Here is a 144,179-nt window from a genome sequence, read left to right on the forward strand (position 1 = left end):
TTCAAGAAAAGACTTACTAACAAACTTAAAATTACAAGCATAAGAGTGAGTAATGACCTTTTTAAAATTTGGGGAAGTAGGGCAATCCAGTCAAGATGGCAGCACAGGCAGACATAGTTCATCTCTTTGCACAACCACATCAAAGTTAAAACCAAAATATAGAACAACCTTCACTTAGAACCATCAGAAATTGAGTTGAATGGAAGTCTGACAACTACAGAATTAAAGAAACCACATCCATCGAGGTGGGTAGGAGGGGTACAGATGCAGATTCGGGAGCAATATCTCAGGAGCAAGGAGTCCTGAGCCTGTAGCCTAAGGTTCCAGTTCCAGGAAGATAAGAAAGACTGAAAAAGATCATCTTTCTGTGTGTCTAGGATAAGGAAATTGAACTGGTGCACATCTTGTCAGTGCATACCTCAGATTAAGTTATTCTGTAGTTTATGCCAATGTGGAATAATACTCTGGTAATTAAAACTAGGCTTTGAATCAAAAAGAGCCAAGCAATCTGAAAAGAAAAAGAACTATATAAAGCCTGTATGAGTAGCCTATCTAGACACATATTAGTCTTTGGTACACATAAATGCATATTTTTCTTTAGTTATAAATGTCTAAATAACTTTACCAAGTAGGTCAGAACCTGTCATTCACAGATAAAACTTTGTATCTAATATCTGTGTTGCTTCAGTGTACAACCTTGGCATATTTTACTAAATATAGCTCTGATTAGAATTAGGGATAAGAAGAAGTGTATACATTTTTCACCTCTCCCTAAATGCATACTCAATCCCTAGGTGTATACTAACACTCATCAAACATAAAGGTGGCCTGGTTATCTTTTTGCCTACAGAAAAATTTACCAAATGAAAGTAGATTATTTCCTATCTCTAAATACTTTCTTAATTCAAAATCTTGGCAAATGTCAAATGCAATATAGAACTGTTAAATATATTTTGTACTTAATTTGTATACACTAACCAACTGCTTTAACATATGATATGTTTTACAGTTGTAAAATATCAAAACCTTGGAAAACAATACAATACTACAAATCTACTAGAATGTGTACCTACCTTATAATGCATCTTTTTTGTCTGGAAAATGATTCCTATTAATAGAACTAAACCCCTAAGGCTCACATTCCATTATATGCCCTTATCCTGTAATGATAGTCGACTGGGTAACGGTAGGGAGCTCATTTGAATAAAGCCAGTTATGATTTACTTCCTGGAAATGTGAGGAGATCCTTGGAATTAAATTCAGTGTTTTTTGTTTGTTTGTTTGTTTTTTGTGGTGTGCTTGGAATTTTATAACTTTTACATAAAAACTATAAAACTTAAGTTGTCCATATTCTGCCCTATGAGTTTTTACTCAGAATATATGTTAACAGAAAGGGAAAAAAATGAAGCTAACATACAAAGAAAAGCACAAAATACATAAAAATTTCTGTGTGATCTGTCCAATGACAAAGTCTAGTCCAAAAATAGGATCTGTAATATTCCCCCATGAATTATTTACCTAATATTTATTTTAAAAGATGGTTGAGCAGGTTTCCTTACTTAAAATCAAAAGAACTTCTACTTCAAACATCTCTCTGATTTGGGGAAGCTGTGTACATAAATAATATGCCTGTTTCAAGATAATGTGCATTTTATATTTTGCTTTGACCAGCAAGTATAAGAAAAACAATTAGACCTTATAAGTAGAACAGCATAAACAGGGGCAATCTTAGTCTTTAATTTTCTATGTCTATGCCAATTAAAACTCTAAACAGTGAATACATTTTGAATTTTCAAGCAATGGAAGTTCAAACATCAGTAGCATTGAGATAAGCTGTTTAAAAAATCACAATCTATTTTGTGAATGATTTTCACATATTTACTTATAACCCAACCCACAATTGTTTCAACATTATTTCTGTAAATGATGACCTTTTAACTAATATGTGACTGCAGATAAACAGCCTGTTTGCTTCAGAATTCTAGGAACTAACTTCAAAAGAAACAGAACTTGACCTTCAGACATTCCTGGTCTGAGATATTTGCTGACTTTATGTCAATTCCTGAACAGACTATGTTGGCTTGCATGTAGTCTCCTCAATGGAGAACTATCAACCTCCTCTTTTTTTTATTCCTTTGTTCTATTTTTTTTCTCTTTTTCTCACAACAATCCTTGCTCATGATGAATTGTTAAAATAATTTTTGTGATGAGACGCTGTCATCTTCTCAAGCTTCCAGCTTTTAAAAATAGCACTTTTTCTTCCACCAGCCCTTGCCTCTTGATTACTGGCTTTTGAGTGGCAGACAGCCAAAGCTGGGTTCCATATGAGAATTGGTGAGCCAGCCAGGAGGGCTTGGACTGGACAGGCCTAACCCTCCTCTGTCTCAAATTATTGGGGTGGGATAATGCTTGGTCATGAGTCTCAGCAGCTTGCAGCAAACTGATCCTGTGGCAGAAACTACAGACACTTCCCATCAGCTGCCAATATTTTCCTATATCTAGAACTCTCCCTGGTCTCCCTCCTGGTATAATGCTTAGTTTGTGGGAGAAAACAGTCGTCGGGTTAGTCAAAGAGCTCTAAGACTTTGTAAGAGTTATTTTCAGAATTTGTTGGTGTAAGATGAGATTCTAAGACTAGTGTCTCAGTTCCTCCTTCCAGAGGATTTGGTTTGAGAGTACTCACTTGCTTGAACTTTGTCTTTGTTGTGGACTTTGTTTCTGTTTTAAAGTAGTCTTGGTTCCATGAGAGTATCCATTAGGCTGTATTCTAGCTGCATGGTGAACTTACAGCTATAAGCCAATGACTAATTGGAACTGTTTTGTCAAAGGTCTGGTAAATAGGACAAGGTCTTTTATATACAAGCGTTCATGTTGTTATGTAATAGGATTCTACTCAGAAAGAATCTAAATTGTGGTTCAAAGAAGGGGTTAAATTTCACTACCCTTCCAGACAGGAAAACTCAGAAAGAGAAGGAAAGTTTAAAATGAGTCTTTTGAATACCCTAAATTCTCCCTCTAGAGACCCAGGAGTTGCTGAGGTTCTGGGAACAGTAGGGGAATTAATGCCCCCTCCAAACCCTGTGAGTCTGTGGGAGCAGCTTGGGCAACCGCCCCACCACAATATGAAGGAAAAAAAGTGTCGCTTTAAAAAACGTAAGTGGCTGAAGTCACCCACGCCTAATATTCTCCCAATCTCTTCTCAAGCCACCTTAAAAAGATATCAAGGATAAATAAAAAATCTTGTCTTCTCTACAATTATTAGTAATACTGTTTATGTGTATGATAGAAAAATAAAAACTACCCCAAATTTTTTCTTTTCCAAGATTATGTGGTCTGGGGAAATATTTGATATTAAAACTGATTTATGTTTGATTGACGTCTTTTAGAGTTATTGACATAAAATCTATTTTTGTATTGACTGGTTTTATATATATATATATATATATATATATATATATATATATATATAATAGCTATTATGTCTCTTGAAAATGTAAATGTGTTTTCTAATAGAAAAAAACTGTTTCTAGGTGTTATAAAGTGTATTCAAGAATTGTCCAGCCTTTTGGTCTGTGGGCTTCACTTTAAAACGGGTTTCTCTTTTCTATTCTAATGGCTTGGACAGAAAAGGCCCAGAGGTCTGAGAGGGGAAAAACCTAAACTATTTACCTCAGCCCAAACTAAGTATAATGGGCACAAGGGTTTTGGACAGGCGAGATGTGCCTAGCGCACCTTCTTACAAAGAAACTTTTTTTTTTTTCCCTAATATGGAACATTGAAAAATTAATCCCTGCCTTTTGTCATTTAGTAGTTATGGATTGAATGATGTCTTTTAACCCTTTTTGCCAAATCTGTTGCCCCCAGAACACAACAAGGACACCAGCCTGTTAAACCAAGCACGCCGTTGACCAGAGACAGCCAACTGACCTGGAGTCTGCACGATCCTTCCCCGTGTGGGAAGGCCACCCTCCCCTCCACACCCCCACTCTTATTAGGGTTTTCTGGACCCAAGGGTAGGTAGGACGACGACCATGTCCAGCTTGAAGCAGCTAGAGGAGCTTGAGACCTTCGCCCATTGTCCTTTACAAGATTACAAAGGGTCCTAATATTTGAGGGGGGGGGATAGTTAATTTTTACGAACCAGGGGTATGGACTTGGGGGGGATTGCTGGGGGAGGGGGGTGCTGGGTGGAGGGGAACAAGGGGGAGAAAATTGGAACTGTTGTAACAATATAATCAATAAAAAACATTTAAAAAAAAAGAATTGTCCAGCCTGAAGAATGCTAATTACTTACTTTTAGTTGTCTCCAGAAATTAATCTTCCAAAGAATTAAAAATTCTAATTAAGTTGGGAAAAAAACTATATGGTTTTGATAATAAAATGTATAATGTATGGCAATTCATTTTTAAGGAATTAGGGGGAAAAATGCCATTCTATAGTTGGTTATTTCTAAATGAAATAAAAAGAGGACAACTAAAAGAAATTAGGAAAGTTGTAAAAGTTTATGAAAAGAAAATCAGGGGAAAGGAGAAAAAGGAAAGGAGGTAAAATGGAGGGAAAAACAAAAAGGAAAAAGTTGAGAAAGTCAAAAAGCTAAAAAGTCATAAAAAGAAGAAAAGGAATGAAAAAAAATCAGAGAAAAGAATTTCAAAAGTGATTAGGCGTACTTTATTGTGAACGCAAACAAATTTTGGATTTAATTACATTGGCTTGTTTTGGTATTGAATTATGCCTAATGTCATATATAGTATATAATATATACTATTGTATATGTTATATAATAATTCAAAGTATCCCTTCATATGTTTTTGTTTTCTTCTTAGAATATTGACATATGAGATATGTTCTTTTATTGAATATGGTAGATATATACCAACTGATAATCTTGTGTATCATCAGAAGTAATAAAATTTATACCAAAACAAAAGTGATGCAAAGTGTTATGAAGGTAAAGGGCCTCTAGATAAAAATTAATGTGCATATTGCAGGAAGGGCACTGAAAGAAGAAGTGTGCTAAATGCAATAAGTAAAATGGAGATGAGGGAAAAATGAGATTGAAGAGGCATGTAAGAAGATGGTGGTGTGGAGTAGCTACTCTAATGACGAATGAAGAGGCACAGAGCTTCTCTTGATTTTTAAAAACAAATTGTTATTTCCCCACAGAAGCCACAGGTACAGCTGACAATGGGGAACAAATTGATTCACATCTTAGTCAATACCAGAGCTACTTTTGTTAGGTCTAAAAACAAAAATGGGCCAAAAAGTCAAGCAACCATCTTAGTAGCAGGAGTTACCAGGAAGATGCAATGAAAGGCCTTTTTCTATCCTTCCTAATGTTTAAATGTTAAGAGACTTACTCTTAACCTGAAAATGGTTTAGAGTTATTCCAGTGAGACCTTAGAATACTTCAAGGATTTGTTCCCACTCTTTATAAGACAGAATTTTTAAACTAATTAGACCTATTTGATATACTTGAAATATGTGGTAAGTTTTGTCAAGTTAATAAATAATAACTATGTCCCATGTGTATACATATATTTTTATTAAAGTGGATGTTCTAGAAATCATATGAACTCTCCAAGGGTCTACAAAGTTCTGATATACTTCTTTTTGCGAATTCCTTAAATTCTGATATACTTTTATAAACAAATTTCTTAAAATGTTATTACATAAAAGGAAAGTCCTTTGTCAATTAATTTATAATCAGATCTATAAACATGTTGTTTTTTAATTTTTGTGCCTTTAGAGATGCCATTATTTTACTCTGATGCATTAGCAAATATGCTACACCTTCAGAAAGATCAATGGAAAGGACTCTGACTTATTCTAAAATGTGATTTTCTGAAAATGTTTTCAGAACTGGGTAAATATGAACTGGATAAAGATTTATACAACTCCAAGGAATAAATAAATTCATGATAATATTGACAAATAATCAGGATAAACAAAAATTGATTATGGGACTGAGTGAAATGAGAGTATCTATTATTTTTTATGACTTTATTCAAAATATTGCTGATTTTTAACTATTTTTCCAGACATAAGGAAACTTTTTTCTTAGAGCAATTAGGTAAATTACATGTTTACAAACAATGTTGAAACATTTATATTTTTCTCCTTACCTGATTTCTCCATAATTTGGAAATCTTTAATGAGTAAAAATTATTTTCATGCCAATATGTTTTCATGAATTCAATATAAATCTGTTTTTCCTATAACAGGACATAACTGGAAACTGGTTTTATTAACCAAGACTTTATCTGTACTGTCATGTTTGAGAGAGACATGCCTAGACCCTAGATGTCAGCAGAAAGCTTTAAGAAATTGAGACTGACTTTGGAAGCACATAAAAATCCCTTGGAAAGCAGCCTGGTGTCTTGCTTATTTACACGGTTTGTGGCACTCCTTCAAGGTAAAGAGGGAAGGTTGCATTCTTGGGAGATGGCAAAGAAAAAACTTCAAGACATCTCTGGGGATCTTGAGACCTTGAGAAATTTATCTTCACTTATAAATATTGCAGGCAAAGTCTGGTGGAACTATGTGGCTTGGTTTTTTTTGCCCTCAGATTCCAGCAAAGCAGATTTAAGGGAATCTATATAGTCAATTATTATTCTAGTCATTCCTATGCAAATAATCAGGCCTAATAAAAACTGGACTTTAATTCAGTAAATGGTCTTAATTTGATATCCTTATTATAAACAAAAGTGAGTTTTAGAGAAAAAGTTGAGTTTCAGAAGAAAATCTATAACACAGTTGTGGATTTTAGACTCCATTGTCTCTAAAGTTTTATTTTTCACCTATAAATTCAACTGGATCCTAAATTTTTTCAACTTTCTCAAATATTTTGGCTACAACCCTGTCAACTACTTTTGCACTTTTCTCCCATCCTTTGACTTGAAATTATTGAAAACTTTTTTTTTCTGAGATTTGCAGTTAAAGAACATGAGTGGAAAGCAACAGGGGAAAAATTGGGACAATTGTAATAGAACAACAACAAAAAATCAATTTTAAAAAATGACATAAACTTGAAAAATTATCACAACAGCTTGAACAATCTCAGTAACTGATGCTGTGTAAACCATGCTGAAGCTGAATTTATCTGAGCACCTAATGACATCACCAGATACATTCAAACTGCATTCCAGAAAAAGAAACTGAGGCTTACATCTAGAAATCATCTTGACTGAGGGCCTTACAGACTCAGAAACTGGTTTATAATCTGTTCTGATCATTACCTTTGTTAGTCTGTTTTCATAGACATGCCCCTTATTAAATACCTGATTGTTTTGTTAACAATATAGACCTCACTTTGAGAGCCCATTTGCATTATCACCTCCTAAAATGAGACTCAACAATTCAACTGAACTGACATCTCAGGAATAAATGATGAATCAATGAAATGAAATAATCTGCCAATTTAGTTTCTAAGATATAAAATTTTATTACATTATTTTAATGTCCAAGGTGGGCCTAAAAGGACCAGCATTCTTCCACCTTGAGGCTTCTCCTTCTTCTAAAACTAAAAGTTATATCTCATAACAAGTCAGGGAGTTTCATGATAAATTAATGCCCCAAGGCTTTGCTACAGATTAATCAGGGAGACTTCCATGGAAATGGAATTAAAAATTGACAGTGGGGACATGTAACCAACCCTATCATTATGTTAACATTATTTCTATAAATGATAACCTGTTAGTTAATCTGTGATTACAGATAAATAGCCTGTTTGCTTAAGAATTTTAGAACTAACTTCAAAAGAAGCAGACTTTGACCTTCAGACATTCTGGCTCTGGAATATTTGCTGACTTTTAACCAGCTATCTGAACAGACTGTGTTGGCTTGAGTGTAGTCTTCTCAATTGAAAACTCAACCCCTTTCTTTTGATTCATTTGTTCTGCTTTCTTTTTCTTCTCTGCCATACAAAAATCCCTGCCCATGTCCAATTAGTAAGATGGTCTTTGTGACAAGAGTCCGCCATCTTATCAAGCTTCTTTTTTTTTTTTTTTTTAATAAACCACTTTTTCCTTCCACCAGTTCCTGCCTTTTGAACAGCAGGCAGATGAACCTGGGTTCAGTATCCCACTGGCCTGGGTTCCTACTGAGAACTGAGCTTTTATATAAGAAGAAATGTAGTGCCTAGAAAGCTTTAATCTGTGGAAGAATTGGCCTATAGAATTCATTAGAGAAAACCTATTTTAGCTCATCCTGAATGAACCATAGCACTGATAAAGAAGTCTGGTCTCAAGGTGCAAGAGTGTAATTTCTTCTATGTTATGAGCTATAATTGGTTAATGTATTGATATTGGTGACAAGAAGAGTACTATCACTTGTTATTAGCTTCACAAATATATGTAACAGTAACTAACTTTTCACTCATTGGCAGGTTATATTTGAGTGCCATGGATTGTAGAAAAAATATATAATATTGTTCCAAGTTTGAAATGCAAATGTTCCCTTAGCTAATAAGATTATAGCTAGAAGTATTTTCCAAGAATAAAATTACAGGAGCCTATTCATTTATTGGTGAGATGATATTCTGTAAAGTGGACCTCTAAAGTACAGTATAGGTAGCATACACAATGCCATTAAGTGCTAGATTAAAAATAAACACACTTCATTCAGAAGATTATAAATGCCAGTGATGAGAAGCTTGTATCATTTATGAATGATATAGTGGATTTTTACAAATACAAAATTATTGTACAAAAATGAGTAAATGTAAAGATAAGAAAATAATTATTTTTGCCAAAATGATAATGCTTTATACATACATAAGCTTTCTTCCTTCTCATTTTAAGTAAAGCTATATTTCTGTTTAATTACTTTTATTTAAACATTTTGGTGTCTGTCACTTTTTTATTGCTCCTAATGACAATTTAAAAAGATCTGTAGGTTTAATAATTGTATAGATGGTTTAGATGATTTATGATAGATTATTTCAATAAAACTGTATTCTTAGCCTTGTCCTTCTCCTTCATCCTCCCCCCAGGTCTTTTCTATGTTAATAATTGATCATTAGTCCCATGTCAAAGCCACGAGTTTGGTATTTTTAAAAGCTGTCAAGGGAATTATGGGAAACTACTGTTTCCAAGCGTACTCCCCCTAAATTGGAGTCTTATTGCTGATATAAGCCAAATTTGAACATGACTTTGGCTTAGCCTAGAAACGTGCCTTGATAATATTAAATTATAATTTTACTTGTTCTACTCATTACATTGGGAGTTATGATAGTCAAGGTAAGTATGTGTAAATGAAACTACACTTAATTCTAGTGTTTATCTTTAGTAAATCCACACATACCCACAGGTATCTGTTTTGGAAATCCTTGATAGAGAAAGCCCAGCAGATACAGTATCATAAAAATACACATTTGAAACTTATATGATCCTGTTAACCATTGCTGCCCCAATAAATTTAATTAAAAAAATATTTTAAAAAGTAAAAGTGTGTGTGTGTGTGTGTGTGTGTGTGTGTGCGAGAGAGAGAGAGAGAGAGAGAGAGAGAGAGAGAGAGAGAGAGAGAGAGAGAGAACCCAGCAAAGGTAACACTATAAGAATAATCTTATAAGAATAAGATTAAGAGCAGTATCCCCAGAAGGATTTACTTATCTAGGAAAGCAGAAATTTTATGTTACCACCTTGGAAGCATCAAGCCCCAGATAAAAGATGAGAATAAAACTCTAAAGAAAGAAAGTAATAGAAGTTCTGTATGCATGCACATATGTGCATCTTTCCACAACTGGCTCCTTCCTTGGCATATGTAACTTAAAATTAGAAAGCTTATAGAATTCTCAGCCAACTTGAGACATAGAATGTTCTTTTTCATCATGTCTACAAGTGCACTTCTCTGGAAGAGATGAATTCATCCTTGTAGATGTTATCCTGTCATTGTTGTGGTATATGCAAAAGGTATTTGGAATGTGTCATGTAGTAAAATTGGGTGAATCATATTCAATGCTGATAATGAAATTAAAAGTTTCATTAATTACATACATATCTGGAAACATATTGGTGAGTGGTTTTCTTAAGAGAGAGGATGATTTCCTTTGGGAAAGAACACCTGTCTGGTAGTCCAAGGGCTTCTATCATTATCTTGACTTAGTATTATAATGTGTCCCAAATATGAGTGAACTATTTTAGGCATCGCCTGCCACCTCTGAGAAATGAAGAAATTTATCTGATAAGTTCCATGGTTTCTAATATATTTAAGATTGTTATTTTAAAATCTATCAAAATTATGTTCATAGAGTAAGAGTAAAAAAAATCTACAAATCTTGTTACCAGAATATAGAAGTTCCCTTAACATTTCTACTTTTAAGTTATTTCTGCATTTGCTTTTGTATCTCTAAGTAACGTATTTGTAGTGCTTCTTTTGATTTTTCAATAGGCATAAACAATGCTCTTATCAATAAATAGTTCACTCTATGAAAAGAAAAAGAGATTTGCTATCTTCATATCATCTCACAATCCATTTACATGTGGACATCTATAAGTATATTATGGATAATGTCTGAAGAAACATTATTTTCTGAAGGAAATAATCATATTTTTGTCCCATTTGTTAATTTTTTAAAATTTATTTATCCCTAACTTATCATTAAAAGCTCACAAATATGTATGTATGTTTAAGTGCCTGTATTTTGTGCATCTGTGTACATGCATGTGTGTTTCTGTCTCACCATTTTGAACAAGTCTCTCCCAAGAACCTTTTCTAGCCTTATCAGACAGACTTGATTTGTCACTATGCTTGCTACACATCTCTGTTGCAGAGACCCACCACTGCCATCATTTCAGTCATTCCATTGATGTAGAACTTTTATCTACATTATTTTATCCTGTATCCATGTCTCCTGCCTTTTGTTTGATTACCTAATTTGGTTGCACACCAATTCTAGTAATTTTATGGTAAGGGGTACATGGAGTTAAACTTTTGGAGAGATAGAGTATCTGAAATGATCTTCATTTTACTCTTATGATTAAGTGCTAATTTGATGTTAACATTCACAGTAGTTATGGTCTTTTTCTTTTTGAGACATTGTTATCCAGTCCAGTAGATTCCACAACCACTTGTTCTCTTGATTTTTTACATGAAAAATCCCTCTCATTACACCCTTATTCCTAAAAGTATTTAGAATTATTTTTTTAATTCCCACTTTTTTTTTTTTTTTGTTCTGAAATTTTCATCTATTATACTTTTCCCATAGTGGATCCTTCCTATACAAAAACTGATGTCCTATAAATTTTTTGCATTATTTAATAATTGAATTCTTCCATTTTATTTTTATAATTTATTTATATAATTATAGTTATATAATTCAGGGAACTCCCAGATTGATCCACCAATTTCTACTAATTTTCTCACATTTTTTCATATTTTCCATCTATTTGTATTTTGCTTGCCTTTTGGGGAGATGTCCTCACTTTGGTATTCAAACTTCCTAGAGTTCTTCATTACTAAATGCATGTCTGTATTGTAAGTGATCTTATTTTGTAGAGGATCCTGATTTTTGTTGGTGGATTGTAGTAGCTTTTCTCGCATTTCTAAGTTTATTAGTAATATGTGTTTTGGAGACATTTCTTGTATGGCCTCTGTTTTAAAGCTGATTTTTCCTTGCTATTAACTTATGCTTTTTTTCTCCCTTTAATGTTAAAATTTTTTTAAAATTATTTTGAGCTCCTTCTCTATTTATACATACTAATGATAGTGAACTGAAAAGCTGATTAGAAGTTTCAAATATGCAGGAGTAGACTTTGGGTTTTACTCAAGTGTAGTCTGGCTCGTTGGTTCTAGAAATTCCCAGGTTAATATCAGTAGAGAGATGAATAAGAACTCACAAGTGTACATTTTGATGAATTTTTACAAAGATACATAGCCATGCAACCAACATACAGAACAAGAAGTAGAATATTATCAGCATTGAAGTTACCCTATACCATGTCCATAACCAGTAATCATTTCTTTCCCTCCCACAACAATTTCTGTCACTAAAATGGTTCTGTTTTAAATATCTTTTGTAGCATAATTTCAATCATTATATGCACAGAAAAATTAAATTAGTAATGACATTATGTCACATTATATACTGGGCATATGTCAGGGCATTTTAAATAATATATTGAGTAAGAGAGATGATACTGGCAATTCCCCATACTAGTCTGTCTAGAAATATATTTATGGAAGTTTGGAACAATTCCCTTGACTTACAGAACATATTTTTTACTTTATATTTATTTATCTCAACTTTAAATGTCAAACATACTTTTAGTGCATTAAAATATTTGTTTCAGGAACAAACACTTATCACCTATTTTCTCATTAATATGTAATTTAAAAATTATTTTTAACATGAATCTCAAAATTTTTTAAAATTTTGCTTTTTGGTACATAGGAAAACAAATATTTTTAGAATATGTTGTATATATATGTGTGTGTGTGTGTATAATTGTAATTTGCAAGAGATTCATATAACTTGAAAAACAATGCTTTTTTTCATATATATAAAGTTTGGGAATTACAGTAATGTATATATAAATATATTCAATAAACTTTTTTAACTATACGTACTATGTTGTAACACATGCATTTTAGTTACAGTTACATAAATAAAAATTTTGGAATGGGTTTAGTTTCTTAAAAACATTTTATCTTCTTGCAAAGCACTATGACAAAAAAAAAACCTAAGCTTATGCTATTATTTTAAGTTATTCTTTTTCACTACTACAAGAACGATATTTATGGGTTGAAGTCATTTAGCACACACTTATTTAGAGCTTCATCACTGAGACACAGCTCCTTTGATTGAGGAACTTACATGATCACAGTCCTTCGAAGTTAAAACAATTATAATATTTATGTGGATTTTATAATAAAAACAAACAGGTTATGGTTATTTTATTGTGATTAATTACTTATTCATGTCGATTGCTCTTCTTGAAATTTACTTTATGGAATGCATTCCGCCACTCAGTTTCTTATTTAGTAGCAACCAGCAGATGGTGTCGTGTTCTCTTTTATTGATAGAATACTGAAATACTGAGCTAATACAAATATAAATAACATAAATATAAATAACTTAGACCTAAACATGAGGTATATTTAAAGTGAGTTCAAATTGTCTGATAGATTATGATAATTCCTTCAAATAGGTTTAAAACTACGAATTTTCTTCTCTACAGGAAAAAAGAAAAATAATGGTGGTAAGTATAGTAGTAGCTGCGACATTTGTACTTCAAAGAAAAACTAATCACTTATTTCTCTTATTTAGCAATCTACTCTGTATATGCTCTCACTTTATACATCCTGTCACCACTATTTAAAATGGCAAATAAATATTCTACATTCCTCTTCACCTTTATTGTTTATTACCACTGCAGTTTAACATCCTGATACCTTTGACACAGGTGACAATATAGCATAAAATTCTATCAAAAAATATCATTAGTAGTTAACTTTAAAACAATTTGTTTAGTATAGAACATTATAAAATCAACATTAATTGGCCACTCAATGTTCTGTATGTATAAGGAGCCCTCCGAAAAATTTCAGGAAAACCCCAATCAATTACCAACAAATAATAACAAACTCCATGCTGCCCTAAAGGCTTGTGCATTTATTGGACAAGGTTAAAGAGTTCCCGAAAAATACATTAGGGGTTAAATAGACTCTGCAGACAATGAAATAGCCTAGAGGAAACTAGTGTGAGGAGGTCAGTTCATTTAACCTGGTGTGTAGATGCTAGAGTTCTGGGAGAAAAAAAAATCCCTCCAGTGAAAACCTGTATACACATTTATAAATTTGAACCTGCAATTTACATGCTGTAATTTTATCTCATCACTTTCATTTCATTGCAATTTCCAAGACATTAATATCATTCCAAGTATATTTTTTCTTTATATATTTTTGCACCACTTGCTTCTATAGAATTTTTTCAATATTAAAAGAAAATTACATTTGTGAAAAATTTTAAATTATTACAATCTGAAAAATGAAGATAAATGTTAAGATGTTTCAAACAGAAATGGACAAGAAAAAAATCCAAAAACCCTGTAATAATTATAATCATTCCTAAGCAATGAATTAGTTGTTTTCAAGTAGATAATAATATAGTTGCTGTTTTCAACATCCAGGACATTTCCCAAGGAAACAATGTTAAGAATGGCTATTTTAAGATATTGGAATGTGAGTGAGTCCAAGTCCAATATAATAACATGCATTAATTTGAACCTTAATGCAGCCAAAATTTATTAATAACTGATGAAAATATTAGAATACATGTGAAAATTTCAGACAAAAACAGCAATAGAGTATTCTTTTTATTGATGAAAGTGTTTTAAAAGCAGGGAGATGGAGGTTGTTTAGGAAATTGTGAAGACTGTCATCCTTTCAGATACTTATTAGTAGGCTTGATTTGCTTGAAACTCACTTTCGTTTCCTTCTCTTTGATAAGAGTATGTTTTTTTTTTAAGTTAATTTATTTTTTAACAAGGTTACTTTATTTTATTTTTTTATTTATCTATTTTTAGATAGAGGGGAAAGGAGAAAGAGATGGAGAGAAACATCAATGTGGGGTTGCCTCCCACATGCCTCCAACTGGGGACCTGGCGTGCAACCTAGTCATGTGCCCTCACTGGGAATCGAACCAGCGACACTTGGTTCGCAGGCCAAAGGGGTATAGTTTTTAACCATTTTAAAAACTGGCTCAGAAACAATGATGAAAGTGAAGATTGCCCCAGATTTAGGGAAGTTAAAATTACTCAGTAGGTTTGGGTGTTGTCAGTCTAGTCTACCACTGTCATGCCTGAAAATTATATGTATTTTGACTCTCATTTTCTCTGCACTTATTAACTGGATTTTTTAAAAAATAAAGAACAACTTTCCCATAACATTTATGTTTGGTAATTTTAAAATATAGTTAATATAGGAAAAGCAAAAATAAAACAAAAAAAAGCACAGGAATTTTTCTTGTAAAATCTAGGCAAGACTTAAAAGACAAAAAAAAAAAAAACATAAAATGAAATTTAGAAATATTTAAGATAAATTGTTTAAAAAGACATTACTAAGTTATATACAAATCAGTGATCCTGTATTATACAGTAGCTTTTTTTCCCTAAATAATTATATTCAGTCTTCCATGTGATAATCCAAAGCCTACTTAAGTTTCAATTTGCATTTTCATAATATGCTTCATATTTGTAATGGGAAACAGATATGAGCATAATAATCTATATTAGCCTCAATATATTTATGTTAGTGCATTTCAACTTTTTTTACCCTAAAACAGCTTTTTGTTAATTTGCTTAAAAAATACGTTATTATCCTCCTGGATTTCACTGTTTCTGTTGTCATTATTATTAAATAAAAAGAGGAATTACCTGAAGACACATAATTCCTAAGAACACATTTTTCTGTAATACCTGTTATGGTTACTTTGGTTACAATAGTAACAAAGTGATATGTTGCCTTTTCAACTACTGTTAGAAATCCTTTACAAATCCTCAAAAATCAAAAATTAGTTCTAAAAAATAGCATATGCCCAAAATGATTTTCACTATTTAGAAACTATGGAATTTGCTAAAATTAGTTGATATGGATTAAGTAGATACTTAATATTGTAATCTGCCTTATATCTTGTATTATTTTCATATCTGTTTATGCAGTTCTTAACACACACATTATTCTTTAATTGGAATGTTCTTTATACTTGGCAGAATAATGGTCCCCCAGAGATATTCACATCCTAATATCTGAAACCAGTGAACACATTACTTTACATGGAAAAGGGGTGTTAAAATGGCAGATGGAATTATTGTTGCAATGAACTGACTTAAAAATAAAGGTATTATCCTGTATTATATGGATGGATGAATTTAAATATGGAAGAAGGAAGCAATCAAGGAAGTTAGAGTGATATAATGTTAAAAATAACACTTGACCTGTATAGTTGGTTTGAAGATGGGTGAACAGGTTAATAAACCAAGGAATATGTGTGGTGTCTAAAAACTGAAAAGGGCAAGTAGATGGATTCACCCATATAACCTCCAGAAAGGAATAAAGCCTTGCTGACATTTTGATTTTGTCCAGTGAGACCTGTTTTGGACTGCTGACCTTCAGAAATGTAAGACAATAATTTGTGTTTTTCTAATCTACTAAATTTGTGGTAAATTATTACAGAAGTGATATAAAGCTGATATACTGTTCCTCATTAATAGAGGAAGGACTCTGCTGAACATAACAAGATGTTAGAAAGGTTACAAAGTGTATAAATTAAGAAAATGCTGAAATAATTATACTGAAGTGTTATAGATTTCATGTTTTTCATCTTCCCCTTTATACCATGAATACCAAATGGTGCTAGTTACAATTCTTAGTTGCAAACAGAAATGGACTTGGAGATATTTAGCAGAAGTTTTTGAAAGATAACAGGTGACTCATAAATACATAAGATGTATTGTCAGTCACAGAAAATATACAGGAATTAATTATGGAAAATCATACATACAATATCCAGGTTTAGATGCTACCTACTGCCACAGCTGGACTATCAAAGCCAATCTTCCACTCCTCATCCTGGATATGTGTCACTGTTTTCGCCACCGTGAGAAGTATCTTGCTTTCTCCTTTGTCTTTGAAATATTATTCAATACTCAAGTTCCCAGGTACAACTTGTTGAAGGCCAAACCTAATGCATGTACACACAGTCTAGATTATAAGAAGAAGTAACGGATTGCTATGATTTTGGGAGAAGAACAATCCCTATCTCCCCTCCACAACTCACAGGAAAGTTTCTCAAGTTGAAGTGGAGATTGCCAAATATCTCATAAATGCTCTGTTAAATACTAAAATAGCTTCGTTATTGTTACTGTTACTATTATCCCATTGAGACTGTGAAGAGATTGAAGTTTAGATTAATATTATTTAGTCCAAAGCCATTTAAGTAGTCAGAAACAAAGAAGTAATCTTCATTTTCTGCAAACACGATGCCTACAATTCAGCATATATTTCATGTACTGGAATAAGAAAATAGCTATTTTAAAATTGTAATAATAATTAGGTGTGAATATTGGCTTCAGAATAACACATAAGGATTGCTTTAACACATTTTTATATTTAAAAAATATTTTTCATCTTACATATCAGCTATACTACTTCTTTTAGTGAATACATTATCACCCACAATATTATTAAAAGAAATCACTAAAACGCCTTGATTTCAATAACTAATTGAAACTTCAGAAACCCCAATTCCTGATGATAGTAAGAAAAAGTTTAAGCTTGCCAGTGGGAGGTAATGTTTTCTGTATATTTAAAGTTCAGTTCTCTATCAAGCCTGTATTTTCTCTCTCTACATTAGTTTCCAAGATCTGCATACAAAGACAGAAGGTCATTGACCACATGGAGTCTGAAGTCAACGGAGTGTGTGGTACCATGCAAGCTTATGTGTATCTTGAACTAATTTTATTCCGGTTTCTTATCCCTCCAAGGCTTCACTTACATAGACAATCCAGGGGTGAAAATGGTTACTCTTAACATATCTCCCCAAATGGATCATTTATGGTATCCTGACAGTATTTTCTCTGGCTTTCATGACATAAACTATTAATCTTTAACTTAGTTTCATTTCTACCATATCAAGCAGAAAGAAATTCCTCAATGGGCATTTCAATTGTAGTAGGTATTCTTTTCTATTTTTGGCTTTTAGTGACCAAGGTCTCATTTTAATATATCTCTAGGAAGGTTATCTGTATGTTAGTCCTTGATGCATTATCTTTGCTGAAAGTCCCTTTAAGTCTTTGTAAGAATTTTTTTATTACTACCTTTGTTAGAAAGATATATTGCTTTACTATGCAATCTTGGCTTGAAATAGAAAATCTAAAAATCATGATTTTTAAAAATTCATTCAATATTAATAACATATTTTTCCTAAGAATTTAGATTTAACAGTTTAATTTAAATAAAATATTAGTTAAATCATGTAATTTTATGCATTTATATATAGAGAGAGAGAAATATCATTTTTCACACTTTATACTCTGGAATGATTTTCAAAATTTACATTTGCTAAGGAATAATAAACTGTAATTTCTATTATCCCACATTTGGATTTTTATTGCAGAGAAATATGCATTCTACAATATTATTTTTTATGCCTCTATCAAATTTTTTTTCCTTAAACACATACAATACTTAGATTGTAGTTCATATAAAAATTACTGAAGCTAAAATACATTAAAAACATAGAGCACTTTTAGTTCATCAGTCCTTTGAAGCTCTTAAAACAAATGCTTCTATAAAGCTGCATCACATATACATGCTGGTTCCACCTGTATGCTTCATAAATTTTGTTTCCTATGAAGGTTGATTGGTTTCTGCTGCAGTACAAAATGAAAATTAAATTTGTAATTTAGATAAATGTGGCTTTTCTTACATTGCTTCCACTTGAAGTAAGAACCTCCACCCTCATCCATAAAATCTTCCCCTAAGGTGAGATTGTACTTCTCAACTGACTAAGGGACAACAGGTCATAAAAATAAGGACTGTGGAAATTAAAATAGAATAGCACAACACTTTATTTTAAGAAGATTAATCTATATTTAAATTATGCCCAGTTTTACTACTCATGGAAATTCCAAATACGGTAGAATATACATTTATTATGTGGTCATATAAAGAGATATTATGATTTCTACCAATAAAGAGTAATAATTTTGTCTATACATATATATATGGATTTAATATCATATCAATAGATAGGAATGTACTTATTTATTTGATAAAAACTGAATATTATCTTTATTTCAACTTAAAGTAAGTTTCTCTTTACTTAAGTAATAGCAAAATATTTTTTAGTTAGGTAAGACAAGATTTTTTTAGTACTAGGATTACTACAGACTCTATCATCAGTCTATATTTAACACACACATATTTAGCTTTTGCTTATTATTTGACAAGCAATTGTATAAGATCTTTATATACATCATTTTATTTAATTGACAATAATGCAACAAAGAAGCTAATTTATTCTTTTTATAAAGGGAATCCATGACTTGTTAGTTTTGCAATTTGTAGAATTTGACCCAACTATAAATTATAGACATCAAGTTCTGAATCCATGTTTTATTATAAACATTCAGATACTTTTATTTCCTATAATTCTCCATTTTTCCATTTACATAGCCTGTTTATTCTTCTTTATTCCATATACTTTAGCCAGAACTAAAATTTTGAGAGAAAGTTTAGCACAATAATAACAACAAAATATACATAGTAATGCTTTCACGAATTAGGAAAGATATTATTGTGATGGCACTTTGAACATACAGGAATATCAAGATATAATACTACTGACATGAGGGTCATGAGTGTGTTTTGTGTAGAATGAAAAAGTTTAGAAAGAGTGAAAAATGCATGAGAAGAGTATTTTTTAATAAAGAACATACTGAGGGAAAATGATACAAGAAATGATCAAAAACAATGGTAGAAGGGTTAGCCTAGGAAAGTATAGGAAGTAAGGAGACAAGGCAGTAAGGAGAGTTAAAGTATCAGAAAATTATAAGGTGCATCTAAGTAAACTGGAAAATAATGAGGCAAAGAAAAGGAAAGTTGAGTCAACACAAATCAGGTTGCTCTGAGCCCATAAGGAAACAGGAACTAAATTATTGAACTAAAGTGAAAAGCTTTGAGTGGGTGAAAGGATAGTGATGAGAGGTTTAAAGAGGCACCAGTGTGGCAACTATGCTGTCAAGTAAGAATAATTAGAATGACTAACAAACATCACTGGGTCATTTAAGCTTATATTAACTTTTTCACTTTCTGAGATATTAATTAAAACAACATGCCCTATCTTAATGAATGACATGCATACAGAACTATCAAAATGCTGAGACTTTAATTTTTTAATTTGATTGTAATGATTACATGAAACAAACCTGAGTTTTTGTTTGCAATGCAGTGCATCATTAAATATTGCACAAAGTTTTGTCATTTACAGAGACTTGCCAGCTGTGTGCTTGCATAGATAAGAATGATTTTTTAAGTTGTAGAAAATTTTAAATTAACAGAGTTCTAAGTACTCTTCAAACAAAACCATATATATAGGGACATTACTAATTCACTCAAACAATATTTTTAATTAAAATAGAATATCTCTTTGCAGCATAAGATTTTAAAGGGGAAAATAGAAAGCACCCTTTTAAACATGTTAAAATTTTCTCCAGTTCCGTTGGCAAAGAACTGACTTGCCATCTCTATGTACTAACATAGATGAAACGGATCTTTATTAATTATAAAAAATAAAATTAATGAAGCACTGGAGTGTCTTCAAACTCTTTATTTTAAATAATATTTTAATAAAAAATATCTGTAAAATATAACTTTTTAAAAAGTATATTTTTCTGAAATTTGACCACAATGTTCCACAAAATTGTGTTCAAATAAATTAACTATCAAAGTGGGTTTTTAATTATAGTAATATGTAGGTGGATAATGAACTAAGATGATAATATTGAGAAAATTTCTATTTCTGGAGTAGAGAAAGTTTGTTGGTTAAAAATAAGAAACAGAAATCTCAGATGGGAGGGGACCAGGGGATGGGTGAAAAAGGGAAAGGATGAAGATGTGCAAATTAACACTTATAAAAACAGTGACAGCATGTAAGGTATAGCACAGAGAATATAGTCAATAATAGTGTAATAACCTTGTGTGAAGTCACATGGGTACTAGACTTGTTGAGGTGATCACTTCATAAGTTATATAAATGTCTAAGGACTGTTTTGTTCCCCTAAATTAATATAATGCATGCCAACTAAAATTAAAAAATAATGTATTATTTTTAAAAAGAAAACTCAGGGATTTAAGAAGACAAATTGTCATATGATGAAAAGCTGCAATTTTCAAAACATTTCTGTAATTTTACCAAAGTGTTATCTCCTGTTTAATTCTATGAATATACAAATACTTTAAATATTTATAAACAAAGTGGAACTAAATTTCAAATATGTCACTTTTTATATAGAAGGATTTCTACAAGTGAGGTATATTTTGACCCAATTTGAAATTCAACCTTTTGTAGATTTTTATTGAATTTTAATGATATTTTTCATGCATACTGAGGAATATATGAAATATAAAGAATAATACAATAAACATCTGTGTACTCACCCTGGCTGGTTTGGCTCAGTGGATTGAGCGTCGGCCTGCGAGCTAAGTGTCGCTGGTTCGATCTTCCAGTCAGGGCACATCAGAGAAGGAAAACTCTGACTCCAAAAAACCTCCGCTGCCTTGCGGCATACCTCTTCAGGGGAAAGGCTAAGGGAGTAAACCCCGACAGAAAATCCGGAGCCGGAGTCCCTAAGGCGGTTTGACGTTGTAGTCAACACCGGCAACTCCTGTGGCGCACCTGAACCCAAGCTGTATTGACTCCGTCTTTCCCTTGGATCCTTCAGCTGCGAAGAGAGGTGGGGATCTGCTGCATGGGCAACAGCAGACCCTCCATATCACCCTGCCCAGGCTCTGTAGCTTCAGCTCCACTGGAGAGGACACTCCAGCGTCATCGCAAGATGTCGATTCAACACGGGAGGAGACAGATACCGTGTCACTCCCGAGTCAGACTGCACAACCATTCTCGGCGGTGCAGATAGACTCTTAAGAAGCTACACCATCGTCTCTCGAGACGGACGGCTGCCGACGACGACTCACTCAAACTAAACTTGAAAATATTACTAATGTTGACAACCTTGACACAGATCTGAATATTTTGTTTTTTATTGATTAATTTCACATATATTATATATACATAATTTTGAATTTTATGTAAACTGGAGTTTACTTCAAATTTACCAATTTTTCCAACTCACATATATTCTGAAATTTGTGCAGCTATAAATCCTTGAGTCATAATCATTCATGATTATAATTTCATTGGGTAGACATGTCAAAGTTTATATTATTTTGCTGAAAATAATTAGAAAATTATAGTATGCATAGAATTTGGCTGTTAACATCTAAATTTGACTATTGTCTAAACTTTTTTCTAAGTGGCATTAGTTTGAATTTAAAAATAAGATTACACCTGTGATATTTTTAGAAATAAGTTTTTAAACTTACTTTATTAAAGAAGTGTAAAGATATGTTGATGTATTTTGAACATATTCTACAGCTTGAATTTTCAGTTGTAAACAAAAAGAAGAAAATTAAAACTTAAGAATATATCTGAATTCATATGTTATGGGAATGGCTACCTATATCAGGATAAAAGAAGTAAAATACTTCTAAATAGCAATGAAATTAAACTGTAAACTAAGTTATCTGTGCCTTAAATTGTACTACCTTGATGTTTTTTGTTGGATCAGCTCAAGAGTAGAAAATTAAAAAGAAAAAAGGCTTTTTACCCATTAAATGTTAAGAGAGACTAGTTTCTTATTATTTTGATGAAATAGAAATTTTCTTCCTCAATGTATTTTCAGATTACTACAAAAAATAAGAGTAGAAAATAGGGGAGAGAAAAACAAAACCATGTAGAATTATACCTGAACACATTCACTTAATTTGTTATTAACCTTAATTATTCATCTCATTAATGAAATAGTACATGTAAAAATAAGTATTAAAATATTAATCATAATAAGGTTAAAATGAAATTTAAAATAAATTTAAAGTTAAATTCACATATTGAACTATCAGAAAAATTTTGTTAGAGAATAAAATGTATAACAATGTTTTTCAGGTTGTAACCTCCCATGTATAGACAGAGAAGATAAGAAAATAATCAGCACGTATTTAATAAGTGATGTACAATGTGTCATTTGCTGGACAGTGTTCAATATGTGACCCAATGTCTCAGCCAAAGAAGAATAAACATTTTTAACAATGTCATAGAACTAAATGTAGGATTGCTAATTCCAAATTCATTGTTATTTCTTCTAACAACACACTGAGATATTATTATTGTTATGCTTTCAGATTATTAGGGATGTACATCTGACACATGGTTTTATTAGTCATAAATTGATATGATATATCTGAATTTTTCATATGGACTCTTGTAAATCTGTGTTCTTATCCATAGACCTTGGATACTAGAAGTTAGGGTTTGTGAGGACTCTGGAATCAGAGTTTACATGCAAATGTGTGGATGATTCCAGGGGCAAGCCCTTTCCATTTCTTTCACACTTCCAAAGTATTAGTGACTTCTCAAGACATTTGTAATCTTTACTGTTGGAAATATGAGTTATTCTTTTCCACTTAAGAGATTAGAAGGTTTTGAGTACTTTAAACCTTTTCCACTTAAGAGAATTGAAGGTTTTGAGTACTTTATTAGCATTTTTTATGTATTTAAAGGGACTCAGAAGAAATAGTTCTTCCATTATGTTATTTGGATTACAAAAGGGTATGGCAATAAATTAGATTTCAATCTAATTTTATGACAATTCAACTGAATTCAACTAACACTTACTTAGTGCTTACTCTGCACCAGACATTCTAACAAGAACCAGGAATTTAAAATTGTATTAAACATTGTTATGACCTCTAGTTTTTGACTACTATGAAGTTAAGAAAAGGAGAAAAACATATGTGTATAATAACACATACATACATATAAAGAACAAACATATATTTCATATTTCTATAATGAATAAATAAATGATCATTTGTTAGATTCTCTTAATTTTCACACTCACCCTATTTTTAATTTCTTTCTTGTGAAAAACACTGCATTTTGCCGTAGAGTGAATATAACAAACATGCAAACTTTGTTTGCACATTTTCCAAGAGGATTCATAATACAGTAGGAAGACATCAAATATGAATCAATAAGAAAGTTAGATGAATGAGAAATTCAAAGAAAAATAATTTTGTTCCTTGGAGTTGTTCAGAATGATAAGGGTGATTTCCAGTTACAGCCATTCCAAAGAAAACCATTACTGGATTTATGACTAAAAAGAAATCAGTTTTAAGGGTTTTCTCATGAGGGATAAAAAGTAACTAACCAGTCAGGGTGAACACTGCATGTCTCTACTAAACACATACAGATTGTAAGAGAGTGACTTGAAACTTTACTAAAAATTTCAGATCTCAGCTGATTTTGTGGGTAAAAAGGCACAAATAAAAGTGGCCTGAACTGATTTTTCAGCATCATGGAGAACAAACTAAATGTGTGGTACTTGTTCATAAACACAAAATAACTAAAATATCTAAGGAATTAAAAACTCATCCTATAAATAATCATAATTCAAAATCATGTACAAGAGTGGTGACTTACCTTTACATACATAAACACAAAATGATATCCAGAATAGATGGAAGGTGAGTGTATATTTGAGTAGTCAAAATAGTATCATAGATACTTCTTTTAAAATAATTTTGTGAAAAGTTTATTGAATGGTATACAAAACTTCATCCTTATAAATAAAAACCTCTACTGAATGATGCCAGGGCAATATCTGCCGGCAATTTTTGGCCATATTGGCAACCAGTCATTTTATTGTGTTTGGTTTCTAGAGTATGGAGCACTACAGAACTGTCAGTAAAACAATTTAAATGTGGTAATTTTGCAAGAGTGGTAAAAAAATGTTAAAGTGATCATTACCAAAAATTCTTTCCAGAAGACTGAACCAGCAGCAATTTTACATTTTCTTTCTTTATTTTTTAAGTATTTTTGAAACTGATGAGTTGATTTATTTTTGAATGCTTGACAGAATCCAATAAAAGGAACTATGAGTTTGATTAAGAATTTTCTGCATCCTTATTTTTATCCAGTGTATTTCCACTCAAAACATATTTGCTTACTTCCATACGCAGCCCTAGATTTTTACCAGTGATTTAAGACTGACACAATTATGCTAAATATTACTCCCTGAAATTGTGAATAAAAAGATTTCTCTTGGAAATATAAAGCAGTTTCACTGTCATTGCTTTGACAACATGGAGCATAAAGCTAAGACCTACGTTTCACTCAACGGTGCTGCATTAAAAAAAAAAAAAAACACTAATAATTGTATGTCCAACTACAGAGTAAACATAAAACACTCCTCCAAATTTTGCTTGTGAACTAAGTGATGTTTCACTATCGTTCAGAAAAAGTCCATAAATTTGTTTGCTTATAAAATACATTTTGTAGATTTCTCTAATTTTTTAAACTAAAAACAAAACAAAAAACAAAACAATAAACAATCTCTTAGACTTAGAGATTGCTAAAAAATAAATTGTTTCCACTCTTCTTTACTACGTTATTTTTAAAGTAGCAAAGGTAATGTTTTCAGGGAGGTAAAGTGGTAGCTTGGATTAAGGTAAAAACTATGCATTGAGATTTGCCCCACCATATATTCTTGCATGACCTATGTACAGAAGCTCACTCAAACAGATAGGATAGATCAAGTCATATGTCAACATAGTACATAGTGCTGTACCTTCCACAAGGTAATGATCATTTACAATAAAATAAATGTGTAAAATAAGCCCATCTAACAGATCAAATTGTATCTGTTCACTTGGCCTTAACATCAATCGATAAAGAAATCAAAAGAATTTTCTAGATATAAGTTAGTACTAAATAAGGTTTGAGAAGTTTTACTTTAAGATCTATAATCCACTGACTTAAGGACCATTCAAGATCATCAAGTCAAACCTATGAATCCTCAAAGTGGACTGAGCACCAAAACCCATGGAAGTCCAGGTCCCTAAGGATGAACCAATATTCAGATATTTGGTGAGATCTGAGGCTGGATACTGTTGAAGAAGGTCATTTCCATCACACCAAAAACTAGTGCCAATTCTTAGGTCTCATCCTACTGAACCTATAAGCAGTACATGACACTCTTGATCTACTTCTTACTTCTTGAATCTTCACTTGATTCATCAGACAAAACTGCATTTTGTTTTACTTAAAGTTTATCTGCTAAGGCATTTTTTTTAAATTTACTTTTTAGAGAGAGGGGAAGGGAGGGAGAAAGAAAGGGAGAGAAACAAGAGAGAAACATCAAGGTGCAAAAGATACATCAATTAGTTGCCTCTCACACAACCCCAATTGGGGAGCCTGGGCTGCAAACCAGGCATGTGCCCTCACTTGGAATCGAACCTGCAACTTTTTGGTTTTCAGCCCAGTGTTCAACCCACTGAGCTACATCAACCAGGGCTCTCTCTCTCATTTTTAACATCTGTTTACAAAGGTTGCACAATCATGCAAATTCTAGAACTATATTTTTGGTCTTCACTAGTCTGCAATTACCACAATCTTTTTTAAAAGTTATTTTTAAATAACTGCAATAAATATTACTGCAATTTGGCTATAGAGAAGTGGGCTAAATATATATTATGGACTGAATGTTTAGGTCCCCTTAAAAGTCCAGTGTTAAAACTCAAATCATCAATGTGGCGGTATTTAAATTTCGAGCCTTTGAGAGTTTTTGAGGTCATGAAGATGCATGGTAATGGGGTTAGCACCCGTTTGAGAAGAGACACCACAGAGCTTACTTACTCTCGCCACAAACACACACCAAGGAAAAACCACGTGAGACTACAAGTCAGGAAGAGAGCCTTTACCAGGAAATAAATCTGCTGACACCTTAATCTCGGATCTCCCAGGCTCCAGAGCTGTAAGAAAATAAATTTATGTTGTTTAAGCAATTCAGTGTATGGAATTTTTGTTATGGCAGCCTGAAAAGATGAAGGCCATTAATATGAAAAATTTTGTAAATAAGTTATCACAATAACAATTCTCAATAAGTTGTTATTCAGTATGTTGGGTACTCATAATTGGCCTTGTCTTTTGAAATCTGTGGTGTAAATACCTCTGAGCTGGCGAATTGTCTTGATTCTTTATTTCCTACTTTCTCTTTCAGGGTTTACATAACATATTAGTCATAAATAACGATGTGTTGACTGAAACCAGCTTTATATTGTCTTGGTATAACTTGGGAAGATTTGTCTATTTTGTTATATTAGAGTTCATGACATTTGCCATCATTTTATACATATTTAACATGTTTCCCTGTGGTGAAGTGGAAATAGAATTTCAAAATTGCATTGTTAAAACAGAGATCACTTATGGTTTTAACTCTCTTACCTTTGAGATATGTTTTAGCTGTCCAGTGTATTTACATGTCACTCAACTGTCAAAACTAAAATGATAATTTTAAATTTTTATGAGTTTAAGTTCTAAGATATATGTAAAGTTTAAATTTAGTAGCTAGCAATTTCATTACCCTGGTAAGTCCCACAGCCTTCCAAATAACTAATAACATTAACCATGTCAGTGATCATATGTTGAATCTTAATTTTATATATGTATGTATTTATAGATCTATCTTGCTTCTGTCTTGACAAAATTAATAAAGTTCTCATTATTTTCAAAGGTCATAATATTTTTAAAATGTGTCAAGAAATTCAAGTTAAATTTCATACTTTCTTCTTAATTAAAGAGAAATTCAAAGTTCTTTTTGACTATTTTCTTTGCAAAATATTCAAAGACATATTTGAATATTTAGAGGGTAAAATTAATTCATTTCTCTCTTCTTGTATCTGTTTTATTATCAAACAGATGGTATATTTTAATATCTCCAAAATTATATGTTAAAAAATACTGAATATGGTTTAATCTTAAGCATCAAAGTTTCATTAGAAGTACTGATCACATGAAGAACAGCTTCCAAAAGTGGCTAAAAATCACAATTGTTCAACACTCAACAAATAAGTACCTATTCTTTTTATCACTGTGATACAAGCATGACTCTGACATAATATCTATTTTCACCTTCTAGTGGATAAAAAGGATGGGTAAACAAATAATTTCAAAGCAACATAGCAAATGCTTTATGTACATGATGTTCTAAGAGTGCAATAGAGAGAATAATTAACTCTGTTAGGGAAGGTTAAAGAGGAATTCACAGAAGTGATATTCGAGACTTGTTCTGAAGCATGAATTTCTGTTCAATAGGAAGTGGAGAGACTGTAACACAGGGCTTTCTAAACAGAAGAAAGAGAGCTAATAGAGATAGGGAAGTGAATGAGATTATTAAAAATTATGATTAATTTAGAGTGCTTAGATTAGAGAACATATTGACAGAAGTTAGGGTGCAGGTTGAAAATTAGAATTCAATTAAGGCTAATTTAAGGTTAGAAATATTGTCTGCGACTGGATCACAAAGGACCTTCTTTGCCATTCCAAGCAGTTAAATCTGATCCTTGAGATAAAGAGGGACATAGAAGGAGTAAATTGTAGGTGTAAGTGTTTGCATCTTAAAATGGCAAGAAAATAAATGCCTGTAGCAGGATTTGCTTTAATCTCTTGTGTTTGTGTAAAGAAAACATTGCAAATAGTGTTCCTTTATTACTCTCACAAACCATACATATACCAATTTCTTTCTCTCATCTCCTTCTCACTTTCCCCCAATTCTCTGTCTTCTGTATCTGTCAGTTTCATTAACTCTCTTTGTGTCTCTCTCTGTCTCTTTCTCTCTCTCTCTCTCTCTCTCTCTCTCTCTCTCACTCTCTCTCTCTCTCTCTCTCACTCACTCACACCCTATTTCATTCCCCTCTCTCCCCTTCCTAAATGCAGATATTGAGATATTCATTACTCAGTATTCCCCAAGTAACATTAAATTGCAGCCTTTAAAGAAAACTACCTCCCTCAATGTTTTGTCTATAAGTGAGTGTGAGCTTGCAGCAAAATTTGATACATTTTGATAATTAGAGCTGACAGGCTTGTAGAATATTCCATGGGGGATGGACGGGCTACAATGGTGAGATATTTGTAGAAACTTTTAGAACAACTTTTGAGTAATGTTCAACTAAAAGTTATTTCAGGGATATACAAGTGTTTACCCTTCACCCTTCTGATGGAAGGCTGTTGTAGCCATTCTGCATATTCCCATTTGCAGCAATGCTTCAAAGATAGCGTGCAAGCTGTGAAACAGCACATATGTTTCTGGTTACCTCAGAGGACTGTGAATGCACGTATGTGTATGAGGGGCATTTCTAATGGTTACAGTCAGTGATTTGATAATAAACATATTTTTCTCTTGCACCTGGAGCTGAGGATTCTTCTGGGATTCTGTACTCAAGTATGACACAAAGGACTGCTCCACCAGGGACAAAGAAATGGCTCCAAAATAAAACTGTAACAGTCAGTTTGAGGGCTTTTGCCAGTCTTGAAATTTTTGTTTATAAATCCCAGGATAAATTGGGGGGAAAATGAGTTCAGTATATTGGTGTGAGTAATAGATTCTGGTCGTCATTTAGAAATAGATCTCTGTTCATGTATTGGGTACCAGATATACTATGGATAAAACTGAGGATTCCTTGTTTTCCTCTTCATAGTCCCATTTTTTAGTTTTAAAAATGACAATGGGTAATATCCTGTGGCTCTCGTAAGGTGGGAGAATCAAAAACACAACTTTATAAAGTAAGTTTTTATCTGGTGTAAAGAATCCCATCTATCTGAGAAATTGTTCAAAGGCAATGAAGGGTAGTAAAGGAGGGAGTTAATATGTGCACATTAAGGAAAAATGTAAAGTCAAGTATATTTCCAGCTTTGTAACTTTTTTTTCCATTTTCTCCAAAAATTATTTATATAGTATATTTGTCTTGGACAACTTTATCATTGATGTCAAAACTTTCATGTTAGCATAATGTGTTTATGAGTTAAATGAAAAAAAAAGAATCTTTAAATAAACATGAAAATATGCTCAATATCATATGTCATTAGGCATTAGAGAATTGATGATTAAAACAATGATGAAAATCTAATAAAATGGGTAAAATAAAAAACACTAAAAATAGTAAATGCTAATGAGGATGTAGAACAATGGAAACTCTCTTATTCATTGCTAATGGGAGTGCAAAATTGTACTGCCACCTTGGAAGACAGTTTGGAAGTTTCTTACAAAACTAAACATGATCTGATTGTATAATCCTACAATAAAATTTCTTAATATTTACCCAAATTAGTTGATAAGTTACACCCATACACAAACCTTTACATAAATATAACAGCCATATTCATAATTGCTCAAAGTTGAAAGCAACTAGAATGTTTTTCAGTAAGTGAATGGATAAACTGTGGTACACCCAGTCAATGAAATATTATTTAGCAATAAAAGGAAATGAGCTATCAATTCTTGAAGAAGTGAAATATGTCAATCTTAAAATAATTTCAATTCTGGAAAAAGCAAAACTACAGAGAAAATAAATATATCAGTGGTTTTCACAGATTTAGGGGTGAATAAGTGCTGTACAGGGTATTTTCAACATAGTGAAATTTTCCATATGATATTCTAGTTATGTATAGATTCATTATGTTTTGTCAAATCAACAGAATGTACAATAAAAATAATCAACCCAACTGTAAACTATGCACACAGTAACTGACAATATTTGGGGTTTTCTCACATTAGTTAAGAGAATGAATATCCCTTAAGAACAGGTGCATGATGAATCTACTTATCAATATAAAAATGGACACTAGAGAGTTTTTAGATTTTGAAAAGCCAAAGTGATGGAGAAATACTCGTATAGTCACCTTGTGCCATTCTTTCTCTTCAACTTCAAATAATCCATTCTTAATAAGTTAACTCCTTAATCAGAAGTTTGCAGTAATGAAGCTCAGCCAATCAGATTCTCAGACATAGAGTTCTGACTCTATAGATTTTAATGCAAAAGAAAAGAAAGTTTAAAATTCATTATGCTAGCAGTGGAACAATGTTCAGCAGCAACAGAGAGTTTAGCAAACTTCTGCCCAGATGTTTCCGGGGCCAAGTTTTCTGAGTCTCAGTTTTGCGCCTTTCCCTAACCTAGCTTCTCTAACCTGCCTGCATTCAGTACAGTGATTCCTCTCATACACATCCATTACATTAAACGTTTTCTTAAAATAGTCAGAATCCATTCCTGTTTCTTATAACCAAGAAACACTAATGCCATACTTATTATTGTCTTATCATTATTTTTATTAATAAGTATTATTCAGTTTATTTTTAAGGAGATTCAATAAGTCCAACATAGTAAGGAAAGAAACAATTGTGTGCTACTTGTATATCTAACAAGCTAGTTAGTCACTCACAACTAAGTTTTTTCAATGGTAGTCCATATTCCCACAACTTAGAAATCATTTCAATTATCAAAAACACATAAATGTGTACTTTTTTTGTGGAGTGAATAAGTATCATCAGTCAACATACTCTTCAGAAAAGAAAATCAAAAGTTTCCCATCAATAACATTTTAGTTAGCTAAACAGTGCTCTGTGGGCAGCACTACTCATTAACCTCTTCATAATATATACACCCTTGAAAGCCCTACCATTTTACTATCTTATATTAACATATCTTCATTATGGAGCTGTCACTGTCTCTGCACACAGAACTCCTTTGGATCTTTGGTGACAATTAAAGTACTGTGATCACAAGGGCAAAGGGTGAGAATAGACATTTTTATCAAGCTAAAATGTGAATCCTTACATATTAATACACTATTAATTTGAACTAATATGACATAAAAATAACCAGTTTATGCCATATTGACATTAACAATTCACTGAATGCCAAAAACTGTGAAGTTTCATTCTATTTTCCTAAATAACAGCAAGTATACACCATGTATGTGTCTATTGGAAAAAGTACATTATAATGACAAGCATTTAAAAAGTCTCAAAATATGATTTCTACTTTTGTTAAACAAATGTTTTATATTATTATATAGAAATTTCTACTTAAAAAGGAAATGAAACAATTTCATAGTACAATGGCAGAGATTAGAATGAGAAATATATTATGATAAAAAAGGAAAAAGTTTGGTTATGCTATAAAATCCTAACACAAATTACTGATATTTGCAATTACACAGGGAATGGTTCTAAATTTTTGTGTATATAAATAAACTCTAATATTTGTCCTTCATTTTGTGTTTTTCAGATAATTATATAGTTATAACTATAAAGTTTTAAATTGAGTTTATCGGGGTGTTATTGGTTAATAAAATTAATACAACTCTATAATGCATCATTTGTATGTTGTATTGTGTGTTCATTAACCCAAATCAAGTCTCTTCCCATTACTATTTATCCTATTTTTACCCTCTTCCACCTTCACCCACCCACTCTCCCTCTAATAATCAGCATACTATTTGCTGTGTCTCTGAGGATTTTTTTTTGGTTTTGGTTTTGGTTTTTTCTTAATTCCTTCACCTTTTTCACCAGCCCACAAACTCATATCTCTCTGAGAGCTGACGATCTGTTCTCTGTATCAATGAGCTGTTTCTATTTTATTTGTTAATTCATTCTGTTCATTAGATTCCACATATAAATGAAATAGTATGGTACTTGTCTTTCTCTGGCTGGCTTACTTCACTTAGCATATTTTCCAGTCTCATCGGTGCTATTGGTGAGGATGTAGAGAAAAGGGAACCCTTCCCTGTGCACTGTTGGTGGGAATACAGATTGGTGCAGCCACTGTGGGAAGCAGTATGGAGCTATCTCAAAAATTAAAAATGGAACTGCCTTATTATCCAGCAATTTCACTTCTTGGAATATATTCAAAGAAATCGGAAACACTAATTCAATAGAAAATATGCATCCCTATAGTCATTGCAGCATTATTTACAATCGCCAAAATTTGGAAGCAGCCGAAGTGCCAACAACTAGATGACTGGATAAAAAAACGGTGGTACATTTACATATTAGTTATTTATAGCCATAAAAAAGAAGAAACTATGATGTTTTTATAAAATAATTAAGATGTTATTGTCATTTAAAATATTCAGTGATTCTCTGTATTGTAATGTTCGCAAATGCTATTTTCTCCTAAAAAGTGGAGAGGATCACAGAGGACAAGTCATCTCGCTAGCAGGAAGATGAGGATTGTGAATGAAAAGAAAGTACTGCATAAAAAAAAAAAATTACAAATAATATATTTTAGAAAGGCATATGAATAGTGGACATTTTAAAAATTGCCAATACCAAAGAAGCATAATCTCATTACATTTGGAATTACAACATAATCATATGTATGTAATGACTTTTGTTAGATGTAAACACATTTGGCTAGGACTCTTTTAAACAATAGGAATCCTAAAAAGCAATTTATATTATTTGCTTAAAAATCCTATTGGATTTTCTGTACTTACGTTAAAGATTCCTCTAGAATTTTTTCTTATCATTCTTTCCAAAGTCTTCATGACCAATAAAAGTTAAGACTATCTCCATGGAACTTTATCGTGTGGACATTCCATAATTTATTTAATGAATGTGTTAAAATGCTTAAGCCTCTTCCAATATTTTCAAAATTTGTGAAATATAATTTTATAGTTAACTTTATAATTTCAACATTTAAATTTGATTTTTGCAACCTATTTTTGTTACTCTGTTCATCTTTGCCTGTCTTACTTTTCAATAGTTCATGTTTTTAACTTCATTAAGATTAACAATTTTAATTCTTTTAATTTATTTATCTAGCTTTATTGCCATTTTTAGGTCATTCAGTAAACTGTTGAATATAAAGTATGATTTTGAATATCCTTGCCTTTCAGATCTCACAAGGAACCCTTTTATATGTCACTGTTAAGCAAAATATTGGCTATAGGCTCTTCATAGAAGCACTGTTTCACAGATATTTCCCATCTCATGGGTTGCCTGAGAGTTTATAATTTTGTAATTTATTCAATAGCTGTCATCCAGTAAATAAATTTCTTAATTTTAATGAGATGTTTTTATAAATTTGAAAATTTATTTACTTTTTATGGCAAAAGATTCTTCTTAACTAGTAAAAATGTTAAGTTAAAATTCTTATGTATGTCTGGGATAGGGTTGCACAAGTACTGTAATGATGATCACATTGAGTAAAGATTTATGATGATCTGTTTAAGCTGATAATATTTTTGGAACTAGTACCTTTACCAGGCATTATCTATAATGAGGTTTGGGGGTTTTATTTATTTATTTATTTATTTATTTATTTATTTATTTAGTGACTTAATAGCATTATTTTCTTTTATATGACAATCAAAATAATAAATCTACTACTGCGATTTTCTTTCACTTCCATTTTGTTCTTCCTTACTTTTACCCCCATTCACTTTGAGTTTAACAAGCAATCTTTATTATGTTTTAACAGTTTTGAAGTGGTTTATAAGAATTTATTATATGTGCAAATTCAGTTAAGAATAATGAAAGTTAATGAATATATATCTGTGAATGTAAAATTGTGATGACTGTGTCACCCTTACTATTTTGGTCTACTTTGTGTTTCAAAAAATTGTCACTGGCACATTTCACTAATCAAAATTATTTTAACAGAATAATATGGGAGAAAGTTTCATTAAATTTTCCATTTTGGGGAATTCTACAATTAAAAGGTAAAGCTTCATCTCTTTTATATGAATACTATTCCCTAATGCAGTTTCTAAAACCCCTTCCAGAACATTTTCTTCTAGAAACTTAAATGATCAAATCCATATACCCGGAGGTTTTACCTCTCACTTCTTTCCCCATAAGTTAATAAGGGCACCATGGACAACAGAGAATCAATGTGCTACTCCAAGTAAATGTTCATATATTAAATGAGCTAACAGAAATGTTACATTGAGATATAACATTACACTTTTTAACGATGAACCAAAAAGCACACCAATTAAGTTGCATGCAATCTACGTAAAACTGAGATGTTGGATGTTTACTGTAACTTCATAAATTTTGGTTTAGTTTTTGAACATAAGGGCATGAATTATTTTTCTCTTTACAGATTTATTCTGTTTTTTTAAATACATTATGTCCTTGTTTAGGTTATCTAAATTCCAGTGATCATCAGAATAGCATGGAGATCTTGGGCTTACCTGCAGGAGTTCTGAGCCAGTGTTTTGGGGCAAGTCTCATGAATTTGCAATTTGTAACAACTTCCCAAGTGACATTAAATGAATGCTAGTCCTCAGAGCTTTAATAGCCGTAGGCTAATAATGTCAGGTATGTGTTATATCATCAGTAAACATGACAATTGTTCATATTCTATTAAAGGATTGTAAAGTAAGTTGTATTACTATAACTAAAGAAAAATATACTAGTATATGTTTTATATAATAAATTAGGTCTCAAGCAAATTTTTAACAGTAATACGCACATAGATACAAGTTGGTAACTATTTTGGGAGCAAACGATATGCCTCTCTAGTTACCTTAATTCATGCTACCATTAATTCTTATCCAGTTCACTGTAAATAATTTCCTAAATGGCCTTCTTGCCGGTAATATGATTATCCTCTAATAAAAACCTGCATGTTGTTGCCTGATTTTTTAAAAACATAAACCTGACCAAAGTTATATATTAAAAAATACTTTTTCTCAGAATAAAGTTCAAACATCTAAATTTGCATTAATAACCTTACTGCTTTAACATTCATCAAGCACTGAGCCTCTTCTCTGCTAGCAACTTGAGGGAACTAGTTGCAGTTCCATCTTTATTTACTGGCCAGGACTTGGCACAGAACATTCTTGAACCTGGAATTCATTCCCATCTCCCAATATTTGTTCCTAGTAAGTTTGAGAGCTCTCACTCAGCTTACAGATATTATTTTCTCCAAGAAGCCTTCCCTAGTTCTTCAGAACTAGCTAAAATAATTCTTCTAAAATAGAATTGCTGGCAGCAGAGCTTTTGGAAGTTCCAGAACTCTGTAGTTTATTTTCCATTGCACTACATTGTAAGGGAGTATGTTTTCATTTTCTTCTTGCTTTTTGAAGAATGAACATTTGTTATTTTGACTTATACCTGTATAATAAAGGCATAACCATACTATTGGATGCATCTTCCCTAGATATATCTACATAAAATAAGAGTAGATCCATATGAATAAAAATAGAGAATTGGTCCATATAAATATGATAAAGGACATTTATTTGATGCTAGTATTTGTTTTTTATAATCCACTACATAAAAAGATCCTAAAATAATTTTATATTTACTGTTCTTTTTACATTATTTTCCTATACAAATAGAGGGATACAACTAAAACTATGTCTATGCCTATACATTTATATTTTTTTAGACAAATGAGGCCTTATTTTAAGTAATGTCATATTTACTTATTAGTAAACTCTTACTATCTTTTCATATGCTTGTGGATCAATTTTGATACTAAAACAATTAAAACTCTAGGAAAACATTACACCAGCAATGCCAAATGCACAGCTTGCCTGTACATTGGCCAATGTCATATACTGTTAGCATTTATAATCAACACTTGGCATTGCAAAATAAAAATAAATTAAAGCATTTAAAGTGATTTTAGGACAGTGTTCATTAATGAAAGTGAGTAGAGAACAGAATGATTGAGATCAGGGGAACTATGTAAAATAGACACTTCATTTGTTTTTTATGAAACAAATAGTAAGTTTTGTTTTTATATATTTTACATTTATGAAATAAAACTACTATGTAAAATTTGATCAATAATTGCATTAATGGACAACGAGGAGGGATATGATTGTGGGAGAGGGGATGGGCTGGGTGGGGGGAGCTATGGGGGAAAAATGGGACAACTTTAATTAAAAAATAAAAGATAAAAAAATAATAATAATTTCATTAATTCCACTTAATTGTTAAACATGATCAAGCTACGCTTTTAAAAATATTACCTTTTAGTATAATTTATTTCTCATTTAATACATTAATACAAATACAGATTAACCTGTTTCAAAGATTTTGTCCTGAAATTTAAGCTTCTATAATTCATCAGTGTGAATATATATGAATATATATTATTCCTTCATCAAGTTATACAACAAATTTTAATTGAGGTCCCCTGTGTACAAGGTCCTGATCTAAGGCTTGAGTATATGAGAGCCAAAACAGAAAAGAGTGTATGAAGAAATGTAAAATGTTAAAAAATTGTTTTTCTAGAACGTCAAGCAAATTATCCAGAAATGATACTGAGAGATATTTCTATGTTGAGTATATGATATAAAAATGCCCTGGGTCAAACTATTTTAATGTAATCTGTAAATAATTACTTGATATCAAATAGATGGAAACAACTTATATATATTTTTTATATTATATAACAACATCCTAAAATTTCAGCTTAAAAAAATTGTATTCAATAACTTTATTCAAAGTAATATTATTCTTTGCTGTAAGTGGAAACATAATGGACTACACAAAAGTATATTGGCCTATATGGAAAACTTTCATAATTGTGTTTTTAAGCAAGGCTTTCAACTTGTATGTGAACTAGAGACTTGGAGAGTGTTAGTGTGCATTACAAATTTGCTGTTTTATTTTATTCAGCCCTAATGATTTTCATTATCTCCTTAGCTGATAGAATCCATTTCCAAAACCAATAATCTCATGAAATCCACTGAGCCACAAATTACTCATTAGAGAAAATTTTCAAAGATCATTACCTTTACCATAGATTTTCACTTTTCATCTCCTGCCTACTCGCTTGTAATGCTCCTCATAAGGGGAGGGGAGATAATGTAGTTATAGAGAATGGTTTCAATATAATACAGACCAATGACTTATTTACCATTAGAATCACTGCATTTTATTAAAAGCTACTATTGCATCATGTTTCATCTGATTTTATATTTGCAGATCTAATATATTATCCTTAAGATAAAAAATGGGCTCTTAATTACACTCTATTGATATGTATTGTATAATTTCATTATAATTATAAGAGAGGGGCAAATGTGTATGAATATTCGATGAACTTTCTTTTAGAGGAGAACAGTAACAGTAAGATAATTATTTAACATAACTTAGGGCATTTCTAATATAAGGACATGGTTTTACAAGTACAAAGTTTTTGTATTTGTAGTAAAATAAATGTCTCATTTCTTAAGAAATCATATCTATTGATGTGACTCATTAAAAGAAAGACAAAAATTCTCTTTTAACATGAACTTAATCACTTTGAATTAAATGGATGCTGCTCTCAAAATCTCTGTGCACGTGCTCGTGTGTGTGTGTGAATATGTGTTCAAATGATCAAAATGAATGTAGAAATGATTGCAAGTTCAATAAAAATCTGAGTAATTTTGACAAGTCATAAATATTGCTATTTAGAAAAATATAATGCCACTTAATGATGTCTTTATTATTTAAGAACTTAGATAAAGAAAGATTTTACAACCCATAATTTAAGAAATCTTGGTTTGAATATTGATGGTATTGTTTATTAGCCTTGTGACCTTGGACAAGTTATTTAGTTTCTCTCTCCATTTTCTTACTTACAGGACAACTTGGTCTCTCGCACAAAGATCTAAGAACAGTACCTGACACAGACATTTTAGTGGATGTTTGATTTTTTACTTTTTGACCAACTAGCCCTATATTTTATGTTTTGGGCATTTTATATATCAAGATTTTTAATTGACAGCAAACACTTCTTCTACCAGAAGGATTGACAGTGTTATCTGCTTACTTCTCAAGTCTCTATGTCAAACAGGACACAGCCTATGACCCAGGGACCGGTGATCAGCAGGCTCAGGAGCTGCTCACAGATAAGGGTCTGACACAAGAAGTGATGTTTTCCAAGTGTTGGTAGAAAGAGCAGGAGCAAAAGAGCAAATCCATTACCAAAAACAGTTTGGGGTATTATGGTGGGAAAATCTGGTGTTAGGAATGTATGTTTATACTGGTCATTAAAATAAGGTTTGGGGTCCTTTTCTTACTGTTTAGCATCTGGCCTAGTTCCCAGCTTTTCTAACGATTCTGTGAAATGCCCAATATCCTCTTAATAAACTCTATTTCTGCTTAACCCAGCAAGACCTACTTGAAATGCTTACAAATAACAACACCCTCTGATGCAGAAAATGGTCACTGAATGTTAATTGCTGTTTTCTTAAAAAGTGGAGCAGATAGTTCATAAGATTTAGTCAATGGACATACAAAATCTTTCATTTATAAAAGAGCAGGCTAACTACATGGCCCTAACTTTACAGCTAGCCAAATTCTTGTGATTCTGTGTTATGACATATTCCTGATGGATTTTGAAAGTTGATGTTAGCATAGAAGAATACACACACACACACACATATATATATAACCCTGGCTGGTTTGGCTCAGTGGATTGAGCGTCGGCCTGCGAGCTAAGTGTCGCTGGTTCGATCTTCCAGTCAGGGCACATCAGAGAAGGAAAACTCTGATTCCAAAAAACCTCCGCTGCCTTGCGGCATACCTCTTCAGGGGAAAGGCTAAGGGAGTAAACCCCGACAGAAAATCCGGAGCCGGAGTCCCTAAGGCGGTTTGACGTTGTAGTCAACACCGGCAACTCCTGCGACGCACCTGAAGCCAAGCTGTATTGACTCCGTCTTTCCCTTGGATCCTTCAGCTGCGAAGAGAGGGGGGGTCTGCTGCATGGGCAACAGCAGACCCTCCATATCACCCTGCCCAGGCTCTGTAGCTTCAGCTTCACTGGAGAGGACACTCCAGCGTCATCGCAAGATGTCGATTCAACACGGGAGGAGACAGATACCGTGTCACTCCCGAGTCGGACTGCACAGCCATTCTCGGCGGTGCAGATAGACTCTTAATAAGAAGCTACACCACCGTCTCTCGAGACGGACGGCTGCCGACGATATATATATATATCTTAGATTCTAATCACATCTAGAAGTGGAAGGTTTATTATATTTAATCTATATGAAAGATAAAGAAAGAAAGCAATACATCTTCATACAAGCACAGAAAGAAACAGAAGGACAAAAGAAAATGTACTAATGAGCTTTGAGAAATAAATATGACATATAAAGGTTCAGTAATGTGTGTTAATAATATCTTGTACTGTGTAGCTATATTTTCCCTCAAAATAGATAGAGTTACATTTTAAAACATTGAAGAAATTACTATTTTAATTATTTCAGGTCATGCTTACTTACATTAGGTATAACAGACTGTTTTCATGCTATTTTCCTACTTAGTCCTTGTGCTAATTAATCCAGCCATACAGAGCCATAAAATGAACTTTAAAAAGACATAAAAAATAATTGACCTCCCAAAGGCAACTTTCTTGGCTTTTCCTGGTAGGATATTGATCCATTAAAGTAGTTGCCATTACTCGTATTCATTAATGTAAGAAAAAAATCTATTTTGTCATCAACAAACCAAACAAACTTTTTATCCCCCTCCTACTTCCATGATGACTTTTTTTTTTTTTTAATTAGGCTGACCCTGACTATCCTTCAGGCTTTTCAAAGAAGTAGGAGATCCATGTGCAGTGAAATTAAGTGGTCCTGGAACAATCTCCTGAAGTGACCTTCAGAACTATGGGTTTAGAGTGTACAAAATATTCAGAGTTGAAGTGACTGTGAATTATAAGTGACTGCTAGAGGTCATAACTAATTACAGTAGTTCTAAAACATGTTAAGAGATGTTTTATACATTTTTGACTAATAACAAGAAACTTTTATTTCAGTGACAATATTTGTCAAGTGTCATGTATAGAATATTTGTAATAATATATAGGTAATAAAATGAATGACATAGGCTTAATATAATATTGTCCTTATTATAGAAAGAGTAATGACTAAAAAAGGAAGAGCACTAATCTAGAAATTGCAAATATTCAAAGAACTTAAATGAAAAAATACAAATTGTTAATATACAAAAAATATGTTTAACTGTATAAGCAATAAGGTATATATACATACTTAAATTGTAACATATTATTTTTTCCATATATGTAAAATTGGCAAACATTAGGAAAAAAACAAGTAGCTATTTAGTGCTGGAAAGCTGCAGTGGAAGAAGGAGTCTCATACACTGCTAGGAAAGACATAGAACTTTTGGCTGGAAAGCCAGCACCAGAAGCCCTTAGAAATATATTCCCTTTGACAAAATGATTCTATTTTGAGAATATATCCTAGATGAATAATAAAAAATAGTGGTCCCATATTTGGGATGTTGTCTTCTTTAAGCAAAGAATTATTAGAGTTATAAAATTATAGATGCTTAGTTTTGAATGAATAAGGCAGACTATAAAATTCTCTTATGGTACAGTCAAAAATTTCATATATATATATATATACATACACACATGGAACAGGTCCTTGTATAACATCACATCAATATGATTGATGAAATGTTGTAAGGACTTACCTCTTGTTTATACCAATTAGCTTACATTAAAATTGGTTTCATTACATATCATTTTGCTTAAAGTCACAGTTTTTAAGACCCGATCCATGACATTGTGAGAACGTACTGTTTACAGAGTGGGGAACAAGAAAACTGGAATTATCTTCTTGAGGGTAGGGACCTTGTAGTACAGGCTTCTCCTGCCAGGTGAGTGTTTTAGGAAACTATCTGTATCATTGTACCAGCTGGCATTGTTGTAAGAGGCTGCATTCCACTTCAGTGAATTTTTCTTGGAGACTCCTTCAATGTGTTTGCCCACTTCATGATTGGTGATTTATGAGTGCACTTGCCCACACTGCATTGAGGATTCAGCAGTTTTTGACCAAAATTGTCATGACCTCTGTGCTCCATCCTCTTTATTTACCCCTTCTCACCCTGAGCAACATTTTGTTTCCCCTGGATGAAAAAAGGCCAAACCTACTGAGACTTACTAATTTCTGTCCACTTTGTAAGCCTGGAATTCTTTGAAGTATCCACTGGTTATGTTAGGGTAAATATCATTACAAAAATTCCCCTTGTCACTTAAAACCATTTCTTTGCTTGCTGAATCACTAAAAAGGCATCAAAATCGATGAGTTTAAAAACCGTTTTGAGCAGTGGAAAAAATATCTTGATAAGCATATTGCATCAAATGGAGAGTACTTTGAGGGTGACCGAAGTTTAAATATATAAGAATAAATACACAACTTTTTATAAATAAATTCCTAGTATATTTGGGAATCCCATACACACCTACCTGTATATGTGGTTGTGCATATGTCACACCTTTATATCTGAACTAGATACATATTTAAGTGTAGTCTTTACAGTAGTCCTCGCGAGGAGATAAAATTTCAGTTAATTTACATATTTTTCTTTAAGATTGTCTTGCTTTCCAGAATTTCCAAATTGAGCAGATCCTTGAATTATATTATAAAACATTTTTAATATAACAATAAGTGAGAACTTTAATTCTAACACCTTTGAAAGAACAGAGGTAAAAGAAAAAGTGTTGTACATCTTGCAAAACTGATACCATGAAATCCAAATGCTGTTTTTTTTTCCCCATGTGTCAGCTAAGACACACTCCTTTCAATAATACCTGCACACTGATTGGACAAAGGAACCTGTGGTCATAAACATTTTTTAAAGTTCTTCTCTCTTCTTATGCCTCAGGGTCTATTCTAACTCTTCCTAGTTCCAGTCTGTCTAATTTAACTTTAAATTTAATTTAAATACAATTTTATATCTGGTTCTCAAGTTCACAATAATAAGAAAAATTGGAAATTGTGGGTGTGTCTATATGTGTATTGTATAGGGTGGACAACAGTGTAGATACATTTCTGAGTAACAAAGGAGGTCACAGAGTTAGTTTTATAATAAAAGAGGACCTAAAAGAGAACCCTCTTTCTTTTTTGCTTCCGTTTCAAAAATCTAAACAATGCATCTCTGTTCTGCTTAGATAATAAATAACATCACATATCTTAGTGGTCTAAGTATGTTGCAACAATCAAAGTTTTTAAGTAATAGATCTGTGTCATCAATAAATGTTCAAATTTCTTCCTCTACAACATGTTTATTCAATTAGGAAACCAAATTACTAATTTTATAAGCATTTCTTCTAAAATAATCTTCTTATGCTCCTTTAGCAAACTCAAAAGCATGATTTAAACTCTAGACCTCACTATAAGATCAGACTGAGGCTGGGACCTCTGCTGAAAAGTACAGCTTGCCTTGGCTTGCTTCCCCTGCAATCTTCCCCATTTCTTGTGTGGAGGCACTGCTTTAGTAAACTTGTCCACAAATTGTCATCTCAGAGCGTGTTTCTGGAAACCCAATAAAAAGCACTTCTGGAAACCCAATAAAAAAGTTACGTAGAACATCATTTTATTTTTATGCTTTGTTATTATTTTTTATCTTCACCAGAGGATACATTTAATATTTTAGAGAGAGAGGAAGGGAGAAAGAGACATTGATATGTGAGAGAAAGAGAGAAACGTCTATTGGTTGCCTCTGGTACATGCCCAACAGGGGATTTAACCTGCAACTTTGGAGTACAGAGTGATGCTCCAAACAACTGAGCCACATGGCCAGGGCTAGAACACACTTTTAAATAATTAATGGCTTATTGGCCTACTTAAATAGGATCACCAGCAGTAAGAATGCAGTCATCTGCTGGACCTCAGGTAATACATTAACAGAAATTTATCAATATAACAAACAAAAATAAAATAAATAAAATGAATAATTAAGCACATACACTCATCCCTTTATATCCATGGAAGATTAGTTCAGGACATCCTTGGATATCCAAATCCTGGGATGCTCAAGTCCCTTAAATAAAATCATGTAATATTTGCATATAACCTACACAATCCTCTCTGTATACTGTAAAAGCTATGTAAATAGTTGTTCTACTGTATTCTTTAAAGAATAACGACAGGAAAAAAGTAGTATGTACACGTTAAGTACAGAGGCAACCATCACAACCATGTACTACGTAGTACATGTTAGCAACAAAGAAAATTTAAAAAAAAAGCATTCCAATCTCAGATGGTTGATTTCTCAGATGTGGAAACTGCAGATACAGAGGGCTGACTGTATTATCAAGTCAACTATGAGAAAATTAAGTGAACATTTAACCAAAATATGTTCTGACTGTATTTCCCCCATTCCCTTATATTCTCCCATAATCTGCCTCTGCCTTTCTCTGGCTGGAGAAATTGACCTGTATTGTTTCATCAGTGGGGTGCCATAGAATTCCAGACAGGTTCAGACAATGGGAAGGTTTATTAGGAGATTGAAGAAGGTAAGGGGATGAAGTTAGACTATTTCTCTGGCTACCTTGTCATGGCATTGCTTTAGGCTCCTGACTGCAATTCTTGACCTGATTGACATTAATCTCAAGATGACTGATGTTACACAATGTTCTTTCCTTCTGACTTCTATGGCATATTTCTGATAGGTTATGGTATCTGGTTTCTGGGCATAGGGATGGTAATGGCACGCTACTATCAGCCCCAGTTATTGAAGTATCCCTGTGGTTTTACTAAAACTACACCTTTTTAACTATAAAAATTATAATTACACTCTCACATTATTCAAGTTTTAGTGTGTCACTCTTTTCCTGTTACAGTCTTGATAGAAGTATGCACCTAAATTTATAAAAGGCATATAATATATTCATCATTTTGAATTACTTTCTCTTCTTTCTCTATATTTGGTTCAAATCTTATATAAACATGTCTTCCTTTATCATCTTAAATTATTTGTGTATGTCAATGATTTTTTTATACAATTTTTAAAAATGTATACATATTTAAATAATATGTAATAATATAACTTTGTCTTATGTCAAGTCTTTTTATCTACTTATAGCCATATCATTTTCATACTCATACATTAAGATCAGAGTCTTACTAAACTATATATCTGTAGTTATAACTAGCACAATGCCTTCTGGGTACTGCTTAATTTGAACAACATTGATCTTCAAGGACATGTACTCCCTCCCCTTCAGTGTGTTCTGTACAGTTGCTATGGTTGCCTTTTTTCTGCGAGTTCTATCTATATTGCATCTCTGAGGCTATATGAGTTCTGTTTAGAAAACTCTTCTCATCTCTGTCCCAGAAATGGAAGAGTTTTTATGGTTTGCTCTGCCTTATGAAATAGAAAAAAAAGTCCAATTTATATAAAATTGGGGAGAAAACTTCCCAACAAGAAAAAATCATTGAAATAAGAAGTAACTAGAAATGATTGCTTAAACATTTCAAGCCCTCCTTACGTAAGGGTTAAATATGCATGTTCTTTGATCCATAAGATCACTTACAGCAACAAAAAATACAATGCATATTTTTATTTTTTTACTTTAGAGTTCAATTATGCATAATAAAAATTACATATTGTATTAATTAATCTCTAATTAGAAGCCTAAACTATTATTTAATTTGATTAGTAAATTCAATATCTCATTGTCTAGGAAAACTTTGACCTAGTTAATCAGCACATATATATTGAACACATAATATATGTTAAGCATATATTTACTCAACCAAAACATTTACTCAATATCATAGGGAGAGTTCCAAAACCCTGAATATATTTTTTCAATCTGCAAACATGTATTCATAAAGGCACTAAAAGACAAAGAAAGCAATTATTTACATCTTCTTATCTTTAATGATTTCAGTGTATTATTATTTTTTCAAGAATCTACTTTGTTTATTTTATGTTCCCCTTGATACAATGTATCATGTGCAAGCTTCTATTATAATTTTGTTTGATTTAGGAATTCTTGTTACAGTTCCTGTCCCATGCATAGACTTAGTTCATTATCTTCTTTCTCAATGCTCCTGCAATTCTAATCTATGCCAGGGTATGAAATATTCTGCCAGTATTCCTTCCTCAAGCCAGAAAGGGTGATGCCTAAAGATATATTTCTTAAAGTAACACATACATTAAAAAAAATCTTAAGCACTGCTTGAAATTTTAATCTTTTAAGGATTTTATGAATAAGAAAAAACTTAAAAGTAATTAAATGCTTTTAGTATTCCTCCTCCTGATTATTTGAAAGTAAAAAAAAATTTTTTTTTCTTTAAATTGTATTTCTTTTTGTATTGTTTGCTTTATGTTTTGGAAGGAAGGTCTGAAGTTTGTTTAAACCTTTATCTTTAATTTATGTCACATTATCAACATATACCATGCAAAACCCTTCAACTCATTCATTTGTCAATGAACAGATTAAGAGGACATTGGATATATTATTTTTAAAATAACTGGATATTTAAGCTGAAATATTGAAAGTAAATAAATACTAGTAAGGTGTGGAGCGTGTCATGCATATCCTGCTCTGGGCTGTCAGCACATTCAGCTGGAAACCAGAGGGATGGGCTTCTAATGATCCCTGATCCAAGCACTTAGAGTTGCTTGGTGCAGAAAGTTCATCATCTTGGTGGTTGCTTGTCTGCCCATCTCCAGCTCAGGCCCTGGCATCTGTCTAGCAGCTTCTGTGAGAGATAACCCGGCAGCCAGTGGGCTGCCTGTTGAGTTGGGGAGCAGGCTCCCATGTGCTTGTGAGGGTCTGCATGCAGCCTCTGAGTATCCTTGTGTCTGAGGGAACTTGACATTAAGGAGAAAATAAAAAAATATCATGGCAGGTGGATATAGGGACAGTGGAAGAATGGCTTTTTTTCTAACAGCTGGTACAGTATCTCTTACAGCACTTGTTTCTTCCTTCTTTTGGAGCAGAGGTCCCAAATTATGCAGTATAGTTGACTATTACTGGCTTATATTTCTGCTGACTTCAGAGGAAAGGATACAGGAGTTTTATTCATTTTCTTTTTTATATTCTCACTGTTTTGGTTGCTCTTTTGTTTTGTTTTTGCTTAATGTTTGATTTGTTTTAGTTTTGTTACCAGATATATATCACATGGTAGAGAATGAGAAACTATAGGCATGTTAAATTATTCCCGTGAGGGTACTTACAGAAGGGATTCTCCATCACCCTTGAAAATTACGGTGGTCAAAATGCCAAAGTTCTCAGTGCTGAGAGAAGAAATATAAGTGATTACCAGGAAGAAAATAAATTACACATGTCAAAAAAGTCTAGTCAAATATTCCCAGTGGGTGTCTCTGAAGAACTCACAAATAAGCTCCAGAAGAGCAGCTTGCTTTTATTATCTGTCAAGCTACAGTGCATCTGTCACCTCGGCAATTACCGAGACCGGAAGTAACAAAACCTAATTACATTGATGCCACCTCCATTCAAGTCTAGAGTCACCAGGAGCAGCCTATTTAATGGAAAAAGAGAAATGTGAGAACTAGACAGTTAAGAGAGAAGTGACTGGCCCAGTTACCTTCCTTCCAAAGGGCTTTGCATTGGGCTGGTGCTAGATGAGGTGAAAAGATGTACGTAACTTGAAACCTGGAGACTGGTCATTACTGGAAGGTTGGAGATTGGCCAATATTGCCATGTATATTGGTTACATGGCAGTATTCTTCTGACCGATAATGAGGACAGGACCTTTTATTACAGTGAGAAATTGAAAGCATTTTTAGGCTTTGCCTAGACTTTATCATATTAGAAAGTGTTTGAAAGCAGACTGAGTGGGACAATCATAGTAAAGGAAAGGTAGCATGCTATGATCCTTATTTTAACCCACTATGACATGCTTGTATGGACTTAACAATTAGCTGCTGCATGTCAGAGCAAAAACTTTATTGAAGCAATATAAATCTGGGTAAATAATGGATATTACTTGTATTTCTGCAGGTTACTTCTAATACTCAGGATTATTTATAAGTGACCCTAAATAGCATATACATAGTAATTAATGCTTTGTGAATTCTTCAATATAAACATATTTTTTATAAAAAATGATAAACAATTAACTGCTATTTTTAAGGTTCTGAAACATTTGTTAACAATATTGATTTATAAGTTTTATTTATGTATATAAAATAATCTATAATTTATCCGAGTGACTTTAAAATTGCTCTCACTACATCTGAACTATTTCTCCCATGAGCATGTACCCTAAGGAGATGCAATCAGGAAAGCATTTATTTTTTTCCCGTACTCAGGATCTTTGATACCACTTAAAAATTTTCCAAAATGTACCTCACCGTAAATCCCAGTGCTGACATTAACACTTTCTGCATGTTTCTCAGAGTCTGTAAATACATCTCTGAATAACATTTTAGGAATAATTATTCCACCCGAGTAAATATACCCTGGAGCTGTTTAAATATCTAAATATTTTGGGCAAGAAGCTTTGCAGGAAAACTGTATATTCACAATCTGTGTGCTGATCTGCAAGGGATTTATTTCTCTTCCCTGGAATCAACTTTCCCGAAAAGAAAACATTACACTTTAAAAGAACCCCTCCTCATTTTTTTTTTTTTTTTTGCTCTATAAACTATAATTAGAGTAAGGTTGAACTTATGATATTTCTCATTTTAAAAATAAATAAATAAATATGATGGTTTTACATATTTCACGAAATAAAAGAAAATAGAATATTTACTGAAAAATAAAATGTAAGGAAAACATTATTAGAAGTATAACAAATAGAGAAAGAACATTTATGTTTCACAGAAGAGAAGATATTTGACCAAGATCTTAAAGATGAAAGATTCCTTTGACCTTCTCTGTCTCTGAAGCCTTTGGCTGCAGTTTTGGTCTAGCTGTGACTCTGGCAACCTTCTCTGCACAGACCTTTGGTCTTACAGGTCTCAGTTAATATATTTTTCTTGCAGCCTGATAAGGTTCAGTTGTTTCAAATCCATGGATGTGTGGGACTAGCTTGTGTCTTTTCAAGCACACTCTTCTATCCTGTTTTACTATATCAGAGGATTCAAAGTAGTAATGACCACTGAATAAAGCTCAAGTCTCTAGGCATCATGGTGTTAAGCCATAAAGAAAAGAACAGATTATAACCTTACCATTTCTAACAACATAGTAATTTAGCTTTATTTAGTAAGATGTTACCTTTTTTTTTTTTTTTTAATTTTTTTATTTTGGTTTTTCAATTACAGTTGTCCCCCTTTCCCCCAATTTCTCTACCCCACCCAACCCACCCCCTCTCCCACAATCATATCCCTCCCCGTTGACCATGTCCATGAGTCTTTCATACAAGCTCTTTAATTAAACCCTTCCCTTACTTATCCCCCTTCTCTCCCTCTCCCCTCCCCCCTATTGACTGCTATTCTGCTCTTTGTTCTATTTAGTTCCTTTGTTTGTGTTGTTCTTTAGTTTCCTGTATTAGCTGATATCATATGGTATTTTTCTTTCTTTGCCTGGCTTATTTCACTAAGCATAATTCTCTCTAGTTCCATCCATGTTGTTGCAAATGGCAGGAGTTCCTTCTTTCTTTCTGCTACATAGTATTCCATTGTGTAAATGTACCACAGTTTTTTGATCCACTCATCTACAGATGGGCACTTAGGTTGTTTCCAGCACTTAGCTATTGTAAACAGTGCTGCAATGAACATAGGGGTGCATAAGTTCTTTTGAATTGGTGTTTCAAGATTCTTCGGGTATAATCCTAGTAGTGGAGTCATTGGTTCAAAAGGCAGTTCCATTTTTAATCTTTTGAGGTAATTCCATACTGTTCTCCATAGTGGCTGCACCAGTCTGCATTCCCACCAACAGTGCAGTAGGGTTCCCGTTTCTCCACATCCTCGCCAGCACTTGTTGCTTGTTGATTTGTTGATGATGGCCATTCTGACTGGTGTAAAATGGTATCTCATTGTAGTTTTTATTTGCATCTCCCTGATGGCTAATGATGTTGAGCATTTTTTCATGTGTCTATGGACCTTCTGTATGTCCTCTTCGGAGAAGTGTTTGTTCAGGTCCCTTGCCCATTTTTTAATTGGGTTGTTTGTTTTCTTGATGTTGAGTCGTATCAGCTCTTTATATATTTTGGAAATCAGTCCCCTGTCTGTGATGTCATTGGCAAATATGTTTTCCCATATGGTTGGTTTCCTTTTCATCTTGCTGATGTGTTCTTTTGCTGACAAGAAACTCTTCAGTTTGATGTAATCCCATTTATTTATTTTTTCCTTTATTTCTCTTGCTTTAGGAGATGTATCCGTGAAGAGATTGTTACGTGAGATATCTGATATTTTCTTGCCTATGTTTTCCTCTAGGACTTTTATGGTGTCACGGCTTACATTTAAGTCTTTGATCCATCTTGAGTTTATTCTCGTGTGTGGTGTAAGTTGGTGGTCTAGTTTCATTTTTTTGCAGGTCCCTATCCAGTTCTCCCAGCACCATTTGTTAAAGAGGCTCTTCTTACTCCATTTTATGTTCCTTCCTCCTTTACCAAAGATTAGTTGACCATAGAGGCCTGGGTTTATTTCTGGACTCTCTATTCTGTTCCACTGATCTATATGTCTGTTCTTATGCCAGTACCATACTGTTTTGATTACAGTGGCTTTGTAGTATTGTTTGATATCTGGTGTTGTGATTCCTCCTGCTGTGTTCTTCTGTCTCAAGATTGCTTTTGCTATTCGGGGTCTTTTTTGGTTCCATATGAATTTATGGAGTATTTGTTCTAGGTCTGTGAAATATGTCATTGGTATTTTAATAGGGATTGCATTGAATTTGTAAATTGCTTTGGGTAGTATGGCCATTTTGATGATGTTGATTCTTCCCATCCAAGAACATGGTATTTGCTTCCATTTATTTGTATCTTCCTTAATTTCTTTCTTCAATGTTATGTAATTTTCAGAGTACAGGTCTTTTATCTCTTTGGTTAAGTTTACTCCTAGGTACTTTATTTTTCTTGTTGCTATAGTAAATGGTATTTTCTTTTTTGTCTCTGTCTCTGATATTTTATTGTTGGCGTACAGAAATGCCTTAGATTTCTGTATATTTATTTTGTACCCTGCTATTTTGCCAAATTCACTTATTATATCGAGTAGTCTTTTAGTGGAGTTTATAGGGTTTTCTAGGTATACTATCATGTCATCTGCATATAATGAAAGTTTCACTTCCTCTTTCCCAATTTGGATGCCTTTTATTTCTTTTTCTTGTCTGATTGCTGTGGCTAGGACTTCCAACACTATGTTGAAAAGGAGTGGAGAGAGTGGACAACCTTGTCTAGTTCCTGAGTTCAGGGGGAATGCTTTCAGTTTTTGTCCATTGAGTATGATGTTGGCCTCAGGCTTCTCATATATAGCATTAATGATGTTAAGATATGCTCCCTTTATTCCCATTTTGCTGAGTGTTTTCATCATAAATGGGTGTTGTACTTTATCAAATGCTTTTTCTGCATCTATTGATATGATCATGTGATTTTTGTCTTTCATTCTGTTTAGGTGATGTATTATATTTATTGATTTGCGAATATTAAACCATCCTTGCATCCCTGGAATGAAGCCCACTTGATCATGATGTATGATCTTTTTGATGTATTGCTGGATCCTGTTTGCCAATATTTTATTGAGGATTTTAGCATCGATGTTCATCAGTGATATTGGCCTGTAGTTTTCTTTCTTTGTTGTGTCTTGACCTGGTTTGGGGATTAGGATAATACTGGCTTCATAGAAAGAGTTTGGGATTTTCCCCTCTTCTTGGATTTTTTGGAACAGTTTGAGGAGGATAGGAGTTAGTTCTTCCCTGAATGTTTTGTAGAATTCGCCTGTGAAGCCATCCGGTCCAGGGCTTTTGTGTGCCGGGAGATTTTGGATTACTGTATCAATTTCCTTTTTTGTTATTGGTTTGTTGAGACTTTCCACTTCTTCTTGATTTAGTTTTGGAAGGTTGTATGTTTCTAGAAATTTGTCCATTTCTTCTAGATTGTCAAATTTCTTGTCATACAGTTGTCTGAAGTAATTTCTAACTATCATTTGTATTTCTGAGGTATCAGTCGTGATTTCTCCTCTTTCATTTCTGATTTTGTTTATTTGTGTCTTCTCTCTTTTTTTCTTGATTAGACTGGCTAGAGGTTTGTCGATTTTGTTGATTTTTTCGAAGAATCAGCTGCTAGTTTTGTTGATCTTTTGGATTGTTTGTTTAGTCTCTATGTCATTTAGTTCTGCTCTGATCTTGATGATTTCATTCCTTCTTCTTGCCCTAGGCTTTGTTTGTTGTTGTTGTTCTAGTTCTTGTAGCATTGTGGTTAGGTTTTTTATTTGAGATTCTTCTAGCCTTTTCAGATATGCCTGTATTGCTATAAACTTCCCTCTCAGGACTGCTTTTGCTGTGTCCCACAGGTTTTGGGTTGTTGTGTGCTCATTATCATTAGTTTCTAGAAATTTCTTGATTTCTTCTTTGATGTCATTGTTAACCCATTCATTATTTAATAGCATGTTATTCAATCTCCATGAGTTTGGGTGTCTTTGATTTTTTTCTCTGAGGTTGATTTCTAGTTTCAGGGCATTGTGATCTGAAAAGATGCTTGATATGATTTCAATTTTCTTGAATTTGTTGAGGCTTGTTTTGTGACCTATCATGTGGTCTATCTTTGAAAATGTCCCATGTGCACTTGAAAAGAATGTATATTTTGCTTCTTTGGGGTGAAAAGTTCTATATATATCAGTTAGATCCATGTGGTTTAGTGTGTTGTTCAATGCCTGTATATCCTTGGTGTTTCTTTGCTTTGATGATCTGTCTATTGTTGATAATGGAGTGTTGAAGTCCCCTACTATGAGTGTGTTGTTGTTGATATCCTTTTTGTGGTCTTCTAGTATTTGCTTTATGTATTTGGGTGCTCCTATGTTGGGTGCATATATGTTTATCAAAGTCATATCTTCTTGATGGATTGTTCCTTTAAGTATTATAAAGTGTCCTTCTTTGTCTCTTTTTATTGTCCTTGCTTTGAAATCCATTTTGTCTGATATGAAAACTGCTACCCCGGCTTTTTTTTCCGGTCCGTTTGCTTGGAATATTTTTTTTATATCCCTTTACTTTCAGTCTGTGTAAATCTTTTGTTTTGAGGTGTGTTTCTTGTAGACAGCAAATATGTGGGTCCTGTTTTCTTATCCATTCCGTTACCCTATGTCTTTTAATTGGAGCATTTAATCCATTTACATTTAAGGTTATTATTGACGTGTATTTATTCATTTCCCTTTGTACCTCTGTTCCTCTCCTCTCTTGTTTTTTTCTTCTTTTTTTTTTAGAACAGTCCCTTTAGCATCTCTTGCAATGCTGGTTTTGTGGAGATGTATTCTTTCAGTCTTCCTTTGTCTGAGAAACTCCTTATTTCACCTTCCATTTTGAATGAGAGCCTTGCTGGGTAGAGTATTCTTGGTTGTAGGCCTTTGTTTTTCATTGCTTGAAATATTTTGGACCATTCCCTTCTGGCTTGTAATGTTTCTGTTGAGAAATCAGTTGATAGCCTTATCGGAGCTCCCTTGTAAGTTATTTGCTGCTTTTCTCTTGCTGCTTTTAGGATTCTCTCTTTGTCTTGGAATGTTGCCATTTTAACTATGATGTGCCTTGGAGTGGGTTTTTGGGGGTTCCTCTTGATTGGAACTCTCAGTGCTTCTTGGACTTGCATAGCTTTTCCTCTCATCAGGTTCGGAAAATTTTCTGTCACTATTTCTCCTATCAGATTTTCAATTCCATGTTCCTTTTCTTCTCCCTCTCGTATTCCGATGATCCTTAAATTGTTTTTCCTATTGCTATCCTGTAATTCCCTTACATCTTGTTCATATTTTTTCAATCGTTTTTCATTTTGCTGTATTGTCTGGGAGTTTTTCTCTACATTATCTTCTAACTCACTAATCCGATCCTCTGCTTCGTTAAGTCTGCTTTTGACTGATTCTACTGTGTTTTTCAGTTCAGAGATTGTATTCTTAAGTTCTTCCTGGTTCCTGTTAACAATTTCTATGTCTTTTTTTATGCTGGTGTAGTTCTCTGCCAGTACCCTGTAATTTTCTTGGAGCTGCTGGTAACTTCCTTGAAGTTTGTCATAGTTGATTTTAAGGATGTCGAGTATATTGAGCTTCTTTACCACCATTGTTTTGAATTCCATGTCTGACATTTGGGCTATGTCTATTTCGTCTATCTCTCTTTCTGAGGATTCCTCTTTTCTTTTCATTGAGGGGTTATTTTTGCGTCTTACCATGTTGGATTCTTTTTGTTTGTTTTTATTTATTTATTTTGGGGGGGTAGTCTGCTTTGACTTCCCTCCTTTGTGGTGTAATATTCTTTATCGAAGGTCTGGGAGTTTCAGTGGTGCAGTCTCTTTGATATCCCGAGCCTGATGGTCTTGAGTTACCCTTTATGTCATTTGTTTATGCTGTTCGGTTATATTTCAGATGTTCTTTGATAGGATCTTCCTTCTGGCTACTTGGTTGAGAGTCACTCTATCTGCTTTGTCTTGAGTTCTTTTGTGGATATGCTGTTAAAGACATAAACACACAGCCCAGGCAGGAGACCCACACCCTCAGAAAGTATCCCCTACTCTATCCTGCTATCGTTAGCCAACTAGCCCGTATTAATATAAATGTAAAGAGATTTGAGCTTTTATACTATAAGAAGAATAGATAAGAGTTGTTTTGGGGGAGGAAAAATATAATTTTTGATAGAGGGGTTGATAGATTAATAATAGTTGAGACTGTGCAAGCCAGTTAGTAATATTTACATTGTATGTTAATAAAAATAGAAGAAAAGGATAGAAAAATACATAGTATAGTAAGAAAGTGGGATTGTATTGTATTTGGGTTTATATAGTAATTACATTATATTATTTAGAGTGATAGGGGGGCTAAGCTAGACACACAAACGAATAAACCACGATTAAAGAGAAAGGATGAGAAGGAGAGGTTATATGCAACACGTTAGAGATAAAGTTTGTTATTATTGGAAGAGGTGAAGGAAAAACATCCCCCCCAAAAAATCCCCAAGAAAATAGAAGAAAGAAAAGAAGAGAGAAAGAGAAGAAAATAAAAAATTTACCACAAAACCCCCCTAAAAAAACCCCAAAAGGGAAGAAAGAAAGGAACAAAGAAAGATAGAAAAGAAAGAATAAAGAAGAAAGAAAGAAAAAAGAGAGAAAAAAAATTAAAAAAAAATATATATATATACCCCCCAAAAAAACCCAGGAAAAGAATAAAGAAAGAAGGAAAGAAAAGAAATAATTAAGAAGAAAGAAAGAACAAGGGAGAAAAAATTTGGGAGAAAAAATTTGGAAAAAAAAAAAAAAACGATGTTTTTACTCCGTTTTAGCCTTGGTGTGTTGCCTTCTTTTTCTGGGTCCGCAGCTGGTCTAGTGTGGCAGGTCAGAGGTTCTTGTTTTTTGCAGGACTGGTGTGCACCCCCGGTTGCCGCTATGGTGCATGCCCGCGGTTGCCGGCAGGGCGCGCTCCCTTGCTGCTTGCTGGAGCCAGTTGAGGTGCCCTTGCACGCAAGCCCCTGCGCTCTCGGGCAGCCCGAGAGTTTGCCCCTCGGTTGGAGCCCACTGCTGCCGGGCCGCGGCGGTTCCCAGTTCGCGCCGAGGTGTCCCTGCCCGCGCGGGCGGCCCGAGTGCTTTCCCCGGGATTGGCTCCTGCCTTCGCTGGGCCGCGGCAGTTCCCCGTTCGCGCCGAGGTGTCCCTGCCCGCGCGGGCGGCCCGAGCGCTTTCCCCGGGATTGGCTCCTGCCTTCGCTGGGCCGCGGTGGTTCCCCGTTCGCGCCGAGGTGTCCCTGCCCGCGCGGGCGGCCCGAGAGCTTTCCCCGGGATTGGCGCCCACTGACCCCGGGCTGAGGTGCTTTTGTGCTCGCGCGCTGCCCCGTGCCCTCAGTCCCGCTGAGCCGAGCTCCGGGAGTTGGTCTCTCGCCTCTTAGGGCAAGGCCAGGGACACTTGTGCTCAGTGGAATCGAGTGTCCGTGGGTCGCCGCCTCCCGCTGTTCCCGCTGCCCACCTTCCCTCACCCGTCTGGGCGGGCACAAACAGAGCCTGCGCTAGTGGTCTGCTTTCCGGCCTAGGGCCCTGCGCCCACGGGAGCTGTCTAGGGGTGTCTGTGCACAGTCCTCTGCGTGTTCAGTGGGCCCTCCCTGTGCCCGTTGGGGCACTGATCTTATGTCCGTTGGGGAGTGTCCGAGGGACGCCTGGACTCACGGCCCCGCGCACCTGGGCCAGTGAATGAGAGCACTTCCCTATGTGCGCCCCCGCGACCCAATGGTAGGGTTGAGGAGTGGATTAGCGCGCCCCTGCGCCTGGGCTCCTCCAGAACGGCCTACCACCCCCAAACTTTCCTCCCGTCTCCACCGTCCACTAGAGAAAAATATAAAGGAGAATTATGTTCTCACTTGCCCGGCAGCACGCTGTCTCCTGTCCTTCAGCGCCAATGCCACTTGGTCGAGTCCTGTCTCTGCCAGCGGGCAGAGATCCGCTCTCCGCCTGACTCCTCTCTGGGGTAGCCTGTGGTCGCCAAAAATCCTTTGTGTGCTTCCCGCCACAGCTCAGGCAGCTGCCCCAGTCAGGAATCCCGTTTCGTCCCCTTTTTCTCCGCTATCCTCACTAAACAGGTTGTTCCCAGATGGATTTTCTCTAATCCAGCAGTGCCTTGGCTCAACTCCCGCCAATGTCCAGCTGCTCACTGAGATGTTCTGTCTGCAATTAGACCAAACTGCAGACGGGTCTCCGGAGCCTAAAACCGCAACCTCTCCTCACTCCTCCGCCATCTTACCCACCCCCCCCAAGATGTTCCCTTAATTGCAATATTTATTTTTATGTAGTTAGAATAATGCCAGCATAAGCAACTTGTTTATTTTAAATTTGTATATTGGAAGTTAATAGTATTATGTTATTAAAATAATATAATAACTTTATTTTAAAAAAAGAATAATTCCTCACCCTTAATTAAGGCAGAAATACACTGTAAAAACATAAGTAAAATAACTCAATAAATTAATAACTATGTAATCAATAAACAATTAAGTGGACATCTTTTTAAATCATGTTTTATTGGTATTCTATTACAGTTGTCTCAATTTTTCCCCTTTGCCCTCCTCTGCCCATCCCACTCCCCACTCCCACAGCCAGTTCCTACACTGTTGTCCATGTCCGTGGGTCATTCATAGATGTTCTCTGTCTAGTCCCTTCCCCTTCTTTCCACGATTACCCCCCCCTCAGGTCACTTTCAGTCAGATCCATCTTTCCTTGCCTGTGGTTCTTTTTTGTTCCTTAGTTTATTTTGCTCATTAGATTCCTGTTATAGGTGAGATCTTATGGCATCTGTCTGTTACAAACTGGCTTATTTAACTTAGCATAATATTCTCCAGACGGTGGGAGAGGTCATCGCACCTCACTGGACAGCTACCGCCCGCCTCAAGCTGGGCAGCCCCCAGCCAATTAGGTGCCGTCTCGCCATGGCTCACCTGCCCCACTGGGTGCGTGGGGATCAGAGAGGCGTCTCTCGAAAAGTGGGCCACAAAACACTCGCACCAGGCAATTCCAAGCAAACAACAAGAACATCAGGACCATGTGTCCCGGACTTACTGCAGACCTTCCGTGGATCAATGGTGCCAGGAAAACCGCCGTCATCGACAGGGAACTGGCACGACTAAACATCGACATTGCGGCTCTACAGGAGACCCGGTTGGCCGACAACAGAACTATCAGAGAAACCAATTACACCTTCTACTGGCAAGGGAAGTCTCCGGACCAACCAAGACAGCACGGTGTTGGGTTCGCTGTGAAGAACACGCTTGTTAACTCCATAGAGCCACCCACAGGAGGCACAGAGAGATTACTTACCCTCCGATTGTCAACAACTTTCGGCCCAGTCAGCATTCTTAGCGCGTACGCCCCAACCCTCTGCGCCACCACCGAAGAGAAAGAACAGTTCTACCATGCACTGGACGAAGCGTTATCCAAGATCCCCAGAAGTAACGCTCTTTATCTCCTTGGAGACTTCAACGCAAGAGTAGGAGCCGACCACATGGCCTGGCCCACCTGCCTCACAAACTTTGGGAGAGGAAAGATCAATGAGAATGGTCAGCGACTGCTTGAGCTTTTGTGTCACCACGGCCTGTGCGTGACAAACACATTCTTCAAGTGCAAAGAGATCCACCAGGTGTCATGGAGGCACCCCCGCTCCCGCCACTGGCACCAGCTTGACCTCATCATCACCAGAAGAACGGATATTGGCAGCACCCTCCTCACCCGCAGCTACTACAGTGCAGACTGCGACATGGACCATGCCCTCGTGGTAAGCAAGGTGCGCATAATGCCGAAGAGGTTGCACCACTCCAAGATGAAGGGTCGCCCACTCATCAACACCAGTTGTGGCAGCAACCCAGTTAAGACCCAGCAATTCATCAACAGGATGGAAGATGCACTCGGCGAGGGAATGGCGGCAGACGACATTATCGAATCCAATTGGTCACGTCTCCGCGACACCATATACAACTCCGCCATTATTGCTTACGGGAAGAAAGAGTGGAAGAACGCTGACTGGTACGAGGCTCACTGGGAAGAAATGGAACCCGTGATCGAGGCTAAGAGGAAGGCCCTACTGGCTTACAAGGCCACGCCCACTCCCAGTACACTTCAAGCTCTACGGGCTGCCAGGAACAAAATCCAGAAGACCGCCCGCCACTGTGCCAACACCTATTGGCTAAACCTGTGCAGAAGCATCCAGGAAGCCGCCGATATAGGCAACGCACGAGGAATGTATGAGGGTATCAAGAAGGCAACAGGCCCAATCCCCTCCAAGATCGCCCCCCTTAAGTCCAAGACAGGTGAGGTCATCACTGACCAGGAACAGCAAATGCGGCGGTGGACCGAGCACTACCTTGAGCTGTACGCGACGAGGAACACCGTAACAGACACTGCTCTTAACGCCATCCCAGACCTACCAGTCATGGAGGAGCTAGACACCCCACCTACTGCGGCAGAGCTCGGCAAAGCCATCGACCGCCTCGCTTGCGGGAAAGCACCAGGAAGCGACGGAATCCCTCCAGAAATCCTAAAGAGCGGGAAACCAGTCCTGCTACAGCCGCTCCACCATCTACTCTGTCTCTGCTGGAAGGAGGGTTACATCCCCCAGGATATGAGAGACGCCAACATTATCACCATGTACAAGAACAAAGGAGACCGAAGCGACTGCAACAATTACCGGGGCATCTCTCTCCTCAGCGTCGTCGGCAAAGTATTCGCCCGGGTCGCTCTTGCCCGCCTGTAGACCCTTGTTTCCCGCGTCTACCCAGAGTCCCAGTGTGGCTTCAGAGCTGGCCGATCAACAGTGGACATGATCTTCTCCCTACATCAGCTGCAGGAGAAGTGTCACGAGCAGCATAAACCACTCTACCTCGCCTTTATCGACCTCACGAAGGCGTTTGATCTGGTCAGTTGAAGCGGACTCTTCAGCTTGCTACGGAACATTGGCTGTCCACCATATCTGCTTGCTGTGGTCATGTCCTTTCACGACAACATGCACAGCACGGTGTCCTACAACGGCGCAACCTCTGAGGCCTTCCCAGTCAGCAGCGGAGTAAAGCAGGGCTGCGTCCTCGCGCCTACGCTGTTCGGAATCTTCTTCTCCATGCTCCTCCAATACGCCTTTAAGGACTGCAGCGAGGGTGTCTTCATTCACACCAGATCCGATGGCAAGCTCTACAACCTGGCCCGTCTACGAGCCAAGACCAAAGTCAAAGAGGTGCTCATCCGTGAGATGCTCTTAGCCGACGACGCAGCCTTGACATCACACTCCAAAGAGGGACTCCAGCAGCTAGTCACTTGCCTTTCCCACGCATGCAAGGAGTTCGGACTAGCCATCAGCCTGACGAAGACGAACGTTATGGCTCAAGGCACGGGGACTCCCCCATGCATCACCATCGACGGATACACCCTGGAGGTTGTCAACGACTTCACTTACCTCGGGTCCACCATCTCGAGCTCTCTGTCAGTTGACTTGGAGGTCAACCGGAGAATCGCCAGGGCAGCCACAGTTATGGCCAAACTGAACCGGCAAGTGTGGAACAATTCCAGCCTCACTGAGAAAACCAGACTGCGCATCTACCAAGCCTGCGTGCTCAGCACTCTCCTCTATGGCAGCGAGACGTGGACCACCTACGCAAGGCACGAAAGGAAACTCAACAGCTTCCGCATGAGGTGCCTGCGACGCGTCCTGCATGTCGCCTGGCAGGATAAGGTTCCCAACACCGAGGTGCTGAAGCGAGCCAACATGAGCAGTTTGCATGCAGTTCTTAGTGAGAGACGCCTCAGGTGGCTCGGCCATGTCAAAAGAATGGATGCAGGCCGTATTCCCAAAGACCTCCTCTACGGCGAGCTAGCAGAAGGCCAGAGGATGACAGGGCGCCCAAAACTGCGGTTCAAAGACATCTGCAAAAAGGACATGACACAATGCTCCATCAATCTCAACACATGGGAAGTTCAAGCAGACGACCGCCTAGCCTGGAGGCTCGCGGTCAGGCAAGGTACGTCACGCGCAGAGGCTGCGCGCAACGAGGAGGCGGTCCAGAAAAGATCGAGGCGGAAGCAGCGTCAACAGCAGCAACAACAGCCATCTGCCTTCACCTGTAACAAGTGCGGCAGGGATTGTCACTCCCGAGTCAGACTGCACAGCCATTCTCGGCGGTGCAGATAGACTCTCAAGAAGCTACGCCATCGTCTCTCGAGACGGACGGCTGCCGATGATGATGAATATTCTCCAGTTCCACCCATGCTGTCACAAAAGGTCCTTCTTTCTTTCTGCTTCTCAGTATTGCATGGTGTAAATATACCACAGTTTTTTAATCCACTCATTTACTGATGGGCACTTATGCTGCTTCCAGCATTTGACTATTATAAATAGTGCTATGAACATAGGGGTGCATACGTCCTTTGAATTAGTGTTTTGAGATTCTTAAGGTATATTCCCAGCAGTGGAATCACTGGGTCAAAAGGCAGTTCCATTTTTAGTTTTTTAAAGAAATTTTACATTGTTTTCCACAGTGGCTGCACCAGTCTGCATTCCCACCAATAGTGCACTAGGGTTCTCTTTTTACCACATCCTCACCAGAATTTGGTGTTTGTTGATTTGTTAATGATGGCCATTCTGGCCTGTGGTAGTGGTATCTCAATGTGGTTTTAATTTGCATCTCTCTGATGGCTACTGATGTTGATCATTCTTTCATATACCTATGGGCCATCTGCATGTCCTCCTTAGAGAAGTGTCTATTCAGATCCTTTCCACATTTTTTAATTGGATTGTTTGTCTTCATGGTGTTAAGTCATATGAATTCTTTATATATTTTGGAAATCAAACCCTTGTCTGATGTATGATTGGGGAATATGTTCTCTCATAGAGTCGGTTCCCTTTTCATTTTAATGATTGTTTCTTTAGCCACAGAGAAGGTTTTTAGTATGATGTCGTTCTATTTGTTTATTTTTTCCTTTATTTCCCTTGCCCTAGGAGATATATTGGCAAAAATATTGCTATGTGGAATATGTTGATTTTAATTAAGAAATGTTTGATAACATCAAATTTGCTTGACTGTGTAGAAGATGAGAACAGAAATCTAGTTTGGCACCAAAATATTATAATTTTTTTAGGGTAAGAGTTTTCTACTTTATCATATGGGATGGTCAGGTAAGGTTTTTTTTCCCCCAACAGGTAATAAAGCATTATATTTTTTAAAAAATGATTGCAGAGGTAAAGGAGTAGATAACAATTCTAGTTAACTGAATATCAAAAAAACCTAGATGAAAAACTACTGTGAAATAATAATATTCAAGTTAAGAAGACGTAGATTTGAAAAACATTTGATTGGTGGCATTGACAGGATTTAGAAACTAAAGAAACATATAAATTGCAAGAAAGTGATAGGGAAATCACAATCATGAACAAGATTTCCAACCATTGTTGACAACCAGGACCACATTGAGTTAACAAAAAAGAAATCCTGCCATTTTCAAACTATTTGATCACCTCAAAACTTGGGTTTAATTTTTACACCCCATTCTAAGTAAATGATACTCCCTCCTACATCAGATTTCAATTTGTTGAAAAGAATAGCCTCACCTTCCTACCACCACTAGAAAACTCTATGCCTTTCAATAGTCTCCTCAGCCTCACTTATTACCCAAGAAGAGGTAATCATGGATTCTTCAATATAGTTCTAATCCCTCTATGTGCATTCTTGGATTATTCTTTTGCAAGTTCATTATACACTTCTAGATTATTTGTCTCTCAGTATATACACCAATTTATCATTAAAACATGTTCAAATCTCTTTCCTCTGTATGCTTGGGAGTGATGCCATTTAACTTTTGCCTTATCTCCCTATTTCACTTCAAAGCCAAGCTTTTCAAGAAGTTGCTTATATTTGTTGTATCGATATTTTGAGGAAAATTTTTTTCACCTTTTTAAAAATCTGATTTCTGCCCCTGAACTATAATGTTAATCCATGTTACAAAGTCCAAAGGACACATTTTTGTCTTAAGTATTACCGTATTTTTTGCTCCATAAGATGCACTTTTTTTCCCCAAAAAGCGGGGGTGGTGGGGAATGTCTGTGCATCTTGTGGAGCGAATATTGCATCACAGATCATGATGTGTATTACCTGACCTGTCATAGGTGGCTAAAGCTGTTAGAAGAGGAAGTGGTAGGCCCACATGAAACCCCAGGTTCTGGTGGACTACACTCAGTGCCTGTTATGGCTAGCAATACCCCTTAATACCCTCAGTGCCTGTGTTACTACCAGAATAGTGAACCCACCATAACTCTCTTAACTAGGATAGTGATACTCTCAGTGACTGTAACAACTAGTGATACCTCCTAACTCCCTCAATGCTTGTTATGAAAGGCCCCCATAAGTTCTGACACTAGTGATGATGAGTTCTTGGGGTTCTCAGAAAACTAAAAGGGTACTTGAACCTTAAAGTTGTTCCTGATTTGTTAATGACATTGATGATGGTTCTTAATACTACTGTTGACTGCTGTTCACTTTATATTCTTGCAATATTATCCTGTTATATTTTATTAAATATTTTAGTACACCATTTGGTTCCAAATTTATTTTTCTTGTTTTCTTTCTCTAAACCTAGGTGTGTCTTATGGCCAAGTGCATCTTATAGTGTGAAAAATATGGTAATTTATTTATGCATATTGCTGTGATGACAGAATTCAGGTTGTTTTCTACCATTGAGGAAGGCAGAGTTATCTAATCCAATTTATCTGCTCACTGGCACCTATTACTGAGGGTATTTGTTCTTGGCTGGCCAGACACTCCCTTTGGAATTTTGAACCTAAAGTCAGGAGGGGAGAAATAAATATGAGCTGATTTCAGTGATTATGTTGGGGATGTGTGGACCAACTGTCCACAATGCCAAGTCTACTGAGACTTACTGATTTTTGTCCATTTTGTAAGCCTGAATCTCTTTGAAGTATCCCACCAGGTATACGGGGATAAATAGCATTACAAAGATTCCCTTCTTCACCTAAAACCCTTTACTTGCTTGCTAACGTAATTACCAAAATAAACAATGGATAGTGTATGTATAAATATAGACATTTGGATTCCCTTCAAAATTAGATAATCTGGCAATTCCCTAGTGTTGAAGGCCAATGGATTCCATTAAGTAGATCATGTGGCTTCCATTTCTAAACCATCACTGCTACTCTTACATTTAGAAAGCTTTACTTGTTTACAGGGTAGGCATTTGACTTTGAGAACTGCAATTTATATCTCTGCCCAAAACATCTCATTGACCCTTACTATTTTGGATACTATGTGTGTAAAAATTTTTAAATCTAATACACTGTACACAGAAAATATTTCTGAGCTTCAGATCTATTTTTACAATTGCCTTTTAATTCTTTTTTGAAAATTTTATTATGAAAAATGTTAAAAATGCAAAATAGTCAAAAGATTCACAATGAACAGAATTCTATCATTAACAATTTACAATACTTGTCTAGATAGGTAATAGATAGATTTTTAATTGAATTTATTTGGGTGACTTTGGTTAATAAAATTATATAGGTTTCAGGTGTATAATTCTATAATATATCATCTTTATATTGCATTGTGTGCTCACCACCCCAAGTCTCCTTCCACCAACATTTATCCCCCCCAAAACCTGTTCTACTTCCCCTTACTCACCCTTTCTCTGTGGTGTCACCATATTTTTATCTGTGAGGTTTTGGGAGTGTGTGTGTGTGTGTGTGTGTGTGTGTGTGTGTGTGTGTGTGTGGTGTTTTCTTCTTAACCTATCACTTTCAAGGATCTAATATTAGGAATAGTGCAAACAAAGATAATCACACATCAAAAACATCCCTATTTTTTTTCCATTTTTATTTATTATTTAAGTGTGCACAAATACAAAGGTTAGACATCTGACATGTATCACTAACTTTGGCAATTATATGGTTAATTAATCATGACAGTCATTCAATTCTATATACTTAGTCTTTCTTGTATGTATTTATGCTCCTTTCTTGTCCCACCAGTCTGGTTCAGGCCAGAATCTTTTCTTGTGTGCATTATTGCATTTGAACTTCTCATATGCTATACTTGACTCAAAGCTTGATTTCCAGAAATGCATTTTATGAACTGTACTTAGGGAATTTTTGAAAATAAGAAAATATAGGTAATACCTATTAAATAACTTTCCCTTTTAAAAAACAATGTCTAAAATTATTAACATTGTTCTAAGATTCTTATGTCAATAGCCTCATTATATCATAACATTTTTTTTTAAATATATATCCAGGTGTAATGTGAAGATACAGTTAAATATTTGTGTATGGAATCCAACCAAATGGATGTAAACTTTAATTTTAAACCACTGAAGAAGTAAGTTTAGATTTATTGTGGCATCCGGGTTCTATTTCAGGTAAGCGAGGGGTGGTTATTATTTGCCCTCAGGTAAGTAAGTGCTTAAGAGTGTAGGCAGACATATATGAACAAAGTTTAAGAAGAGCCTTTAAAGTATTCATTAATTTAATGAAGTTTAAGAGAGAATCTTGGTATATTAACTAAACTAACACTTTGAGCCCTGTAGTGTACAATACTTGCCTAAGTCCCTGATGTCAAAGAGCTTAAAACTTAACACAGATACAATAACCTTTTAAAAAATATACAAAAGTGTGATGAATGCTATATAGCTTTAAAAATGCAGATACTAAATGACCATATATTACTTTATTCTGCCTGATCAATTTTGAATATCCACCTACTTAATAGTTTTAGGGAGGTTATCCCAAAATGTGAAACCACTAGAGCTAGGATATTTAAGATGATTTGTAGATTGTACAGAGACATCTCGATAGCCCACTTTTACTTGCAGTGCCACTGAGCTTGGCAAGAGCTGAGAGAGACAGGAGATAGAAGGATATGAGACCAGAAAGATAATGATGGATTAGAATATACAATATATCTTAAGTCATGTTAAGACTTTGAAGTTTACCTTGAATGAAATGGGAAACCATTGAAATTTACTGTAGAAAACTGACATGCTTTATATTGTAAAATTTAAAAATCATTATGATAGCTGTTAATAATAAACTATGGGAACAATGGGGGAGGGAATATAGTAGATCTAAGGAAACTAGTGAGAAATCTTCTTTTGTTAGCATAGTCAGCTAGATATTAACAAAGAGAAGGGAACAAAACTGGCTAAGCCTAAGCCTGATTAACTCTCAAATTACACTTCATCAGGTTTAAGCCTGGAAGTTACAGCTTCAATGGCCCAGGGGATAAACACTCCTCTTTCCCCTGTATCCAGTGTAGAAGGAAAAACCAGCTTTCTAATCTCACCAGGGGGTAGGGAATGGGGTTTTGAGGATATGGGGGCAACCATTCCACTCACCCAGACTGTGGGGTTGGTGGAGAATAAACAAAAGGGGAAGGGAAAATTTCTCTGCTGGGTGCATGCCCAATATAAGCCAAGATGGAACAAAGGGAAGTAAGCGCATGCACAAAAGAAATCAGATGAGAAGGCAAAACTCTGAAACATGTTCAATAGGAACCAAAATGGTGATATAAAGGGATGGAATCTAGCCTGGGGAAAAGATTGGATTGGATAAGGGACCCAAACCCCCCTCCCTGAAGACCCAGGAAAGGGATTGGTTAGGGTGAGCCTGTGAAGAATTAGAAAAGAAATTAGTTTGAAAGAAAGCCTGCTTTCTGTCACAAGCATATGTTCATGATACAGTATTTCCTATAAGTCAGCCAGGCAACTCCTCGGCTAGCTGCCTGCTGAGTAAGGAATAGGCAAGAGTCACACACAGTAACTATGCTATTCACTCAGCTCTTATTGAATGCAGGTTCGCTCGAAGTGGAACATCAACATGCATCAATGTACTACTCACACTCTAACAATCTAAGAGAAATATAGCACAACACACATCAATTGATGGAGGATAAAGAAGCCGAGTCCCAGAGTCTCAGTCTGCCGGTCCAGGAGACAGCACAGTGGATAAGGAAGTTGCCAGTGTCTTGTAAGGAAGGATCACTGGAGCCAGGTGCTCGGCAAGGCAGACAAACTCCTCAGTCCAGCAGGGCAGAGCCTCTGGTGGTCAATGTCAAGGGAGATCAATGTGGCATGGAACAGCATTCTGGTGTGTGGAGCTCAGCTGCCTCAGCAGTGGTCTGAATCCTGCCTACTTATACCTTGAAAGATGTGTATTCCACCCTCCTGGGTCTTTTCAATAAGTGTCTTGGCATCCCTGGTGCCACATGTGAAATTTCCCCAGGAGCCTATCTGGGTGGTCCTGCTCTGCAGACATGGCTGTTCTGATCATGTGCAGATATCTTAGGTGTGTCTCCTTTCCAGATGTGTCTGCTCTGACTTAGATAGTTTCTCTCTGGAACAAAAGTGTCATAGCTGACTGACAATCATTGTGGTCGACATGAGTGACTCCACTTTGTTTTATATATTTTTTGCTATCTTGATCAGACCAATGACACTTTACTGGTCCTTCTCTCCACACTTTCTCACAAGTTCAAGGTAATATAATCAAAGCGTAACAAAGGCCCATCTGGGTAGCATGTGTTCATTTGTTTGCCAGTTCGCTTGCATGTTCTCTCTCCATAGAACCAGCACAGGCTGAAGTGTGGGTCCAAGCATACCCTTGGCAGCAGATGTGCAGGTGGGAAAATGAAACAGATAAATTCTGTATCTCTGGGCCTTGGCCCTGCTGAGCTTGGTGAGGACAAGTTCAGGCTTGCAGTCCCAGAGGCTGGAGCTCTTCCACAATGGGATAGGGCTAAGCCATCTAGGCATGGATAAACACAGGGCACCTGGAGGCAGTCTTTTATTTTTGCTCCGATAAATCTCACCACTACACCTCATCCTCTTATGCATGGGTCCCCAAAATGCTCTTTTCATGACTCCTTGAAAGGACCCTACCTCCACTGCCAACACTTGGGTACCTGAAGTGCAAGTGATGATAACCAAGACTAGAAGAGTAGCAATGAATAGAATGAGAAAAATATGAATTCTGAACATATATATTTTTCCTTTACAATAATATATTTATTTTTCAAATTTTTACTTTCCATGTGTTTAGGCATAAAAATAAGAACATTTTCTTTAACCAGAGTTTAATAGTCAAAATCATGAATGTAGTTTTGACTTTGTACTGTTTTTATATCTGCATTATATTTTTGAGGTAGAGCTAATAAGATTTCTTACCAAATTAAAATTATTTATTAATAAAAGAGAGGAGTTAAAGATGTCTCTAATTTTTTTGCTCCAAACAGATGTAAAGATGGAGTTGACAGTGATGAGAATAAGAAACCTATGGGTGGAGAAGGTTTTGGGTATGGAAAAAATAAAAAGTTCATTATTGAACAGGGAAAATTTGAGAAGTCTCTTAACATCCAAGTGAAGATGCCAAGTAAGTAGTTGGATATATAAGCCTGAAGTTCTAGAGATATGTCTAGAAAATTGTCCTTGGAAGGGAATGTAGATATTTCTCCTAACAAGTAAGTTAGGTAATGGTGAATGAAGATGTAAAGCTATTTAATATTTGTGATAAAGATAACTTAGTAGTTTCAAGAAAAATAATCTCTGTTTTCTCAATGAAATAGTCACAGAATAAACTTTGGCAGGTAGGTTTGAGAGTAAGGAAGAAAATTTACTATTTGAAATACCTTATAAAGCAACAAGGAAAAAAGTCACAAATATGGAAACCATTACTCTTTCAGAGATGCATGGAAAAAGAGCGCAGGGTCTGAGGGGACAATAAGAAGTGAAGATTCTGCCTGGTTAAAGTGAAGAACCAAAGTATATAGGTTGGGTAGAAAAGAAAGGGCAGAGCAGAGGAAAATAGTGATATGAGAAAAAGATGGTGATAAAAATGTTAAGGAACTGAAAGGATACAATATATGAGAGTAAAAAGAGTGAAACAGAATGTTACTGGAGACTTCTGGCCAAGATAGAGGTGTAAATACACACGCTACATCTCCTCACAAGAAGAAATTACAACCACTTCAAAACTAAAAAATAAAATCAGAAAATCCATAATATCGAAACAATAGGGAAGTTCAGCAAAGAAATAAAGAAGAAGTATCAGCCAGAAAGGTAGAAGGGGTGGAACCAGGATGGAGAAAAAGAGGAACAAAGCAGCGGCTGTGGGCCAGTGCTTGGCAGGTAGCACAACTAGAGGCAGCACAGCTGATGGGAACATGGTGGACAGACGCGGCTAGCAGTAGCCTTGGCGAAAGACACAGTCATACAGTTTAAACCTGAGAAGTGATCCCAGCCCCAAATCAGGTGGATCCCAGCCCCAGACCAGACTGCATAGCTTGGGGTTCCAGTGCCAGGAAAATAGAGCTGCATTGCTTCTGACTGTGAAAGCAAGTCAGGGCTGGGGCAGAGGAAGAAGCTATGAGTCTCGAAAAGGAGGCAGCTTGCTTAGTATGGGAAGAAGGAGAAGTACCTGAAAAAGCAGCAGCAACTGGCACTTTTCTCTCTCAGACCCTTCCCCCACAAGTCAGTGCCAAAATGCAGTGAAACGGTTGCCAGCACTAATGAATACCTAAGGCTCTAGCCCCTATAACATAAGAGGTGCAACAGCCCCACACAAATCACAGAGGCAAACACAGAAAACTGTCATGATGAGGAAACAGAGACGTACGGCCAAAAAAGAGGGGCAGATCAAGGTCCCAGTGACACAACTAAGCAATGAGCAGATAGCACACCTAACAAGTAAGGAGATGGAGAGCTTAAGAGATGTACAGTTTGAGGCATTGGTGATAAAGATGCTCACAGACTTGACAGCAAAGGTTAAACAGGGCAGGGGAAAAATGAAGGCTATCCTGGCTGAAATGAAGGAAAATACATACAAAACAAGTGGTGAAGGAAAGAAAACCAGTGTTCAAATCAGCAGATTGGAACATAAAGGAGAAACAGTCAACCAGCCCAGAAGGAGGAAATAAAAATTTAAAAATATGAGGAGAAGTTTAGAAACCTCTAGGACAACTTTAAACATGCCAATATCCAAATCATAGGGTTGCTATAAGGTGAAGAGGGAGAGCAAGAAATTGAAAAATTATGTGAAAAAATAAGGAAGGAAAACTTTTCTAATTTGGGGAAGGAAATGGACATATGGGTCCAGGAAGCACAGAGAGTCCCAAACAAACTAGACCAGGGAATACTACACCAAGACACATCATAATCAAAATGCCAAAGGTTAAGGATAAAGAGAGACTCTTAAAACCAGCAAGAGAGAAGAGGAAAATTACCTACAAAGGGGTATCTATAAGACTGTCAGCAGATTTCTGAAAAGAAACTTTGTAGTCAAGAAGGGACTGTCAGGAAATATTCAAAGTGATGAAAAGCTAGGACCCACAACCACGATTACTCTATCCAGCAAAGCTATCATTCAGAATGGAAAGGCAGAGAAAGTGTTTCCCAGACAAGGTAAAGCTGAAGGAGTTCATCATCACCAAGTCATTATTATATGAAATGTTAAAGGGGCTTATTTAAGAAAAAGATCAAAACTATGAACAGTAAAGTGAAAACAGTATCTCAACTATCAACATGAGAAGCTAGGGAAAGGAAACTAAGCAGACAACCAGAGTGGGAACAGAATCATAGGTATGGGGAGCATGTTAGGGGAGGTCAACTGGAAGAAGGAGGAGAGGGAGGGAAGTGGTGAAGGAATTAAGAAGCATAGTAGGAGGGTTAAGAATGGACAGGCAGATGTTGAGAAGAGCTTTATGCAGGACCCATGGACATGGACTAAGGGAGGAGGGTGCTGCTGGAGGGAGGGAGGTTGCTGGGTAGAGGGGACAAAGGGAAAAAAATTGGGACAATTGTAACAGCATAATCAATAACACATACAAAAAAAAAGAGTAAAACAGATATTCTCAAGGATATCTATCCATGAAAAATGTTCAGAAAATATGGAATTCTGTATTTCAGTAATAAAATAGTTTAGATTTATAACAATGTCTAGATTGTATATGGAATTCAGTTATTAAAATGGAAATGAAGTTTGCTGAATTGGAAGATGTCCTTTATAGGAAACAGATTTAAGACCTGGCAGGGATAATATTCAAACATGAGAAAGTGGCACGGTTTCATTTTTGCATGACTAATTTACTATTTTTTTATTTCCCCTTGGCAGGAAAGGGGCTAAAATCACCCAATATCTATGTTCTTATTCTTTTTTCCCTTTTGCTACTTCTTTCAGAATATTTTCTCTTATATCTAAACAAATTTTTCTTTCCTATACTATTGAAAAACTCAGTTTCTATTTAGTTGCTTCATTTCCAAGTGTAGTTTATTTGTCTTCTTTATACCCACTCTGGATCAATAAATAGAATCATGTTGCAGGGTACTCTCATCTCAACTAGCAAGTATATCTTTCAGTAAGTCTATAAAAGTGTCTGATTCTTATCTATGAAAATTTGCATGCATTGTATATAGATTATAAACTGTGGTTCCCTGATAAGTCAACAACTCTTTAAAATTATCAAAGCTTATCAAGGCTTCTTCAGTTACTGAATCTTCTAATTCCTAAGGGAAAAAAGAAAAACCACAGCAAAAATCAAGATTCTATTATCCGACCAGCCTTATATGCCATCGAAAGGATTCCTAATTTGGATATTTTATTTTGAAATAGACTTTTTTATCATGTTTTCTACTCACTGGTAATCTTAGATTGGTATCTTTATCCGCTATGATGAGTAAAAATGTTATTAGTTGCTAGCACTCATTAATGTCAGGCAAGAGCATAACAAATTATACCTTTTCTCTGCAATATTACTCTAGTACTATTTTTGTTGAAATGTATAAAACAGGAAAAATATTGGTCTTCTACCTGACACAAGAGAACAAAGATATTTTATAATTATTAATGTCACTAAATATATTTACAGTCAGGGTTATTATATAATTTTTGTCCTGCTTATTGAATAAGCCAACAAAAGAATTCCCAATTGAGTGTGGAGCAAGTCAGAAAATATATGGAAATATGACATGACCCATTTGTGAATATATTTGATAAAAATGGAGCAATGTACTAACATTAGTGTGCTGGTAGCCCAGTATTGTTAAATTATTGAATTCAGATATTAAGAGTAAAGATCATCAAAGTGATGTGGGTCATAAGATATTTATTTTTTTAATATCCTTTCAAGTTTCCTTATAAAACCAAAATGTTTTCAGGTAGTGGAAATGTACATGAACAATTCACTATACTTTATTTCCTCTGTAGGACATTAGAAGTAGAATTCAGAAAAAGATAACAGGAAGAATACCAGAGTTCATCTTCACCCCTTAAAGTGTTAGATTGTAGAAATTTTGTGGGATGCCTAAAGAATATAAACTTTTACTGTATTTCAATTGCTTTCAGATCAATGGTCTAATTTTCTCTTTAAAATAGCTATGAGCTAGCGTTCACATGCTTTCATTCTCTCTCTAACTACTTGACTTGGTTCATATGATTAATCACCAATTCTTATCATCTAATTCAATAATAAGACAGCTGATAACATGGTTACTTAGAAAATACTACAATAACCTCACTTTTTGAAGCATAAATTCTAGCTGAAGTAACTAGTGCTTCTTGGGGAACCCAAGTTACACATTTCAGAAACATGAATAACTTTTAGAATAAAAGATATAAAATTTAGATAAAATGGTATCCAGCCTTCCTAGAAGGGCTTCCAACTGAGTTAAACAATCTTGCAGTACTTTAGCATAGCATGTATTACATTATGCTGTAGTTGCTTATTTACTTTTCTATCATAACAAATGGTGTTGATTTCTTAAAGGGAGAATTACCCCTTTTAAATCTTTATTTTACCTAGCAAAATTTATGGCACCTTTTTGATGTTCAACAAATTTTTGTATATGCATGATTGGAAACTTCCTCTTCACCCCATGTTCGCCAAGGAATTTTACCATCATGGGAACTTCAGTTCACTTGCAGATCTTGAGATTTCTTCCTAAAAGCAATGAAAAACCTGGAAAGAAGACAGTTGAATGGAATTAGCACACGATAGTGCACTGAGGAACACCAGCAAAGCTCCATTAATTCTTCCACGTTTTCTTTACTGCCAAATCCCACAATAATCATGTTTATGAATAGGTGCCTTCATTAACAAAGACTATACCATATTCACAAGTCTTTGTTGTCCAGTGTAATGTTCTTGGATTGTGCTTATTATTCAAGTTATTGTTTCCTGACTCTCACATGTCAAATGTGCCAATATCCTCTATTGTTCAAACTCTCCTTCATTTCTAATGATTTATATCTATATTTACTGTGAATATTTTATATTTTGTATTTGGATCTTATTCTGAAACTGTTGCATATAGTCCAATTTTTCTGGTTCAGAATATCCTACTCCATTTAGACCAACTTAAGAATATGTATCTCCAACATTTATAATGATAAACTACAGACATATTTCACCCCTCTATTTTCTCACTGTTTTAACATGCATTGCTGATGACTTGTGATTTGCAGTTCAGAGCTTAAAAGGTCTGTGAATGGCTTAGTAAGTGGAATATTTTTCATTTGAAAAATCCCTTGATTTCTTTTAAATTTGTGTTTTATTTAGAGAAATTTTAGCCACAAGTATTGTCAATCTTGTATGTTTTTATATTTTGAATAATAACTAAGCAAAAATACAGAAATTATTTTATAGAAAAGAATATATGAACAATGAAGATGGTAAACAGATCAGTGGTTAAAAGGTATTTAGGATGAGAAAGGCTAAATAGGTGAAGTACAGAGGACTGCTAAAGTGGTTAAAATATTCTGTTTGCTATAGTATTGTGGATACTTGCCATTATGCACATAGACCTTTACTGCACAGCGAGTGTGCTTTATTGGATGCAAATTTAAAAAATTATTTAGGAAATTGAGAGATACCAGTATGCTCGTAGTGTATGACAAAACAATCTGGCTGTATTAAAAATAAATTAAACAGCCTTACTTTGTGGGATGGGGAAAAGTTGCAACCTAAGTGGTATTTAAAATGAGTGGAGTCTGTAAAAATAAAGTGAAATAGAACTGTACATAAAAACTAATGGATAAAGTTGTTTCCCATGGGAGTTTGACTAACAACTCTGAAACCACTATACATGTATGCTGAAATTGAACAGTTAAGTAAATGAGTAGCAGATGGTAGGAGCTAGGTTTTCAATATTGAAATGGGATGTTACACATAAGCCAGGAGAGAAGTCTACAATGAACCATATGGTAATGAATTATAGTTGGAGATATAACATGAACTTGTGTTTAGCTTAATAGAGATATAGATGGTTACATACAGAAATATTCATATATATTATATACCGATTCATATATATGTACATATATACACACACATAATATGTGTACACATAATATATATACAGAGAGAGAGAGAGATATTCTGTGCAATGAACAACCATTAATAATGAAGACTAATATTCTTGCTATCATGGAGTTTATTTCCATATAGTGTCTGTTGGAGGTTCAATAACAAGACAAATAATTTGATTATATTATGTTTTCAATGACAATAATTATGATAAATTAAGAATGAGTTAAATTAGGAATACAAGAAGGTTATAATTTAAAATAAGCTTAAAATAACTTCATTTTTGCAAAAACTTAAAGGGGGTGAGGGATTAAAATGTGAGGCCCATGGGATGTAAAACCTCTCTACTTCCAGGTTCACAGATGTGTCAGAATGACTGATTTAGCTCCTGCAGGCATCAGATAAATGGGAGCAACAGAGAAATGCCAGGGTATGAGATGAAAGCCACATGATGAATCTGAATAAGGGTGCTATTAGTTTATGTCTGTGATATTTGACACATTTTCTGACCATTTTTATATTTTCAAGCTTTACTTTATACCATATAGTGGCCTGAAGAACTGGGTAAATATGTGAATCAGTTCAATGTACTCTAAAGAATGAAGACGTATTAGTTGGAGCAGCCAATGATATATGAAAATCTAAGAGTCATGGTGGATAAGTGAAAAACAATCTCAAAGCTAAATGTCAGTACAAATATTGGATGAATTAAGGGAGGTTTTAGCACATAAAATGAGTGCAATGATTTTTTATATATTTCTCAGGCGTGGACTTTAAGCTTCCTAAAAATCATCATAATGATTGGGAGATGTTTTGATAAATTCTATTTTTTCTGTTACAAAATTCAGAGAAATGTTTCCCTTATCAGTTTTCATAAATTGTTCATTGCTTATTTTAGTTTAGACTATCATTAACAACATGCTAACAAAGTAGTAATTCACAGGTGTGCCTTATAATGTCCTTTAGAAGACTGTGTATGAAACACTACCAATTATTAACTTAGAATATATACTCTTGAAATTTTACAATAATTTTTTTTTAATTTTGACACTTTAAATTAGTATTTTCCTCCCAAATTTAAGGTCAACGGGTAGGTTTGGTGAATCTTAAAGTTAGAATCATACAGCAAAGGACAGTAAAACACCAATATTTGCAAAAAAAAAAAAAAAAAAGGCCATTTAACAGAAGGATGTCATCAATGTTTCATGAAATTAAAAAAATTATTCTTCAATATTAATACGAATACATGGCTTATTAAATGTTAGAGTTTCTTATTTTTGTACTTTATTCACAAAAACAATAAAAAAATATTCCTGGAAGTACTGCCTGTTCTGGCAACCATCTGGCCATAGAAAGATGACGGTCCTTTCCAAAGGTCAGAACCTACAGGGAGTGTAGAAGAGGGAGCAAGAACAAGAAAAATAATTCTGGTAGGGGAGAGTTTGATCAGTAGACCTCCTATTAAATAATTACCCATAAAATACTAGATACTGAAAACTATTCTAGGATTTCTAAGCAGAATGAACTGCAAATGAAGGAACACATTAGGAAATGTCTCAGCCTTTTGTCTTTCTATGGTCCATTTTATTTTCCTCACTCAAGTTACTCAGACCTACTCTCTAAACACTACTATGAAAACTTTTATGTGTAAACTAGAGAAACATATTTAGGATGAATTGCAAAATATTCGGGCAAATTATTTTATTTCAAAATTCAGGATTGGAGGACGTCTGGCAAGATGGCAGAGTAGGTAGACACTGCTTGCCTCCTTGCACAACCATATCAAAATTACAACTAAACTACAGAACAACCATTATTCAGAACCACCAGAAATTGAGCTGAATGGAAGTTCTACAACTATGGAATTAAAGAAGAAATCACATTTAGACTTGTAGAGGGGGCAGACATGCAGAAGGGCCTGGTCCCACACCCACATGTGGCAAATAAGCAAGGGATCCCAGCCCCATCACAGGCCCCCAAGCCCAGGGCTCCCGTGCCAGAAAGATAAGTCCCCATAACTTCTGGTTATAAAAACCAACAGGGATTGAGGCTGTGGAACAGAGGAACTTCTGGAGTCACAGGCAGTTCTTCTTAAAGGGCCCACACATGTACTTACATGGACTTACTTCCTCACTTCCTGGAACAGCAGCTCAAAAGGTCTCAGGGACATATAGGGAGGAACTGAAGTGTCTGCTACTCAGACAGGAGCTGGGGGGCAGCTTTCTTCCAGACAAAATGCTGGTAGAGGCCATTGTTTCTTTTCTGAGTCCTCCCACCACAGAGCTGGCAGAAGTAACATATCTGAGACTTCATCAACCCAGCTCACACCATTTTCTCCACCTTGGATATTTCTTGAAGCTCTTGCACGCCCAACTTTCACCCCAGACAAGCTGCTTCCAGTGTCTTTTCCACACAAATGGCTTGTCTTGGCGTATGCTTCAGATTTTCCTAAATTCTCTCTAACGAACAGCATCTGGTCTCATTGAGCCCTGAACCTCTTGCTAAGTGGCCCCAGGCCTGACACTAGCAGCACCTGGTCTTTGTTCACAGGTTGGCCTCACTTGAGCACCTTCAAGCCCAGCCCAAGTGTAGCTATCCGCAGATCTCTTTGTGGCTTATTCCAGGTGGCCTCAGACAGAACACAGGTGGTAGCTAACCTTGGCCTGCACCTCCCATGAGGCCACAGAGCCTGCACACCCAGGGAACAGCTACAGGCCATGTTGGAGCCCACCACGCAAATGCCTTCATAAGTGATACATGCAATGTGTAGACTCAGTTGTCACCAGAGCCCTGCTAAAGTAAGCCTTGCTACGTGGAATAGGCTCCTTCACAGCTGATCCTCCATGGTTGTTGGAGGTTGGGGGTCAGTGGTCATAGCCTGTCATTGTAGCTGATCAGCCTGGGTAGCTCCCTCCCATTGACCTGCTAATAACAAACAAAGCTCAACTTAAAGAGGATGGTTACACAGCCCACATGAGGGGCACACATCATGTACCCAGCTTGGGTATAGGGGCGGCTGTGCCATTGGACCCTACAGGACACCTACTACATTAAGCCACTCTACCAATCCAGAGAGTCATAGCGGCTCTACCTAACACAGAAACAAACACAGGGAAGTTGCCAGAATGAGAAGACAAGAAACATGGTCCAAAAGAAATAACAGAACAAAACTCCAGAAAAAGAAAAGCCTAAACAAAATGGAGAGGAGCAATCTACTCTATGCAGGGTTCAAAACGCTGGTTATAAGGACCCTCAGTGAACTTAAGGAAGGAGTAGATGAACTCAGAGAGAGCTTCAACAGCATAGAAAAGAACATGGAAATTGTAAGAAAGAATCAGTCAGAAATGAAGGATATACTAATTGAAATAAAGAACAATTTATAGGGAATTGACAAAAGAGTGGATGAAGCCAAGAATCAAATCAGCAATTTGGAATATAAGGAAGCAAAAAATAACCAATCAAAACAGCAAGAAGGAAAAGGAATCCTAAAAAGCGAGCATAGTGTAAGAAGCCTCTGATACAACTTCAGGTGTACCAGTATTTGTTTAATAGGGGTGCCAGAAGAAGAGAGCAAGAAATTGGAAATGTATTTGAAAAAGTAATGAAAGAAAACTTTCTTAACTTGATGAAGGAAATAGACATACAAGCCCAGAAAGCACAGAGACTCCCAAGCAAGATTAATCTAAAGAGGCCCACACCAAGGCACGTCATGGTTAAGTGCCAAATGTTAAATACAGAGAGATATTTAAAAGCAGCAAAAGAAAAGAAGTTAGTTGCCTAAATACAAAGGAGCTCTTATAAGATCATCAGTTGATTTCTCAAATGAAACTTTGCAGGTTAGAAGAGGTTGACAAGAAATATTCAAAGTGATGAAAAACAAGGACCTGCAACCAAGATTACTCTACCCAGAAAAGCTATCATTTAGAGTCAAAGGATAGATAAAGAGCTTTCCAGACAAGAAAAAGCTAAAGCAGTAGATCACCACCAGACCAGTATTATGAAATGCTAAAGGGTCTTTTGAAGAAGAAGAAAGAAGAAGAAGAAGAAGAAGAAGAAGAAGAAGAAGAAGAAGAAGAAGAAGAAGAAGAAGAAGAAGAAGAAGAAGAAGAAGAAGAAGAAGAAGGAGAAGAAGAAGGAGAAGGAGAAGGAGAAGGAGAAGGAGAAGGAGAAGGAGAAGGAGAAGGAGAAGAAGGAGAAGAAAGAAAGAAAGAAAGAAGAAGAAGAATATGAGCAATAAAATGGCAATAAATAAATACCTATCAATAATTGAACCTAGGAAAACAAAATAAACAAGCAAGAAAAACAGAAACAGAATCACAGATATACAGAGAACATTTTGATGATTGCCAGATGGAAGGGTGTTTGGGGGATGGACAAAAAACGTGATTGGATTAAGAGGTACAAGTTGGCTTTTACAGAATAGTCATGGGGACATGAAGTACAGCATAGAATATATATGCATGAAACCATGGACATGGACATGGACAAAGGTGTGAGGATTGCCTGGGAGAGTGGAGTGGTCTGAGTAGAGGGGTCAAAGGGGGAAAAAACTTGGACAACTGTAATAACACAAACAATAAAATACAATTTAAAAGTAAAAATAAAACCAGAATTGAATATCTCACAAAAAATTCTTATTACTTCTAATAGTTACTAACAAAAATATCTCACAGAAAACATAAAATGTTTACCCAAGGATGTTAGTTTTGAAAAATATACCACACAAGTAACATTCATCAGCATCAATAAACTGATTTTCAAAGAAAATATATATAATCCAATGTTCGCTGTTTTTATTTTTACTAATATTTTTATAAAAATGTGTAGTACTTAACATGGACAATTGATTCACCATATCTAATTTTATCGATGAGGTAAGCATTTATGGAGGACACACTGGAATTTCACTTTCTCCCCTTTCTAAACAATATATGTTTATTTGATAAATAATTTATCATCTAATTTCTGGTGTTAGCATTGCTTATTTAAACTCTAATTTCATTTAAATAAAAATAAATTTTTATATTAAGTATCATATTAAATTAAAATATTATTATTACTATTCACAATATCTCATTAAGGTTAGTATTCACTATCTTAATAAATATGCTAACACATAAAAGAATATGAGAAATATTTTTTTTAAGTTGAAATTCAAGTGATACCGGAGAGCTGACAAGAGATGGTATTGTTTGCAGCAAAAATATTCCAAGTGTGTCTTGTACAGGATTGGAATCTGATTTGATCATAAAGATATAGTTTATCAGTTCAGATTTTATTGCATATAACGGAAATTTATAATTTAATTAGGCAGTGGCAGATGTGAGCAAGTATTAGGTAACTTAAAAATTGAAATATCTTCAGGATGACTAGAGATATTAGCTCTAGACTTAACTTCTAGGAATAAAATTTGAATTACCAGAAGTCACCACCTGATTTAAGGAAATACTTATTTTCTAAGAAAATTTTGCTTTGCTCTAAAACTATCAGAGTACAGTTTATGTTTCTCTTGAAAGTACCTGCCACAGGATGTCTAGAGCATACTTATCTGCAACAGACACTTCAGGCATAGTTGAATTCAGGTCAAAGGAAAATATCTGTTTGAATTACATCTGGGAACAGCTGGAGAACATTTTATTGTTTAAGATTCCTCTTTATGCAGAATATTAATGGTCATTATATGAATGAACAAGAGCAATACACTTAGGAATGGGCTATATATTGTCTCCAAAGTTCAAAGAGTGTCATCTTGTAGAACTTTTTCATTAGTTCAGGTTCCAAGACAAAGCAATTTAACATTCGCTTTGGAGGAGCTGTACTAATACACTCATAACCTTGGAAAACACATTTCAGTAGCATGAGGAGACCTTCAAATTCATTAGTGGTGTGGGTCAATGTAATGAAGATCCTCACATATTAATTACGAGTTAGAAAGAGAAACACTGATAAAGCCAAGAGCAGTGTTATTTTATGTAATTTTGAATGAAGGTACTCCACACTTCTTGTCATAGGAATGCAAACTGCTTTTGTTTTTCTCAGGTTATATGCATACAGATAAATCATTTAAAAATCATTGATTACTGAACAGATACCAGATTTCTGTTGATTTGTCCCATCAAAGAGTTTGTATCTGAAACATCAGCTGCATTTGGAATCACTGCCTAATTTGATTTGTAATAATCCACTATAATCTTTCAAGATACATGTCTTCAGCCTATATACAGATAGATAGGTAGAGATAGATGATAGATACACACACACACACACACACACACACACACATTTTGGCCTCTTTTACATAGTAATATTCTAATATATTCCTGCAGGTCTTTAGTTTAGTGTTTTGACAATGAAGTGTATTTCCAAAATTTCCACTTGGCATTTCTAATCAAAAATCCCTTTCCAGCTAAAATGTATTTGGTGATATAGCATATAAGGTTGAGGAAATCTTCAACAACGTAAAGCACAATGTGCAAAAAAATTAGTGTTAAAGAGCCATAGAAAACCTGTTCACTTGTTCCACATCTTTATAATAAAATTCCTAATGTATGAAACAGAAAAAATGTGAGGAAATAAATTAACAAAGAATGATAGAAACATTTTTCCTAATCAGATGATCCTCCTCAGTCTTCTACTTGAAAAGGCCAACAGACTGCCAAGCTAGTTAAAGCAAAGTAACAAGAGATGGATATGTTTTCTAAACTATCAGAATACTAAACAAAATTGATTGTAAGATCATCCAGAAGAAAGAGTTGTTTGGCTACAAAAGAGCAAATATCTGACAGCCATTAGACTCTCATGTGTATTTTTGTAAAATAGAAAGTAATTAAGACTCCTCTTTAATTTTTAAAAGAAAATAATATCAACCCCAAATTTTATATTTAATTAAAATATAAATATGGTGTGAGAGAATTTGGTATGCAAAAACATAAATAATTTTTTAGATACTCTATAATTTACACATTCTTCTGATTAAAAACAACAACAACCACAAAAACAAATTGGTACTTCCCCACAACCACTATGGCTAAGAACATTGTATATCTCAGAAAAAAAGTTTTGCATACAGATGTAATCTTTTAAACAATTGTCTACCATGTTGCCATTCATTTTTAATTTTTCTCTTACTTTTTTTTTTGTTGTTCCTTTTTTCTGTTTTCCTTAGTATTAATTTTTATAATAGTAGCTCTAGGTATTATACCATGTATCTTTAATTTCTCACAGTTGTCCTTCACATAATAGAATATCACTTCATATGTTATGTAAGAAGCTTGCCACAGTATATATTTCACTTCTATCCTTTCTTTCTGTAATTAGATCACACATTTTACTTATGAAATTATAAATTTCACATTGAACAGTTATTATTTTCCTCTATCAACTCTCCTTTAAATAATTGTTGATATTGAAAGAATACTTACAACATGTCTACTCATTCCATTGCTTTTCATTCCTTCTAAAGATCTTAGTATTTTTAGAAGTATAAAATTCCCTGTAAAACTTTGCAAATAAAAATATATTTTTCCTTAATTGGTGGAAGTACTATCAAGATTCACAGGCAGATCTAACCATAATAACTAAATTGTGTTTCTTCCATAATGTACTTCTTTTGTCTCTTATACCCAGACTCAACTTTCTTGGCTGCAGTGACAAATTTAACCAAGCTATGAAAATCATTTATTCTTCTTATTGACTATTTCTAGCTGTTTGTTTCACAGCCAAGTCTAATTCCATTTTATAATGAATGTCATTTATTTTTCCTTTTTAGTAGCAATACTATGAGGGTGGTTTTTATTATATTACTTGATCAAATGGTCTTTTCCAAGTGACAGACAACACTAGTTATATCTATTTATTCCTTGTGTTTTCTTGTGTTGAGGATTCTGTTATCTCTTGATTTTTTAGAGATCATTCTCTTTGCCAATAGATTATATGAATATAATTTTGAAAGACAGATGGCTGACCGCTAATGCAAGGATGACAAAATGATTGTATTACATATTAAATAAAAAATTATGTATAATCTGATTATTGGATAAAAGTCTTCAAGTTTATGTATTTACATATGTGCAAAAGAAAAGGTTTAACTTTAAAAGAAAGCCATTCAAATAGAGATCAGTTCTGGCTTCAAGAAATACCACAAGGAGGATATTCGTCTCTACCTGGTCTTTCCTAGAGAAAATGATGCAGCTGATTATTGAATTTTGTTTGGAATAATGCACATTATTATTTTTTGTTTACATTTGACCAGTGGCTGCAGTTGAAAAAATAAGGTTACTCTTTCTCTATGTTTCATTGTGGTGAGTGTGTGTGCAACTAATTTTTAAATTTTTTTTCCTCTTCAAAAATGAAGATAATTAGCTTTTACAACAGCTTGCTTTCAATTGTAGCTCTTTTGTGCTATGACTAGCTTCTTTTTAAAATTTTTGGAGATTATTTAGCCATATAAATCTCTCATTTATATGCACTATAGAGTTATCCAATTGGAACAGATCTATTATAAAGAGAGTGAAATGAGTGCAAAGTTTTAATGATTGACACTTTTTATGTGATTTAGAGAGCAGAGGCCTCTGACTAAAAAAAAAAAAAATGGTTTTGCTTGGTTTGGATGAAAATTTTATGAATGAATCTGAATTAGTGTCAGAATCAAATGTATATGAAAAGAAAAACAGTATGTCTTACTTGTGAAGTGTTCTTTCCCTGCCTTAGACTTCAGAAGGGTTCTAATTGCATGTCTTTTTTTTCATTGCTTTTAAAACACACACACACACACACACACACACACACATAGACACACACACAAGAAAGCCCCATAAAAATGCATGTCTAGGAAAGATGTTTACAATAAAGTTTTCACACACACACACACACAAAAGATATTCTTTATTTTGATCCACAATCTCTAGACTAGTGCTTTAGCAAACAACACAAATAAAATAAGCAGATATATCCTCTGACCCTAAACTTTTATCTTGAATTCCCTGGCATTTTAACTAATAATAGACCATACCAAAAAAAGAAAAGAAAAGAAAAACAATCTGTGGCAAACATGATTTCAGTAATGCACTCAGAAATCGAAGAAGTGCAGAGAGTGAGGGCAGAATACGATGTGACCTAGGTACAACTTTACATGACTAACTCTGGCTATCTTCTGGAATGTTATTGCTGCAAGATCTCTTAAAAAGTGGAGTATAAAGGGGAATTATTGGGCTCTGAGGATCAGTAGGTCTTTCTGTAATGTGAACCAAAGGCTGTTACAAAGTTAACCTATGCAAGGAATAATTATTGACAAATCCAGCTCATTTAATTTGTAGTGTATCCCATGGTCTTCAATTTACAAATTGCAAACTCATTGTGAAATTCTGCAAGCTTCCCTGACCTCTTTTATGAAAATTGGAAGCTAAATCCAGAGACATAATCAGATGAAGATTTGATTAATTTAATAAGACCATTAGTGGTGTTTTATTCTTTTATCTGGCAATATATAATAGTTGTCTTTCTTTTTTCATGACATTAGCAGTCACTGATGTTCAAACTTAGGACCTTTAACTCATTAACCACATAATTTGTTAAATTTGATAATATATTTTCTATTATATTGGGACACTAGAGATTTTCACTGCTACTGAATAATTAAGATTCCTTGACTTTTTTCTCTTAAATCTCCAAAAATTATACTTTAAAATTAGCATAAATAAATACATTTTTATTAAATAAGTTTCACAAACCTGAACATCAGTTCAATACAAAATCTGAATACTTCAACCTTTTCTAGACTACCCGATTATACTTATTTGATTATATATAACTTAGTACTCATCAGCTTCTGAGCTTGTTAAATCCTGTACTCATCATATTTTGATGAGAAAAACTGTTTTAGCACTTGGTGCTTGCTTGGAACTTTTCATACTTGCTAGAACTTGTATAAGTCATATAGCTGCCCTGCAAGAGACAATGCTTCATCACTTGTCACTTGCTCGGTACTCATTGGTTTGGCACTCATCACAAGTTCTGGAATGAATTGATGACGAGTACCAAGGTACCACTGTACTTGACATTAATTGAGAAAAAAGGTGGACTAGACTACATAATAATTTCTTATTCTATGCTTCTTATTAAACATAAATTTCTCAAATAATTTTATCAACTGTCTCATAAATTGGTGATATTTATGAGTTTTACTTAGTGTAACTAAACTCCTTGGTTGAGGTAGGAGTGGATAACAGTTTTAAAAAATATATCTTGAATATTAAGTCTGTTCACTGGATTTAGAAAATATATGCTTTTTCCAAAATACAAATGTAGTCCAAACTTGTAATTCATTCAGGTACTAAAGAAGTGAGTAAAGTATCAATTCACTTTAATCAATGTGGTGGCTAAAGATAGAATAATAGCCATGAATTTTAATCAGTGTGGGGGTTATGAATAGAATAATATCCATGATAAGCACTGTTTTCCAACTGACATTATTTTCAAACTTTAGTACACGTATTTTAAGTAATTTAAATACCAGCTCTATAAACAGCTTCTACCCACATAACCTGGATTTTCATGTTAAGCTGAATAGACTTTTCTTATAAATTCTACTAAATTGCTAAAAATCAAAGTAATATGCTTTTAATTCAAAGGAAACTGTATATAGGATTTAATGTTTTGTGTCAAGTCAATGTCTCAAAAAGAATAGACAATAGTAATAGCCAACGTGTATTTGCTTTGCTGCCATTAAAGTGGTTTTATTTTTCCAACAGCTTTATTGAGATATAATTCACACACCACAAAATTCATGCATTTAAAGTATGTGATGTAGTGGTTTTAAAATATTCAACTATGACTAAAGCAATTTTAGAATATTTTCATCATCATATAAAGGAAATCCATTTCATTTAGCTTTTTTTTTTCATTTAGCTTTTTATTTTTCCATTCCCTGTCCTACATTCTAATAAACTGACAATTTACTTTTTTTCTCTATAGACTTGCATATTTTGGATATTTTATATACATGAAATAAAAAAAAGTTTCTTTTTATGACTAGTTTCTGTCACTTACTATAATGCTTTCCAGGTTCAACCATGTTGTAACATACTCCTCATTTCATTCTTTTTTTATGACCAAATAATATTACCTTGGGTGGATAAAACATTTTGTTTAATCATCCACATCCATTTATTGATTGACATTGGAATTGTTTTTAGATTTTGGTTATTATAAATAAGACTAATATACAAGTTCATATACAACCTTTTATGGGAAAAGTTTTATTTCTCTTGGATATATACCTAGGAGTGGAGTTCATAGGTCAGATGGTAACTAAACATTCAATTGTTTCAGGAACTGTCAGACCTTTAACCAAAATGGCTGCATCATTTTACATTCTCACCAGTTCATTGTACCCTACTACCTTGCTGAACTTTTAAATTTATTTCCAGGGTTACTTAGGCTCTACAATCTCACCTGTACTTGTTTTCATCTGGCTCTTTATTTTTTTGCCATTAAGTGGATGCTTGCTAATTCGCTGTGGTTTTGTTTTGCATTGCCTAGGTGATAAAAGACTGAGTATCTTTCCATCAGCTTAACCACTGGTTTTGTATCTTCTTCAGAGAAATGTCTATCAGATTCTTTGGCCATTTTTTAATTGGGTTGTTAGTCTTTATCAATAAGTCGTAAATGTTCTTTATATGAAACCTTTATGAAATATATGATTTAAATATATATTCTCCCATTCTTTGGGTTACTTAACTTCCTTAATTATGAAATTTGAAACTCAACTTTTTAAAAATTGTCCATATTTTATTTGTTGCTTATACTTTTGATGTCATATCTAAGAACCAATTGGAAAAGTAGAAATCATATATATTTACCCCTATTTGTTTCCTGATGTTTACAATTTCGTATTTCAAATTGAAGTCTGTGATCCATTTGTGTTGTTTTTACATATGGTGTGAGATAAGAATTCAACTTCTTTTTATTTTTTATTTTGCATGTGGCTATTTATTTGCTCACACATCATTTGTTAAAAAGGAAAAACAAACAAACATAAAAACCATTCTTTCCCCAGCTAACAGTCTTGGCACCCTCATAAGAAATCAGCTGACTGCAGATACATGGTCTATTTTTGAACTGTCAATTTTATTCTGTTGATTTATATATCTATGCTTGTGCCAGTACCATACTCTCTTTATTATTTTTGTTTTGTAGTAAGTTTTGAAATCAGCAAGCTGAGTCCTCTTAATTTGTTCTTCTTATTCAAGTTTTTTTGGGGGGATGGGCGGTAATTCTTGGTTGCTTAAAATTTCATATGCAATTAGAATTATATTTTAAGTTTCTGTAAAGAAGTCAGCTGGTGGCACCAATCTGCATTCCTACCAACTGTGGAAAGCAGTATGAAAATACCTCAATAAATTAAAAATGAAGCTGTCTTTTTATCTAGCAATCCCAAATCTGGGAATGTATCCAAAGGAACTTAAAACCCTAATTCAAAAAACATAAGCACCCCAATGTTCATTGCAGTGTTATTTACAATTGCCAAGATAGGGAAGTAGCCCAAGTGTCCATCAGTAGATGAGTGGATAAAACAATTATGGGACATTTACGCCATGGTATACTACTTGGCTGTAAAAAGAAAATTTTGCCCTTTGAGACAGTGTGAATGGACATGGAGAACATTATGCTAAGTGAAATTAGCCAGTCAGAGAAAGGCAAATACCAAGTGATTTCACGCATATGGGGAATCTAATGAACAGACTGAACTAACAACCAAAATAGAGATAGGCTCATAGATAGAGCAGAATAACAGCTAGTGGGGATTGGGGGTATTGATCAAAAAAGAAAAGGGAAAAGCACTCATGGACATGGACAACAGTGAGGTGATTTTGGGAGAGAGGGCAGTATTGGAAATAAATGATAATTGAAAAAATATAATAAAAAATTAAAAATTAATTAAAAAAATAAGTCAGCTGGAATGCTGATAGAGTTTGTATCTGTCCATCAGTTTACTAAGTACAGTCATCTTAACAACATTAACTTTTCTGATAAGTGATCATAGATGTATTCCAGAATTTAGATATATAATTTCTTTCAACGGTGTTTTGTAATGTTCAAAGAGTAAGTTTTGCACTTATATTTCTAAATATTTTATTTTTGATGCTATTGTAAATGGAATTGTTCTCTTAATTTTTAGCTCATTCATTGCACTATTTAGTAATAAATTTTAAAAAATGTTTTCTACTATCTTATTGAACTTCTTGATTAGTTCTACTAGATTTTAATAGATTCCTTAGGAATTTTTACATACAAGATCATGTTATCTACAAGTAAAGATAGCTTTGCTTTTTCTTTTCCAACTTACATGTGTGTATATATATTTATCTTGATTTATTTCCCTAACTAAAACTTCCAGTAAAATGCTGATTAGAAATGATGTGAGCAGACATCCTTGGTTTATCCCTAATATTAGGAGGAAAACATCTTCTTTTACATCATTAATATGATATTAGTTATAGGTCTTTTGCAGATATTCTTTGTGGAGTTGAGGAAGTTTTCTTTTATTCCTAGTTTGCTGAGTGTTTTTATGTGAAATTGCATTAAATTCTGTCATATGCTTCATCTGCATCAATTGAGGTCATGTGGTTTTTATTTTTGTCTTATTGATACAGTAACTTAAATGACTTTTTTTGTATGTTGAGCAAACTTGTATTCTTGGAATAAATCTCATCCTTTATAATTATTTATATATTGATAGGTTGCATTTGCTAGTATTTTATTGAATGTGTTTGCATTCATATTCATACAAGTTTCTTTTTTCTTGTGATATCTTTATTGGGTTTTGGTATCAGAATGATAGTGGCCTCAAGCAAAGACTTGGGGAATGATCCCTACTATTATAATTTGTTGAAGAGTTTATAAAGAAACTATATTATTTTTTAAATGTTTGGTAGAATTCAGTAGTGATGATAGTGAACCTGGGCTTTCATATGTGGGTTGTTTCTGATTACTAATTAAATTACTTAATAATAGTTATAGGTTTATTAAGACTATTTATTTTTGAGTTAATTTCAATGGTTTGTGTTTTTTTAGGAATGTGTCTTTTATCTATGTCACCTAATTTTTGGATTATATATTCATATTATTACTTTATATCATTTTTTGTGTGTATGATCAGTAGTAATAAACTTTCTTTCATTTTTCTTTCCAGTAATTTGTTTTCTCTCTTTTTTTCTTGAATAATTAATTTAAGGTTTGTCAATTTTGTTGATTAAAAAAACAGCTTTTAAAATGTTTTTCAAAGTGTTTTTATTTTTACATTTTATTGTTTATGCTATAACAGTTGTCCCATTTTTTTTACTCTTTGCTCCTTTCCACCCAGCCTGCCTCCAACTCCCACACTCAGTCCCCACACTGTTATCCATCTCTACTGCTTTCCCAATATCTAGTTCATTTATTTCCACAATATTCCTTATTATTCACAGATAGAGTCTCATCAACAGGTGGGTGTTGCTAGTGTGACAACTGCTGACATTCTATATCTCTTAGGGAGATAGTCCTTTGAGTGGTAGCTGGAGGAGAGATCCTTATTTTTTTTGGATGCCCAAGTATATTGTGGTGTTTTTCTCTCAGTTAGTGGGAAGAGTGAGGAGGTTCAAATAGCACTGACTCTTCTTATCAAATTGCAGCTGATTTTCTGAATAAACATTTCTTAATTTGCTGCATCTACTCAGGATAATTCCCAGGGCTTTTAATTTGTGTAAATAACTAATTTTTACCAGTTCAGCTGAGGATTGTGTCAACAGTGCCTTTTACACGGTAATGCAGGAAGTCTCTCTAGTAAAGTAGTTTTTGTAATGTCTTCACTCATCTCCACAATGGTGTATACATTACTTTCCCCCAGTTTTTACATATGAAGAAAGTAAGTGCAAAAAGATTAAAAACCTCTCCTTATCTCATGGTTGTCATCTGCCTAACTTGAGAAGCAAGATTTTAATGTGGTATGATTGTTAATTTTATGGGTCAACTTGACTGAACCACTGGGTGCCCAATATTCAGTTAAACATTATTTCTGCATGTATCTGTGAATGTGCTTTTATTTTCCCGCCAAGAGTTTAGCATTTGAATCTGTAGAGTGAGTGAAGGTCATGCTTCCCAATGTGAGTGGGAATCATCCAATCTTTTGAAGGCCTGAATAGAACAAAAGGGTGAAGGAAGGGAAAATTAACTCTTCATAACTGACCGCTTTAACTGAAAGACTAGTCTTCTCCTGCCCTTTGATTGAGAGTTACACCATTGATTATATTCCTGGTTTTTGTGACTTTGGACTCAGACTGAAAATACAGAACTGGCTTTCCTGGGTAAGCTTGTACATGGGATATTGTGGCACCTCTCAGACTTCACCATCATGTGAGCCAATTTCTTATAATAAATCTATACATTTACTATATTATCTGTTGGTTCTGTTTTTCCAGAGAACCCTAATATACCCAGGCACTGTGGCTTCAGAATTTTAATATTAACCTCTATACCATTCAACCCCATGCTTGAGTTTAAAATTTGTTTTCTCTTTCATTACTATATTTGAAGATAAGCTAAAATGACATTGCAGCACAGTGCACAAGACTCAGAGTCTTGTAATCAAATGTACCTGGAAACAACTCCTAGATTTGTCATTATTATATGAAAGCAGGTAAGCAACTGCAATTACATAATTGAAAAATGAGAAAAATAATAATCTATCATAAGATTCTATTGAGACATGAACTTGTATATCATTCTTAATGTGGTTTTATTATCCCATAAACGTTGTGTGTGTTGACATAGCTCCATACTAAATATTAAATAATAGACACTTTTTTCAAAATGTGCCAGAGATTTATGATTTAAATATATAGTTGGCAGAAAGGATATTGTCATATACTGATACCCACAAGTGTACTTCATTGTCAGTTTACAGAAACTAGGGAAGCCATGTATTACCTTTATTTCTGCTGCTTATCGGCTTTCAACAACTTTCCTCCATTTACGTATATTTTGGAGCCAATAGATATGATCTCTGATTTCAATAAATAATCTGCGAGTTATTGTATCTGTCATGTTTCAAACGGCAGTAGATAATAAAAGCCCACTTTTAAATTGGAAGTTTATAATGTAGGACCTGCCCTTAGAAGATAAGGAGGCAAAATGAATTAAACAATTGACAACATAAAGTGATATAATTCTAAGGAAAGCTGTTCTGGTTGTGAGATTGCCACATATATCACTCTATTATCTATTTTTTCTTTTCTACATTGAGCCGATTCACTATCTAGAATTCATTGTCTTACAAGTTAAGGGGAGTGTGGCTGCATATAAATTTCCGTGTCCCTGATAAATATGGAAAAGAGGTAATAATCTTGTATTTATGATAATATGGCTAATCTTTGAATTTAAGCATGATTACTCACACATGATTTTCCTATCAATACAGAGACTGAAATTCTGGTGTTCTTTTATTTAAAAACTGTCAGTTTTCTACATTGTTAAATGCTAATCTATTTATATATTCTCAAAGCATTCATCATTTATTATCAAGAGTGCTTTTCTTTTTTTTACTACAACTGAATTAAATGGAGGAGAAATGAAGCAAAACTGTTCTTTCATGATTCAATTACATCAATTAATTTATGCAATGAATTGTGGTTGAGGAGGCATGCATTTCAAGAAAAAGAACCTATTTAAATACTACTTTATTTCTACAATTATAATTTTTTTCCAAATTTATCAGGCAGATTCTGTATATGTGATGTTAATGCAAAGACAAAGTGTTTGCTTGAACGTATGAATAAAGCAGAATCCAATCTAATGGATGTGGAGCTCTCTAGAGGATAGGCCAGATATTAGATAAAAAAGGCAATGAAAATATTTTTAGAACTATAGCAGCTTAGAAATACTACTTTATTTTTTTGGTAAAAAGAGCCTAGTGCCTGGAATCATAGTCCTAGTTCTTTGCTGATTACACTTACTGATTAAGTTTCTTTTACTGATTAGATTGCTTGGTTAAATGTAGGTCAAACTTATACTAGCGGAACTTGAAGCATGTAACTATTATCCTAATGCGATTAGTCTATAGGGCATTATGTTATGTTCCAGAGCATGAGTTACTTGAAATTGTCAGATTTAATTAAGATTGCAAAATAGTGATTAATGCTAAATACTGAAATTCCCATAGCAACATGACTCAAACAAACAGATTTCATATTTACAGATGCTCCCAATATTGGTACAGTTCATCAGGCGTGATCTGTTGATTTTGAGAAAATTTGGTAAGTTTCAGATACATTTGCAGAATTATTTTCCATTTTTTGATTATTTGGAGTATTTTATTCTGATCTATGGACAAATAATTTATTTCATAAATATTAACATTCAACTTGAAATTGTTTAATCATATATGGTAGACTATTATTAGGATAATTCATAGGGAGAGATTTGGTATTATAACCTCCATGCAGTTGACTACTGGCTCTCTTTTGGTATTCATTTTAGTAAAAAACTGTAAAAGAGAATTATACTTTTTTATAATAGGGAAAATTCAGAATGCATTTCTAAAAATCATTGTTAGAATAATTTTTTAAAAATGTTTTTAGTGACATTTATGCATCAGGTATGAAGTAGAAAATAGAAATGCAACAAAAGATTCTCAATTTCATTAGTCAAAAAGAGAAATGCAAATTAAAAACAATAATTTGTCAATTCACATCTACTCATATGAGAAAATAAAACAAATATTAAGAGGGAAAACAAGCTCAACAATATCAACTGTTAGCTCAGATGCAGAACACTAACACTGTTACATAGATGGTAGCAGAGAAAAATGGTATAAGCATTTTGGAAAACAGTTTGGCAGTTGCTTATACAATCACACTTGCATTTTACCTAATGTTCCAGGAATCCCACTTCTATATATTTAGATATTTATCCAATGAAATAAAAGCATGCTTACAGAAAACCTGACAATAAATGTTAATAAGAAATATACTTGTAATAATTTAAAACTGTCAACAATCCAAACGTCATTAAACTGGTGAGCCAATAAACAAGATTTAATGTTTATATTTAAGACAGTAAACAAACCAAATGTATATACAGCATTTTGCAAAAGTAGACTTACACTTGTGAGTATGCAAAAACAGCTTTTTCTTATGCTATTATTTATTCTTGCATCATATATTTTTTCATATGAACAACTGTACAACTACTTTGCTAACCTTTGCATTTTAAAGAAAATAAACTTATTAAAACACAGAAAACTATGAGTGAATTAGAAATACATTATGCTATTTGAAAATATACAGACTCCAAGGTCTACATATAATATAACTCCATTGATACCACATTGTCGAGAATGAAAAACTATAGAAATGGAAAACAAGGATGTTGCCAGAGGCTGGGGGTTTGGGAGAAGTTTTGGAGTGACTGAACTGTTTTATATCTTGATTGTAGTGGTGGCCACACACCTGTGAGCGCATTTTAAAACTTGGAGAGATGCAAACTAAAATGATGACTGTTTTTATATGTAAATTATGTCTAAAAAATGACATAATATTTAAGAAAAACCTCTGATTATTACTTCGATGGTTGCTACATTTATATAATTGGAGATTAAATAACATTCAAAAGAAATGGGTCAGTCCTAGCAATATAATTCTCAGTTGAAGAAGTAAATCCTTAAGAGAATATATAGCATGAGAGCTATTTTATGAAATCAGCTGAAACTAAGCAGCATTTTTTTTAGTTTGGGAATTCCTGTAGTTGTCACTCATGTATATATGATGGTGTATGTTTTGTGTGTATGTTTATGTGAGTGTGTGAAAAAATTAAAAGATGGTCTACATAAGATCCAGAATAGTGATTTCTGCTGTGTGGTCATGGGATAATAAGAAGTTCAAGCTTCCTTTCTAACTTGAGTGTTATGTATGTGACTTCTTCATTAAAATAAACAATATATTTGTTACTTATTTTTGTTCTAAGAATAATGTATTGCATAGTAAATATGTAAAAATATTAAAATAATAACTTTTATTGGCAAAACTTAGGTAGGTGCTTTAAATATATTTTCTTACAAAAGGCAATGCAGGGGGCATAGAAATGGAATGGAATACTACTCGGCCATAAAAATGAAGAAAATTTTACCCTTTGCGACAGTATGGATGAAACTAGAGAACATTATGCTAAGTGAAATAAGCCAGTCAGAGGAAGACAGATACCATATGATTTAATGAAAAAATTGAACAAACAAGGAAAAAGGGAACAGACTCATAGATGGAGAGTAGGATGACAGCTATGTGGGAGGGAGGTTAGGGGGTGGAGGGATTGAGCAAAAAGGCAAAAGGACTCATGGACATGAACAACAGTGTGGTGATGGCTGGGGGGAGGGGTATATGGGACTAAATGGCAATGGAAAAAAATACAATAAATATAAAAAATGGAATAAGAGAAAAGATATGCATTTAAAATTAGACATTATCATTTAGTATTGTAATTATTGACAGAATATTTAGTCGACTTCAATAAACCAAACATTTTTCAGTTAAAAAATAGGTATTAAAAAATACCGCACTTATAAACTTCTTAAGAAGAAAAAGAAATGATTTAATTCTACAGTAATGAGGTCTCTAATTATTTAACAAATACATAATTAATTGTCTATAATAGTCTTATTAAGAAGTCAAATTCAACTTTTGCAGAAAAACTGGAAAAATAATAGTAAATAAATGCATTCTCTTCATATGACTGTAAATAATTTAATAATACATAAAATGTGGTTGCTTTGGGGGGATGTGGTCATATGTTTATAAATATTTTAATGATGCATAAGTAAAATGCAAAAAATAAAGACCTTATTTTTCAGAAATAAAATATTGCCTCAAATATTTTTATACATCAAATGAAAATTACTTTGGGTATGTACAATAAAGAATTTAGATAAATGCTCCTATTCTCTGATGCAATTTTGTATGCTTAATTATATACAATTATATTCTATATCATGAATGTTTTCTCTTTTTTTTTTGTTTGCTTGTTTGTTTTGTTTTTGTTGCCAATTTAATATCCTTACAACTCCGTGACTTTTAAAGTGTAAAAACGACATTCAAATTGTTTGTTACTCTACTCTGAGTATTAAATCTATACCCAAGAAAAAGAAGCATTTTTTTATTCACTTACGTATACCCAGCAACATAACCAATTAAAAGTGATTGGAGGTTATAAGTGACTTTCTGTAATCGTTCATATTTTTGTAATTTTTGTGTATAACATTCAAAAGAAAAATGTAGGTCCTTATGGTTAATTTAAAAAGTTTTTTAACACATGTGAAAGGAAAATAGCATAAGTATGTTTGATTTACATATATGTGTGTGTGTGTTTAGTTAGGAAATCAGGATTTGAGATTGAGATTCCTGGTTCATATAAGTCTTGCTCATAACTACCTTCAAACAAATCTGAAATACATATTTAGAAGTTTTGGAATTTGTTGTAGGTCTTGAGGTATAAGAGTTGTCAACACTATGGTAAAAGATTTTATACCACAAAGAGCTCACAGGATGATTTTTTTTAATTTTTTTTATGAATTTGGATATGAGGTATTCCAAACCAAAAAGACAGCATTGTCAGCAACAATTTGTTTCTTAAATTTGCCTCTAAATCCCATTTTATCAGATAGGCTTAGATAAACTCACAGGGATTTGTTCTCAGGGAGGTGAGAGTTTTATAAGAGACAACTTTGGAAGTAATTGTAATTAAATAATTTTAAAGAATGATTTGAAATTTACAACCTCTGGTAAGACTTGATTAATTTCTTAAGTAATATGGTATAGAAAATTTTCAGGAAGAAAATTATCTTTAATCTGATTTATATTCATTGAAAATCTCTGTGAATATGACAAATTAATTTTATGAATGTATAATCATAAACATCATTCTGTTTTTTATTATTGAACAAATTAATATAATATTTAGAGTACCTGCATCATATAAATAAAAGTCACAACTTTTAGTAATGAAAAACTAAACAGATAATCTAAAAATACATGCATAGTTTGAGATTATATAGAATTTTGTCTTAATTTGAGGGAAATATAGGTGAGAGAAGTAATATGCTTGACTATGAAACAACATTATATAGTTCTGAACCTTATATTTTTAGACTTTTCTTTTATGTACTACATAAGTAAAATCCCTTATCAGTTCTTTTTCCCTTTAACACAGGCCCTATTTATTTCACAGACCATTTCCTCAACCTCATGGTGTTTTTGATCTAGTGGTTTATAACAAATTTCCAGAATAAATTTGGATCCATTATAACATCCTATTTCTTGCCAGAGTGAGCCTGCTTAGCTGTATCATTTGCAACCTTTCTAGCTCTGATGTCAATGAATGTATATAAGAGAGAATGCTTCATAATTGGCATGTAGAAAATAATGAATAGAAGTGATATAAAAATGCAAAGTTTCAAGTGTTTGGCATAAATATTAATGAGTAAAACATGAGCTGAAAAATTATAACAAGCTTCACACAAATTCAACTGTTCTCACACTTGCTTCACTAAAAGTTGCTTTATTTACCAATACAGTGGGTAGGTCACTAGTTTACAAGAATGATCAACATTAGCACAAATCAACAAAAATTGTATTCATTTGCTCTCCTACTAGTATACATTTTCTCATTAATTGATGAGCTTAATGTATTTCTACATAAGGGTAATTTTATTCCTTTTTAACCTACATAGGTATATGCATATATGCAAAAATTTATTACATCGCATTCAGCATACAGAATGACTTCTTTACCAGGACACAAAAATTTGAGGATAAGAAAGAATAAAGCATGTGGTTTTTACATTTTTACACAGTAGCAGAGGAAATAGAAGCAGAGTAAGTATGTGGAACAGATATTGAATAGTTCAAATATTAGATGATTTTGTTGGAACTAAAGAGGGTGCAATAAAAACTTCATGTTTGAATGAGTCTTGAATTTTTATTTTTTTGCTTTGGGTTTTTCGGCATTTCTTTTTCTAAGTTTATTGGGGTAACCTTGGTTAATAATATGATACAAATTTCAGATGTCAACTTTATAATACTAGTAGCTGCCTGACCTTATTTCCACAGGCATAGTTTCAATCAGCCCAATTAAACTACATTTTACTAATATAATTTGGTTACCAACAATGTTTAACTAAGTGAAGTTATTCTTTTACTAAAACTAATAGAACACATTGTGCTAGGCTTTTATAAATGGGTATAGACAACTAGCAACTGAGGAAGACTGCTGCATGAATTACCATTCTTGTTTCTTACTGCAAGCCAGAATGGTAGAACCCACCAAAGAAGCAATGCAATAGGGAATAATAACCATAATCACAAATCCCAGCATTCTGCCTTCTTCCTCCACCTATTCCTTTGCTTGTGGTTCTTTGTAAAAATAGTTGATTACATTACCTACCACTTTCCTAACGGATGCTAACAGATGGCTTACAACTGGTATGGATTTAGGAGACTATGACACTTCATCTGCACTAATTAGGAACACCTGAGTGGGTGCCCTGTGGCTTGATTGCTTCTACCTGGGTCTTCTGTGCCTAACATAGATCACGTACTTTATAACTGCATTATATACTTAGTTATGAGCGGAACACCGGATTTGGGAAGGGGCTTTTCAAACTGCTCAAATGCAGTAAGACCATATGATAGCTGTAGGAAAGGAAAAAGGAGTATTTAGGTCACTTCTTATAATGGCACATTTTAATCTATTCCTTGGCCACAGACACTGTAGCTAACCATGTAGCAGAGCTTACCTGGCTGGTAATAGATGAACTTGAAGATCATGCCCAACTATTAAGTCATTCCATACTCTACAGAACATGCAAGTGTGCTGGAGTTGGTGTCAGTATGTGGTGGGGGTACTACCTTAGGACACAGAGAATTATTAAGGAAAATAGAAAAATTAGTGAAGTCATTGAAGTGGGGTGAACAGCTTTTCTGGTGCCTCCTAAACTAGAGAAATTGTGATAGTAGATCAGGGACTAAACAAATGAAATTTCAGGATGGTGCTATTTCATGCATTGGGCAGAGAGTCAAGGTCCAGAATAAAGTGAAAGGTCTAATAGCAAAGTCCCTTGATTTGAACAGCCTATCTCTATTGTTAACAAGTTTAATTACTTCATCCTAGGTTAAGTGAATCTTCAAGACTTAAAAGAGCAATATCCTCCATACATATTTTATTTGTTATTTTAAAACAGCTTTCTTTATTTGCAGATGGTAAGTAGCACCTCACGGTGGAACTAGAGTGGATTAAATAAAACTAGTCATTTTCATTAACATTAGAAAGAACTTTGACTATGGTAGTTGTTGCTATATAATAAGAGAATGAAATAAAGTAATTGTTTTGGTAAGTGTATTTCCCTTATCCCACTAATAGAAGTTCACTGATCCTAAAACTTCCACATGGGACTACCTAAAATAAAGATTCTCACTGTTGCAATGATGCTGGGTAATAAAGAATTGAGAATACTGGATAGAACCCTACAAAGAAAATCTTTATAGAGTGTAGAAAGTAAATTTGGTAGATTCTATGTTATTAGTGCAGATCAATCTGTCAGGTAAAATGACATTTTTTCCATTCTAAGATTGTCCCAGGGCATCTACAATCTCTAATCAACAGTAAACTTAAGAGCACTTCAATTTTAACAAACAGAAAATGGGCATCTCTCCTATTCCATAATAGCATCACTAGAGTAAAGTGTTTGACAAGAAATCGTAAGAAACTTGAATAAATACGTTTTTTTTGTTTCCAGAGACCACTATCATGGAATCTACAAAATTTTGTCTCACTGAGGCATTTGAGGTGATAATGTACATGCAATAAAATACACATATTTGACAAATTTTCAAAATTTTCTCTACTTTATGATGGTTCAGGCATATCTTCCCATATTCAAATCTCACCAGTAAGATGTGATAGCAGAAGGTATGGGAAGCCTGTGTGTTTGTATGTGTATGTGGTAGTGGTTGTTGTGGTAATATCAAGCTAATATTAGAGGGAGTAATGAATGATAATATTACTCATGTTTTGGAATGCACATTTAAAGTAGGAAAAGTTAAATGTCTTTTTTTTTAATAAGGACTGAATTAAAAGTTAAGGGATAAGAATTTTAAATGCCCTGGAACTATGCAATTGAGATTAGACCTTTATCTTGATATCTCAAGCAGTATAAGATGCAAGGAATATGGCCTAGTGGTGGATAGGAGGAAATAATAATACAAATGTTATACTTATTGCACAGTTCCTGCAAAAATAGAGTAATTAATTGGAAAATTTCAAAATTGTGGCCACACATGGCCAATTATTGTCATGTGAAAAGAGTTTGCTGGTCATACAGGCCCAGAGCTTGAGATTGTTGTTAACAGATCATATGCTCCACTTTCCTGATATAGTGACTCCTTCCACCTATGGCTAAAGATTCCCAAGAAATGTTCTGATCAGTGAGTTACTAAATGATGATTAATAAGAAAAGGCAGTTGAACTCTCAAATAGGGGCAAGGTATGTAATTCATAATGTATGTGGGTGGTAAAACATGTCTATGTACCAACAGGCTCAGAGTTGAATCACATGCAGTTCTATTATTTTTAACTTTTGTATTAGGGTTTGTGGTAAAGTGAGTTGTGCTAAAATTATTACCACCTGCCAATTAAATTGGCCCTATTTTTTTAAATGTAGAATTAAAAACATGCTTCACCAGATTAATGAGGAAGTATCTGTACACATCACCAAGAATTTTTAAGTAGTAGTTAAGGACACAACAATTAGTTGACTGATAAGTAGGACATAGCCATGCCTACCACAAGGGAAACAAAAGTAAATCCATTAACACAGTAAGAAGCAGAATGTGGAAAGATAAAAATAATGCTTTTATATTTATTTTCCCTCAACTTCTGTCCCTTACTACCAGTTAAAACAGAAAAAGCATGAGTCAATATATAGATTCCTTTTATCTAGGAGTTATCTGTTTTGTTCTTCTGTTTAAAAGAAGGAAAATGCAGTCGTATGTATCTATGACCATAAGTTGCATTTTAATTTGAACTAGCTGTTGAGAATTTCATAAGAAATTTAAGTGTTACTAATTTTATAGAATCCAGATCATTTTTCTTACATATCTTCAAGCCTGAATCAGGCTTTGTAATTTCCTCTCACTCATTGTTTTTTTTGTTGTTGTTGTTTTGCTTTTTTTTCATAAACCAACTTTCTTCATTCTTTATATGCTGGATTTGCTTCCTTGTTCTTTTTAAATTTTTGAAATGAGTTTATATAATATATTCAACATTTATTCATCTCTATTTCAAAACTCTTTATTGAATTCTAAATACTGAAGAGAGAACCTAAGAGTATAGCTCATGCAATTTTAACCACCTGACTGCATTGTGAAACTAGCACCCTAGATCAAAAATCATAATCTAACAATAACCCTTTCATATTCCCCTTCAGTTTCCATTGTCTTCCAAAGTGACATGCTATATGGGATTCTACCATATTTCTTCCAAATAGCTAGTTTATGTTTTTTATGTCTTGTGTCTTTCACTCAACACAATGCTTGTGCAATTTATTCATATTGCGTATAGTTCAGATTAGTCATTCTTATTACTGAGAAGCATTACAGTATGTGGATGTGTTACAATTTAAATTTCATTGTAATAGGGTTGGGCATCTGGGTAGTTTCAAGTTTTGAATCAATTAAAATACTGTTGTCGTGAATATTCTAGTACACGTCTTATGGTTAATATATGTTCTAAATATTTCCATTAAGCTTATACTTAGGAATGTATATGTCAAGTCAAAAGATATTTAGGTGTTCAACTTTTAAAGATACCACCAAATCATAAAATAGTTCAAAGTCATGGTACCAATTTACTTTGCCACCAGTAATAGATACATTTTTTCATTCTCATCAATACTTGTCATTGACTGTCTCTTTAACTTTTACCATTCTTATAGCTGTATAGTAGACACATTTTTTATTTGAATTGCATTTCACGCAACACATTTTCTTACAAGCACTACTTCAGTTTTAGCTCACATATTTTAGCATATGAGAATTACATAGGAATTATGTACTAAATATTTTTCAAATTTCCTTATTATTTCTTTAAAGCAGCATTTGCTTTGTGTGTTGTTAGTTTTCACATGTGAGGATTTTATGACACCTTTCATTAATTTAAAATTTTATCCCATTATGGTAAGAGAACATGTTCTCAAGATGTTTCTTTTGAATATAAGATTTTTTTTTCTCTAGCCTGTGGTTTATTTTTACTAATACCAAGTGTATTTTCTATTTTCAATGCATAAAATTATATAAATACATCTATTAGTCAAAATTATTTGTGTCATCTTATAAAAGTCTATGTTGTTGTTAATAATTCACAGCAAAGAATACCAATTATCAGGGGCTGAACCTCACGGAATTAGTGGATATCAGCACTAAAAAGGACAATACCGACAAATATAACCATTTTTTCCCCCTAAAATTCACCTCTATCTCTTCAACATTATGAGCAGTATTGGATCTGGTATTAACGTGCATTTAGAATTAAAAACATTTTTTTGCAATGGGCCTGACCTTCATTCCAGTTCCTTTTAATGCTTATCCCTACAGCCTTGTTCCCTTGAGTTCAAAATCCAGCTCCAGAAGAATGCAGTAATTTGAATTTCAAGATATTATAAACAAATGGTAAGTTTATTTCTAACACGTATTGCCTCAGCTTGGAGGATTCTCTATGATCCCGTTGCTTTTGAATTTAATTAATACAGCCCCTAGTAAATATCACTTAATATCACACCTAGAAAATAAGTTCCACCAATATTAAATGTATTAAATGTTGATCATGCTTATGAAGTAGTTATAATTTGTTGTAACCCTTACAGTTGTATCTTTCTCTTACTATTTATATCCCCCTTACTAAACATGCACCTGCATCTCTGGGTAGGATCACCATTCTCTTTTCTTTGTTTTTATTTTGGTAATTAAAATGTAATAGCAATGTGAAAGATCATAGCAAGAAAACAGAAATGTAAGTCTCTCCCCAGTTTCCAATGAATTATCTTTTGATATTGTATTCTTGAATTGATTGCAAGTTAAGGCTGTTCTTTACTGAGATGCCTATATCATATCTAACACAAATGCTCTCAAAGAGCATCATATACAGACACACACATCAAATATATGGGAGGAGGACAAACTGGAACTTAGGATACCAGCTCCTGTGGTAAAAATCTGATTATGCAGAGAAATGTGATTGACACATTACATGCCTGACCTGGATACTTTTTCAGAAGTTGTTATTCAGAGAACATTAAATAAATGAGACGTCAGAGGTCATTGCACTCTCACAAAGTAAAAACAACAAAATGAATAACACAATAATAATGAATTCATCCGAATACTTATATATTTCATAAGTCGGATTTTGCTTAAATACTTACTACAAAATCCTACAGGTTTATTTTCACATGCCTCAGGATAAATATAATTTGGAACTCATGTGGTGAACTGATAAGATATTGGAAACTATAACCAGAGTAGTGTACGCATAACTTAGAACTAAATACTTAACTCTCATTTTGGAATGTGCAATATGATAATAGACACTGGTAACTTAACAATTAATTTTTGGAAAATAAAACTTCATAGAGATATGTTCTAATTTGTGTTCTTTTTAAATTTTAAAAACTTGTTTTCTAATTAGGTTTCCTCATTCATTATTATGAAATAAAACAAAAGAAACACTGGGTATAACAACATTGGAAAGGAAAGTAGCACATGACCAGAATAGCAGACAAGGCAAAATAGGTAAAATTACAGAAACACTCATATGCTGTATATGTCATTAAAATTATGTATCAAAAGATGTACATGTACCATTTATTAAAAACATAAAAACCTACTCACTATATAAAATTCATAGTATCAGATCTCAGGCATCTGATATTAATCAAGGTATTTATTTTTTAAAACATGATGCACTTAAAAACCATTTTACCATAAACATTTTAGTAATAGAATTTTTCTCCTTTTCTCTATGTCAGAGTATCAAAACATCCAAATATTAATAATATACAGAATGGCATGTTCTGACATGTCTTTTGTTGAATTTGTTTATTTGTTTGTTTTTCTGTCTACCCAAGACTTTCAGTTGCTTTGTCTCTGGGAAATATCCTCACATTATAAAACCCACATACAGTTTAGAATGATTGACAGGTTCCAGTGATGAGGGATCAAAACCAGACCAGAGGGGAGCATATATCTCAACAATGATGCACAAAGGCATCCCAGATACAGAGTTCTTTCATATATGTCTTCCTAGATATGCATTCTGCTTCGATGTTTAATTTACTTAAATTTGGGAAAATGTTGCATATACTGAAAAGAATAAATAACAAAGTAAAACTGAAATGCATTAACTGCAAAAAGCACAGTTGATGATATGAAGCTGTGTTACACTGAAAGTGAATAAAATAACAGAAGAGTCTTTCAATATTTCTTGGAAGATAGCATGATCAATAATAGAAGACTTTTTACCACTAAGGGATAATGGAAGGAATTAAATAATAGCAGAATGAAATATGAATAGAAATAATATGCTTTTTTTCCTGAGGTTATCATGAAGGAGGTTGCAGATAAAACTTCAAAATTGAAAACAAGCCTTCATAAGAACCACATTAATATTTTTCTTTGAAGTAAACACATGCAGGTTGAGACAAATACTGATGAACACAGTGAGCGTTATTTGATCATAAAATACATTAATAAATGTCAAAATATTGGTATAAAATGTTAGAAATGCAGAATGGTTGTGAGTCGATAAAGTAAAAGCACAAGTCCTTAACTGGTGTGATGATTTAAAAATATTTCATAACATTCCTGTGGTAATTCCATGGTAGAGCTGAATAGAGAATGCACAGGGTACAGACATTTTTTTTTTTATTGTTGTTCAATTTCTTTCATTGCTCTCCCCTGCCCCATCCACCCACCCCTGCTCCCACAGTCAATCCCCACCCTGTTGTCCAAGTGCATGGGTCATTTATACCTATTCCTTGACTAGATCCTTCCCCTTCTTTCTCCCTTTCTAGTCATTGTCAGTCTGTTCCAGTCTCTTTGTCACTTTCTTTCTTTTTTTTTTTTTTTGTCATTTAGAGCTTACCTTTCTCTCTCACTCTTTTTAAAAGTTGGTATTATTGCATTTATTAAAATAAAGCCATGGGTTATGAGAAACAGCAAAGAACCAAATAATTAAAATGTAAATTATGTAAAGTTCCAACTAAAACCTCACATTATCTAATATTTTCACTCATTAGCTAACTAAAATCCTCAAGAAATATAAGACACTCCACATAATTTTAATTTTACTAAAAATGTCTGTATCAATGCTTTTCTCTTTTTAATATAACCTTATTGTCCCTTAATGTGAGCCCTAAATACTGTGTAATTCAATCGATTCTGGCAGGCTTGGGGATGTCTTCTGGGGTGTGGGCTGAGCAATCACCAGGGCTTCCACTTGCAAGGGTCCCATTCTTGGTTTAATTCTCTACTGGGGTTGACTTGAAATTCTTAATAATTTTTGAAGCAGAAGCCCAACTTTTCATTTTTCACTTGGCACTACAAATTATGTAGCTAGTCCTGCATGCCTCCCTTTAAAGATGAAAATTTATTTCCCTCTTTTCCCCCATCTCTCTGTAGAGGCACCTCTCAGGAAAACGTCTTTGCCAGTATAACCATCTTTAGGATCGATTACTGTCACTCTCTCTCATTTCTTCTGTGTGGAAAACTTCTGAGGGATATCCTAAATTGTCTAGAGATGTGACATCATATGATTATTATTGTTGCCTAGGGATTCCTCCTTATTGTTTTCTCAAGCATTTTATTGCTATAGATTAAGTTAGGGAACTCAGGGCAACATGGGTCTGTGAGGAGTGATGGACATAATGCTTTTAGAATTATTATGGGGCATTCTTCGGGAAATACCTAGGAGGCATTTGGTGAAATGGCCTGGAGTTTAGAAGAGTGGTTTTGGATCGACTCATAAGCCTTTATGTTTTTCATCAGGCTGTGATTTTAGCTCTGAGAATGAATGTGCAAAGTAAGAAGTTCAAGATCAGATACCTGGGAAATGCTGACTTAGAAGGTTGCAATGATAAGTCTATACTGACAAATACAGCATACAGAGAGCTCAGAAGGAAGAAAAGATTTGAGGGAAAATGCAGTAACAAAATTTAAAGATTTGAATTCCTTTATATGTATTTTATACTATAGTCATATTGTACTGTTCTCCACTTTTTTGAAAGACTCCCTGTCTGTTTTCCATAAATTCCCCATTTTTCTCTTCAAAATCCTTTTCACATTAAAGATCTTTCTCAAATATTCTTCTTTCTGTGCTCTAGTCTCTGATCTTTGACAGGGTTGTACTCTGTTGACATCCCTGTAACTTTCTTTCTGTCTCTTTTATCTTCCTGTTTGTCTTGTCAGTTTTCTCATTTTTACTACATTATAGATGGATTTTATGGATAATTCTTGCCTAAATATCCCTGTATCTCCATCAGAAAGTAATAAAGTCCACTGTGCATGTCCATGAATATATGTTGAATAAAAAATAAATAGTTAGAGTTGAGCTGTGACTAGCCAGCTGAGCAGACCAGCCGGTGGCCCTGGCCCAGAGCCTGCATGTGTCTCTAGGCACCCCAGTCCAAGGACTTCAGAGGCCAGTCTCACACAAGGATTTCCCATGGGAGCAGTCATATTGGGGTTCTTGACCCTTGCAGAATGCTAATGCCACGTGGACCTGTATCACTTTCTCCCACCCCTTAGGTCCAGGTATTCAGACCTTAGGCCCAGGGTTAGTCTTTCTGCCACAAATTCCTTTGCACCGTGTAGACCACTTCAGAGTATTTTAGGATCTCCAGGGTAAAGCTCTCTGTGAATGGGATTCTAACTTGGTTGGACCATGAAGCAGAATGCAGTAAACAGCAACCATTAAATTTGACAGCACGTCCAGGGAATTAGTGGTACAAGTCGATGTTAATCGCTGGTCTATCTCATTGACTAGCCAACCTATTGTACAAACTGTCCCTCACGGTTGAGGTCAAATTATCAGGCAAGTATCTGTATCTGGGACACAGAATTTTTAGCAGATATAGTTGGACCCATAGAGATGGATTCAGATCTGGGTGGGAAAAGGAGAGAAGACTTTGCAGGTGCAAGGCCAACAGAATCAGGCTCAGCAGACCCAGCAACCACAGACGGTTGTCACTGCCAACCACACACAAGCACAGCAGAAGATCTGTGTCCAGGGGAAGCAAGTAGCACAGACTGTTGAAGGACTGTCTATATTCTATCAGCCAGTTGACACAGAGAGCATCACTCTAGCAAGGCATGGCCACCTTGCCAGCAGCCAGTATGGCAGGGGCACAGACTGTTCAGATAGCAGCCAACAGCCACACAGCCAGCAGAGCGGAAAGGGCCTGTCATTGTAACTCTACCTGCGAATGTAATCAGCTCAGGAGAGATGGTCATGACAATACCTGGAGCTGGCCCTGTGCCACCCGCCAAAGCATCCCTCTAACTGGGACAGAAATGCTTGAAGAAGAGTTGCCTTATGTGAATGCCAAACAGTACCAATGTGTTTATAAAAGTAGCAAGTCTGAGACAAACTAGACGCAGAAAAGAAATTCCAAAAGAAAGAGGAAGTATCTGTATGATCATGCCATAGCAAAGAAATATAGTGAAACTGGCAATTTTTCTCTTTAAAGGAATAATTTCCAAATGCAGGAGTCACACCAGATTAAAGAAAAGCAATGATGGGTATCATTGGGAGTGTTGTACGCTAGTCCATGAGATGGAGATGATCAAGGATGTACTCTGTTCCAGGAAATTAATGCACTCTTTTGAAGAGATACTCACAATAACATTCTTCCCTTTTGTACATGGCAGAGACTTCTAGATTTTTATAAGAGGTTCAGTTTGCAATTGTAGCAATGTCTGGCAAATTGAAATTGTAAGCCTTTTTCTGACCCTTTCAGTCCAGACCTATTTCTGACTGTGTATAACATTGACATTTCATAGATTAGGATGAATCAAGGGTACCCAAACCAGCCCAGCAGTACCACACAAGCACCTGTGATGCCAGCGATTTAACTCAGCAAGAAAGAGCAAACTTCTCAATTTAAACTGCAATCAAGGAAACCATAGCCCAATCCTTCCCACAGGAATTTGATTAAACACCATTATCCATCTCTCTGTTTGGGTAGCTCATCCTAACTAATTGAATGGATATTTTATATTCAGAGATCGTAACCAGGAAAGAAGTTCAAACCTGTGACTAGGAAACAATAAATTCTCTGAGATTTAAAGAGATTATATATATATATAAATACACACACACACACACATATATATAATAATAATTCTTAAAGAGTGCTTTGAGAAACAGCAATTTAGAGTATTTTAAAAATTGTTCCTCTTCTTCTGCTATCCCTAGGATATGGAGAGAAAATACAGGCAGGACAATTTCACATACCCCATGCAGCAATATTTTTGCCTATATATCTCCTAGGGCAAAGGAAATAAAGGAAAGAATAAAAAAATGGAACTACATAAAACTAAAAATTTCTGCTTAGCTAGAGAAAAGATCAGCAAAATGAAAAAGGAATCAATCATATGGGAAAATATATTTGCGAATGATACCTGGGACAAGGGTTTGATCTCTAAAATATATGAAGAAATCATGACTCAACACTAGGAAGACAAGCAACCCAATTAAAAAATGGGTAAAGGACCTGAACAGATGCTTCTCCAAGAAAGACATACAGAGGGCCTATAGGCATATGAAATGATGCTCAACATTGCTAGCCATGAGAAAGATGTAAATTAAAACCACAATGAGATACCACCTCACACATGTCAGAAAGGCCATCATTAATAAATCAACAAGCAACAAGTGCTGGCGAAGAAGTGGAGAAAAGGGAACCCTACTGCACTGTTGGTCGGCCACTGTGGAAAACAGTATGGAATTTCCTCAAATAACTAAAAATAGAACTGCCTTTATATCCAGCAATTTCACCACTGTGATTATGCCCTAAGAATCCTGAAACAATTCAAAAGAACCTATGCACCCCTATGCTCATAGCAGTGTTATTTACAATAACCAAGTGCTGGAAACAGCCCAAGTGCCTATCAGTAAATGAGTGCATCACAAAGCTGATACAGTTACACAATGAAATACTACACTGGAGAAAGAAAGAACTCCTACTTTTAGTGACAGCATGGATGGAATTGGAAAATATTATGCTAAGTGAAATAAGCCAGGTGGTAAAAGACAAATACCATATGATCTCATCTGTAAATGGAACATAATGAACAAAACAAATGAGCAAAATAAAACCAGAAAACAAGGAACAGACTGACAGTGATCAGAAGGGAGGAGTGAGGGGAAAAGGGGGAAAAGAAGGGGCAGGGTTTAGTCAAAGAACTGGACTTGGGGGTTGGATTGCTGGGGAAGGGGGGTGCTAAACGGAGGAAAGCAAGGGGGAAAAATTGAAACTATTGTACCAATATAATCAATAAAATATACTTTAAAAAAATAAAAGAACTAGTATAAATGACCCATGGACATGGACAACAGGGTGGGGATTGACTGTGGGAGCAGGGGGCAGAGTTGGGGGAAGCAGGGCAGTAGAGAGCAAAGGGGGAAAAATTGGGACAACTGTATTTGACCAACAATGAAAAAAGAATTGAAGAAAAAGGAAAAGAACTGAGAGAAATAAAGATTGGAAATAAAAAAATAGTGAACATAACTTTTAAAAAATTGTTAACTTGTGGCAGAGAGGAGTCCTGTAGTCATTTTGGTAAATATGTTGAAAACTTAAACAGATTTATTAACTGCAGAACTTATCAGATCCTCAAGTACTAAATTTTGTGAATATCTAAAAGGGAGATGTGCGGGAGACAGGCAGGCATGGTTTGAAAGACCTTGAGGACCACTGTGTGGAGACCCGCCCAAAAACAGGAACTTGGGACTTAACCAGCAGGTTTCTTATCTTTCATGCTTGCTCGGAATCCCACCCTCCTGGAGATTTTAAAGATAGAATAGAAATATAAAGTGACTTTTAAGGAAAAGGGAACCTTCTAGGTTTTTCTCTGTAAAGCCTCAAATCCTTGTCAGTAGAATGTGAAAAACTGAAAAATTAAGTAAGAGGAAATGTTTTTGATCTTGTGTAAAATACTTGGACATTTCAACCCTGTATTGAACTGCATTTCTCTTTCACTCCCTGCTATTTGGGGAAGGGCTACATGTTTTCCTTATGCATTTCTGCATGTGGAAAGTAGATAAAAACCCTAGATAATAAAGAAATGAGGGAGACTTTCCTCAGAGAAAACCCCGTCCCTTCCTTCCCCAGATGGAGAGTGTCTGAGTAGTTTCCTCATCCACTCCAAGGGACCCATAATGTCTTACAGAGATGGATTGTGCAAGTACTGGCCAAAATTATTTGACCATTAAATAAATGTATTTGTTTCAAGCAAGTAATGAAAGCAACTTTTCTGTGAAATATACTTTGAGGAATATCAAGTTAAGATTTAATTTTCTCTTATGGAATAAAATCTATAAAGCTACCTTGCTCATATAAACAGAACATAAATGACATTCTTATTAGTAGTGTAAATTAAGGAGAAAGCTGGCCCAGATTTAAAAACAGAATTCATATAATCATTACATTTATATGCATTTATTAAGTACCCAATATATTCCAAGCCATACATTAAGTTATAGAACAGAGAGGTAAGTAATCGCGTAGGGTCCCTGATCCCACAGATCCCACAGTGGATGAAGAAGGAAAGCCACTAAATGAGTTTTTGTGCCTCCCATCTCTGAGTTGTGAGAGAAAGATCAGGCTACTCTATGAATGTGTAACAGGCAGACTTAACATAGATGTGTGAGTTACAAACACCTGCCTAACAGTGACGCTCTTAAGCTATGTCCTTAAGAGTGAGTTAAGAGTTAACTGGCAAAAGAAAAGGGTAATTTCAGAAGAAAATAAATTTTATAAAAGAAATAGTATATTTTAAAGCCATAAAATAGATCAGGTAATATGAGAATCAATGTGGTACTACATGAGGCTATTATTAGTATAATATACTATAGCTTCATTTTTCAAACATTTATCAAGTACAACTGTGTGTCAGCAGCTGCAACCACAGTAACAAACAGATTATCCTATAAAGCTCCTCCTATGGAAACACGTAAATATACCTTTTAGAATAATATTCTAAGATGTATGGGTACTGCAGTTATATAGTAGTCTGGAGGCACCTATCCTTTGACATTTGGGAAGTCTTTCTAAACTAGGAAGCATGTACAGAAGTATGAAAATACATACAGTCCATAGTTCTGGAATGTGAATTCTGAGGTATAATGTAAGGAAATAAAACATATATGAGTAAGTCACATGAAAAACTTAGAATGCCTCTTCCATGGAACTTAAACTTTTTGCTGAGATTCTAATATATTCTGAAAAAAAACTTAAGAAGTTAAGTCAGAATTGTGTTATAAAGAGCACATTATAAATGTGGTTTTGAGTTTGTGGACAAAATAAATTAAAAAGAGGAACAATTAAAAGGCATCAAAAATTTCAGGAGACAAATTATGAGTATTTTAGATAAAACAATAGCATCCCATATGTACAGTGGCAGTTAACATAATTAATTATCTACCTAGGATTTATTTCCCTGGTGCACTTTCCTCAGAGTGCAAAAAGAAAGTTTTAAAAATAATAATAATTAAATTTTAAAAATATTAAATAATCTAAGCTCATAAATACAGAGAACAGATTCATGGTTGCCAGAGGTAGATGGTGATAGTGGAATAAATGTATAACTGTTGTTTTTTTCCAGTTTAAATTGCTGGGTTGAGGGGAGGGAGAGAAACGAGATAAAGCAGGATAAATGGTGATGGACAGCCTTGACTTGGGGTAGTGAACACACAATACAGCGTACAGATGATGTGTTGCAGAACTGTGCACTTGTACCTGTATAATTTCGTTAACCAGTGTCACCCCAATACATTCAATAAAAAGGAAGAATAAGTAAGTTGAATTAAAAAACATTAGGCACAATCTCAAAATAACAAATACAGCCAAAGTTATGATTGAATCATGACTTATCAGAAGTCTACTTATAATTGGATCCTTCAGCTGCGAAGGGGGGGGGGGGGTCTGCTGCATGGGCAACAGCAGACCCTCCATATCACCCTACCCAGGCTCTGTAGCTTCAGCTTCACTTCAACACGGGAGGAGACAGATACCGTGTCACTCCCGAGTCGGACTGCACAGCCATTCTCAGCGGTGCAGATAGACTCTTAAGAAGCTACACCATCGTCTCTCGAGACGGACGGCTGCCGACGACGACTTATAATTTAATCCACATTTTGTTGAGTTTTGGTTTCTATCAGCAGAAACTATCCTAAATGATAAAAACAAATATATTTGGAGTCATGTAGATGATTCGCAATCACATTTAAACCATTTTTTATATCTCTTTTTAGAAGATCTTGTCTCTCTTTGCCCTCTGCAGGTTTTTAAGAATTATTACATTTATAAAATCTGTGAAATTGAATAAGGCAAGTTTAGGCAGAAAGGGAAGCATTAACTTTCAGTGTCCTTGCTTTAGCCTATTTTATCAGACCCTTAAAGTTATTTTTACATTGTTTTGGTACTTAATTTTTTATAGCATGTGAAAACGTATTTGTCTGCCAGAGCCTGTAGAGAATTACAGAGAAGGTTGACAGATGACTCTGTCATCATTCTAAATGTCATTAGCCTGGCTATTTTCTCCAGAGCAAACAAAAGTACATATATAAGTGGGGGAAAGTTGGATGCAATATAAATAATTTTATAGTGATATAATGATATCCAGTTACTTAAATAATGTTCCTACATGCTTTATATTTAATATATAAACTAATATGAATGTTAAATGATAGTTTTTATTTTCCCAGTATTTGATCATAAATATATTAACAATTAATAATTTATATACTATTCTAACATACAGTATAAGTTTTTATTCAAAAACTATGGTGAGTGACACATAATTTTAATTAGAGAGGTTAAAAAAAAGAGCTACAACATCCTCGTTAAACATTTTACTGCTTTAAAATATATAGCAGGTATACTTAGCATGGCAAGCAAGAACCAAGACCTTCTCTACCTGCTTACAATCTAATTTCCACCTTATATAAACTTTTCCTGTTTTTCCTATTTGTTCACAATGCAGTCAGGCTGTATATAATTGCAATTTATTTAAAAGGCACACATTCATATCTCTTTGTCATTTATTTGTGCATCCTTCTCTGAAAGGGGCTCCTTCCCACCTTTTAAAACTGATGAACTGCCTCTCATTTGTCAACCTAAGCTAAGATTTAATGAAGTCTTGGTTGAGTCTCACAGGTGTCAGAATTAATAGTCTTCTTTCTCTAACATTTAATGAGATGGTAACAGTATATGAGAAAATAATCTGATCAACAGCATTCCAATAGCATTTTGTATATATCAGCATTAAATGTTCAGGAAGACCAGTGGATTTACCATAATACAAATGAAACTTAAGACTCAGTATCCCTCACTTACATAGGTCCCTTTGAAATGCCTGTACATGATTTCTTATTTGAATATGGTAACATTTTTCTTAAAAAACACTCCCCCAAATTGCATATGTCTCAAACACAAATGTATACTCACTCCTCACTTTGGCTTATATTGATCTGCTATTCTAGTCTGAGATTTTCAAGGACAGAATCCTGTCTTATGTATATTTATTTCTTTAGTAATTATCACTTTTGATATACAGCAGAGTCAATAAAGATGTGTTGAATAGATCATCATTGACTTCATGATGGAAATTAGGTATAAAATAAGAAAGAACAGAGACAGAGGAAATTCCTTGAAAAAGAAGAAGGAGGAGGAAGAGGGAGAGGAAAGGGGTGGGAGACTATGGGGAGGGGAAGGAAAAGAAGAGGGAGGAGGAGGTGGAGAAGAAGGAGAAGAAGCCAACCTATTTACTTACTTGATAACCTAGAGGACAGAACCAGAATATGCTCATATTAGTCCATACAGGAAGACAACAAATTTGACAAATAAGATTAAGTTTATTAAAAACTCAGCTTCAAGTTTGAAATTAATAAGAAATTGACTTGGTGAGTTAATTTTTTTTCAGGTGTGTGGTTGGGTTTACAGGCAAAATCACTTGCAAATATTTTTAGAGTATGGGAAAGTCCTCTCTAGAACATTGGGTTATTTGAGAGTATACCTCATAGAAACAGAAAAAGGAATTTATCTGACACTACCCTATCAATATCCCTAATCTGCTTTGGGGAACATAGTTATAAACTAGACCTAGTTTCTACAATTCACCTGTAATTGTATTTGTAGTGCAAGAAAAATTGTTCCTCATTTGCTTGCAAATATTTAAGGTTCAAGTTCAATTGAACTAGAAATAAACTTCAAAATGTAATAATTGGGGAACTCATATTTTAACATTGTTTTTATGACATTAGGTAATTATTGGTAGTTTGTACTTATACTCCAGAAACATTTACTCAAATCTCTGTGATGCAAAAATGAACAGTTTTTCATGATCAGAACCTAAAGCACTCATGTATTGCTCTTCATTTCTTACACATTCTACTCTTTAGCTGTTTTCTCTCTGTAAATTACCTTAGCATATCCTTTGTAGGTCACTTTTTCCCTTTCTCTTAAACATATTAGTTAAGCTAAAAAAGAAAAGTAGGATGACTAATATTTATATTCTTAAATGAATTATTCTTGGGATGTCTTTAAGCATCTGTTTTTAAACTAATAGTTATTACATACTAATATCTTCATTTCATGCTAATTTTGGCTTATTTTTTTAAATATTTTATTTATTTATTTTTAGAGAGAGGGAATGGGAAGGAGAAAGAAAGAGAGAAAAACATCTATCAGTTACCTCTCCTATGCGACGAATCTGCAACCAAGTCACACACCCTGACCAGAATCTAACTGGACTCTTCGTTTTGCGAGACTACACCCAACTAACTGAGCCACATTGGTCAGGATTAATTTCTGCTTATTAATGTCATTGTTTTCCCTCATAAAATAGGATAAGCATCAAATTATTATTTAACATTTACATATGGTTAAATGTATGTTATGTACTATATGTTATATATTAAAATACATCTTGAATATCTTCTTAATAATGACCTACATTATACCTTTTTAGATTATTTTCTGATGTCTTAGATAAGTATGTGAATAGAAACATAAAGAAACAGGTACATTTTGCATTACTGCCCTTTCTGGTAAAGTATTAATAATATGCTTCACCAGTCTTAATTACTTTAATGAACTTCTTAATTTAACAGATTCAACTTTTTTCATTTGTAATTTTGCCAAAATAATTGGATAACTAAGCAATGCATATACCTAAACAAATTAGGTATTTTACTAAAACTTCATTATTCTCATTTCATTAGATAAAAAGTTAGACTTTTTAATTAACTTCAATCATAACACAGTCAGGTTCAACATTAAACCATACTTCGTCCTTTTAGACTTAAATTGTTCACAATATAAAGTACAATCAATTCTATACCAGTGATAAGGCATTGTACTGGAAAATATTATTTCAAATTCCTTGAGTTTAAAAAAAATCACAATACATTTTATAAGAATTAGGTAGTAACAGTAATGAGAATTTAAATATTCTTTTTAGTATATTTTTTTTATTTTCATGCAAACTTAAATGAATATCATCAACTTTAGTTAGATTGTCGCAAGCGGTTCATGTCTATTGACCAAGATGGCACTAATGTTTTCTTCAATTTGACTAAAATTTAGATGGTATTCTTCTTGACCAAAAGCCCCTAACTTCCTTTTTTTAAGAGCATATATTTTGGTAAACTTTTAAATCCTTTGTCTGCCCTGTTAAAATGTAAATCTTTTTGAAACCCTCTTGCCAGTTTTATAACCCAGGAGTGTCTTTCTCAAGGACATTTGATCTATCCCTTTGAAATGTGACCATCAAAGAAGACAGCCCCTTATATCCCAGATTATAGGCAAGGGTGGGTGCTTAACTTAGGCTGAGTGCTTACCTTGCTTTACTGAGGCAAGTTCCTGAAAGAGGGACAGTAGAGTATTTCCAGTCTGCATTAAATGGGAATTATGTCATAGACTCATTCAGGTAAGTTGGATTAGACCCACTCTATAAAACGTTAACTATACTAAATAAAAAAAGTTTTTTATCACATCTTGCTTGGATGTTATCTGTCTCTTCCACTAGAATGCAGAATCCTGGCAGTCAAGTGCCATTTCTAAAGTTGTTATTTTATTATTGTTATTATTATTTTATTGTTCTTCAGGGTACCTGGCATACTAAATATGGAATGGCTAAATACTTTACCAAACATTCTGAGATCAAGCAAACTCTGAACAAATAAAAGGCAAAACAAAAGGAATAGTAGCCATAACAATGGTATATTGATGAGTTTGTGGAGAGGAACAGGTGGGAGAGAAAAGCTATTGCAATTTTATGGTCAGTGGATGAACCAATTCAATGCAGTTTAATATCATTGTTATTGTAAATATGTATTTACAATATAGGAACTTGAGATGAATTATTATAAATAAGGAAAATTAAAATTTACTTTTGGTTAAAATATGATTACTTAAAATAATTTATATAACCCATATAAACTTTCTCTCTCTCTCTGTCTCCCCGTCACACATACACACACAAACATACACACATCTTCTGTGTTTCACTGTTTTTCCAAATTGTTTTTATTAGCACTTAAACCTACCAGGTGTTATATTGATCAACTCTGTTATGTTCTACCAATCTTTATTTCTACTTACATGATATGTTGATTGGTAAAGCAATTATTAACATTCAAATTTATTATTGATAAAAGTGCAGTTTAGGGAAACCATTGACAGTAAAAGTAACAGTCATACATGGAAACCATAAAAATCATGAGTGAGTTTAGATAAACTCATATAGGCTTGAATGTGTGGAGAAGCTGTGACTTAGATTCCAGCTTCATGAGTCATGTAAAAACCATTACAAGTCAAATCATAAGCAACAAAAACTATAAGAATGGAAGTAAAGCTAGAACAGAAATGTCCCCTTACATCTCTCTAATACAGCTCAAAAAAAAAAAAAAAAAAAAGATATTGTCTTGGGAAGTGATTCACCCAGGGAAAAAAGGGGGAGGGATAATAAAACTTCAGTGACTCACAGTGTGCTAAACGTTGATAATTAATTGAACTCAATTTAATAAATTAATTTTTATTATAGTCAATTTTTAAAGTTGAAACTATTTAACTGCTTAATTAATTTTCAAATTTATTTATCTTTATATTTTTTTAAAAGTTAGGAACTATTACTTAGTTATTTTTCATTTAATCACTGAATTTCTAGAAGGAAGATGGCGGAGGAGTGACAGGAGGCTGTGCTTTCAGGCTCCAGAGACCTGTCTTAGTTTGGACTAATTGCAGACAGAACATCTCAGTGAGCAGCTGGACACTGGCAGGAGTCGAGTCATGGCACTGCTAGATTAGAGAAAACCATCTGGGAATGACCTGTTTGGTGAGGATAGCGGAGGAAAAGGGGACAAAATGGGATTCCTGACTGGGGCGGCTGCCCAAGCTGCGACTGAAAGGACACAAAGGATTTTTGGCGACCACAGGCTACCCCAGAGGGGAGTCAGGAGGAGAGTGGATCTCTGCCCGCTGGCAGAGAGGAGACTTGACCAGGTGGCATTGGCACTGGAAGACAGGAGACAGTGTGCTGCTGGGCAAGTGAGAATGTAATTTTTCTTTGTATTTCTCTTGTGAACTGTGGAGAGGGGGGGAAAGTTTAGTGGTAGTAGGACATTCCTGAGGAGCGCAGGCGCAGAGGTGCACTCACCCACTCCCCAACCCTCCCCTTGGGTCGTGCGGGCGCACATACAGAAGTGCCCTCATTCACTGGCCCAGGTGTGCAGAGCCACCTCGGACACACCCCAATGGACATAAGATCAACACCCCAACGGGCACAGGGAGGGCCCACTGGACATGCAGAAGACTGTGAGCAGACACCCCTAGCCAGCTCCAGTGGGCACCAGGCTAGAGCGCAGACCACTTGCTCAGGCTCTGCTCGTGCCCGCCCAGGCAGGTGCGGGAATGGTGGGCGGCTGGGGCATGGGAACAGCGGACAGCAGCGACTCACAGACGCTCACTTCTGCTGAGCACAAGTGTCCAGGACCCCGCCCTAAGAGGCGAGAGACCAACGGCTGGAGCGCTGCTCGGCAGGCCTGAGGCGGGCTCTCCGGCTGCCTTGGGGGAGCAGAGGCGCGTGCGCAAGGGCACCTCAGCTGCCTCCAATAGGCACCAAAAGAACGCGCCGTGCTGGCCACCTTGGGCGCACACCGCTGCTGCAAGGAATAGGAACCTCTGACCCATCTCATTAGACCGACTGTGGACGCAGAAAAAGAATATGACACACAAAGTCTGAACTGAGTAAAAACATTGCTTTATTTTTCTTCCCTTTTTCTTTTTCTTCCTTAAAGGGGAAGGGAGGGAAGGAAAAGGGGGGAAAAAAAAACTATATCTCTAATTTGTTTCATACAATCTCTCCTTCTCATCCTTCCTCTTTAATTGTTCTTTATTTGTTGTGGGTCTAGTTTAGCTTCCCTTTCACTCTAAATAAATAGAATATAACTACTATAGAAATCCAATACTATACAATCCCACTTTCCTACCATATTCTGCACTTTTTCCTCCTTTTCTTCTATAGTTATTAACATACAATGTAAATATTACCTACTGTTTTGCACAGTCTCAACTATTATTAATCTATCATCCCCTCTCTCAGAAATCACATTTGTCCTCCCTAAAAACAACTCTTATCTATTGTTCCTATAGTATAAAAGCTCTAATCTCTCTACATTTATGTTAATACTGGCTCATTGGCTGATGATAGCAGGATAGAGGGCGGGGGATGTTTTTGAGGGTGCGGGTCACCTGCCTGGGCTGTGTGTTTATGTTTTTAACAGCATCTCCACAAAAGAACTCAAGACAAAGTGGACAGAGTGACTCTCAATCAACTAACCAGAAGGTAGATCCTACCAAAGAGCATCTGAAATATAACCAGACAGCATAAACAAATGACATAAAGGGTACCCCAAGAAAACCAGGCTCAGGAGATCAAAGAGACTGCACCACTGAAAACCCAAGATCTCCTATAAAGAATCTCATACCACAAAGGTGGGAAGTCAAAGCAGACAAACCCAAAACACAAAAACAAACAATAAGAATCCAACATGGTAAGACAGAGAAACAACCTCTCAATGAAAAGAAAAGAAGAATCCCCAGAAAGAGAGGTAGATGGAATAGACATAGCCCAAATGTCAGACATGGAATTCAAAACAATGGTGGTGAAGAAGCTCAACATACTCAACAACCTTAAAAACAACTATGACAACCACCAAGGAAGTAACCAACATCTCCAAGAAAATTACAGGGAACTTGCAGAGAACTACGCCAGCATAAAAAAAGACATAGAAACTATTAACAAGAACCAGGAAGAAATGAAGAATTCAATCTCTGAACTGAAAAACACAGTAGAATCAGTCAAAAGCAGACTAAACGAAGCAGAGGATCGGATTAGTGAGTTAGAAGATAATGTAGAAAAATATTCCCAGATGATACAGCAAAATGAAAAAAAAATTGAAAAAGTATGAAGAAGAAGTAAGGGAATTACAGGATAGCATAAGGAAAAACAATATCAGAGTCACTGGAATCAAAGAGGGTTCAGAAGAACAAGGAATAGATAAACTGATAGGAGAAATAATGACAGAAAATTTTCCCAATCTGATGAGAGAAAAAGTTATGCAAGTCCAGGAAGCATAGAGAGTTCCAGTAAAGAGGAACCCCCAAAAACCCACTCCAAGGCACATCATAATTATAATGGCAACATTCCAAGACAAAGAGAGAGTCCTAAAAGCAGCAAGAGAAAACAGCAAATAACATACAAGGGAGCTCCAATAAGGCTATCGATCGATTTCTCAACAGAAACACTACAAGCCAGAAGAAAATGGTCAAAAATATTTCAAGCAATGAAAAACAAAGGCCTACAACCAAGAATACTCTACTCAGCAAGGCTCTCATTCAAAATAGAAGGTGAAATAAAGAGCTTCTCAGACAAAGGAAGACTGAAAGAATACATCTCCACAAAACCAGCATTGCAAGAGATGCTAAAGGGAATGTTTTAAGAAAAAAGAAGAAAAGAACAAGAGAGGAGAGGAACAGAGGTACAAAGGGAAATGAATAAATACATGTCAATAATAACCTTAAGTGTAAATGGATTAAATGCTCCAATTAAAAGACATAGGGTAACAGAATGAATAAGAAAACAGGACCCACATATTTGCTGTCTACAAGAAACACACCTCAAAACAAAAGATTTACATAGACTGAAAGTAAAGGGATATAAAAAAAAATATTCCAAGCAAACGGACCTGAATAAAAAGCCAGGGTAGCAGTCCTCATATCAGACAAAACGGATTTCAAAGCAAGGGCAATAAAAAGAGACAAAGAAGGACATTTCATGATACTTAAAGGAACAATCCATCAAGAAGATATAACACTGATAAACATATATGCACCAAACATAGGAGTACCCAAATACATAAAGCAAATACTAGAAGACCACAAGAAGAACATTAACAACAACACACTCATAATAGGGAACTTCAACACTCCATTATCAACAATAGACAGATCATCCAAGCAAAGAAACACCAAGGATATACAGGCATTGACAACACACTAAACCACATGGAATTAACTGATATATATAGAACTTTTCACTCCAAAGAAGCAAAATATACATTCTTTTCAAATGCACATGGGACATTTTCAAAGATAGACCACATGATAGGAAACAAAACAAGCCTCAACAAATTCAAGAAAATTGAAATTATATCGAGCATCTTTTCAGACCACAATGCCTTGAAACTAAAAATCAACCTCAGAGAAAAAAATCAAAGACACACAAACTCATGGAGAATGAATAACATGCTAGTAAACAATGAATGGGTTAACAATGACATCAAAGAAGAAATCAAGAAATTTCTAGAAACTAATGATAATGAACACACAGCAGCCCAAAACCTGTGGGACACAGCAAAAACAGTCCTAAGAGGGAAGTTCATAGCAATACAGGCATATCTGAAAAGGATAGAAGAATCTCAAATAAAAAATCTAACCCTAAAGCTACAAGAACTAGAACCACAACAACAAACAAAGCCTAGGACAATGAGAAGGAAGGAAATCATCAAGATCAGAACAGAATTAAATGACATAAAGACTAAACAAACAATCTAAAAAATCAATGAAACTAGGAGCTGGTTCTTCAAAAAAATAAACAAAATCGACAAGCCTCTAGCCAGACTCATCAAGAAAAAAAGAGAGAAGACCCAAATAAACAAAATCAGAAATGAAAGAGGAGAAATCATGACTGATACCACAGAAATACAAATGATTTTAAGAAATTACTACAAATAACTGTATGGCAAGAAATTTGACAACCTAGAAGAAATGGACAAATTTCTAGAAACATATAACTTTCCAAAACTGAATCAAGAAGAAGTAGAAAGTCTCAACAGACCAATAACAAAGAAGGAAATTGAAACAGTAATCAAAAATCTCCCTGCACACAAAAGCCCTGGACCGGATGGCTTCACAGGTGAATTTTACAAAACATTTAGGGAAGAACTAACTCCTACTCTCCTCAAACTATTCCAAAAACTCCAAGAAGAGGGAAAAATCCCAAACCCTTTTTATGAAGCCAGTATTACCCTAATCCCAAAACCAGGTCAAGACACAGTAAAGAAAGAAAACTACAGGCCAATATCACTGATGGATATAGATGCTAAAATCCTCAATAAAATATTGGTGAACAGGATCCAGCAATACATCAAAAAGATCATACACCAGGATCAAGTGAGATTCATCCCAGGGATGCAAGGATGGTTTAATATTCTCAAATCAATAAATATTATACATCACCTAAACAGAATGAAAGACAAAAATCACATGATCATATCAATAGATGTAGGAAAAGCATTTGATAAAGTACAACACCCATTTATGATTAAAACACTCAGCAAAATGGGAATAAAGGGAGAATACCTTAACATAATTAAGGCTATATATGAAAATCCTGAAGCCAACATTATACTCAATGGACAAAGACTGAAAACATTCCTCCCTAAGCCCTGGCTGCTGTGGCTCAGTGGATTGAGCCTCGGCCTGCGAGCCAAGTGTCGCTGGTTCGATTCCCAGTCAGGGCACATGACTAGGTTGCATGTCGGGTCCCCAGTTGGGGGTGTAAGTGAGAGACAACCACACAGTGAAAACATTCCCCCTGAAATCAGGAACTAGACAAGGCTGTCCACTCTCTCCACTCCTATTGAACATAGTGTTGGGAGTCCTAGCCACAGCAATCAGGCAAGAAAAAGAAATAAAAGGCATCCAAATCGGGAAAGAAGAAATAAACCTATCATTATATGCAGATGACATGATAGTATGCCTAGAAAACCCTATAAACTCCACTAAAAGACTTCTCGATATAATAAGTGAATTTGGCAAAATAGCAGGATACAAAATAAGTATACAGAAATCTAAGGCATTTCTGTACACCAAAAATAAAATATCAGAGACAGAGACAAAAAAGAAAATACCATTTACTATAGCAACAAGAAAAATAAAGTACCTAGGAATAAACTTAACCAAAGAGATAAAAGACCTGTACTCTGAAAATTACATAACATTGAAGAAAGAAATTAAGGAAGATACAAATAAATGGAAGCAAATACCATATTCTTGGATGGGAAGAATCAACATCATCAAAATGGCCATACTACCCAAAGCAATTTACAGATTCAATGGAATCCCCACTAAAATACCAATAATATATTTCACAGACCTAGAACAAACACTCCAAAAATTCATATGGAACCAAAAAAGAGCCCGAATAGCAAAAGCAATCTTGAAACAGAAGAACACAGCAAGATGAATCTCAATACCAGACATCAAACAATACTACAAAGCCACTGTGATCAAAACAGTCTGGTACTGGCATAAGAACAGACATATAGACCAGTGGAACAGAATAGAGAGTCCGGAAATAAACCCAGGCCTCTATGGTCAACTAATCTTTGATAAAGGAGGAAGGAACATAAAATGGAGTGAGAAGAGCCTCTTTAACAAATGGTGCTGGGAGAACTGGACAGGGACATGCAAAAAAATGAAACTAGACCACCAACTTATACCACACATGAGAATAAACTCAAGATGGATCAAAGACTTAAATGTAAGCCGTGACACCATAAAGATCCTAGAGGAAAACATAAACAGAAAAATTTCCAATATCCCATGTAACAATACCTTAACGGATACATCTCCTAAGGCAAGAGAAATAAATGAAAAAATAAACAAATGGGACTACATCAAACTAAAGAGTTTCTGCTCAGCAAAAGAAAACATCAGCAAGATGAAAAGAAAGCCAACCATATGGGAAAACATATTTGCCAATGATGTCACAGAGAGGAAACTGATCTCCAAAATATATAGAGCTTATACAACTCAACATCAAGAACACAAACAACGCAATTAAAAAATGGGCAAAGGACCTGAACAAACACTTCTCCGAAGAGGACATACAGAAGGTCCATAGACACGTGGAAGAATGCTCAACATCATTAGCCATCAGAGAGATGGAAATAAAAACCACAATGACATACCACTTTACACCAGTCAGAATGGCCATCATTAACAAATCAACAAACAACAAGTGCTGGTGAGGATGTGTTGGTGGGAATGCAGACTGGTGCAGCCACTATGGAAAACAGTATGCAATTACCTCAAAAGATTAAAAATGGAACTGCCTTTTAAACCAATGATTCCACTGCTAGGATTATACCCGAAAAATCCTAAAACCCTAATTCAAAAGAACTTATGCACCTCTATGTTCATAGCACCTGTTTACAATAGCTAAGTGCTAGAAACAGCCTAAGTGCCCATCTGTAGATGAGTGGATCAAAAAACTGTGGTACATTTACACAGTGGAATACTATGTAGCAGAAAGAAAGAAGGAACTCCTGCCATTTGCGATAACATGGATGGAACTAGAGAGAATTATGCTTAGTGAAATAAACCAGACAACGAAATACAAATACATATAATATCATCTAATACAGGAAACTAATGAACAACACAAACAAATGAACTAAATAGGACAAAGAGCAGAATAGCAGTCAATAGGGGGGTGGGGGGAGGGAGAGAAGGGGGATAAGTAAGGGAAGGGTTTAATTAAAGAGCCTGTATGAAAGACTCATGGACATGGTCAACGGGGAGGGATATGATTGTGGGAGAGGGGGTGGGCTGGGTGGAGGGGAGCAATGGGGGAAAAATGGGACAACTGTAATTGAAAAACCAAAAAATAAAAGACAAAAAAAAAAAAATCACTAAATTTCTAACTCGCTTGATAGCATAGACTACTCAGCTTTTTGAAAAATTTTTTAAATTTATTTTTAGAAAGATGGGAAAAGAGAGAAAAAGAGTGAGAGAAATGTCAATGTAATGTGTGAGAGAAACCCAAGCATATGCCCTGACTGGAAATCAAACCAACAACCCTTCAGTCCACAGGACAGTGCCCAATCCATTGACCAACACAGCCAGGGCTGCTCAACTATCTTAAAGAGCTCATTACCACCCGACTTTTTATTTATTCCAGACACAGAGAGGACTAAAGGTGATTTTGAATTTATGCACACAAATCATTCAAGTAGCCAAAATCTCTTTGTGAATCTCTTTAGTGAGAATCACCCTGTAACTGTAAAAAGCACCTCATGTATTTTGTTAATCTTTCCCTTGGCTTACTTTTATTGCTTCTGATGAGGTGAATGGACAGTATTTTATCCCTAAATTACCCATGCATCCTACAGTACTAAGTTTTGAAATTAATATGAGCAGAACTATATATGCTTTAAATCTCTGATTGTAAAAATTGTATTATTGTGATGGATCATAAATATTAGATTTTATTCTGTTAATTATTTAACATCTCTTTAGGTGAATAACAAATTGTATATATTGAGTAACTCTTGGAATAACTTTTTTGAAACAAAGAAAAAATCTTAAAGACATGATGTACCTCAAAAAAGATTTTGAACATGACAAAGAGTCATGAATAGAGATTGTAGTTTGTTTTGAGAGAACAAACATTTCAATGAACAAAATGACATTTCACAGGTATGCTTCAGGATTATTAAAGCTCTTAAGAATCATTTCTTATGACTTACTTTATACAAAACTTAAGTTTTCAATAAAAAAAATCCCTTATTGAATTTATATAGAACAGTATTTTGACCTAAGTTCTCAGTTGTACTACAGTAGGGAACAACTTCAGAAATAAAAACATGGCCAAAACCACTGATGCTGAATTATAATACATATTTGCACATATTTCACACATGCTGCAAATAATCTCTACAAGGTAATTTCCTGACCACTTTTAAAATACCTGAGTGATTTCTCTATAAAAGATGCCTCTTAAATGACTAAAATTCAGTAAAGACTCTTTACTGTTACCAAAATATTGCCAGATTTAATGTAGTCTGATTATTTAGTATACATAAATATGGAGCAAATAACTCAATACTATAGATATTAAGTTGATCAGATTCCATTAAAATAGTATATCCAGTTCTAGGAAACATATTTTAAAACACAGTTCAAAGTGAACCTTTTCAAGTTTCCTTTTTTCCAAAGTAGAGTCAATAAGATGGTAAGGAGTGCTGCAACTGTCTCACAAGAACAAATTTTCCACTCTATCTTGCAAAGTTTTAATCACATATCATTTGCAAATGACATGATAAACACTAGTATGAATATGAAGGCTTTATCTCCCCAGAGACATTTTGAATATAGTAGAATGGATAAGATGTGTTCACAAATATATGTGCATAAGTAGGTTTATTGCAAAAGAAAAAATAATCTTCTCGCGATTTCTCTATCAGTCACTTCCTTCACATTCTAAGGCACTTTTAAAAAGTGTGTGTGGGAAGGAGCCAAAAACAAACAATAGAGAAAGGAAAGCCTTTTCAATAAATGGTGTTGGGAAAATTGGAAAGCACATACCAAAGAATGAAACTAGACTGCTGTATGTCCATATACAAAACACTAACTCCAAATGAATCAAAGAACTAAATAAAAGACCTGAAACAATACATTACATATAAGAAAACATAGGTACTAAACTGTGGGCTTAAGTCTTAGACTGGATTTCATGAATTTGACCCTGAAGGCAGGGGAAGTAAAAGCAAATGTAAGTGAATGGGACTATATCAACTTAAGTGCTCTGCACAGCAAAAAAAAAAAAATACCATTAACAAAACAAAAAGCAATCAAACAAATGGAAGAAGGTATTTGTAAAAAATAGCCCTGACAAAGGGTTATAATTCAAAATATATAAAGCACTCATGCAAACTCAATGAAAATAAAGCAAAAATTCAATTAAAAAATGAGAGAAAACCTGAACAGACAATTCTCCCAAGAAGACATACAAATATCCAACAGATACATGAAAAAGATGCTCAACTTTACTAGCTATTAGGGAAATGCGAATCAAAACTACAAGATATATGTCCTCCTGTTAGAATGGTTATTATCAACAAGACAAGTAATAACAACTGCTGGAGAGGTTGTGGAGGAAAAGGAATCCTCATTTACTGCTTGTGAGAATGTAAACTGGTGCAGTCACTATGGAAACAGTACGGACACTCCTCAAAAAACTAAAAATAGATCTACCACATGACCCAGCAACCCCTCTTTGAGGCACTTACATCAAAAATTTGAAACATTCATTCACAAAGATAAATGCCCCCTGCGCACCACCCCCCACCCCGTGTTCATTGCAGCATTATTCACAGTGGCCAAGACAAACAAAGTGTCCTTTGGTAGGTGATTGGATAAAGAAGATATGGTACATATATTCAGTGGATTACTACTGAACCACAAAAAAAGTTGAAATACTGCTATTCATGAAAACAGGATTGGATCTTGAGAATATCATGCTAAATGAAGTCAGACAGAAAAAATCAAAAGCCATATGATTTCCCTCATATGTGGGATATAAAACTAAAAGCAACAAATGAACAAATAAGAAAAATAAACAAAAACTCATAGACACAGACCGGAGTACGGTGGCTCCCAGAGGGAAGGGGCTGGTGGGAGCGGGTAACGAATGGTAAAAGGGTCAAGTATATGGTGACAGAAGAAGATCTGACTTTGGGTGGTAAGCATACAATGCAATATACAGATGATGCATCATAGAATTGTATACTTGAAACCTGCATAACTTTATTAATCAATGTCACCCCATTAAATTTTTTAAAAGGAACAAAAAAGATGGGGGCAGTTTTTTTACTTTCTTGTGTAGTTAACCATTTGATTTAATAAGCCTAAACTGCAGACAAGGGGCAATATATGAGCTTTCCATTTCAATGACTGAGACCCAGCCTATGGTACCATAATATTCTGATAAGGTCAATCTTTGCTGCAGTAATAACAATCCCAAAATATCAGTGGTTAAACAATATGAAAGTTTATTTCTCATTATTACAGAAGTTTTTGATGTTGGTAGGTTTATCTGGGAATCTAGCCCTCATCTGGTTATTCATCCTCACCATTAGAAAGGATATTATGGAAAACTTTCTTGAATTAAATGTGTATCTAAGTTTGAAATTATTTCTCAAATTTTTCTACAATTAAAAAAGAGTAGTAATTATTAAAGTAAACTAGTGGCTCTACAGTCCTGAATATTTTAAAATATTAACAAGCATCATTTACAGAGTAAAAATAAAATATATTGTGTCAAAGCCATAGTTGCCCATCAATTAATTGATTAAATAATTGATATTTAATTGAAAAAGAAAATATATTATTGACAATTACTGTAAAGATTCATGTAAAATGACCCAGAAATCTTTTCCTAATATTAATTTTTTTCTAAAAAATTTTATAAAATCAATTTTTTCAAACTCATGCTTAATATTTCAGTTGAAAAAAATTTTCTCACTTCAAATATGTGAAAGTTCAGATTTTTCCCTTAAATTTCAGATCCACATACTCAACTCCTCACCTGGATTTTTCACAGCCACCTGGAACACAATATACACTTGACCTTTGAAAAACACGGGTTGAACTCAGCAAACCCACTAGTACTGGATATTTTTCAATAAATATAGGCAGCCTTTCCTATTGTGCGTGCTCATCTGCAGATTCAACAAACCATAATGGAAAACAGTATTTTTGAATTCCCAACAGCAGTTTGTGAACTGAGGATTGACAACTGTAGATTCCCAATTGAAGACTGAAAATACTGTTATTCATCCATGGTTGGCTGAATCTGCAGAAGTGAAGAAACAACCCTAGTTAAGAATTGGGGAGCTAATTTTTTTTCTCAAACATAACAGTGTTTTACTTTAGATGTAGTAAATTCAATTTTACTTTATTTTACTTAGCTATCAAGTGAAACTTTTTGTTTAAATAACTTGATAAACATTGACATACATGTCCTTTTGTTTTCCTTATACTTTCAGTGAACCAGAACTTTGGAAGTGATATTTAAAGAGAACATTATCCACTAAGCCCTTTGGGCTCACATGGGGCACCTTGTATCAGCTTTCAACTTTAGTTCATTCTCTGGTCACCTCATCTTCAATGGGCAGTAACTTCTAGCCCATTAGGAAGATTGCTTCTGCCCTTGCTGATTCTGTACTCATTTATGTTGTCCATGATTCAGTTTGGCTTAATTTTGCTAACAAAATCCGGCAAAGAAAAATTTTTAATAAGGGCCCAAATAGATATGCTCTGTGAAAGGAATACTAACCATTTATAGATAAATGAATTACAACATTAAGAGATTGCCCTACATAATAAAATTAAAAGTCTGAACCTGCTTGCCTGAATAAAATATTTGAAAGTTGAGAGCCCATTAAATAATCAATGTATTCATTCTTCACACTTCATCACTGTGAGAGTCAGAACAATTGATTTAACCTCGGAAAAATGTTTATAGGTATCCAGAATATTTCTTTCAATTTATTCTGCCTCCCACTCTGAAAATGAAAATTGCTAAAATCTCCTGGGGATGAGGAGGTTATGCCAAAATGAAATCTTTATAAAAAATGGCTAGGAAGAAAGGAAGAATAGGTGACCAAACAACACAAATAAGTAAAATGGCAGTTTGGACATTTGGATTGTTATTTTATTTTTTGAATCCAAGAAGCCAGTGTGCCAATTTCATTAAAGATAATAGAGCAATGCTTTTGAATCAGCATGGTCTTGTCCTGGATTCACATGATTTCATTAATATGTCACACAGACCAATCAGATAATCATTTAATGAAATACAAGAGACTCTTTAAAAAAAACACATTAGCATAACAACACAGCATGTCAGGAAGCACTCAAAGAAAATGTTTCAGCATATTTTTGTCTTTTGTAAATGACTAAGGAAATAGACTATTTTAGGCTATATTTTTTTCTTATTAAACAGACACAAGACTTTTATATATTCCTCCTCTTAAGAACTGCTCTCAGGGAGAGCAATGACCAGTGACACAATGAGAAGAATTATCTTCAAAACGGGAGAGTAGGACAAACATAGCTAAGGGAATTGAAGCAGAAAGAAAGTGAGAAGTTAATACAAGAGTACCTATCTGGACTTCCAGCCAAGATGAAGGCCTAGACTGACACGCTCCATCTCCCTCCACAACTAAGAATGAATACAACTACTGCAAAACCAGAAATAACCAGAAGTTCCAGAAAATAAATGGAAGTCCAACATATGAAGTTATAAAGAAGTGGTGCTCATCTGGACAGGTAGGAGGGGCGAAGGTAGGGTGGAGAGGTTAAGCTGTGCTGGCAGCAGCAGCAGCAACGGTGGAGGGATGGCAGTAAGCACAGATGCCCATATTTAAGGGCAGGCGAGAAATGCCTGAGGAGGATCTTTGGCTGCAGACCAGACCTGTCAGCTTGTGATTCCAATGATGGGGAAGGCAGACCCCCCATTGCTTCAGACTGTGAGGCCCAGAGGGGGTGGGGATGGAGAAGGGGACTCCTGGTCTCTCAAAAGAGACTGAATGGCAGGAACCCATCTTGGACCCCCACTCCCACAGATAACACCACAACCTGGTGAAAAGGGTCACTCGGTTGTGGCGAGTGCATGGGGCTCCACCCTCTATAGCAAAGGAGGTGTGACAGCCCTGCCCAGGAAGCAAAGGTAAACACAAAACTGTCAGGATGGCACAGGTCATGATAGAGATCCTGGTGATGCAGCTGACCAGACAGCAAATATCTACTCTAACAAAGCAGCAGATAGGAAATCTTTCTGAAGTACAGTTCAGAGCTTTGGTTATAAAAATGCTTACAGACCTAACAGCAGATCTTAAACAAGATAGGGAAGAAATGAAGGCTAGTCCTGCTGAAATGAACAAAAACACATAGGCAACTAGAGGTGAGGGAAAGAAAACCAGGAAACAAATCAACAAATCTGAACATAGGGAAGGAACAAACAGTTCACCAGTGCAGAGAGAGGAAATGAAAAGTGAGGAAAATGAGGAGAGGCTCAGAAACCTATGGGACAGCTATAAGCAGGCCAACATCCGAATCATAGGGTTGCCAGAAGGTGAAGAAGAACAAGAAATGGAAAAAGTATGTGAAAAAATAATGAAGCAGAATGTCCCTAACTTGGGGAAGGAAATAGACTTACAGGTCTAGGAAGCACAGAGAGTTCAAAAAAACCTGGACCCAGGGAGAACCATACCAAGACACATTATAACCAAAATATCAAAAATGAAAGATAAAAAGAGAATCTTAAAAGCAGGAAAAGAGAAGAAGAGAATTATGTACAAAGGGGTCCCAATAAGACTATCAGCTGATTTCTTAAAAGAAACTCTGCAGGCAAGAAATATTCAAAGTAATGAAAAGCAAAAACTTACAGCCACGAATACTCTATCTAGTGAAGCTGTCATTCAGAATAGAAGGGCAGAGAAAGTGCTTCCAGGACAAAGTAAAACTGAAGAAGTTCATCAGATCCAAACCACTGTTATATGAAATGTTTAGGGATTTGTTTAGGGGAAGGAGGATCAAAACTATGAACATTAAAGTGAAAACTGTATAAGAACAAACAACAGAATCTAAGGAATTGAAACAAAGGCAGACTGAGTAGGCAATGAGAGTGGGAAAAGAATTATAGGTATGAGGAAAATTTGGGGGGGAGGTTTGTGGGGAGGAGGAAAAGGGAAAGGGAGGGAGATGGTAGAGAAATTAAGAAGCACGGTAGGAGGGAGTGGGGTAGATAGGAAGATGTTGAGAAGAACTATATGCACAACCAATGGGAATGGACTATGGGGGAGTGGGGACAACTGGAGGGAGGAGAGTTACTGGGTGGAGGGGAACAAATGGAAAAGAAATTGGTACAACTGTAACAGCATAATCAATAAAGCATATTAAAAAAAACTCATTGAAAGAAAAAAAAAAGAGTACTTATTTGAGCAAAATATTTCACACTTTATACCTCAATTTGTTAAATGCCAGTATATTGAAAGCATTGAAAAATGCAAGTGCAATCCTCAAGCTTCTATGCATATCCTTTAGTGGGTGATGAGGTATGAGAGATGTGTATACTACAGAGAAATTATTTTATTTGTGAGTTATAGAACACTCATTAAAAATTTTAAAATAATCTACCATTACCATTATTTCCTTAAAGGAAATACTTTTTTCTGAAAGTTATAAAAGCTACAACTTTATTGTGTCTTAAAATAAATGTATTTATACTGATCAAAAATTACCACATAGTCCTCTTTTTTTTTTTTTCTCACTTTTCTTTGTACCTAAGAAAATATTACTGTTTGGCCTATGGGAATGAGTGGCATACAATGATTTCTAAACTTATTCGAGTTATTACTTTGTGTAACTTCTCAAGGGATCTGTAGTCCATGGGACACATGAAAAACACTTCTTTTGACAATGTTTCATTGAAATTTGTGAACAATTATTGTTATAAAGACATTGAACATAAGATTTCATTTTTAAGAATAGCATTTGGAAGAAAGGCTATTTACACAAAATAATTTTAAAAAATATTACAATTGCATGCATTTAATGCTCTTTGATATTGTATTACAATTCTTGAATATACTATTTCAACTTTTTTATTATGTTTTCCCTTTCTGTTTACACATCTCTAACTTCACTGATTCTCTCCTTGGTATTATCCAGTTTATTACTGAGCCCATCAAAGGCATTCTTTATTCTGTCAGGCTTTTTTTCCCCCAAGTATTTTCTTTTGATTCTTTTCTAGTGTTTCCATTCTCTATTATGTTACCCATCTGTTCTTTTATATCGTCTAATTCTTTCCTTAGAATTTTTATCATATTAACCATAATTCTTTTAATTTCCCAGCCTGATAAATCCAAAATCTCTATCATTAACTAAATCTGATTTTGATTATTGCTCTGTCCCTTCAAGCTGTGTTTTTGTTTGCTTCTTCATTGTTTGTTTTGTATTTTTATGTCTTGTTATTTTTTGTTGAAAGCTGGACATGGTGGCTAAGTAACAGGATCTGAGGTGAATAGAACTTTGATTTGAGGTTTTAAGTTTATCTGCCTAGGAATTAGTCTTTGTTTACTGTTGGCTGTTTCTCTTGGCATCAGAGGCTAAATTTCTTCTTTTATCCTGTTTTCACCTCCTCTGTTATCTTTGGTTTTCCCTAGACATTTCTTCTTAAATAATGTCTAAGACATGCTTTTCTTCCTTTGTAATGCTGTTATTATTCAGGAGTTCTATTGGTTTGTTGGAAAGGTGTGTGGGGAGAGGAAATATTCTATAGTCCTATGATTATGTCTCTATTTTTAGTTTTTAGGTAGCCTGTGCCCATGGGCCATGACCTTCACAGGTGTTTTTCATTTATGTCTCTTTCCTTAGGTGAGACAGAAAGTCTTGAGGAACTGGAGTGGGTATTTATTACACTATGTGGAAGGGTAGATGGGGTTAAAGTTTTATATTTCTCTTCTTCCACATGGAAGACTAGAGTGGGCTGGAACCTCTAGTCAGTTAGGTTCTCATAAATAGTTTCCCTTCATATCATGTTTCCTTAAGGATAATAGGTGCTATGGGTATAGTCCAAAATTACTACTTTTCTACTATCCCACTTTAAACACAAACTTTGTTATTCTGAGTATTACAGTTGCTGTGAGTAATAAACTGTTTTTTGTCTCTGACCCAGGAGTTTTATGTCATTTACCAAGATCAAAATATGTATTTTAAAATTTTATAATATTACATTTGTTCTTGCATCTTATTTTTCAGGGAGAAGTTCTGAGAACCAGTAGGATGTAGTTGGAAGTAAGGTGAATTTGTAACTATTGAAATTTATGTTGGTAGAGAGAGCATAAGTCACAGTAGACATTAAACTTAATTTTTCAAACTTTTTGCTGACTCCAACATCCACTGCCAGAAATCACTGACCATGTTCTGTTTGTCTTCATCCTTATCCTTACTGGGGAGTATATCAGAAATAGCAGGGTATATGCCTAGCTCCTTACCTTCCCTTAAAAATTACCTGTGAAAAATCTTAAGATGCCTTCCCAACCCCTATTTTCACAGACATTGTTGAGTCACTCCATTGGGCAGATTAATAATGCTATTCTGTATATAGTGTGGACTAATGAGTGAGATAGGATTGATTGTTCTCAGGTAATTGCTCCAAAAACAAGCACTAGATTCATTTACACAGACCTATTCATCAGACTGTGACCTATTTCAAATGAGGCTACCCTTGGATCACTGGATGAGTTTGTAATGGGATAGTGGACTTGTTATTTATGATTACACTTCATGCAGTCATCTCTACCATGCAAGTCATTCAATTAGAAAAGATGGTTCAAGCTATGTCCCTGACTTTAGCTTACATGATCAATAATACAACCTGGAAATTATTCATTTGGCCTCATTTCACTATAATTAATAAGGATAATAGAAAAGCTTTATAGGTGTAAAAATACAGTCTGCTATTGTAAACACATCTTGCTATGCAGATCCTCCTCAACTTTTGATAAGGTTACATGCTAATAAAACCTTGAACAATTGAAAAAAATATCTTAAGTCAAAAAGCATTTAACACACCTAACCCACCAAACACCATGGCCTAGCCTAGCCTACCTTAAACATGCTCAGAACACTTACCTTAGCCTACAGTTGGACAAAGGTATCTAATAATGAATATAATGTACAGTATCAGTTGTTTAACCTCATGATCATGCAACTGACTGGGAGCTGTGGCTTGCTGCTGCTGCTGCCCAGCAATATGAGGCAATATCTTACAGCATAGTGTTAGCCTGGGAAAAGGACAAATTTCAAAAACCAAAGTACATATTGTTTTTGCACAATTGCAAAGTCGAAAAATCATAGGTCAATAACCATTCATGTTTGGATTAATGCCTCAAGGTAGGTAGAGAAGTCAATACAGAAACTTATGGAAAAATCTGCTTGGGTTTCTGTGGTAGACTCTAATGGTTTATAGAATTTGTACTACTGGTTGTGTATGGGGTCTTTGTAGACATTCTTAAGCCTCACACTTCTCCTTGGGAGTCCATCAATAGAAACTTAAATTAATTATAAATGAGACAAATTGAATGGATTTGGGGACAGTCAATGTCCATCAGATTAGTAAGAGGCACCAGTGAAATGGCATACTTAGAGAGACTCACTATAAACTAGGGAAAAAATTGAGGTAGATATTATTAGGAGATGATTTATTATGTCTTTCACGTTTCTGCATGAATTATAAGAGGAGTCACTGATTATCTTTGTTCCAGGGTATCTTCTCAAGGAAGCTTGTATCACAAACAACCTAAACAAGGTAAAGAGGATGAGCATCTCTTCCAGAACAATAAATAATTTTGATTATAATCTTGGAAATAGAGATAGTGTTCTTCTTCTGCAGGAAATGGTAAGCATAGTCCCTGCACATTATTAAAATGTTGGGATCATTAGGCTCAAGGTTTCTCTTTGGTAATGCAATCATCTCCTTGTTTGGGTTTCTTCTACCCCTCTTCAGGTAGCCCTGTAGAAATTGTTACTTGTGGAACTTATACAAACGTTGGTACTATGGCTACTGCCTTGGCTGTGAGCAACAAACTTTCTACTTCTCTGAGTCAGAAATCTTAATTCTTCTACCAGCATTCCTGACTTGGTGGCAGGCTAATTTTTAAACTAGAAAGTATTATAAAAACTTAGACTCTTTTCATTCTTGACCACCATAGACAATATATTAAGTTGAAATACATAATAGAATTAAATATAAAATATGAAAATACCAAAGTGTAGCTTCATGACCTTAAAAATGTCCTAAAGAGAACACACACACACATATACACACACATACACAAATTAACTATTAAAATAACAAAGTTGGTTAACTGCAAAGAACTTAATTTCATCAGGATAATGGAGGGTGGTCCTAATGGAAATTTTATATTAGAATTGCCAGAGTTAAGCAATTGTGAGAGAAGCTCAAAGTAATTCATTCAGATTATGTTATGGAAATTGAAAGAAAACAGAAATGATATTATCTTCAGGAGAAACAATACCAAAATTAGGGGGAACCCAACACCGAATTAGACCCCAAATATTCTACAGATTAATCTCAATCAATTATGCGACCAAAGTCACATTATTTTTTAGTTCCTTTAGTATAACATGAAGGCATCTGGTACCTATTACTCTAAATATGTCATCTGTCTTTTTTAAGAACAAAGATATTTGTTTACAAAACCATGTTGTGATTACCAAAATAAGGACATAAACATTTACCTAAAACTATTCTCTATTCTGTAGATTTTAAAGATATTTCCCAGTTGTTTCAATAATGTGCTCATGGCAAAATGAAACTAAAATAAAACCTGTACCCAAATAATCTTCTATAGCAAGTTTCATAAAATCTCGTGTCTCTATCTTTATTCTCCCCTAGTTCAGTCTTTCGTTGTCTTTATTAACAGTGCTTTAAAAAATAATTCTAGCCATTATTTGTAAAGTGTTCTACAATATGGGCCTGTTTGGCATTTTTTTAAGAGGGAGAGAGGGGGAAGAAAGAGGAAAAAAGAGGGAGACAAACAATGATGTGAAAGAAAAACTTTAATCATTTGCTTCTTGATGCTCCCCTACCTGGGACCAAACCTGCAATGCAGGCATGTGCCCTGACCAAGAATCAAACCTGTGACCTTTTGGTTTGTGAGATAACGCTCAACCAACGGAGCCACACCAGCCAGAGCCCATCTGGCATTTCTTCATGATCATAATAAAGTAATACATATTTCAGCAACATGACAGAAGTGACGTTTTATTGTTTCCAGTGTTTTGTATTAGTGGCTCTTGATAATGGTTTGTCTTAATACTGGTTGTTAACTTTGATTACATGGCTGATGTAGTTTATGTCAAATTTCTAGCATTAACTATGCCCTCTGTGTCATTACAAAGTATGTTTGAGGTGATACTTTGGAATATGTATGTGATTACTCATCAAACTTTACTCCATTTTATGTATATATCCATTGATGACTCATCAAATTTTTCTAAATAGTCATCTTTTAATTCAATTATTTTTTCCATTTATCAATTGACATTAATTATAGGAGTTTTTCCTTCAGATATTTATGCTGACATTTTGAAAAGCTATCTCATATTTATACTGTATCTTTACATTATCTTTGATTCAAATAATATAAGTTTATGGAGCTAATTAATATATTAATTAATTCAAATATCTAGCATTCCAAAATACCTTGGTAGCATTAACAATAAAATTACATCATGTAAACAACTGCCTTGTGATTAAATAAAAATATAAGCTATAAAATTTAAGTAATTAACACTAGTGATCTTAACTAATTTTATTGATTTTAGAGAGAAGAAAAAAGACAGACAGTGAGATAGAGAGAGAGAGAGAGAGAGATCAATGCAAGACAGAAACATCAATTGGTAGCCTCCCATTATGCACCTGGACCTGGGATTGAACCTGCACTTTTTGATGCACAGGTAGATGTGTGCCAACAAAACTGAGCTACTGGCCAGGCTTCATTAGTTCTCTTACTTCAATAAGATAAAATATGCTTTACACAAAGATTATTATTTGAATGCCAAACTGCTATACTTGCTTTGAATCTATAAAGAACTATCCTGTAGTATTCATATTTTAAAAAATAAGTATTTATGATATTTTCTCTATTAAGTGATTTAGAGCTGTGCATTGTCATGTGTTATCACATGATAATGTGAAAGATGATAAGCAATTATACATATCCACACATATTCAATGTGTTAATTACTTTGCAATCCTATCCACTCATGTTTATAGAAAATCACATGCATATATTTCTGATATGGATTAAATTTTTACTGTAATCAATAATGTTTCATCAAAAATTATCTTGTGACAGAACATTTTGGAAATTAATCTGTTCTAAGACAACCTATGAAATGAAACTTTATTAGAAAGAGCACTTTAAGAATGATAACAAGGATTTGTTCATAAATTATTATGTACCAAATTATTCTCATTTCTTTCAAATTATTATTTTTTCTATATAAATAGGGTTGATATAACATGTCTGACAATGTTACAGAATGGGGGTGTCTGGGGGTCCCCAGAGTCTGCAGGCTGGGGGATGGGAAAAAGAAAGCAGCTTTCAGGATGCCTTTGCATGCCTGGGGATAGTGGCTAGTGTCTTTGTTATGCAAATGGTTTGATGCTTCCAAGGCCTCAAGAAGATGGGAGGGGTCTTGGACCAGGGGATGGTATGGAAAGAGCACACAGAGCCTGCATGAGGTTCTGTGAATGGTCAGAACTGGGTACCATGCCCACTGCACCACAGGATGCAGTCAGGGATTTAAAAATAAGCAGCAGACATTTTAACTAGGTACACCATGCGACTTGGAAAAGGAAGGGACACCATGCTGCTTTGAAAAGGAAGGTATATCATGCGGCTTTGAGAAGGGAAAACTCCATGCAGTTTACAATGAGGCTGGGCTGGCACCATAACACAGACAAGGCCTCCCCAGTCAGAATTGAATAATTGGCAGCTACCAGTAAAGCTGAACTTTGTCTAGGAAGTAGGGAAACGGTTTCTCTAACTTTTCTAAAACTAGCCTAGTTTGGTAGGGAGAGGCAGAAATATGTGTTTGTGGGTGTTTTAAAGAAAGTAAGACTTAAGGACAGAAATCCACAAATAATCTAAATATATATAACTATTAAATAAATAATTCTTTTTCTTTTCACTGAACTCTGGTATTGAGAGTTATAATTCTAGCAGCGGGCAATCGAGCCCCTAACAAAACAGCCTGTGGGTTCTGTTTCAATTGGAGAGCTCAGGGGTTCTGTAACAACAATATAGATTTTTCTTTTCTTTTCTTTTTTTAACTCTCACCTGAGGAGAAAATATACATATATATGTATATATAGTATATGTATATATGTACATATGTGTATATATATACATACAGAGAGAGAGAGAGAGAGAGAGAGATACCAATGTGAGAGAGAAACATCAATTGGTTGTCTGCTGTACACACCCAAACTGGGGGTGGAGCCACAACCTAGGTATGTGCCCTGAACGGAAATTGAACCTATAACATTTTGGTGTATGGAATGTTGCTCCAAACAACTGAGCCACATGACTAGGGCTAGATTTTTCTCTTTTAATGTAGAATCTCAGTTGAATTCAAAATGTTTGATTCTTAACATTCTAAAAACTAAGGAAAAACTAATGGAAAAAGTAATTAAAACTTTCCAGCGGGGACCCACAGTGTCCATTCTGGGAAACAAAATCACTTTTTAAAAATATCTCTCTAGTTTTCTTTCAAAGCTATATTAATCAATTTAACATTTAACATTAAAAAAATGTCCCCTTCTCATCTGAGAACACTATGCTTTCTTTTTTTTTACCATCAATCTCCATTTTTACTAATACCTTGCATGTCTGTGTAGACTTGTTATATTTCTCGAGAGATTTATTTTTATAATATAAGATGATTCTTCTAAATTAAATATTAAAATGTTTTAAGTATTAATATTGGTAAAATTACTTTATTCGTTTCATATTTTTTGATGTAATGTTTTCCAGTATAATTATGCACTGAAGTACAATGAAGATAACAATATTTAGTTCAATAAGTTATTTAATATATGATCAAATTTACTTGCAAGAAGTAAACACACTTCAAGATTTATAACAATTTATTTCTATGTGGATTCTTTAATATATAAATATACATCATAATTAATAAAGATAAGTCCCATATACCTGTAGCAGCCAAAACCAACTACATATTTTTAATTAATGTGCTCTTTCACTGCATTCTGATCTATAAGATTTTTCATTTAATTTCTATTTATATGTGAATTCACACAAAGCATGACACTGAGTGTTATTTGTATTTTCAGATATAAAAAGACGATATGATTTATTGTCAGTCTATGTGCTTACTACAAAAAGAAAATTATTTTAATAAATTATTAGAATTAATAATATAGGTAAAACCAAAACTGGTATGAAGAAAGATTGCATTCGTTTTCACTTATCAGTTTGAATGTGGGCAATTAACATCATAAGACACTAGACTGAAAAAGATGGATATGATTCCCACTTCCCAATTTACTCATCTATAAAATGGAAGAGTGAGAATAATTTTAAAGAAGGTATCCAGTGTCTCCAGCATATAGAGGGTGTGGCAAATGTAGGTTTACAGTTGTGAGTGTACACAAAACATAGTTTATTTTTAATTAATTATTGTATTATTTTCATATGAACTGTAAACCTACTTTGGTCTCACCCTGTATTTAATAACATTTATTAAAATTATTGTCGGTATTATGAGCATTCCTGCAACCCTTAACATTAAATCAGTCTTGTAAATATCTGTAGCTCTGCCAATATAACATGATACTTGATACAGATGATATGGGAACCACATTGAAAGGAAGAAGAGAGAGAGCTATGGATTGGAACTTGGAATAAATTCCAGACCTGTCTCTGCTTCTAAATTTAGTTGCCATTTGAGCAAGTTATGTAACTTCTGCCTCTATTTCTTCATCTGTAAAGTATTATATAGAAATGTAAGTTAGAAAAATGACATAAAAATATATAGCTGCAAATTTGTTAGTCCCCTGCGTCCATCTTTACCTGAAGGGGAGACTCATCCTCATTAAGTGTATTTTGATGTGTACCCTTGAAGTAAGGCAAAGATCAAAGTGCGGCCTTCCTAGGCAGTATTTATCAAAGCAAAACTCTGTCTTCTCCAAAGGAATTGTTCTCAATAAGATATGCTCTCAGCCAGAAAAATAATGGTCCCATTTGTCTTTCCTTTAACTTTTTCATGGTCACTATTTCGTTACACTTCACCCTCTGAGAATTAACTGCCTGCTTTCTGTCAGTCTCGTAGATACTGCCTTCAGCCAACTCCAGGCTCAAGACTAGCTAGGGCGCTTTTCTTCAAGTAGACTCTGGCAATAATTATAGAAATAACTTATTAGGCTAAGGTTAGATTTTTAACCATCTGGTTTTGCAGCAAAATTGAATGGCTGTAAGCTAGGTGCTACTCTCAAATTCCTGTTTTGAAGAAGAGTACAAGGTCCCCAGTTGGGGGGCACAAGAGGCAACCACACATTGATGTTTCTCTCTCTCATTTTCTCCCTCACTTCCTTCTCTCTAGAAATAAATAAATAAATAATTTTTTTAATAATAAGAGTATATACTAGATGAGTAATATCATTGTCTAGTCACATTACTAAATCAGGTCTAATTTTTGAAATAAAGTTACTAAATTATGTATAATTTTTTTTTAATTTTGTATGTTTTAAACATATTGGACTTGAATTAAAATTTTAAATAATGACTTCCCTTTCTGAATGCCATCTACCACATTAATTTTCCAAAAATGTTAATTTATAGTCACAATTTATAGCAAATATACAGGTAATAAACAAAAAAAATGTTGAGGAAAACCTATCACAGATGAATTCAAGTGAATTCATTAATTTTCAATTCAGCCAATAATGAATCATCTTTATGTACTTTTAAAAGTTGCATAATTAATGGAGTGGAATGGAAATTAAAATATATAATAATTTCATGCCTCTAGGAAGAAATAGCAGAAACTATACAGTTTACTTTTTTAATTGAAAATCTTTATCTGTAAAATTGGCACATAAAATTAAATACAAGTGAGTTGATCACTTGCATTTAGTCGATGTACATGAAGAAGGTTCGTTAAAAATTGAAAGCTAAATTTTATATAAAAGGTACATTTTCTTGATTGTAATGCAGGTGTTTGAGTCTGGGGATCTTGACTACTCCTTCGAATAAGCCAAAAAATCCACAAAGACGATTGGATGGAGCAGACAGAGCCTTTAATATTCACATTACAGGATGCACAGACTGCAGCAGGTCGGCAAAGCAGCATCGGGCCCTTGCGTGCATGTGTGACACTTGTTTTAAGGGGTTCCAGACAAAGCAGGCATGGGTCTTATGCATGACTAAACTACATTACTTCCATGTAAAGAAAACGTCAAGAAATAGTCACAGGACAGGAAGCCACTCCCAAAAGCTGATAGGGAGGAAGCTACAATCCATTTCCAAAACCACACACATTCCTTCCTGCCATCAGCCCTCTGACTAACCCTCAGTCATGGGAGGCAGAAGGGCCATGTATTGAACCCACACTGATACACCTCAAAAATAACTTGTATTTATATTCCATAGAAAAGCCAAATATAGCTTGTTCATTAAGGTTTATTAATCAGCTTAAGACTCTGACTGAGATATGAACTATTAATTAACAAAAGTGGTATTATTTCCAACCATCCATTAAAGCACAAATATGTACAAGAGAGCAGCAACTTATACTGACTGAACCGCTGAAAAAATATTTAAATTTATTTTTATACTTTATAATTAATATGTTTTATTCCTATGCTGTGAAGTATTTCACTAGGCATCAAAAACATGTTTGGTAGCTGTTTCTGCTTTATAACCTGGAATAAAACTTCTTTTTTCCAGATGACCTATTATTTAGCAGAATCATTGCTGTGTTTCATAATTTAAAGGTCAACTCTATCCATTAAACATATTAATATGAAGCACTATGCTTGTTATAGAAAATGGCTTCTGTTTTAACCTTATTACTTTTGTGACAGGAATACCAAAAGAAGAAACATTTTGAAGGGGAACAAAATGTGTCACCCCCAATCATGCCACTTTGTCAAGAGGTTTGTTTTGCGCTCAAAGCAATTAAAACCTAGCAGATTCAGGAAAAGCTTTTTCCTTCCCTTCAACTACCTAAATTTACATTGGAAAGAGGCCTTTATGAGGAAAAGAGCTACTACCAGCTAGCTAAAAGGCGTTTAAGAGATTTATGAGCGTAACACAGTGACCTTTGTTTTCCAAACATCCTGTCTGCTTTCCTGTGAATGAACTTCTCTTCCCTTTGTATCTTCGCACTGCTGCATCTTTTCTTAGCTCAAGCTATTTTAAAAACTGTCCTTTGAGTCTTCATAACTTCATGGGGTTCCAGTATGTTCCCATACATATGAAATTGTTTTTCTCTTGTTAATCTGTTTTGTATCAATTATTAAACCAGTCAAAGAGTCTAGATGGAAAGAAGGAACATTTTTTCCTATACCCCCTCCCTTTATAAATCTTTACTCAAGGATATGTTTTTTGTTTTTTTTTTTTTTTTCTCTCTGTAACTTGTTTCAGAGCTCAGGCAGTCCAACTGGTTCACTTCTTCCACAGCTTACTTCTACCCCTGTGACTTTCTAAATAACTTTTGTTTGTATTTGAGTCTTGACTCCGAATTCTTCCTTAGCCAGAACTCAAGTACTGAGGTTGCTGAACCAAGATCCAATAGCTGATAACATTCTCGTGCCATTTGCTGCTAACAGATTTACCTGGTGTCTTTGTGCTTTATGTTTAAGTATCCCTTTTTAATACTAATATATAGAGACTATTTTTTAAATACAAATTAAAAACATATAGTAGGGATAGTCAGAACTTCTTTTGTAATTTTAGAAAAATGTTAGATTGTGTTTCTCCTTAAATCAAATATGTACATTATTTACATTTCCTTCTTTCTCTTAAATTTGTGAACATTTAATACAACAGTAATTCATAGAGCATGTAGCAATTAACTTTTTCTATTAAAATTTTCATATTTTACAGATTGAAACTTACAATGATTCTATTTCTCAATGACACCTTAGACTGGAGTATATGAATATTCCTCACACCACATTATGCTTTCACATCATAATAACATAGACAACAAGTTATACCAAGCTTTCAAATATCAGTACTCTCAGAAAAAGGCAATACATATTTTAAAGTCATTCAACAAAATGTCATGTTAGTTTCCATACTAATTAGATGAGTTATATATTCATAACGTTTTGCATGCCTTTAGTTTCTCTTACATCTCTTTTGGATTTGGGGAGTTATTTGGCTTGAAAAAATATCTAATTCTTCAGATTATTAAACATTTTGTTTTTGGAGCTCAAATTTAATTCTATTTTTAGATGTTTAGTTTTAAAATTATATTTAGATTCCTTTATATTTTTTATTATACATTAATCTGAAAAACATTCATGAATAAGAATCAAATAAGGGAAACTGAATATGTTAGTTATATAGGATGCTTATGCTTACATGAACCCCAGGACTATATTTTGAAAAGCAAAGCAAAGCTGTAAATAGAAAAAGACATTCTATTAAAAGGCTCTGAAAAAAAGAAGAGTGGCCCACATCTGGAAAAAAATAATTATGGCCCAGTTTTCTATACTTCTCTAGTGGCAATATTCTATAATTTCAAAAAATAAAATACTTTCAAAATTTTTTAATCTCACGTTTCCCCTTGAAATTATGAGAGGACCAAACTATGATTTAGAATTACAGTTAAATGTGATAATATTTTTATTGATGTTAGAGAGTTCTGTGATAACTTTTTAAATAAACAGTTTATTGTATTAAAAACATAAAATAAAACTGTAGTCTTATGTTCTTGTGTATATATGCAACATGTAAGTTTTACATGCCAATGAATTTATTCTTCCTCATGAATATATATTCTTGAATAGTTTCAAATATGTTTAAATTATAGGCATACTCACACACATATATCAGTAGCATAAATCTATACTAACATTTGCGATCATAAATCTCTTTTTTGCAAAATGTCTCCTCATATGAAAATAGAATTGCAAGGCAATCTTTAAATGCAGCTATTTGAAATATATGAAATCTAAAACATGGTAATCAGAGTACATTAATTTCTTAATATATTGTATACAAGTATATGTCAGAAAAAGTTAATTGCTCTAACAATAAAAGCAATAATGAATTAAAATTGAATAAAATAATTTTGGAATAAATAGACTTTAGTGGCTTGTTATATCACCACAGTTATTATTATGTTTTACCCAGAGAATTTTGTATCTATATTATTATTATAATTTCTTTTTCTTTTATCAGGTTTTCATCCAATAACTTAGTGCATTTCAGTCAATAATCTCACAATAAAAAAAATAAATAATCATGTAATTTTTAATCACAGTCATTGTATTAAAAATTAAGTTCACATAGCTAAAGCAAAATGAAAATGAAAATCATTTAAGTAATTTTAAAAATACAAGAAATTATTACCATATCTATATTGCACAAATATATCTTCCAAACAGCTAATATTAAAAATTATTTTATATATTGGTGACATGAATTTTATTCAACAAAAAGTTCAGTAATCAAATGAAAACATACTGATTTTTAAATAATTATTCATAGAATTTCATGAGCTGCCTTTTTTTAAGGATTATATGAGAAGAAACACTTTAACATATAAGTTTTAAAAATGATTTAGATACAAAACTTTGTTATATAAAATTTAACTGTATTGTTAGTTTAGATTAATATAATTTTCAAAAATTAGAAGTGTTTTGGAAAATTATTTAATACAGATAATTACTAACACTAAAAATTTCTAAGGGCAATTAAGTACAATGTAACATTTGTACTAGAACAATTCATTAGAATATAACATGTGTCATGCTAAGTTAAACTTACTCTGTTTTCTGGGCTATTTTTACCTACCACTAAGTTAAGAAATTCATATGTGAAATCATTGTAGAAATTCTACATGGGAGTACTAGGTAATGCTGCTCTAATAATACCTGTTTTTAAAAAATGTATTATTAACAACTGCTTAATTAAAAACAACAACCTTCTCTTTATATCGTTCCTCCCGTTGTTAAATAAAAATTCCATGAAAAATGTAACTGTCTTTTAATTCATTTCACAATCACATTTCTGAAGGTTATTTCTCTTCTGTCTAAGAATAAATAAAATATTCTATAATTATTCTTATATACTAAACAACAACAGAATGACAATATATTATTTTATAAAATATCCATGGCTCCTGATGACAAGGGAAAATATGAGGTGAGATATATTATTCATTATATCCTAGGATTTTGGCATAGACCAACATTCATAATAGAATCCAGGAATATTGCTCAATTGAGCAAATAAATATTGAAGTGTGGGATGGCAACATATCTAGAAATATCCAGAGTAGTTTATATGAGGATAGAACCTTCCAAAAAAAAAAAAAAATGAACTCAGGACAAATTAGAAGATATAGCAATCATTTGAAAGTGACCTATAAATGGCAAAAAAAGATGGAATTTGCAGAAAAGAACAGTCTAAGAATGCGCTGTATACTCAAGTTTGAACATAATGTGGAGAGAAAAGAATAATGTAAAAACACACAAGTAGAACTTGTACAAATGTAAAATATAATACCTGAAAAATTAATTTAAGGGCTATAAAACATGATCGAAACCACAGGAAAGAGAAAATCAGTAAATTTGAAGATATAACAAAAAGAAATTTTCAGAAGAATGTATTTGAAACAAAATACAGTGTCACATATGGTACCATATCACATGATCTAACAGACACCAAAAAACATGCACATATACACACATATAGTTCCAGAAGAAGAAGTGTGGTAACAGAAATTTTTTTTTGAATAAATAATCGCTGAACCTTTTCCCAAATGTTGAAAACTGTTAAGTTAGAGATTCCGAAACTAAAAATCTTTAAAGAAAACCAAACCAAGGTACATTACATCAAATTGGTGGAGAGCAGTGTTTAAGAAAAGATCTTGAAAACAGTAAATGATGAAAATCAAATTATAGAAAGAGGAGAAAAAGATAAGAATAACAACAGACTTCTTTTCAGAAACAGTTAAGGTAGTAGACAATGTAGCAATACCTTTAAAAAACAAAAAGGGAAAAGGCTGCTTAACTAGATACTGTATTAATAATATATATTCACAATAGAGATATAATAAAGACTTTTTCAGACAACCATTGCTGTCAGGTGATCTTCACTACAAGAAATATTATAAAAAGTTTTTCAGGTAGAAAGAAAAATAATAGGAAAGAGAAAATTGGATCTACAAGAAAGCCAAAAAAATGGTAAGTGTAAGAATATACTCAAATGCTCAAAGGTGGTAAACATTCATCTTTCCCTACATTTTCTCATGTTACAGTCACTTCTCAATATGCAGCAAACTGGAACCCATCCTTATATTTTCATATTTTGGATGACACTTCCTA

At 34.4% G+C, this 144,179-nt stretch overlaps 1 pseudogene; it reads left to right on the forward strand.

The window, feature by feature from the left end:
- The first annotated feature begins 65,884 nt into the window (after positions 1 to 65,884).
- Positions 65,885 to 105,017, forward strand: LOC149995992 (nuclear transcription factor Y subunit alpha-like; annotated as a pseudogene).
- Positions 105,018 to 144,179: the final 39,162 nt, after the last annotated feature.

Source organism: Furipterus horrens, unplaced genomic scaffold (genome assembly GCF_987537825.1).
Source record: "Furipterus horrens unplaced genomic scaffold, mFurHor1.1.pri manual_scaffold_12, whole genome shotgun sequence".
NCBI classification, from domain to species: domain Eukaryota; kingdom Metazoa; phylum Chordata; class Mammalia; order Chiroptera; family Furipteridae; genus Furipterus; species Furipterus horrens.